This window comes from Thamnophis elegans, chromosome Z (genome assembly GCF_009769535.1).
Source record: "Thamnophis elegans isolate rThaEle1 chromosome Z, rThaEle1.pri, whole genome shotgun sequence".
Taxonomy (NCBI): domain Eukaryota; kingdom Metazoa; phylum Chordata; class Lepidosauria; order Squamata; family Colubridae; genus Thamnophis; species Thamnophis elegans.
In genome coordinates, this window is record NC_045558.1 from 117953427 (window position 1) to 118087674 (window position 134248).

General features: G+C 41.4%; 3 protein-coding genes across 5 annotated transcripts; 1 reads left to right on the forward strand and 2 right to left on the reverse strand.

Moving 5' to 3' along the window:
• Nucleotides 1-4571: 4571 nt before the first annotated feature.
• On the reverse strand, nt 4572-34833 carry HSPBP1 (HSPA (Hsp70) binding protein 1). 2 transcript variants are annotated; one of them, XM_032237137.1, is made up of 8 exons: nt 34714-34833; nt 30845-31034; nt 29659-29872; nt 28023-28247; nt 25886-26041; nt 20066-20162; nt 17570-17681; nt 4572-5749 (listed from the first exon to the last, which is right to left on the reverse strand). In XM_032237137.1, the coding sequence occupies exons 2-8, from the start codon at nt 30971-30973 to the stop codon at nt 5672-5674; spliced, it is 1011 nt and encodes a 336-aa protein (XP_032093028.1). In that variant the 5' UTR covers nt 30974-31034; nt 34714-34833; the 3' UTR covers nt 4572-5671. The 2 variants fall into 2 exon arrangements, with proteins under 2 accessions (XP_032093028.1, XP_032093029.1); XM_032237138.1 differs by lacking the exon at nt 30845-31034.
• Nucleotides 34834-50317: 15484 nt separating this feature from the next.
• Nucleotides 50318-109107, forward strand: BRSK1 (BR serine/threonine kinase 1). 2 transcript variants are annotated; one of them, XM_032237423.1, is made up of 20 exons: nt 50318-50435; nt 72447-72541; nt 79336-79421; nt 83231-83371; nt 85740-85856; nt 87463-87496; nt 88969-89037; nt 91995-92141; nt 92741-92772; nt 93967-94131; nt 94865-94962; nt 96994-97144; nt 99754-99814; nt 103985-104192; nt 105224-105272; nt 105604-105727; nt 105922-106102; nt 107554-107643; nt 108350-108358; nt 108813-109107. In XM_032237423.1, the coding sequence occupies exons 1-20, from the start codon at nt 50318-50320 to the stop codon at nt 108995-108997; spliced, it is 2160 nt and encodes a 719-aa protein (XP_032093314.1). In that variant the 3' UTR covers nt 108998-109107. The 2 variants fall into 2 exon arrangements, with proteins under 2 accessions (XP_032093314.1, XP_032093315.1); XM_032237424.1 differs by lacking the exon at nt 108350-108358.
• A 5758-nt stretch (nt 109108-114865) lies between these two features.
• Nucleotides 114866-127347, reverse strand: TMEM150B (transmembrane protein 150B). The gene is made up of 6 exons (XM_032234959.1): nt 127283-127347; nt 124956-125015; nt 123460-123527; nt 120820-120947; nt 117514-117691; nt 114866-115065 (listed from the first exon to the last, which is right to left on the reverse strand). Exons 1-6 carry the CDS (start codon nt 127345-127347, stop codon nt 114866-114868), a joined length of 699 nt encoding a protein of 232 aa, XP_032090850.1.
• Between the last annotated feature and the right edge of the window lie 6901 nt (nt 127348-134248).

Consider the following 134248-nt stretch of genomic DNA (forward strand, 5'->3'; position numbering starts at 1 on the left):
TTTTGAAAAGGCAATTCCCTCTCTTGTTCCTGCCTGATATATAGGAGAGTAAGAGCAAATCTCATTGCTTTACTTTCCAATACAGGAAGTCCTCGACTTATGAGCATTCATTTAGTTCAAAGTGACAATGGCACTGAAAAAGTGAGTTATGACTGTTTTTCACGTTTACGACCATTGCAGCATCCCCATGATCAAGTGATCAAAATTTGGGTGCTTGGCAACTGGCATATATTTATGACAGTTGCAGTGTTATTCCAGGGTCATGTGATCACCTTTTCAAACTTTCAGAGAAGCAAAATCAATGGGGAAGCCAGGTTCATTAACAGCCGCAATTCATTTAAAACTGCAGAGATTCATTAAACAACTGTGGCAGAAAAGGTCATAATATGAGGCACAACTCACTTAACAACTCTCTTAGCAATTGAAATTTTGGGCTCAATTATGGTTGTAAGTCGAGGACTATCTGAATAATCCAACAGACTTGCCTCTAGGATAGCACTAAAGTAGGAATTAGCTGATGCAAAGGAGGCCAATTAGAACTAGGGGGCTTCCTGTTTGCAGCCCTTGCAGGATGTAACATCTTCCTCTATGTTTATGTTGGAAGGTGAAAGAGATGTTTGTTCAAGCTTCTGCTGATAGGAAAAACAAAAAACATGCCAGACTTATTACCCGAAAAGAGAAACTTATTAAAAAATATTGAGAATACAGCAATAGCAAGGAATGGTGATAGAAGATACAAGCTGCTTGAATACTGTACATTAGATGAGCCATTGGGGGGAGGGCGGGGGGAATCCAAAGATCTACAATCACCGTTTCTAACCAGGAAAGCCAATTGCAAGAGTTGGGGAAAAAGGGCAGGGCTCTAAGACTTGCAAAGAATATGGAATTTTGGAGGTGGCACAGTGATTAGGGTGCAGTACTGCAGGCCACTTCAGCTGACTGCTATCTGCAGTTCAGCGGTTCAAATCTCACCGGCTCAAGTTTGACTCAGCCTTCCATCCTTCCGAGGTGGGTAAAATGAGGACGCGGATTGTTGGGGGCAATATGCTGACTCTGTAAACCGCTTAGAGAGGGCTGAAAGCCCTATGAAGCGGTATATAAGTCTAACTGCTATTGCTATTGCTACCTCTATGTATGGTAATCCAAATTTGGGTTGTTCCATGTCAAGTGGTCCAGGGGTCCCTGCTCGATCACTATGGATTTCTATGAAATTTTGTGTGAATATGCACACACGTCCCAAATGAACATTGGTAAAGTGTTACATATGCTGATGCAATACTTGTGGAAAATATAGCCATTTGTTTGACCCCATACCGCAGCCTTCTACAATGACTCTCAGGTTCCAGCAACTTTGAGACATAGTATCTCCAATATTTTGTGAGAAACAAAACTTGGCCATCTTGTACAACTTTTTGTGCTCTATTAAACAAAATAATAGAAACATTCTCATGAGCGTTCTCCATTTAGACAATTTGGAGCAAAGTTGGCAGAAAATATTGCTACTCGAAAAATGTTTGTTTTTTTTATATCTCTGAAAGGAAGGGTATGATAAAAGTGCAACTTCGTGCATAATAACTTTTCGAATATAAAATTTCATTCTCCTACTGCTTTCTAATAGTTTACAAATTGAGTGTAAATTTGACAGCTTTTTGCAAAAATGCCAAAAATAGGGTATTTTCTGCCCGCTTTGACAAAAAAAAAAAAGGCTTTCTGGAAACTGTTAAATCGTTCTCATTAAAAAGAGCGTGTTTCAAACCCCCTAAAAAAGGAGGGTTAGTTTTTCATCACTGAAGTACTAAAAATAGGGACAAAGGTGAAGAAATTGCTATGGCAATGTCATGTACAACAACATGCATTCTTTTATATTGTGCGGTTGTCATTTCATTTATGCTGGAGTTTAAAGTGTGTAATTCATTTCTTGCATGCTATATGAATCTATTAATCTACTAGTGGTGCTTCTATACTAATGAGAGTGATTAAATGTGCTATAAGTGCTTCAGTGATGCCAGACGTTAGCATGTTGCAGCTATAGGATTCTGAACTGAACAAGTGTAGTCATCATATTTCTGACATAACACCAGAACCTTATATAACTTCTGTGTTTCAGATTTTGCAGCAATACAATACAATTCCAGAGTTGGAAGAGACCTTGGAGGTCTTCTAGTCCAACCCCCTGCCTAGGCAGGAAACCCTATACCGTTTCAGTCAAAGGGCTATCCAACCTCTTCTTAAAGACTTGCAGTGTTGGGGCATTCACAACTTCTGGAGGCAAACTGTTCCACTGATTAATTGTTCTAACTGTCAGGAAATTTCTCCTCAGTTCTAAGCTGCTTCTCTCCTTGATTAGTTTCCACCCATTGCTACCCTCAGGTGCCTTGGAAAATAGTTTGACTCACTCTTCTTTGTGGCCAAAATGTCCAATACCATTGATCCAAATTTAAAATTAGCTGACATATTTCCCAGTTGTTATGTTGCTTGCATTTATGACAAAAAATGGTGGGTAGGTAACATCATGGAAATTTCAATCAAACAAAATGATGTGTTGGTAACATTTATGCATCCGCGAGGCCCTGCTCATTCATTTTATTGGCCTGAAAGGCAAGATATTTCTTGGGTTCCACAACCACATCTTCCCTGTGTACTTCCAGTGCCTTCAGTTACATCGTCAGGTTGACAGTATCAATTCCCAGAAGCGACGCTAAAGAACGTGGTGCGTAAATTCAATAATAAATAAGCGATTGTTGGAATTTGGCAGTTCACATGAACAGTACGGACTTCGTCTTGGAACCATATAAGATACCCACTTTAGGCTTGGAAACCTAGGATAAGCTGCCCAATTGTCGGCTTGGGAACTGGGCAGATACCCACACAAGGCTTTGGAACCTCGAGGAAGAAACCAAACTACAGGCTTGGGATCCTGAACCAAGAAACCCACCCGTGGCTGGTATTGCACAGCTATCGGGCGTGCCCTCTATGGCAAATGGGGTTGCTGGTTCAAGTGCCTGAACTGGTAGTGACAATGTCACCATGGACCAACACAATATAATAGATGTCTATATGAAACAAAGAAGACGAAAAAATAATAGAATGCATGTGACATTGCCAAAGCAAGGTCCTTACCTTTGCCCCTAATTTTAGGGTTTTATACATCAGCGAAATTGTCCCTAATTTTAGGGTTTTATACGTCAACCCTCATTTTTTAGGGGGTTTGAAACATACTCTTTCTAATGAGAATGATTTAACAGAGTTTCCAGGAGGTCTTTTTTTGTCAAAGTGGGCTAAAAAAAAACCCCTATTTTTAGCATTTTTACAAAAAACATCAACTTTACACTCAATTTCTGAACTATCGGAAAGCAGTAGGAGAATGAAATTTTATATTCGAAAACCTTGTGTTGCTAAGTTATTATGCACAAAGTTTCACATTTCTCATACCTTTCCTTCCAGAGACATTAAAAAGCCAAACTTTAACCTTTTTTCAAGCCGCAATAATTTCGGCCAACTTTGCTCCAAATTGTCTAAACGGAGAACGCTCATGAGAATGTTTCTATTATTTTGTTTAACAGAGCACAAAAAGTTGTACAAGATGGCCAAGTTTTGTTTCTCCCAACAAAATATTGCCAGAGATATTACGTCTCAAACTTCCTGGAACCTCAGAGTCATATTGTAGAAGGATGCTGTATGGGGGTCAAACAAATGACTATATCTCTGCAAGTATTGCATCGGCACATGTAACACTTTACCAATGTTCATTGGGGACATGTGTGCATGTTCACCAAAAATTTCATCAAAATCGGTGATGGTCGAGCAGGGCACTTTTCTGAAATCAGACCACTTAACTTTACCTCTACTGAAGCAACAGTCTGCCTGCCTTTCAAGCTGCCCAATCTGACATACCGTATTTTTCAGGGTATAAGATGCTCCAAAGTATAAGGCACGCCTAGATTTTGGGGAGGAAAACAAGGGAAAAATATCTGCCTCTGCCTCTCAGCAATTTGCCTCTTTGCAATAAACAGTACAGACAATATACACTGTTTGTGGTGTTATATTTCATACTATACTTGTACAGATGCTGTTAAAATCGATGTGCTTTCTGGAAGTATAGTTATTCTCTGCTATTTAAAAGAATAGCACTTTTTAAAACATTAGCACGGGGCCTCTTCAGATCAAGCATTTATTTTAAAAAGCTTCTTCATTTTGTTAAGCTGTCTGGAATAATAATAAAACAGGCTTTAAAAAAAATCAGTCTAATTATTTTGAGCATTCTATAGGTATTTATAGTTATTGATTTACCTCCTTGCAGCAAACAGCCTGATCAGCAAAAGAAAAAAAAAATCTGCCTCCCAGCAATTTGCCAGGAGGAGCAAACAGCAAGTTTCACTTTCAATTTCTCACCATTGTCAGCTATTTGAGGCTGTAGGGGTTGTTTCTGAAGCCTCTGCAAGCCCCTTTTGCTGCAGAGGTAAATTGCTGGGAGGCAGAGGCCAAAGGGTTGGGGCCCATATGTGTGTGTGTTTGTTTGTGGCTACATTTAGTGTATAAGATGCACCCAAATTTTCACCCTCTTTTTTTTGGGGGGGGGGGGAAGGTGCACCTTATACTCTGAAAAATATGGTACTTTTTTCAGTTTTCCCATATTTGAAACACTTTTTAAAGATAATTATACAGATCCTGCATTTTTACATAGGGACCAAAAACTCATTTTGCTGAAGAAACGAACATTACTGGATTACACATTTGGAGAAGAAATTTGAGGATTCCCTACTTCCCATCATCCCCAAGAATGAGCCATTGTTCTAAGCAGGTTCCTGAACTAAAATAGATTAAAATATGGCGCTAGCCAGGCTTCCTAGTGTTCTGCACCAAAATCTTATCACTCTTGTGAGTCCAGAGGGGGTGGGGCTGATTTCAGATGTGTTTTAATTTTTACTGTCTCCCCCACCCCCTGCCCGTGCCATCTGAGAGGTGTTAAAAGCATTTTGGTGCTCAAGAACAGTGTAGTAACATTCCTGTCTTTCAGTGATAGCTAGAAAAGAATCTCCCTCACCCTCCAAACTTTATTCTTCATACCTGTGGACTTCAATTGTTACTGCATGAACTTAGATAAAGCATTATAAACCCTGTTTTTGATAGTTTAAGGGATGATGGGGTGAAAGTTCAAACATCTGGAAGGCACATGCTTGGGAATAGTATCCTAAAGGAGAAAAAAAACTGCCAATTGATTTTTCTTCCAAGCTTTAATGGCCAAGCCATTAAAAAGTACTCAAGCTCACCCCTCCCTTCTAAGCACTGCAACTATGAAAACAAGCAAAGCACAATAGGACATAGGGTTCATTTCCCAGTTAAAGTTGGAGATTGAATCCTTTTAAAACTATGGTTTTTACAGTAGGGAAGCTACACTGTGATGGGCAAAGTTACCAGTAAACTACAAGGGTAGACAAATGCATTTCACAGGATGATGAAAAGGAAGTTATGCAGCAACAGCTTATGAAAGTCTTCCTGCTGATCATTCAGCTTAACAGCAGCACAGCTCAGTTTCCAAAAGATCTTCTGTTACTCCAGCTTACCGCTGGTTCAGCGGATGTAGGATAGATGTGGGTATTTCCATCAGAGGCTGCCACCAACCAGCACAGATCCAAATATGAGTGTGAACTTCAACCATCAAACAGCCAAGTTACCGGTCCATGTTGTTTTCATCAGGTTGACTGTGGAAGCAAAGACGCAGCAGGGTCTCGCAGAAATCCAGCTCCTCCTTTATTTATTTATTTTTTTCAAATTTAAGAAGAAGAAAAGAAAAAAGAATAGGTGATCAATACATTCTTGGATTTCTGCAACTTTATAACCCTGTCAGTAAAAGTCCAAACTAATGAGAATTTTCAGTGCAGGCAGCAATCATTTGCCTTACTGGCAAAACCTCAATCTCAATACTATTGTTTTTTTTTTTTTTTTAATTCTGTCCCACAAATGACTTTTGTGTTACCGTATTTTTCAGAGTATAAGACACACCAAGAATTTGAAGAGGCAAAGGGCATGCATAGTCTTTAGGAGGCTTGTAGAGTACTCCTGAGGGCTGGGCGGAGGGGGCAAAAACGAGCAAAAAAGGGGGCATTTTTTATAAAAAAGGGGGGGGCATGTATAGCTTTTAGGAGGCTTCCAAAGTGCTCCGGGGGGTGGGGACGAGCAAAAACTAGCCCATTTTTCGCTCATTTCTGCCCTCCCCAGCCCCCAGGAGCACTCTGGAAGCCTCCTAAAGGCTATGAACGGCCATTTTTGCAAAGGGGGAGGGGCTTGGGGAGGCCAAAAATGCTATATTCAGGGTATAAGATGCATTCAGATTTTCACCCTTTTTTGAGGGAAAAAGGTGCGTCTTATACTCCGAAAAATACAGTAATTCCTGTAATATACTGTTAGACAACCATAGCTAATACAGGCAGTCCTTGACTTGCAACTGGTTGCCAAGTGAACCATTTGAAGTTATGATGGACCTTCCCAATTCTGATGTCCAGGTCCCCCTTGCAGTCACATGATCACATTTTGGGCCCTCGGCAACTGGCCCAGATTTATGGCCATTTGCAGCACCTCACAATCACATGATCTTGATTTTCATTTTTTACTTGACCTGGCATTTCCTGTTTCTGTCAAAAAATGCCATTTGCAATGGATTCACTTAACAACTGCAGCATTCAATTTATAACTGCAACAGAAAAAAAAGTCATCAAACTGGGCACAATGACATGGCGATATGCTTAATGACTGGAGTGACTCACAGGTATAATTCTGGGCTCAATTGCAATCATAAATCAAGGATTACTTGTAGGCATGCCCTGACTCAGTTCTCTGATGGGACAATTTCAGACTCCCATTTTGGGCGAAGAGGGGGAGAGAAAGGTAAGACATTTTTATTTGGAAAGCTCCCATATTAAACAAGAATAAATAATTGCCTCCATCAAATACAGGTAGTCCTCAACCTACGACTACAATTGAGCCCAAAATCTAAGTTGCTAAGTGAGAAATTTGTTAAGTGAGTTTTGCCCCATTTTACAACTTTTTTTGCCACATTTGTTAAGCAATTGAAGTTTCTGCAGAAGGTTGCAAAAGAGGATCATGTGACTCTGGGAAACTGCAGCCGTCGTAAATATGAATCAATTGCCAAGCATCTGAATGGAAATCACGTGACCACGGGAATGTTGCAACGGTAATAAGTGAGAAAAATGATAAGTCACTATTTTCAGTGCCATTGTAACTTCAAACTTGTCACTAAACGAATTGTTGTCAGTCAATTACCTGTGTTAGTTTTCCTTAATTGTAAGTGGAAAAAAAATTTTTTTTTTAAATTTCAAGAGCTGTATTCTAGCAGGATTACTTGGAAGTGGGAGGCCTATTCCATGCCAAAGAGAGAAATCAGCAGTTACTATAACTGGAACAAAACTTGGATCCAATCGTCCATTTCCCCTTCCTTCACAGAAGAAACTGCAGGAAAGAGTCAGGGAACTTGTTCCAGGCGGGCAAAATAACTATCTGAAAAAGCTTTTACAATCAGGCTACAGTCCACATGAATTTAATTTAAGGACTTGCAAGAGTCTTAGGCAATAGGTAGCCCAGCCCCCTGCAGAGCCCTAATGTCCATCAGTCCCCACTGATGTGGCCAATGTCTAGGGACTGTGGAAAAGGAGACCAAAATCTCTGCAGGGGAGCACGGGACTGTCCTTATTCATCCTTGCTCAAATGTTCTGTCCACCATCCTGTTGGCATGCACAGCAGAAGAAAACTCCTGGGACATTTTTGTTACCAAGAATAAAACTTTACTGACAGATCCATATAGGGATAGAAGTAAAGCCAGTTCTGAGGTTTTGGTGTGAAGCACATCATAGTAAAGCCTTCTTTTCCTTCCTCTAGGCCAGTGGTCTCCAACCTTGGCAACTTTAAGACCTGTGGACTTCAACTCCTAGAGTTCCTCAGCTAGCTTTGCTGGCTGAGGAACTCTGGGAGTTGAAGTCCAAAAATCTTAAAGCTGCCAAGGTTGGAGATCACATCTAGACTACCCTGTGTCCACTGTCCACCAATCCAGGTTAAGCATTTCACTTTGGGAAACAATCTGCATATTTCGAATATCTTCAGCGTCTGACCTTGAGGTTGCAAGATTTTCTCAAGCTGCAAACGGCTCACGTAAGTTCCATTTTTCCTTCCCAGCTTCCCATTCATTTTAGTCATCCTCATTCTCCCCCCCCCCCACTTAGCGTCTTTGTCAAACTGTGAGTAGAAAGAGGTGCTCTACGAGTGATCTTTAGACTAAAAAAATGGGAAAATAATCCTTTGAATCATGACTAATAAGCATGGGGCCTCATAGTGTCAGCCACACAGGTAGAACAGATGGGAAATATCACCAGATAAGCTAAGTCTATTTCACTGTGAAGCTGGAGTAATAGAATCTTGCAAATCTCCTCCATTGAGAGAATATGTATAAGTCTCCCACCGTCTCCTTAACAGCCCAAGAAACTAGGGAGGGTCCCTTCTCTTTCCCTGCCCATTATCCAACTGCAGGCTATATTGTCACTTACCTGTTTCCTAGGCATGGTCACCTTATTTCCCAGGGCTATTCCCACATTCTATTATGTCCTCATTTCGCAACCATTTACGGTTATAAAAAAGTACCTTTATTACCAAACCTCACATATTGCAAAGGAGAGCTGAAGTAAATGTGAACACTGTCATGGTTACACTTAACCACTTCATTTAACCAAGTCGCCAGTCCCAATTATGGTCTCTAAAGGCGGACTATCTGTAAGGACAAATGTAGCATCAAATCTATTTCATCTGTACTGGCTGTCCTCCTCCCACCCACCCCCATTAAAGCCCAATTTTGAGTATGTTGTAGCTTAAAAAACATTTCATTTCAAACTAGCTTCCAGCAGTTGTAAGCACAAAAAGAAATCATGCATTTAAGTGTTACAATATAAAGCTATGGCTGCTTTTTTAAAATACTGGATTTAAATGTGTTATATCTCAAGTGTTTTAGCCAAGCTCTTTAGTCAAGCAAGCTCAGAGTGTGACCTGCATGAAACGAATATAAACAATATACTCCCTGCCGGAAAGATTACCATCAGTAGTGATGTAAAAGAAAGGATTAAGAGAAAATTAAAACCAAAAACCAAACAGTGAATAAAATGAAATGAAACAGAGAGAGTTTAGTGAGGAATCATAAAGCCTTGATCCCTAGGAATGCGGAGTGGCTTTATCAATGCCATATTGTCTACTCTATACAATACAAATAGTCCTTGACTTACAACAGTTCATTTAGTGACTGTTCAAAGTTATAAAGGAACTGAAAATAGTGACTCATGGCCATTTTTCACACTTTCAACCACTGCAACATCCCCATGTTTACATGAACTAAATTTGGATGCTTAGCAATTGGTTTCATATTTATGAAAGTAAGTGGACAGCCATATAAAATCTCTAAATAAATTAGGGTTATTACCTGTAGAATCCAAACAGCTAACGATTCAAGATATGACATAAGGGATCCAACAAAAGAAAGTGAGAGAATTCAAAGCAGGGATAAATTAAGAAAGAAAATAGATATATTTCAACCACACAATTTTATCAAATTTGTATTTATATGCACATACATGTGCATACAATCATCTAGGGCAGTGTTTCTCAACCTTGGCGACTTTTAAGTCCTGTGGACTTCAACTCCCAGAATTCCTGGGGGATTCTGGGAGTTGAAGTCCATAGGAATTAAAGTCGCCAAGGTTGAGAAATACTGATCTAGGGAATGCCCAGTTAACCAAACAAACAAATATACTAGGGAACTGTTTTCCCTGGGTATCTGAAAAGAACAAATCACATAGGTATTATTTAGAAGAAAAGAATTGGACAAGATATAAAAACAAACACAACCAGAGAAACTGATTAGTTTCCCAGAGCTGAGGAAATATGAGGAAGATGATCACTGAGATGCGTAGAACTTGCCTCCAGGGGCCGGGATTTTTTTTTTTTAAAGAATGCCTTTGAGGTTTGAAGCTTGGATGGGGGAAAGAGAGATGACCCAACAGCAATGAACAGAGGGAATCAGGCCTCAGCTGAATCCCAGTGTAGCAGTTTTCTCAGTGAAGAAATCTCTGTGTGGTTTTTTTTTTTTTAAATGCCTTAAAGCCATTGTTGATTCCTAGCAACTGTCTGGACTAGTTTTCTTGGCAAGGCGTTTGAAGTGGTTTTTCCTGCCTTCTTCTTCCCAGGACTGACAGATAATGACTGGCCCCAAGTTTCCCAGCTGGCTTTGTGCATGAAAGAGGCAATAGAAACTCGCAACGTCCGAGTTTCTACTCTGATGATTTAACTACTATATCAAACCGTTCTCCTTTTTTTTGTCTTTGTAAGAAAGAAACAGCTGAATAGGCAATGGATATTCCATCTGTACTAGAAATAAGCAGGGAGGTATACTAGGATGTAGCTTATCATAATAACTCGAAAGTGTAAGCCTTACTTGGGCTTATACTTGCCCAGCAGGCTAGGCCACAGAAAACACCTACTTCCCGAGTCTGTTGCAAACATGGCCCCATAACTACTTGTGCATGATGTTTCCATCTGGCAGTGCTATGGAGCCTGGCAAAGAGAAAGGGAAGGGTGGTAGTTAAAAGACAGTGCCGTGAAGTTGCTTTTCTCATCCCCTCTACTTACTACATTATGCCAATTGTTTAATTATCAAGCCCAGTACAACCTAATTGCTATGTTCGTTGAAAACTGTCGACTGCTAACAGCAGGGGTGGGAAAATTGTCTGTTCCGGGAAAATAGCGAACGAACCACTTCCACAAATGTAACATCGCTCCCTTCCTCCCGCTGCCCAATCTTCAATTCATGCTAAAGCAGAGAGGACAAAGCTAGAACCACGATTGGCAAACTGGTGCCCTGTGGTTGCTCTGGATTACAACTCCTACAATCCTTCGCCAGTGGCCATATTGGACAGTACTGAAGATAACTGAAGTCCCAAACATTTATAGAGTACCAGGCCGCCTGTCTCAGTTATATAAAGAGATTCAAAAATGCAGCTTGTATTGCATGGAAAGCCACCATCTTCCACGTGTCCTTTTGGGTGTTGAACAATGGGACCCTATATTTAGATAGTTCTTGAATTATGACCAGAATGTCCACTGTTAAGCAAGGAAGTTGCTAAGTGCATAATGCCTGATTTTTCATGAGGTTGTTAAGTGAGGTTGTTAAGTGAATCACTGCAGTTTTTTTTTTCAAATCATACAGTTGTTAAATGAACCCAGCTTTCCCCATAGGTGGAAGCCAGCTGGGAAGGTTGCAGATGATAATCATGACCCCAGGACACTGCAGCCATAGTAAATACATGCCAGTTGCCAAGCAACCAAATGTTGATCATGTGACCCTGGGGGTGCTGCAACGTATGTGTGAGAACTGGTCATAAATCACTTTTTTTTAAGTACCATTGTAACTTTGAACGGTTGTAAAGCGAATGGTTGTAAGTCTTTAGGATCTAATCCCAAGTATGAACTTCAAGACAAGCATAAACATCAAGACAACCAATCAAGTGACGGGAAGTAACGAGAACTCAAATATAGAATAGGAGATGTAGGAAGTCAAAAAGGATTCAGATGTACACATTAACACTCAAAGCATGAGGAACAATCAGGGCAAACTTGAAGTTCTAATACATATTTCCTTTCCAGCTTTGTGGACTGGCTGGGGGGGGGGGGATAATTCTGCAAGAGCAGCCGGCAAACGCATGCACATGGCTCCATTTGCACAAGCAGTGTGGATGCATGCCCAGTGCCCACCACTCCTGCAAATGGAGCATGGGTGCCTGCTTTTGGCCACTGCTCACATAAGTTGGGATGCGCATGCACACACTCAACCACTATTTCCACAGACTGGTTGCAAACACCTTATGACCACTAATGGGCTAGTGGCCCATAGGTTGGGGACCTTCAGCTACCCTGTTCAGTCTGTGGCTCTAAGGTTTCTATTATTCTATGGTCTATGGTCTAAGTCGAGGATCACCTGTATATATACTATCTGTCTGCATTAGAAAATGTGCCCACTTAATATAGTCTGTGATGCATAAGTCCATAAATGTCATATTCCTGCAAAAAGACAAAAACTGATTTGCGGGGCTAACAGCAGAGAATCGGCAATCATTTTCTGCTCAGTTGATGATTAGTTATGGGTTACCAAACTGGCCTTGGAAGTAAGTTAATGGATTTTTGTGTAAATTTATCATCAAAAAGTGCAATGAAGAGCAACTAAGATGATTAAAGACCTGGAGACAAATATGAAGAACGATTGCAAGAATTGGGTATGGATAGTCTAGAGAAGGACTAGAGGTGACATGATAGCAGTATTCCAGTACTTGAGGGGGCCACCACGAAGGGGAGGGAGTCCACTTATTTTCCAAAGCACCAGAAGACAAGAAGCAATGGAGGGAAGAGAAGCAACCTGGAATTGAGGAGAAACTTCCTAACAGTGAGAACAATAGCAGTAGCAGTTAGACTTATATACCGCTTCATAGAGCTTTCAGCCCTCTCTAAGCGGTTTACAGAGTCAGCATATTGAGCATATTGCCCCAACAATCCGGGTCCTCATTTCACCCACCTCAGAAGGATGGAAGGCTGAGTCAACCTTGAGCCGGTGAGATTTGAACCACTGAACTGCAGATAGCAGTCAGCTGAAGTGGCCTGCAGTACTGCACTCTAACCACTGCGCCACCTCAGCTTGCCTTCAGAAGTTGTAGGTGCTTCATCACTGGAGGTTTTTAAGAAGAGACTAAATAGTCACTTGTTTGAAATGGTATAGGGCTGGGATGGCGAACCTATGGCACACATGCCACAGGTGGCACACGGAGCCATTTGTCAGGACACACGAGGCGTTGCCCTGTCAGCTGGCCAGTGTGCATGCATGCACTGACCAGCTGACTTTAGCCCTTTTTTTGAGGCCATTTTTCGCCTTCCCCAGGCTCCAGAGGCTTTATAGGAGCCTGGGAAGGGTGAAAACATCCTCCCCCCATCTCATGGAGGCCCTCCGGAGGCTTCAGGAGCTTCCCTGAAGCCTCCGGAGCGCAAAAAAACAATCCTACAGGCAAACCAGAAGTTTGGGAATGGACTTCCAGTTTGCTCATAGGGCTGGTTTAAGCCCTCCGGAGCCTTCAGGGGCTTTCCGGAGGCTTCCATGAAGGCTCCAGAAGACGAAAAACGACCCTATGAGCAAACCAGAACTTCTGGTTTGTCCGTTGGGCTGTTTTTAGTGCTCCAGAGCCTTCAGGGAAGCCTCCGGAGGGCTTAAACTGGTCCTACAAGCAAACTGGAAGTCTGTTCCTGAACTTCCGGTTTGCTCGTAGGACCAGTTTTTTGTGCCTGAAGCCTCCAAGGGCCTTCATGGGGGGGGGGGGGGCGCGAGGAGGTTGTTTTCACCCTCCCCAGGCTCCTATAAAGCCTCTGGAGCCTGGGGAGGGCGAAAAAAGCATGCAAAAAATGGGGGGGGTTTGTACCTGTCATTCGCACATACGTGCTGGGGTCGCACATTGCATTATGGGTGCGGCATGCCCGCGCATGACCCCCCTGCGCTCCCCCTTTTTTTGGCACACAAGCCAAAAAAGGTTCACCATTGCTGGTATAGGGTCTCCTGCTGTAGGCAGTTTATGTTCTAAAATTACTTAGTAGGTTTCTTAAATTACTAAGTAAGCTACCCACTAATCCAATAAAAGTACATTATCTTCCTCATTAAATACATAATTAATTTTTAATCTTCATCAGCACGATCTCTGCCTTTATCATCTTCCAGAATGTTTTTGAAAGGAAAGGTCATTGTAATTTGTAAGAAGATGCAAATATACAATCTGGGGTCATAATGAAAAAACAGCCTAGCTCAGCTCAAGCATGACTGCATCATGGAAGTGGGGAATAACCAACAGACTGTCAGCCCAAGGCAGACACGACTTGAACCCCAAGTTATAAATACTAAAACTACTTTGGTTACAAAGGTAGTCTTCAGTTAACTAATGTAATTGGGATTGGAAATTTCCATCACTAAGCAACATGGTTATAAAGTTCAGTGTCACCTGAGTGCATCATTTAGCAACAGCAAGCATTCCTGGTTGCTGTTGTTAACCAAATGCCTCGGCCGTTAAGCGAGGACCCACTTAATCCAACACATTCCTAGCTTGCTGCCTCCCAGCCCTGAGTCTCAGTAAGTTAAGGGGCTTCCTCCTCTTAAACTGCACCCATCTCTGCTCTTTTGGATGCCCTGCCCATCATCTCTGCTCGCCCTGCTTTTAAGTCTTGTGAGAAGGTCCCACACAATCTGGACAAGGCCTTGTATAGCTTTGGGAACAAGGCCTGGCACAGCCAGCAGCTGCCTTGTGAAGGGTCAGGCCAGGAGCTGTGGTTGCACAGTGGTGAGAATGTCAATTCACTAACTCACTGTTCACTACAGGAGTATCAGGTGTTCGATCCTGACCAGTTCAAGGTTGACTCAGCCTTCTATCCTTCCGAGGTCGGTAAACCGAGGACCCATATTGTTGGGGGCAAAATACTGACTCCGTAAACTGCTTAGAGAGGGCTGTAAAGCAGTATGTAAGGAGCGGTGTATAAGTCTAAGTGCTATTGCTATTGCTATTATCAGCAGTGGAAGAAAGATAGCAAGGGCAGCTGGGGGCAGCAAAGCTGAAGGTGGTGGCAGATGCAGGATGGCCAATAGAGGAGAAATGGGGGTGGGTGGGTAGAATAGGTGGGTAGGCGGGAATTGAAGTGCTCCTGCGGTTGTTGAATGTAGGCAAGTGCCTAAATTTTGCTTACGTGACCTTAGGGGCACTCAACAGTTGTAACTTCTGAGGTATCAGGTATAACTAACATTTGTTCATAATTTCAAATGGTCGCTGAATGAATGGCCATTAACCAAGAACTACTTGTAGAGTCTTGCAACTGTGAATGTGCCTCCCTTCTCTCTATCCTTATCCTGAAGAGAAATAGGGAAGGTAAACTATGGGTCATTTTTCAAAATCCCACTCCTGCCTTGGACTCAAGATTCCTCTTATCTGACCACTGCCTCGGCGGTGGTTCTTTCTCCAGTTCTTCTTAATAGGTTATTCTCATAGCCTATTACGTAGCCTCTCCCTGCTTAATTGAACAGGATGGGTCAATTCAGATAGGAGAAGGTGCTCCAGGAATAATTTAGGTTGCAGGCCATTGGTGGCTTTAAAGGGTAAAACCAGCATTTTGAATTGCATCCAGAAACTTGGTGGTCAGCCCTTGCCAGTAAGGCAGAGCTGTGTGGTTTCACCATTTTCTTTTTTTAATATAATGTTAATAAGAATTTTGATTATAATAGTAAACACAATACAAACTAAACTTAGAGAAAAAGAAGGGAGAAAAAAAGAAGAAAAGGTATAGGAAAGGGGGGAAAAAACATAAAGTGGTGACTTCCAACCTTTATCACAACAAATATCAACAAGTTTAGTAACTTTTCACTCCTTCTAAGGTTACGAACTAATTATCTCTTTATTCCATTTCATATCTATAATTAAATCCATAAAACATAAACTTTTCAGTCCTGGGATCAGCAAAATATCCAGAAGGAATTGCCAGAACGGCAAAAAAATATCTTACTTTTATGTTTTTATGTATTTATACCCCACCTTTATTATTTTTACAAATAACTTGAGGCAGCAAACATATCCAATATACCTTTCTCCTCCTACTTTTTCAACAAAGAACCCTGTGCGATTATTTTGGGCTGAGAGAGTGTGACTGGCCCAGTCACCCAGCAGGCTTTCATAACTAGGGAAGAATTTGAACTCATACTCTTGTTTTCTAGCCTAGTGCCTTAACCACTGGACCAGGCACGTCCAACCTGTGACCCATGAGCTTCATGTGGCCCTGGAGAGCTAATAATTCATGCCCAGAAGATCATAAATTTTTAACATTGTGATTTACATACAGTACATTCACTTTATTATGCATTTTATATTTGTCCCAAGACAATTCCTCTTTAATCAATGTGACTGAAACAAGCCAAAAGGTTGAACACCCTTGCACAAGATCAAACTGGCTCTTGATCAAATAAGGCAACTTTATATTTCTTCCTTTTACTTCTAATAGTCTGAATCTCTAATTCAATCAAGTGTTGTTATAGGATTTAATTTCTCTTTGATTTTTCTTTATCCCATTGCACATCATTTCTTTTAAGGGTTTAACAGGCTTCTTTTGTAGATCTAGTAAGAAAATATTTCCCAAGTCACTCTCTATTTATATTTTCCTTTTAAGTTTTCAAACATCAGGGAGTTTCTTTTGTATATCAAAAAAAGGGTCCTTTTTTCAGATTGTTCTCTTGGCTTGTCATTTGTAGCTCCACTTCTGATACTTTCTCTGTCTTGTTAGATAACATTTGCTATAAATCTGTCATTTACACATTGACATCTTCTGGACATAATCTATCCACAGAATCAAACATCATTACTGGCATTGTTGATATTCTAGCCACTAACTTCTGGCTTCATTCTTTAAAGATCTCCTTTAATGTTTCCGATGTTGTTTTTTGTCATTTTGTAAACCCCAGTATTAACTGACATCAATAACAGGCTTATATTTTTTTTCCTTCTGCTCAAAATCTCTAATCCCCCTTTAAACTGATGTTCAGCTTCTAAAATCCCAAAGTAACTTACTTTAGTTATGTCTTTCAATAACCAGAATAGCCAAAATAATTCTGTTTCCCACAAGAAACTATTTTTATAGTAAATTCTAAAATCTTAGCAATATTCCAAATTTATCTGAATCCGGCCCACGGGTCTGGCCTGGAAATACCAAAGGACCGGCTCACAGTATCTCTGCTGGCTGAAAACAATCCGTTTTCAGCCAGCAGAGTGCTATAGGAGGCCATGGAGGGCTAAAACGAGGCACGGGAGCTGCATGCAAGCCCCTATGCCCCATTTTGGCTGGTAAAGTGTTGCAAGAGGCCGTTCAGGCCGAAAACAGGGCAAAGGGGGTTGCGCGCTGCCTTCCCGTGCCCCATTTAGGCCAGCAGGGTGCTGCAGGAGGCGTTCATCCTGTCTCCTCCCGCCAGCCCGTGGAGGAGAACAACAATGCTGATCTGGCCCTCAAAGAAATCCAGTCTGATACACCTGTTCTATTCTGTTCCTGTCCTATCCTTATCCAAAGTGGTTCTGAGGTTCCTATTCTTTGGTCTTTTATTTAAAAATAAAATAAAATAATTAAATATATAACTCCTAGATTTCACTGTCTTTGCTGCAGTTGTCAGTTCCATTTTCATTATACTTCCCCTGGAACTTGTTGCCTTCATAATTTTCAATTTGGTACAGATATTTATGTTTTCTCCTTTCTTTATCATAGAAGTCCCAAGGCTACCCCCTCCCCTTTACTTGGAAAACCATCTTTCTGGCCTACATCATTTTATCCCACTTTGCCATTCTTATCAAAATATTTCTCAAGATACTAAAAAGTAATGGAGACAAGTCTTTCTTGAGCATAAGAAAAGTATCAGTGAACTGAAAAAGTGGAGAGGACAGTAGAAAGTAATCTACTGATCCAGGCTTACCTGGAATTCTTCTTGATTTCTAAGCAGCCGACAGCGTTCCTTTAGCAGATCCTCCAGTGCTAATTCTGGTTCCTGACACTCTCGCACACCTTGGGGAAAATCTGTTACCAGACTGGAAAGTTCGAGGTGGCATACCAGTCAACAAGAGGGGAAGAAATAAGCAAAGTTTAGAGATGGGCAAATTGGAAGTTAATAATTTCTAAAAAGGAAGGAAGGAAGGAAGGAAGGAAGGAAGGAATGAATTTGGGTCTCCTTTATTCATTCAGTAAAAGATAACAAAAGGGGGGAAAAATAAAAGAAACAGAAGAAAAACAGAGAAAGGAATACAACATATTGTATCATGGCATATATTGATCATATGCGATATGTATTGATCATATACGTGACCCGATAAATGCGCGCTGACAAAACCGCGGCACTAAAATCGCGACATCATCAATGCGCCGACAACAGCGCACCGACAGAAGCACAATTTAATTTAAGGTAAGGGTTAGGATCAGGGTTAGGTTTAGAGCACGCTTCTGTTGGCACGCTTCAGCGTTCATTCGTCGGGGTGATTTAGAAGTTGCGGTTTTGTCACTGTGGTTTTGTCAGGTGCACTTTTGTCGCTCGCCCTTTTGTCGGTGAACCAATCATATATAGTACAGACATGGATAACCGCCATACTTTTTGTTAGCTGAGAGATAGCCAAATGTTTTTGGTTTTATTTAGCCATTTATTTATTTATGGCTTCATATGACCTGTCAATTTGCAAACATGTGAATCTGGGCAGTGTACAATGATAAAAACAAAACTTGAAATAAATAAGTCAGGGCGCATCAACATATATTCCACTTTCTGGGATGAGCTTCTCTAACATTTTGTCCTTGATGGCTAAGGGAATAGCCACTTCTTCAAAGTCTTCTTAAAAGTTTATCAGGATCAGGGCCAGTCAAATCTCGGGGTGGCTCAAAAGGCTTGTAAGCTAGCAGGGCTGGGTCAGCTGAATCTTGGGTTTTAGATTAAAATGAAACCTGGAGCCCAAGAAAACACCAAGGACACAGCTATATAGTCATAATATTTTATGCTGCATTTAGCAGATCCTTCGTAAAATGTAACATGATGAAAAATCCCTGTGAGCTAATCTTGGATAAAAAACCTAATATCCATGTAATATATCAACAAACACAATCATGACCTCAATGAATGGAGAAAGAATTGCTTCCACTCATTGCTCCCCCCAACCATTCAACAATCTTAGTCCCTTCCCTACTCAAATGATAAGCAATATTTTATAATTACAAAGTTGCATGTTTTTGTATGTATGTATGTATGTATGTATGTATGTAGCCATTTCAGGCGAACCGGTTGTTAAATTGCTGGCTGGCCCCACCCCTTCCTGCCCTGTCTCTTCCAGGAATTCCCAGAGGTCTACTAGGCCAAAATGGGATGGGGAGGGGCGCCCCACATGGCCTGTTTTTGCTCTTACAGGTGTACAGGAGGCCGAGTACTGCCTGTCACACCCCCTGGCCACGGCCACCATGGCCACACCTACCCAGCAGGTTGTTAGGGCAGAGAACCGGTTGTTAAATTATTTGAATCCCACCACTGTTGTATGTATTGCATTTGTAAGCCATTCAGTGTCCATTGGCATATGTAGCTATAATAAATTTAAATAACGAGCCAATTGGGTCTAGTGGTGAACGCACTAGGTTATAAAACACAACACTGTGAATTCAAGTCCCCATTAGCTATGAAAGCTAGCTAAGTGACTTTGAGTCAGTCATTCTCTCTCAACACAATCCACCTCACAGGGTTGTTGTTGGGAAAATAGGAGGAGGAAAGTATATTGAAAACATTAGCTACCTTATTTGTAAAAATAACAAAAGTGGAACATAAATAAATAAATAAATAATTTTTTCATTCAATTTCTATATCCTCCTTGTCTCAGTCAATGACTGGATGACTTACAATAATATATATGTGTGTGTATAATATATACAGTATGTGTACACACACACACACACACACAGACACACAAATACATATCATTTACCGGTAAGTACTAAAAAACATTTTAAAACTATAGTTTCGTTCTCAGGAGTCCATCCACTTGAGTTTCATTATTTAGAGCAGTGTTTTTCAAACTTGGTAACTTTAAGAAGTGCGGACCTCAATTTCCAGAATTCACACACACACGGCAATCTGGCTGTGGAATTCTTGGAATTGAAGTCCCCACATCTTAAAAGTTCCTAACATTGAAAACAATGTTTAGAGCAATATCCAGAGTTTAGCAAATCCCAGTGGTTCCCACTGACGGCAAGCACCGTAATAACTGGTGAAGAGACCAGAGTCTTCTGCAGCTCTTATAATGTTATCCTTGCTCTTTTTGGGGGGATCTTCCTCTTCGTTGCGCTATCTATTTGACACAGATAGTCCTTCGCCTGTTCTGCAAGGGACATTTTCCCCACATCCAAATCCCACTTCTAATTCTTTGAATTTCACTCCTGTTGATACCTGCATAGGGCTCCCAGAACGTGCTCATGGAAGGTACTGTGTTCAGATCGGACCAGAGCCACCAGTTGCTGAACCATGCCCATGGAACAGAGAGTCTCTGCAGGGAGAAAAAAGCAGAAGATGTTAACTCCTCAAATGAAAGTAAAAGTTCCTTTATAGCAAGGGTCAGCAAACTCTGACAAGAGGCCAAATCCCAATTATAGGTAGTCCTCAACATATAACCATCTGTTTAGTAACTGCTCAAAATTACAACTGCCCTGAAAAAAAGTGACTTCTGGCCATCTTTCACACAACTGTTGATCATGGTTGATCACGTGATTTTGATCACAGGATCAAAATTCAGGCATTTGTAGCAAGACTGGATAAAATGTATAACAATGTATCCCCAAATTGCTGGAAATGTAATCAAGTACCAGGTACCTATTACCACATGCGGTGGACATGCTAAAAAGTGAAAGAATTTTGCTGAGGTATCCAGATGTGGTTGGAAGAAAAGACTGGACAAAGGTTAGCATTCAAACCAGAGTTACTTATGTTTTGGAGTATAAGACGCACCTTTTTCCCTCAAAAAAGAGGGTGAAAATCTGGGTGCGTCTTATACACTGAATACAGCATTTTTAGCCTCCCGAAACCCCACCCCCTTCACAAAAATGGATGTGCAGAGGGTTTAGGAGCCTTGCAAAGTGCTCCTGAGGCCTGGGGAGGGCAAAAAAAAAAGCAAAAAGGGCCATTTTGTGTCCCCCCCCCAGTCTTCAGGAGCACTCTACTAGCCTCCCAAAGCCTTTGCATGCCCCTCTTTTTTTTTGCAAAAAATGGACTGTTTTTTTGCTCATTTTTGCCCCCATCAGCACTCTAAGAGCCTTCCAAAGTTCTGCATCCCCCCCCCTTTTTTTAAAAAAAAAATAAAAATGAGGCGTGCAGAGAGTTTGGGAGGCTTGCAAAGTGCAAACCTTTTTTTTTCTAATGTACCTCTTGAAAATCATGGTGTGTCTTATACTCCAGTGTGTTTTATAGTCCGAAAAATAAGATATTCTTATTAGGAATCATAACAGGGGATTATAGTAAAGAATCAATATATCTAATACTACATATTATAACAGCAGCAAGAATGGTATACGCCCAACAATGGAAAAACCAAAATATACCTTTCTGAATATACCTTCAGAAAGGGGGATAATAAAGAAAATATTTGTATGTGCAGAAATGGATAAATGGATAAATTGACACTAGAAATAAAAAACAAAGGAGAATCAGAATACCATGATATATGGAATAGATTTTACCAATAGTTGGAAATGAGAGGTGGAAGTTGGAACAAGAATTAGGATTTGTGAATATGGAAAGTGATGTAATATATGTAAATACAAATGAGTATATTGAGAAGAATATATATATACATACATACATACATACATACATACATACATACATACATACATATATATATATATATATATATATATATATATATATAGTAATGTAACATAAGAGGACAATAATACTTGTGTTTTATCTGTATAATTATACTTTAGTATATATGCAGAGATAACGCAGGAGGTTTGCACTGTGTCTAATATTTTAACAATTTTTTTTTTTAAAAATCAGGCACTTGTCAACTGGGAGGTATGTATGACAGTTGCACTATCCCAGGTCATATGATCATCACTACCCCAGGTCATGTGATCCCGGCGGGCTTTAAAGCAAAGTCAGTGGTGCAAGCCAGTTTTGGCTAATGACCATAAGATTCACTCAACAACTGTAGTAATTTGCTTAAAAACTGTGGCAAAAAAAAGGTTGTAAAATGGGGTGCAACCGACTTAACAACGGTTTTCCTTAGCAATGAAAATTTTGGGCTCAACTGTGGTTGTTAAGGTCTATTTGTACTTCTTTTTATATGGCTCACAAGCCAAAACTGGACAAGTTGGTGGCTGATCACCAAGTCTGAGTTGCAGTCATTCTTAGGGCAAGGGGCGGGGCTGGGGGCCCCTTTGCAATGGAAGCCTATCAGCAGCCTTCTTGTTGGTTGGCTGGTGCCCTCCAATGGCTACCGAGTTTTCAGCCTGCACAATTACCAGCTGTGCCTGCAAAGGCAGAGGAGAGGTGGGATGAGCCGTAGTGGGGTGGTGGTTAAAATGTAGTATTGCAGGTTAACTCTGCCAATTGCCAACGGTTTGCTCCTGACTGGCTCAAGGTTGACTCAGCCTTCCATCCATCCGAGGTCAGTAAATTGAAGACCCAGATTGTTGGGGGCAGTATGCTAATTCTGTAAACTGTAAACTGCTTAGAGAGGCTGTAAGCACTCTGAAGTACAGGTAGTCCTCAACCTACAACAGTTCTTTTAGTGACCATTCAAATTTTCTAAAAAAAGCGACTTCCCCATGATCACATGATCAAAATTCAGATACTTGGTAATTGACTCATATTTATGACTGTAGCAATGTCCTGGGATGTCATGTGATCCTCTTTTGCGATCTTCTGACAAGCAAGTCAATGGGGAAACCAGGTTCACCTAACAACAGTTGGACAAATTTTAAAACTATAGTGATTCACTTATCAACTGTGGCAAGAAAGATTGCAAAATGGGGCAAACTTACTTAACAAATGCTTCACTTAGCAACGGAAATTTTGGACTCAATTGTAATGCTGACCCCTTACTTTATGTGAAGATATGCTGCCTGGGTAAGAATCTGGGCTGAACGTGCACAATATATTTAATCTGTGCTGAAAATTTTAAAAGTTCACACAATACGGTGAATACACAAAAATGATGGAGCTTGGCACTGCAGAGTAGACCATATAGGTATAATTTAAAAAAGAGAGATTGATCTGCTTATACTGTATATCACTGTTTCTCAACCTTGGTGACTTTAAGTCCTGTGAACTTCAACTCCCAGAAGCTATGCTGGCTGGGGGATTCTGGGAGTTGAAGTTCACAGGACTTAAAGTCACCAAGGTTGAGAAACACTGCTATATATACTGTGGGAAATAGGTTTCTTTTTCCAGAAATAAAACAAGCACAAACATATTCTAGCAAAATTTCCTTTTTCCTGTCATGTCCCCAGGATAGTCCCTTTATCTCATCCCCAGTGCTTAAGGGAAACCTAAGGAGCTCTGAGCTGGACCAGTCTGAAAGCAGCATTTGTCTCCTGATTCACACACCATTCAAGTGTCTTCAAAGTGTCTAAAATCCATGGGGCTCAGTGAGCCACTTCCAAGCATGAAAGGCTGATGACTGCAGTGACTGGCAACAGAAGCACAACAAATGGGGCCGGAATTGGCAACCAGATGAGCACATTTCATGCTAGCTTAGTTTCCTGCTCATCAAGGGAGAGAAAATTTTATTTTTCTCACAGCTGGAAAAGACCCTCTGCCTCGTTTTTCAAAACCCTATTTATAAAGTTATTCTAGGACCAGCCGAAGATTGATTCAAACATAGTTTCCCCTTACCCAATTTTTCCTTTATTAACAATCTCTGTTATATAATGTTATTCTTTGTAATCTGTGAAAACTGCACAGGAAAGATTGAGGCATTTAAGCAATCCTTACGCACAGCTCAGTGGGTGCCCACAACCATAAAAAGTAAAGGTTCCCCTGCACATGCGTGCTAGTCATTTCCAACTCTAGGGGGCGATGCTCATCTCCGTTTCAAAGCCGAAGAGCCAGCACTGTCCAAAGACGTCTACGTGGTCATGTGGCTGGCATGACTTAACGCCAAAGGCGCATGGAACGCTGCTACCTTCCCACCAAAGGTGGTTCCTATTTTTCTACTTGCATTTTTACATGCTTTCGAACTGCTAGGTTGGCAGAAGCTGGGACAAGTAAATGAAGCTCACTCCAGTACGCAGCCCTAGGGATTCAATCTAATGCCAAACTCAAGGCCCACAGGCCAGATCCAGTCCATGGGGTGCTTAGATTTGGCCCGTGGAGGTGTCTTGGAAACAGCAAAAGACAGGCCCGCAGTTCCTCTGCCAGCAAAAATTGAGCTCTGGAAGCTCTCAGATCTCATTTTCACTGGCCGAAGACTGAAGGAAGAAAAAAATAAGGAAAGGAACATATAGCTCTGAAACCAGAAATATTTGTTGGGTATCATACCAGAAAAATATAATAAAGGGACTATGTATCTAATACTACATGTGTTAACAGTGGCTAGAATTGTATTTGCACATTATTGGAAAGGTGTGGAGATCCCTACAGATGAGAAGATAATTTTAAAAAGTATTAGAATGTGCAGAAATGGATAGATTAACACTTGAAATTAAAGAGAAGGATGATACGGAATATTCTGATACATGGGATTTATTATATGTTTATTATTAATATGATTTAGTATTAATAATTAAGTATTAATATTATGCTGAGAAAATACTGTTATATCACAATACAATAACTACATTATTATTATTATTGCTCTAACTAACAAGACAACACACTGTTTATATATACATTGAAACTGTTGCTCTTTATTTATATACTAAAAATAAAAAAAATATTAAAAAATAAGGAAAGAGGGGAAGGAAGGAGAATTAAGAGAGAAGAAAAAGGAGGAAGGAAGGAAGATTATGAGTGAGTGAGGGTCTGAGGGAAGTCCTGCCTTAGCACTTGGCCACCACAGGTGCCCCTCGACACGAGTGACATTGAGCTGGCCACGCACACCCACCCCAGGTCCCCCCCCCCCAAGGTCAAACACAATCCTGATGCAGCCCTCAATGAAATCGAGCTTGACACCCTATCCTAATGCATCCAATAACTTCTAGCAGGGCTCTAGAATTGTGATAGCAAACCTATGGCATGCATGCCCAAAGTGGCACGTGAAACCATGTCACCGGCACGGGTTTGTCTTCTGGGTTTCTGGCACGCATGCGTGTGCAATGATCACCTGTCCTTCGCACGTGCACCAGTGCCGAAAATGGATGTGCGTATGTGCGTCGGCCTGCTGATTGTTCAACTTTCCAGAGCACAATCCCGTCCCGTGCGCGGCAGTACCAGAAACCAGCCTGCACATGCGCGCCGGCCGGCTCATCATCGGGTACACATGCACACTAGAAACCTGGAAGTTCGGCTTTCCCAGAGTGCAGCCCCAACGAGCGCGCATACACACTCATGTTTCCGCATGACCTTTTCGGCACTCAGTGCCAAAAAGGTTCTCCATCACTGCTCTAGAAGGTCTTCACAAGGTAATTTCTGTGTATTGAAAGAAATACAGGCAGTCCTCATTTAATGATTATAACTATGACCAGCAACTTGGTCACTGAATGAAGTGGTTGGTAACTAAAACCCTGACTTTGTTTACGATCATCAGCTTTCAGATGCTTTACAGACTGCCAAGGTTGTAAATGTGAAGATTGGTCGTAACTTTTTCATCATTGCCGTAACTGTGAATGGTTGCTAAATGAGGCAGTCACTAAATGAGGATTTCCAGGAACCTCCAAGAAGTCAGTCTGTTCCAGGAAGAAATGTGGGTTACAAGATCCAAAGTAAGTACCGCAGACTTCATTCCCACCAAGAGCGAAGATCTGATTCTCTGGAAAATGGCTGGTTTTATTGGCGGGAACAATCCTGATAAGAAGCTATGGGCCAATCAGAACAAGAAGCTTTCAACAGTCATGACCATAAAAAACACAGACCAGCAAAACCAGGAGATTTCAGACAGATAGGTTAAAAGAGATCACGAAAGAGGCAATAAAGAATTAAACATTTAAAGACTGATTCCTAAAACGAAGCAGAAGAAAGTGAACCAGACACATAGCAAAACCCTGCAAAGGACAGCAGCTCCCTCCCTGCTCTTTTTCACCCATAAACCCTTTAAAAAAAGACTCTGACCTTTCTGTTCTGGGTGGTTTATGAGAAGATTCTGGAGGAGGAAGGCCGATTTCACCTTCAGTTTCTGTACATTACTCTGCATGGCCCTCATGAGTACAGAGAAGCCATCAAGGCGTAAGAATTGCTGTAGGCCAGCTTCTTGGGCTCTTACTAAGCCTGGTAAGCAGAAGGAAATAGGAAGAAGGATGAAAATGAGCAAATGCAGACTGGACAATCAGTTGACTGAACAATGAAGGACCAACAGTGAATGACTCCACGCAGTTCCAACCCAGTTCAACATTCACATCTCATCCACTTAGCGTATTTTTCGGACTATAATACGCACCGGTGTATAAGATGCACCAAGATTTCAAAGAGGTAAGTAAGAAAAAAACATTTTTCTCCTTCCTGCTCCCCAGCAGGCTTTAGCAGGACTGGGAATAGGCAAAAATGCCCATTTTTGCAAAAATCGGGTGGAAAATGGGCCGTTTTTCACAAAAATGGGGGCATTTCCCCCTCCTCCCAGCCCTGCTAAAACCTGCATAGTGCTTCTGGGGGTTGGAGGAAGGGAAAAACAGCCAGTTTTTCGCCAATTTTTTTGCAAAAATGGGATGCAAGGCGCCAAAAATGGCTGTATCTGGTGTATAAGATGCACCAACATTTCCACGCTCTTTTAGGGGAGGAAGGTGCGTCTTATACTCTGAAAAATATGGTATTTCATCCCCCGATAGTATAACCAAGAACAAGAATGCCATTACCCACGAATCAGGCTCTATAATTACATCTTACAACATTCATTAAATGCCAGAACAGCCATGACACTATACAATTATCCGAAACCCTGGTAATTATCCGAAAACCCTCCTGCTCACCTATCACCTTCAGGCCATACTTTCCTGCAATCAATTTTAAGATTAGAATTAACTCTCTAACATAAATTCCACTGTCAAGAGCATGATTTTCAAATGACAAATTTGGCTCCCTGAGATGTACATTCCACGTTTGCTCCAGGCATCTAATAATGGTTTGTTTCAAGAAAACCCCAATAGGCCAGGGTATCTTGGTATCTCAGCATCCTGTGCTTCTGTTCAGGCATAAGCACAAGAGGCAATTCGCAACCAAAAGCAGCATTCTCATGGAGTGTGTGTATAGTGCTTTGATTTTTGCTGCCTGGTTTAAGACAGCTGCTAGCTGCTTTTGACAGCGTCTTGGAAAGAAGAAAAGAACAGAAAAGGAAGTTTAAGGTAAGAAAGACCTTTACCTCCAGATGATGTTTTGAACTATAACTCCACAGCTCCTTTTGGTTATTATGATGGTTAGAATGCACAGGAGTGGTAATGCAAAATGCCGTAACGTTTGCCACACTCATGTGTACAATGACCCCAGACTCATTAACATCCCAAGTGCTAAAAGTGATAATAGGTAAAAGTAAAGGTTCCCCTTGCACATATGTGTTAGTCGTTCCCAACTCTAGGGGCGGTGCTCATCTCTGTTTCAAAGCTGAAGAGCCAGCTTTGTCCGAAGACGTCTCCGTGGTCCTGTGGCCAGCATGACTAAACACCAATGGTGCATGGAACGCCGTTACATTCCCATCAAAGGTGGTTTCTATTTTTCTACTTAAATTTTTTATGTGTTTTCAAACTGTTAGGTTGGCAGAAGCGGGGACAACTAATGGGAGCTCACTAAGTTATGCAGTGCTAGGGATTCAAATCACTGATCTTCGGATCAACAAGCTCAGCATCTTAGCCACTGAGCCACCCCGTCCCTAAAAGTGATAATAATCCTAATCATATTTTAAAAAGTTGAAACAACTGGATGGTTGCCTTACTGATCAAGAGAGTGGTGCTATGGAAGCACTAAATCTTCCTCCTTCTTTTCCCTAACATAAATGGTTCCATTACTTGCTTGCTTGGCATTTACACATACATACATACACATACATACATACATGCATACATACATACATATATACATACTTCATATTTCTTAACCGTCCACCTCTCTATTTCACTGTTGTCTAAGTAAATAAAAACACTAGATTTCTTTCTTCCCCTGTTGCATAGCCAACAGTTATGTTGGGATATATACTGGGATAAGCCTTCTATAACACTTTCAGCTTGGCTCTCCGTTCACTAAGCAGCCATCGTTTCCCACTCACAAGAAATGGCAAAGAGCGCCTTGATCCGAACAGCCTCGCTGGGGTCATGATCCAGCAGCCGTAGCAGCTTCCTCATGCAGCCCAGCGCCAGGGCCTGCTCTTGAACCATGGGCACATTCTGGGCACAGGTGCCCACCAGATGGGCAGCTCGCCATCGCAGTTCCTGCTCTTCATGTTCCAGGTATCGGTGGGCCAACAGCCGCATGCCTTCCAGTTTGCAGAAATCTGTAAGATGATTGAAAGCAGTACAGGTAGTCCTTGACTTACAACCAATCACCTAGCAATAGTTCAAACTTACGATGGACCACCAAAATGCATTTAATGACCTGGATACAAAGTTCTGAAAAACACCCCCACCCATCGACAGTCACATGATCACAATTTGGTGCTCAGCAGCGAGACTGCATTTATGGCCATTTGCAGCAGATGAAGTTCATATGTCCACAATTTGCATTGCTTTTTGCCAGAAATTGCTGTTCTCTTCCAGCCAAAAAAAAAAAAAAAGCCATTGCAGACAATGGGTTTGTTTAATAACCTCATATTTGCTGAACAGCCATAGTGATTCACTTAACTACTGACACACAAAAAAAGTTGTAAAATCAGCTCAGTCACTTAAAGACAAGCATGACTCCAGCCCTTATTAGAGTTATTACTTGAGAACTGCCTATAACCAAAAGAAGACAGTGATACTGGCAGAATACTAGCTAACTTCTTCTGGCCTTACTCACTCTGTTATAGCTCAAGGAGTAAGGATACAACTGCTTTCTCCACTTGAATGACCTCCAGATATGTGGACTCCAACTCCTAGAATTCCACAGTAAATATGCCTATGCTGAGAATTGTGGGAATCTGTAGTTTTACTTTTGTGATTCTCCAGTGATCTCCGTAAAATATTTTGCATATTAAGGATTATATATGCCAGTCAATGAACTGCACCCATGTGCACTTCCCATCCCAAAGTCCTTTGAAGTCCACTCAGATTATATGGCCTCAAATTGCCCAATTGCAAAGTGCAATTTCTTAGAAATAAAACAAAAACAGGTGTTTGATTTGATTTTATATATTAAAACCCATGAATAATCCATTCCTTTAAAAATTCCTTTCCCAAATAGGTCTTCTCAACTTGCATTAGCAGTATGGTCATAATCCCTATAGCCATAAAATCAGGCTGGCTTTCAAAAAAGTTATTTCCTTCTGATTCAAGCCTTATTACAGTTTCTTTGGGAGTGCTGATGAAAGCTTTCTTTTTCTTGGACAAGTGACCATATGGTGGGAAGGGGAAGGCAAGAATTTTATTCAGCTCAACAGGTTTGTCTTTTTGATTCCTTATCTTGCAATGGTTTGGTCGCAATCATTATTTTAAGTCAATGTTTCCTAAACTTTTAAGAAGACATGTGGATTTCAGATCTTAGAATTCATCAGCCAGAGGTGCTAGCTGAGGGAATTCTGGTAGTCCACATGAGTTAAAGTTGCTGAAGTTGGGAAACCTTGTGCTATAAATGAACTTCCTTTTAGAAAAATATATGCTTCTTTCGCTTGAAATATGAGTTGGAATCGGGAAAATAATACTGCAGTATGGACCTCTTATACTCAAAACAACAATTTTTCACGTACACAGATGAGATTGCTTTTGTACCTGCAGCATTATCCAAGTTTTCACACAACTCTGCCAGCACATTGAGGGCATTTTCCCTTTGGTCAAGATCTGAATGTGTTTCCTCTGAACTTTCCCCACGTTCTGCTCCTGGGCTTAACTCTTCCAAAATACGCAGACATTCCTTCATTTGCTCCACTTCATCCATCTGCCCACGAAATGCCTCCACCATGGCTTCCTGCAACCACTGTCTCCTCTGGGAAATTGGCCATTAGATGGAGTGGAGAGAAGAAGAGGAATGAGAATTGGTAAATAATCTTCCCTTTTCGTGCTTGGGATGCCTTAAATGCCATGTTTGAGCTTATTTTTTCTCTCTCAGAGCAACATGCCGTGTGAAGATGGTGGCACGAACAGTTGTCCCAAAGGCAATATAACAATGCAATCACCAGTGAGTAACTAAGTAAATTACAAACACACACAAACTGGTACAACTAAATAAGAAAGAGGGAAAAAATCAACAATAATCCTATTAACTAAATTGATTTGAGAGAGACAGACAGATTCAATATTATCATGTCTAGGGATAGATTAAACCCAGGTTTTCCTAGGAAGTCTCAGTACTTAATTTAGGATGATAACATCTCATTTCCTTGCTGAAGGGATCAGAAGTGTTTAAATGCTTAGCTTTCACCTTTCCCACAATGAATACTATTAAAAGTAATTCTGCCATTAATGCATAGGAAAGGTTTGTTAAAGATGCATACTTTAATTTTTTCTTTCTTCTTGCACATAATACAGTGTGATAATTAACATTACCATAATTATCTCTATATCAGTGTTTCCCAATCTTAGTCATTTTAAGATGTGTGGATTTCAACTACCAGAGGAGGTATTCTGGGAGTTGAAGTCCACACATCTTAAAATGGCTAAGGATGGGAAACACTTTCTAGATTTAAAGGTAATCTTTCCTCCAGGAACTATACATTCTCTCTTCTATTTCCCCCGCAAAACCTAAACAAACCTATGAGGTACATTCTGCTAACTACCCCAAGCAAGCTTTCCTGTCTAAGGACAGACTTAAATCCATGTATCCATTATCCTTGTCCAACTTCCTGCTAGAAAATTTAGGGCCTCTTTTTCACATCCTACTTCCTTCCTGGATAGTCAGGAATCCCTTATGTCTAAACGTTGGACTCGATTCCCTCTCCTGAGGAGCCCAGCTGCACACCTCATCAGACATAGGTGCCGTCTGACCAGGTTCGGTGTTGCCTGCCATGACCGCCATCTGCAGCAGCCCCTGCAAATTGCGGGGATGCTCGCGCGGTGGCTGGTTCCCATCTGTACCCCCTTCAGCCATGGTTGGGGAATGTGGACGCAAGTCACCAACGTGGAGGGAAATCACCAACACTGTAAAGGAACTGTAAAGAAACAGAGAGAAAGAAGAATAAGTGGAAGAGAAAAAAACATGGGGAGCCTAACCATAGGATCAGGCACATCTTTGCTCCAGTCCTTACTTTTCAGAAATATCACTGCTCTCTTTATAAGCGAAACCTTCACCCAAGTATTGCAATACAAGTGTTCTTCACCATGTAAGCTTGCCAGTCTTAAATTATCCTTAGAGACAGAAGACTTAATTCCATTCCTACTTCTCCCACACAGCAATCCAAGTTGTCTGCTAGGGAAGAGATTCCCAACCTTGGCAACTTTAAATTGAGAGAAATGACACATGGACTTCAACTCCCAGAATTCCCCAGACAGCATGGCTGGCTGGGGAATTCTGCAAGTTGAAGTCCATGCACCTTAAAGCTGCCAAGATTGGGAACCCTTGTGTTAGGGACTTACAAAAGCCACAACCATAACCACAAAATCAAAACCCCATCTCTTTTTATGTGTGGTGTGTGACACACCATCTTGACTTTTTTGACCTGCAGACAAACCTGTCAACAATCACATAGTATACCTCCTAGAATTTACTTCATGGCCACTGAGCATTAAGTCATTAATCAATGGAGTCATTAATCGACTATTAACACAAAAGTGATCATAGAAATCCAATTTCCTGCTCAATGCAGGAATCCAAATTAAATAATCCCAAAGATTATTGGGATTATATAAAGATTCAGGAAAAGGAAGCCACCATTTACTCTGAATAGGTAGCAACTCTATTTTGTGGCTGGATTATTGAGTCAGAAGTTACATATTTCTAACTACCAAGATACTCGAAAAGACTGTCTTCTAATTTTCTACTGCTTAGAGAATCGTAACTAGCTTTTGCCCACTAGATGTCAGTTGTGGAGGCTTAGCTAAAGATTTTTAGGATTTCTTTCATGGGAAAAGGGATGAGAACAGGATGCTGTCCATAAACAAAAATAACACTTTGGAAGATATGAGAATAGGAAGAATAAGAATAGAATACAGATGAGAAATCCTGTTCTGGAAAACCTGCACCCCACAAATTCCACCCTAGTATACGTATACAACCAGTGAAGAATTCAGATCATTTATGCTACCAATTTATTCATTTTTTATCCTGCTTTTCTTTTAAAAATAATTCAAGGTGGTGAACATGTCTAATCCTCCTCCTTCTTCCTATTTTCTCTACAACAACATTGTGAGGAAGGTTAAGCTGGCCCAAAGTCACCAGACAGCTTTTCTGCCTAAGGCAGGACTAGAACTCACTATTTCTTGGTTACTAGCCTGGTGCCTTAACCAAACTGTCTCTCCTGAGGTAATCCAAGGGTTAAATCAGGTCAAGAGTGCACTAGTTCCTATCCCCAGTCAAGCATTACCATATTTTCCAGCATATAAAATGACTTTTTAATCCCAAAAAATTATTTCAAAAATCGGGGGTCATCTTATACGCCGGGTATACCAAAAAACCAAAACAAAAGAAAAAGCTGTGCCGCCACCAGCACAGATGCCGGCCTTTCAATTGATAAACTCGGTGCTCCTCGTCTGGGGACATTGATGGATGAGCACTGGGATGGCTTAGTAAGGTCTGGCTGGAAGTCTGGAGGAGGAAGGTGCTGAGCTCAAACTACGAAAGCCCAGCAGTGCGGAGGCCTTCAGCTGGCTCGCGGGCGCCTGAAAGTAGAGGGTCGTCTTATACGCCCAGTCATCTTATACGGCGGAATATACGGTATATATTAGAAATTTTAATTGTTTCCAAATGTAGACCAGCTGACAAATTATGCTACTTTGGTTCCTAAGTCATGCATGGATCGAAATTGATAATTGTAAACTCTAAACCAAGATCTGGGAATTATTGTGGAATCACCCCAATGCACCCCAAGGCAATTATTTTAGGTACTTGGTGTAGCACAGGGCTGTCAAACTCAAGGCCAGCGTGCTAGATCCAGGCCATAGGGTGGTTATGTTTAGCCCACAGGGCTGCCCTAGAAATAGCAAATGACTGGCCCATGGTGCCTTTGCCAGTGAAAACGACACTTGGGAAGCTCTGTTTTCGCTGGTAAAGGGCTGCAGGAGGTCGTCGCAGCTGAGAATGGAGCCTCAATGAGTGACGTTGAGCTGGTCACGCCCACTCTGGCCGTGGCCCCCCAATGTTAAACACAACCCTGATGCGGCCCTCAATGAAATCGACACTCCGATGTAGCATAATCTCAAAATTACAGGTAGTCCTCGATTTACGACCACAATTGAGCCCAAGATTTCTGTTGCTAAGTGAGATGTTTGTTAAATGAATTTTGCCCTACCTTAAACCTTCCTTGCCGCAGTTGCTAAGTGAATCACTGTGATTAGTAATATCATTGTGAAGTGAACCTGGCTTTCCCATTGACTCTGCTTGTCAAAAGGTCACAGAAGGTGATCACTTGACCCTGGGACAATGCAACTGTCATAAATATGAGTCAGTTGCCAAGGGTATAAATTTAAATCATGTGACCATAGGGATGCTGAAACAGTTGCAAGTTTGAAAAACGGTCATGTCAGGGTTTTTTCAATGCTGTTGTAACTTCAAACAGTCACTAAATGAACTGTTGTAAGTTGAGGACTATCTCTACTTTGGATATCTCCCTTGCTCTCATCTTAATCTACCTTACAAGACTGTTGTTTCAAAGCTGAAATAAGGAAGTGAAATAATTATGTACAGAGGGAGGGCAGACTATTTAATGAAAAAATAAACCAAAGCAATAACCCGTCCTATGCAGCTCTTGCTCCTAATAAAGGAGAATATTTGTAGCTCAGGATTGACATGAGGGGCCCTTGGTGCTCTCTGATCTTACTTGTTTTCTTACAGACATTTCCTTATCCAAACTAGGTAACACCATCAGTGCTAGTAAGGAGTGCAGTTTGCTGTCAGTTTATATTCTAATTCTATAGAATATAATATAAACAGACAGCAAACTGCACTCCTTACTAGCACTGATATTACTTAGTTTGGTAATGAAACATCTGCAAGAAAAGAAGCAACTCAGAGAGCACCAAAGACCCCCCAATTCTTGCTCCGGTTTTCAAAAAAACTCCAGAAATTTTTCTCCCAGTTGCCTCTCCTGAAGCTCTAGGAGTCTAGTACCAATCAGAAAGCCCATAGCTCTGAGCCAATATGATTAGATGGGCTTTAGGCCTTTCTCTCCGTGGCAACGACTTCTCCCGGGGGAAATGTATATCACTGACCTACAGTGCAGGACTGTTGTGTAAGGTTTACAAATAGGTAGTAATCGCTGTGAGTGTTGGGAGGCCCCACACCCGTTTACAACCAGGGAGCCGATATGGCATGGAGTCGGGGAGAGGGGGAGAGACTTTCCACTAAGTAATTGAAGACTATAGGATTTTTCCGGACAAGCCAAAGGGAGTTTGCAGAGGAATGGCGATTTGCCTTTCTGAGCCCTGCCATTTTCTGGGACTGGCATTTTCCTAAAGGCCAAAAACAGGTGACAACTTGATACAGGTTTCCAAGAACGGACGATCCGAGGAGACCCCAATTTTCCTGCCCTTTCCTAAACCCCATGATGAACCCTTTTCCCCCCTGGATGAGGGTGGGGGTCTCTTTTCCCTTCATTCAAACCTCCCCCTTTTCTGGAGGTGGCCCTTCCTCTCCTCCCTGTCCTACCTGCCCCCGTCCTCCCCTTGTCCAGGTACCTCTCGGCGATGTCCGTTTTCCCACGCTGATCTGCCCGCTTCCCGCCGATCGCCCCGCAAAGGACACGCGTCTCTCGCCAGCCTAGCTTGTGCGAGCGGCCATCGACAACCACGTGCGAAGGAAAGGGCGGAGACTGGGCGGAGGAGGGGAGGGGACTCGGGAGCCCCTGGTGGCGGCTTTCGGGAATTACACAAGACGCCAGTTCCGCTTTCGCAAGCGGCGACCTCCTCGCGTCGGCGTAGAGGCGTGACGGATCCTCTCCGCAGACTCCCGGCAAGGAGGAAGCCCTGAGACCCTAAGAGGCTAAGCGGGTGGAGGGCAAGCAGATCCGTGGGGATATGCCAAGTTTCAAAGGGTCCCAAGTTGAGACGCGGTTTTTTGCTTATTCTTGAACGCGCCCTCCCATTAAGTTTCTCGTTAAAATGAGATTACCTTTATTGTCATTTTTTTTTTTATTGTGGGCAGGCAGGCACACATTAAACATGAGATTCTGTTGCCTGCTGCCAAAAAAAAGTATATAGTATATACCTACTCATACACATATCACACATACACACACACTGGATTGGGCTTCCTGGTATCCGAAGCAGGAGATTCAGTCACAGATTTGTTCCATATAGCATCAACCTTTTAAACTCTCAAGCTTCCTCTTTCAACTCTATTCAAAATGGAGTATATTGAGTGTATGTATGTATGTATTTATGTGTGGGTGGGTGGTGTAGGTCTATCTGCTTGCCTGCCTGCCTGCCTACCTACCTACCTACACGCATACAAGTGTATATGTGTATGTATGTATGTATGTATGTATGTATGTATGTATATATTGGGTTTCTGTCTGGATGGTCTCTTGTGACGAGCCGAAGACAGAGAGTGGAAGTGTGACCTTCCTCCCATAATTGGGGCTTACCAGGGGTTGTAACACTAATATATACCTTCTTCCCTGGCTTCAGCTGATAAGGAGGAGACCTGTGGCTTGATGGCTAAGACCTTTGCCTAAGATGCAATACAGCACAGGTTCGAATCCCAGTAAGGGTGTGGCTAGCTGATGAGAGCTAAATAGCTTGAAATAGATCTATACTAGTCTCCCTTTATTTATTTATCAGCATAAATATAACATATATATATATATATATATATATATATATATATATATATATATATATATATATATATACACACACACACACACACATACACATACACATACACATACACATACACATACACATACACATACACATACACATATGTATGCGTGTAGGTAGATAGGTATATATATCTGGTGGGGTTCAAACATTTTACCGGTTCTGTGGGGGTGGCTTGATGGGCATGACAGGGGAAGGTTATGTAAAATCCTCATTTCCTCCTGATCAGCTGGGGCGCAGGAGGCAGAGAATAGATGGGGTTGGAGCCAGTCAGAGGTGGTATTTACCAGTTCATTGAACTACTCAAAATTTCCACTACTGGTTCTCCAGAACTGGTCAGAACCTGCTGAATACCACCTCTGGTACATGTATGTATTATCACAGTCCACTGAATACAAGGCTGGAAGAGCAAGCTTGAGTGTTCACAAAACTGATGCTATAAGGAACAAAACTGTGACTGAATCTGGATGGTCTGCTTCAGATACCACAAAGTCCGCTCCCAGAAGTTAACAAGGAAAACAGGTCGTGAAGAGGATGTGGATCTTCACAGATAATATTGCGGCCTTATGTGCCCTGTTGGAAGTCGCGGAATGCAGGTAGTCCGCAACTTGCAACAGTTTACTTAGTGACCAAGGTTACAACAGCACTGAAAAAAGTTACTTATGAGGGGAAAAACTTGGCAGACCATCTCTGGGTTGAGTTTCAGGATGTTGCCTCCGGGGATGTGGACAAGGCTATGCGAGCTGTGAGCGCCTCCACCTGTATACTGGACCCGTGTCCCTCCTGGCTGGTTGCCAACAGCAGTGAGGTGACACAAGGCTGGATCCAGGCGGTTGTTACCGCCTCCCTTCGGGAGGGGCACTTCCCCGCCGCACTTAAAGCGGCGGTGGTGAGACCCCTCCTGAAGAAACCATCCTTGGATCCAGCCGTTCTTAATAACTATCGTCCAGTCTCCAACCTTCCCTTTGTTGGGAAGGTTGTTGAGAAGGTGGCCTTCCAGCTTCAGCGTACCTTGGAGGAAGCTAGCTATCTTGACCCCTTCCAGTCCGGCTTCAGGCCCGGTTACAGCACAGAAACCACTTTGGTCGCATTGACCGATGATCTCTGGAGAGCCAGAGATGGAGGCCATGCGTCCATCCTGGTTCTCCTTGACCTCTCAGCGGCTTTCGATACCATCGACCATGGTATCCTTCTGCGACGACTGCGGGAGGTGGGAGTGGGAGGCACTGTCTTGCAGTGGTTCTCCTCCTACCTCTCGGACAGGTCGCAGTTGGTGTTGGTGGGGGGGCAGAGATCGTCCCCGAGGCCCCTAACTTATGGGGTGCCGCAGCGTTCGGTCTTATCCCCCCTACTATTCAACATATACATGAAACCGCTGGGTGAGATCATTCGGAGGCACGGGATAAAATACCATCAATACGCGGACGATACACAGTTGTATCTGTCCGCCCCGTGCCAACTCAATGAAGCGGTGGACGTGATGAACCGGGGTCTTGAGGCCGTTAAGGACTGGATGAGAGCTAACAAACTGGTACTCAACCCGGACAAGACCGAGTGGCTGTTGTGCTTCCCTCCCAACAATTTGGCCAACGTTCCATCACTCAGGCTGGGGGGTCAAAATTTATACCCCTCAGACAGGGTCCGCAACTTGGGAGTCCTCCTGGACCCACAGCTGACTTTTGACCACCATTTGTCAGCTGTGACCAGGGGGGCATTTGCCCAGGTTCGCCTGGTACGCCAGTTGCGGCCCTACCTGAATCGGGAGGTCCTCACAACAGTCACTCGAGCCCTTGTGATCTCTAGGCTGGAATAACCACATAACACCGATCCTCCGTGAGCTGCGCTGGCTACCTGTTGATCTCCGGGTGCGCTTCAAGGTGCTACTCACCATTCATAAAGCCCTCCATGGTAGTGGATCTGACTATCTGAGAGACTGCCTTCTGCCAATTACCTCCCTTCGTCCCATCAGATCGCATAGAGTAGGCCTCCTCCGAATTCCATCCGCCAGTCAGTGCCGACTGGCGACTACGCGGAGGAGAGCCTTCTCAGTTGCAGCTCCGACGCTTTGGAACGATCTCCCCATGGAGATTCGCACCCTCACCACCGTCCAGACCTTCCGCACAGCCCTCAAGATCTGGCTATCCCGTCAGGCCTGGGGATAAGACTCGAATCTCACCCCACCCGAATGCTGAATGAATGTTGTGTTTTATCGGTTTATTTTTTTATTCACATTTTTTTCTTTCTTGTGTTTTGTCTTACACTCCCTTCCCATTAATTGTAAGCCGCCCTGAGTCCCCTCAGGGAAAAGGGCGGCCTATAAATGTCAATAAATGACTAAATGACTAAATGATCATTTTTCACACTTAGGACCATTGCCACATCCCTGTGGTCACGCGATTTACACTCGGATGCTTGGCAACTGACTCACAATTATGACAGTTGCAGCGTTCTGGGATCATGTGATCCCCTTTTGCAACCTTCTGACAAGCAAACTCAATGGGAAAACCAGATTTACTTAACACACCTGTTACTAATTTAACAACTGCAGTGATTCACCTAACAAAGATGGCAAGAAAAGCTATAAAATGGGGCAAAACTCAATTAAGAAAGCAACATAAATTAGGTTGAGGACTACCTGTAACACAGTTGGAAGGGATCTTGAAGGTTTTCTAGTCCAACTCCCTGCTCAAACAGGAGACCCTATACCATTTCAGACAAACGTCCAATTTCTTCATTAAAACCCTTCAGTGTTGGAACACCCACAACTTCTCAAGGCAAGCCAATCCTCTGATTTAGTGTTCTCACTGTCAAAGAATGTTCTCCTTAGTTCTAGGTAGCTTCTCTCCTTGTTTAGTTTCTAACCATTGCTTCTTGTGTCCTGCCTTCTGGTGCTTTGGATAATAGCTTGACCCCCTCTTCTTTGTGGCAGCCTGGCAAATATTGGAACATTATTATTGTGTCAACCCTAGTCCTTCTTTTCACTAGTCTAGACATATCCAGTTCTTACAACCATTCTTAATGTGTATTAGCCTCCAGCTAATGTATACTTATAAAGCATCAACTTTGAGAAATGTTATTTAGCTGGATTAGTAAATAACTCATCTTGAAGATGGTGGATTTGTACTGTATTTTATTTCTTAGTTTTTGTTATACTGCCTTTATTATTTTTACAAATAACTCAAGGTGGAAACCATACATAATACTCCTTCCTCCTCCTGTTTCCTTCCCCACAACAACCCTGTGAGGTGAGTTGGGCTGAGAGAGAGTGACTGGTCCAAAGTCACCCACCTGGTTTTTCAAGTTTAAGGCAGGACTAGCCTTTACAGCCTCCTGGTTTCTAGCTGGTGCTTTAACCACTAGACCAAACTAACTATCTCATATAGGTTTCTTGCTACATACATCTAGCTTTGCATCTAATGCCAAGTACTCAAACTCTAAATTTCAGAAACTTGTTCTTATTCTTAGGTTTTGCATTACATGTGTATTTGGGTTTACATATGTTCATACATTAAGAAGAAAAGAGAGGTTCTTCCTTCCAGCAACTTTAGTAAAAATAGTGGCCTAGATTTTTAGGTTGAATTGAATCAAACAATCAAGCAAAGATGAAAGAAAAATGAAAAGAAAATCAGGGGTATTTCTGCCTTGCAGTCATCTTGAAAGTTCATTGTATCTTTTCAAATGTCAGCTGCTGTTTTTCCAATTTCCCAGATCCTTCCTTTATTACTTTATTCGTAGTTGCAAAAGCATGTGTCTTAATGCTCATATGTGTGTAATATAGGATGCAAGGGAGAGTTCCTGCCTCCCCCCCCCCCCCACAAAAAAAAGGTTTCTCCTTTGAGAAGCATTTTTATTTCTTTTTTTAAATAAAATTTTTATTTTCAAACAAACACAAACACACGACATATAACATAAAAACCTCTTCAACAGCATACAGTGTGTCGATTGGTTACAAGGTCTTTCTGCGTCCTTTCTATAGACATCACTTGAGGTTTATCAAAATTCACATATTGTCAATCAAATATATATACATTATTATTATACTTCATTTGTTTGCTTATCACTATTGTTTCTCCATTTTAAACAAGGTATTCTAAATATATCCATTTATATTGTAATGATTCATTATATCATCTTCAATATATCCAATAATAAAGAATTTTTTATATCCTATTCTAAATCATTCTGTTATGTTAGGATTGATAACATTCTCTAATAATTTTCAATTCCATGTTTTTCCATTATTAGTATCATCAATTCAATATACATGTATACAAATTGTTATAATCGTTAAACATCTATTAAGCATAGCTATTATTACATCCTTTTTATATGAAATATGTTAAATTTTAAGTAAATTATGTCATTTCATTACATCATCCTGAAATCATCCAATGATATTACATCTTTATATTCTATTCTATATAGAATTATTTATCTTTTATAAAAAGGCTTTTCAACATCATCTCCATCATCCTCACTTGCAGGTTGTATAAAATTTCATATTATCAATCTAGTATATATAAATGCTTTATTATCATTATTAATCATTTATTTGGCTATAGCTATTATTACTTTGTCTTATACATAGTACTTAAAATTTAAATACATTTAACTAAATTTTATTGTGACATTTCATTTCAACATCCTGTATCCTTTCAGAAATAGCACAGTCCAATATCCCTTGCCATTTGTAGAATCTGTATTCTAAGTGTTTTCTTGATAGGTCTTATGTGGACTTCTCTTGACAACTTGTTATTCATTGCATATCTTATAAAGATTCGAAACCCTCTATCTGTACCTTTCGTCAGCTTGACCTTTGTTATCGCTGGTGCTTCTGCCGAAATTACTCTCATTGTTTCTGCCAAATTTTTCCCCTTTCTTCATCTATATTTTGACATCTGAGATAGAGTTCCAGTTCATTGATCTCTCCTTTCCGTATTTCACACATCATTTCCCTCCATTCTCGATTTGCTGTCAGTGTCAACAATTTTTTATCATTTTCATATGTCTCTGTGGTTTTTTGAACTCTGTCCTCAAATTTCATCATTATTTTATAAATATTCTCAACTCTTCCCTCTGCAATTTCTGTATTTTGATCTATAATTTCAAATCTCTTTTCAATTCTCTCTGTGATTATTAAGACTTTTTGAATTTCTAGCATTCTTTGCAATGTTAGTCCCTTTTCTTCTTCATATTGGGTGATTTTTCCAGGTTATTGACACTGCCCCTAAAACATCCAAGGCTGGTGCTAAGTTTCAAACAAATTCAGTAAAGTTTTTCAGGTCAAAGCTTTCTCTTTCCTTCAAAGAAACACCTGTATAGCCACTGACCCTTTCAGTAAACAAAGCCAATAGCTTTGTATTATCAGATGTTACCAAGCCTTTAGCCTCTAGACAGCAGTGTTACATTCTTTCCCACTGTTAGAGTTTATTGGAGTTTTATTGAACACTTATAGGCCGCCCTTTTCCCTGAGGGGACTCAGGGCGGCTTGCAATAATGAGGGAGGGGAGTGCAAGACAAGACATAAAAGAAAATGTGAGTAAAAAATAATTAACAATAAAAGCACAACATTCACTCAGCATTCGGGCGGGGAGAGAGTAAAGTCCTATCCCCAGGCCTGACGGGATAGCCAGATCTTGAGGGCCGTGCGGAAGGCCTGGACGGTGGTGAGGGTGCGGATCTCCACGGGGAGATTGTTCCATAGCGTCGGAGCTGCAACTGAGAAGGCTCTCCTCCGCGTAGTCGCCAGTCGGCACTGACTGGCAGATGGAATTCGGAGGAGGCCTACCCTGTGCGATCTGAAAAAAACTGTTTTTGCCTCTCTTTCTAAACTCCAAACTCTGGAACAGAAGAAAAAAAATGTTTAAAGATTATGATCCGATCGAGCCTTGCGAGTAAAAAAACTTTTAATCCACAAATACAAAAAATGGAAGAAGTATAGAAGAAGAAGGAAAAAAAGACCAGTCCAGTTTAAAAGTGTAAGGCATTTATAAAAAAAATCCATCCATAGAAAACAAACAAAATTAAAGTGAAAAAGATAATACTATGGTTTTAAATCAGTGTTAATTCTTATTTGAAATTTGTTTATTTATTTATTTATTTATTGCTTACTTCCTTCTGTCTTCAATTTTATTTTAATTAAGTCTTTTGGGTTTTCTCTTCTCTAATAATAAGGATTTTTCTCACCATTTCGACACACTGTCTCTCCTGTTCTGCTTCTGACTGTCCCAACCTTCTGCAGCCATTTTGACTGCTTCTCTTATAGTCAGCAAAAAGAGCTTTCTCCTGGATCGATCAGGGACTTTGCGATGTCCCTGAGATCAGCAGGACCTGCTCTTCTCTATCACCGTTCCTTCAGAATTGTTTAGATCCAAAAGGATCGTCCAGCAACAGAGATATCGACAGCAATCCTGGAGCCCCAAGATTGCATGTCGTATCGTTGTGACGTCAAAACCTGCCCTCCGAGAAGCATTTTTATTTCTTAATTTCATTCTGTTTTTGTTTTGCCTTGCCCTTTTCACTGTAACAGTTTTGGCTACCAGAATTTAAAAAGAAGGAAAAAACCTTCAAATATGTTTATTCTATTTTATTGTGCATTATTCTAGACTTTCTTTAATAAATGTTCTTGGCTTTACCTTTAGTATTTTATTTATGTTATTTTAGTGTTTTATTTTATTATGTTATGGCTAACTGTAAAAAGACAATGTACATATATAAAATCACTATCTCTAACATCTAATTTGTGGTGCGTAACCTATCACAGAATGGTACCATCCAGATGCAGAAAGATAGTTTGGTATTAACAGGCTCGAATAAGCCCTGGGTTAGCAGAGGTCCACTGATAATTCAGTAGGCTCTCTAGACCTAGAATATTGGTAAAAAGAGGAAATGGAAAATTGGGGTGGGAGAGGGGTGAAAGGAAAAAATGAATGTTCCATGAAAGGGCAATTTCAAGATACCTAAAACTAAAAACTTAACATACCATATAGCTACACTCTTTGGCAGATACAAATTGCTGTTGTCTTTCCTATTAATATCAGATAGATAGATGATACATGATAGTTAGCTAGCTAGCTAGCTAGCTAGCTAGCTAGCTAGCTAGCTAGCTAGCTAGCTAGATAGATAGATAGATAGATAGATAGATAGATAGATAGATAGATAGATAGATAGATAGATAGAGTTAGTTGGTGGAGAGGGAGGGACAGAGAGAGAGGGAGAGAGAGAATTTTGAATTCTCTCAAGAGACTGGTTGTAAGTCAGGAACTATCTTTAATCTAGGCTGCCAAATCTATCAATGGATGACAGAAAGAAAGAAGTAAATAATTTACAAGGACATTAAATATGAAAGCTTGATTTTTTTAAAAAAAAGCAAGACTAAAAAAATTAACTTTTGATTTTAAATTTATGTCTGCTGGATGGAGGACATGAAGACAAAATGGAAGACATATTCTCCTTTTGCTGGATGTTCAGGAACTTATAGTTATCCTATGTTACTCTCATTAACCGAGTAGGAATTTAGGAAAAGTCTAATTAAATCCAGGTGACTTTGTTACAGTGCAGGATGGATTCAATCTTTATTGTTATCTTTTAGTCTCAATGTTTATATTTATGATACGTTAATAGGAAATCATACAGAATAAAACTGATTTTATTTTCAAAGGGAGATAGAAACTACCAGTATACAATTGTTATATACCAATACATACATACATACATACATACATACATACATACATACATACATACTGCATATTGGATATGCATCTATTGTATTTAAAAGTCAATCTGTTCTATATTTTTCCTTTGCTTCAGTCATGTTTGTTTCAATTCTCATAGACCTATGCCCGTAATGACGAACCTATGACGTGTGTGTGTGTGCAACATTTTGGGTGACAAATCAGTGTTCACCAACACCCAGCCCTATTTTCATGTGATATTTGGAGGCTGCTGAATATGGCTTCCTATCCTCAAGCCTTGGCATGGATATTTTCCAATGAAACAGGCTGAGACAGGAAGATCATTTCATTACAATTTGTTCAAAGCGCTCTGATTAAAAAGTATTCCTCTCATTCAAAGACAGCCTCTTGATTCTCAGCTTACATTCTGCTTTATAGTTAACACGTTATAGAAAATGCAAGAGAAAAGCTGATTGGACAGGACAAAAGTAACTTCCCTTTTGCATAGGAAATCAGTTACATGTGGTCAAACATGTTACATGTAAGTCTATTTAAATGAGGTCTGATGAAAGCAAGAGCATTACATTTAAGATGTTAATGAGGAAAAAAAGTCATAAGATTGTTTGGAGTTCATAGAGAGAGATAAACCAGATACAGATAATCCTCGACTTACAACAGTTCATGTAGTGACTGTTTGAAATGGCGGTGAAAAAAGGGACTTATGGACATTTTTCACACTTACGACCGTTGCGGCATCTCTATGGTCATATAATTTACATTTGGATGCTTGACAACTGGCAGAGAAAGAATGGAGCAGAAGAAGGCTGTGAATGAACTAGAGCAACCTGGCTGAGGAATTCTGGGAGTTGAAGTCCATAAGTCATAAAATTGCTGAGGTTGGAGACCCCTGAACCAGAGTTACCAATTACGGGTAGTCCTTACATCAGTTCATTTAGTGACCATTCGAAGTTACAGCGGCACTGAAAAAAGTGACTTATGATAGTTTTTCACACTTAACACTGTTTCAGCATCCCCATGGTCACTTGATTTATATTCAGATGCTTGACAACTGGTTCATATTTATGACGGCTGCAGTGTCCCAAGGGCATGTGATTAACTTTTGCAGCTTTCTAACAAGCAAATCAAAGGGGAAGCCAGATTCACTTAACAGCTGTGTTACTAACTTAACAACTGCAGTGATTTACTTAACAAATGTGGTTTAAAAAGGCCTAAAATGGGACAAAACGCACTTAAGAAATTTCTCACTTAGCAACATAAATTTTGGTGCTCAACTGTGGTCCTAAATTGAAGATTACCTATACCAGTTAACACTAACAGACTTTCTCTTATCAAAAGACAAAACTCCAGACATCCTTTCCTATCAGTTTAGGAACGTTAATCCATAAACAGTTTTCTACATCTCAGCCTGAAAATGGTTTTATTATTTTAAAAAAGAGAAAAATATGTCAAATTAAAATGCAAAATAACTCTATTAGCAAACATAACAATAATACGAAGTCTGTGTTGTGTGGCCCGCACTGCAGAGCCTGTGCAAGAACAGTGTGTGCTCTTCCGTGGTGTGTGGAGACAGTGGAAGCCATGGAAGAGCATTCTCTGAAGCTGCTTGAAGAACCAAAGCCTTGTTCAACTCGGAGCCATCTCAAGTAGATCGCAGGGGGCCTGTCAGAAAGAGGACACCACCTGAAGGTAAGCGACATGTAGCAGAGCCTGGGGAGCGCTGGGCTTGAAGATCTCAAGTTGGAATTAGGAAAGTTGTTAAAGAAATGGCTGAGGCGGAAAGTTGCAGTTGTGAGGCCAATAATGAATGATGGGACATACTGTTGTCTTCAATTCAGGTCTGAACCTGGTGCTGAATCCAATGGAGAACACCAGACACGAAGAACAGGTTTTCTTTCCTTTTATTGAAGCGCTCCAACAAAAGGGGTCCTGGCTAGAAAATGCCAAGGAACCCCGAACAATAGAATTAAGAAAGCTTTATACATTTTCAGTAAAGCAAAAGGCAGGATATATAAAACAAATCATCTAATAATCTAACAATTGTCCTATTGGTCTCTAGCTGTGCCTGTCCTTAAACCTTGCTAATGAGTGCTCCATGAGTTATCTAATACACATTGTATTTGCTCCAAACCATCCCTATTCCTAACTTCTAGTTGAGGTCTGCAAGATGTTTAACTCTTTGTTACAGTTATCTGTAACAGTCCTCTAGCCACCTAGAATTGAAGTGTTACACATGCATATTCTCTGTGTTTCCTTTTAGCAGATAGCCCATCACTACTGTCCAGCAACAAGAAAGTTACAAGAAATTTATAAGTTAGAAGGACACCTTAGAAGGATGCTAGCTAAGAAACACATAGATATATTACCTTTGGTAACCTCATTATAATAGTAAATCATGTTTTGATAAGAAAGCTTATTAGCATAAAGATGCAATGTGTGAAGGAGGGTAAGGCAGAAGAAACCAACCAAAAGATATGTGTCAAGGTACCATTAACTCTTTCTTAGGGTGTTAACTTGCTTATCATAGCTGTATAAATTTATATTTGTACATTGTTTTGGGCCTTGGCTCCTTTAGCTGCAAAGACCCTTTTGCTGCATTAAAAGAAGCTGAAAACGCCATTCCTCATGTCTGGTCTTTATTGGTTTCAGCGCCAGGCTAGGACCCGTTTTGGGAACAACAGGCTGTGGGGGCAATTGTGTATGTGCTTTGTGGAGCAGCACAAAGCAGCCTTTTTATTGGGTAGCAGTGGCGCTAGGGCTGAAGTCGAGGCCTAGGCCTCAACTTCAGGCCCAGCCTCAGTGCTATTGCCAAGTGCCACTATTCAGGATAATCTAGAGGTGAGGGAGATAGACAATTGTTTCTCTTTTACAATACAATAGCAGAGTTGGAAGGGACCTTGGAGGTCTTGTAGTCCAACCCACTGCCTAGGAGGAAACCCTATAACATTTCAGACAAATGGCTATCCAATATCTTCTTAAAGACTACCAGTGTTGGGGCATTCACAACTTCTGGAGGCAACTTCTATTCCACTGATTAATTGTTCTGTCAAGAAATTTCTCCTCAGTTCTAGGTTGCTTCTCTCCTTGATTAGTTTCCACCCATTGCTTCTTGTTCTACCCTCAGGTGTCTTGGAGAATAGTTTAACTCCCTCTTCGTTGTGGCAACCCCTGAGATATTGGAACACTGCTATCATGTCTCCCCTAGTCCTTCTTTCTCTTAAACTAGACATACCCAGTTCCTGCAACCGTTCTTCATATGTTTTATCCAGTCCCCTAATCATCTTTGTTGCTCTTCTCTGCACTCTTTCTAGAGTCTCCACATCTTTTCTACATCGTGGTGACCAAAAGTGAATGCAGTATTCCAAGTGTGGCCTTACCAAGACATTGTAAAGTTGTATTAACACTTCACGTGATCTTGATTCTATCCCTCTGTTTATGCAGCCTAGAACTGTGTTGGCTTTTTTGGCAGCTGCTGCACACTGCTGGCTCATATTTAAATGGTTGTCCACTAGGACTCCAAGATCCCTTCACAGTTACTACTATTGAGCAAGATACCACCTATACTGTACCTGTGCATTTTGTTTGTGTGTCTGTGTGTGTGTATTTGTGAGTGAGAAAGAGACACCAGCAGACTCAAATTAGGCATTTGTGAATTTTTGACACACCAAGCCCAAAAGATTCACCTACATTTTGCAGTGTGGAAAAGGCTTCACGGCCAATTTGCATTTTGGTACCGCATCTCCTAGAGCCTCACTTCTTCCTGAATAAAAATTTTGTCACCCATTACAGATGAAGAGAAGATATGTTGGCTCAGCACCACCAAGGATTTGTGGGACTGATCTCAGGCAAAATATGCAGAGTTATATGCATGTGTGGAACAATTACAAATCTTTCTTTTACATTGATGCAGAAATATGCATCAAAATCATATGCAGAAATGATACCTCTGTTGACACTCAGAGCAATTTGTTAATTTAACTTCCCTGCCCATCTGTCCCAACATCACCTTTGATTTTAAAGTCATGATTCTAAAAATCAATTGCTTGTTAGGAATGCATTTTATCTTCTCTGTCCCATGTTTGTAATGTTATTTGTAGTAAGGACTTCTTTTTTGGTTGTCTAATTTATTTTCCCTGTTCATCCCCACTTCTTTTTCCACTCCTGTTCCTTCCATGAATAAAAAGCTTTGTTTGGAAGCTTCTTAGGAATCCATTTGTTGCATTTCTTAAAAAAGTTGTGATTTTTGATGATAACCCTAAACTGGCTACGTTTCCCAGGAATTACATTTGTTTCTGTTCCAATTGTGTTCTGTTTTCTCTGTCCTTTTCAGGGAACTTTTAGAGTTATCAACTCAGTAAAAACAGAGGGCATCAGTCTGAGAAAGACTGTTTTGTTCTAACAGGTAGTCCTCGACTTACAACAGATCATTTATTGATCAAAGTTGCAAAAGCATTGAAAAAAGTGACTTATGACCATTTTTCACACTTACAATACAATACAATACAATACAATACAATACAATACAATACAATACAATACAATACAATAGCAGAGTAGGAAGGGACCTTGGAGGTCTTCTAGTCCAACTCCCTACCATTTCAGTCAAAGGGCTATCCAACATCTTCTTAAAGACTTCCAGTGTTGGGGCATTCACAACTTCTGGAGGCAAGCTGTTCCACTGATTAATTGTTCTAACTGTCAGGAAATTTCTCCTCAATTCTAAGTTGCTTCTCTCCTTGATTAGTTTCCACAATCATTGCAGCATCCTTATGGTCATGTGAGTTACATTCAGATGCTTGGCAATTGATTCATATTTATGACGGTTGCAGCATTCCGGAGTCATATGATGCCTTTTTGATAAGCAAAGTCAATAGAGAAGCCGGATTCACTTAACTATGTTACTAATTTAACAACTGCAGTGATTCACTTAATAAACATGTGAAGAAAAGCTGTAAAATGGGGCAAAATTCACTTAACAAATTTCTCACTTAGCAACATAAATTCTGGGCTCAATTGTGATCATAAGTACCTGTATACCCATGAAGATCTGTGGTTTGCATTCCTCGTCCAACATTGCAATTGTAAGGAAGAACTGTGTGATCTCGGAACTCTGCCCAAAACCAAAACAGCAAGAAGGAAAAGCAAAGAAAAGCATAATTAGTCTCAGCTGAGCTAGCAGTGCTTTTCAGTTGGGTTGCAAGGTAAAACCAAAGGGCGTTATTTCTGATTAAGAATAGAACCCCATTCTGGGGCAATAAGGTCTTTTCAAGCTATTCTGCTGCAATTGTCTGAGAGCTCAAGGCTTCAAATGTCTTTTTTTAAAATAAGTTTCCAACAAGTCATGTTTGATGTCTGATAAACCATTAAACCATGCTTTCGTGTTTTTGTTGTTGTTGTTGGCAACCATGTAGAAATACTGTAATACATCATTGCTTAAATCCTTTGGATTTTTTTTTAATTCTCAAGCTAAAATTTCCTCATGGTGTTCTCTCCAAGCATTAACGGCTTAGCCTTTCATGGTCAGCTAAAGTTAACTGCAATCATTCTCCTACCGTAGCTGAGCGTGCAGTTTATAAAAGTATTGATCTAAACACCAACTACAACCCACTTAGAAGCCAGATACACTAGGAAAAGGCATGCTTTCATTTTATTATTATTATCATCAAATAATTGATCTTCTATGAAGGCCTTTTCATTGAAGGACATGGACTGTAATCTATCCTTCTGATCCAATGCAGGTTGGCAGAAAGACAGTGTTTTTATTTCCCATTCCAGACCAAGACAAAGTGACTGGATCAAGCTTTTATGCCTAAAGGAAGACTGGACCCTGGGTCTTCCCATTCTTATCTCAGCATCCTAACACTAGACCATGCTGGATCTCAGTTTGTTTATATAGAAGAGATTACATGGCATAAGAAAGATAAGAGATCTTGCAGTTTTCTCTCACACACATTTTCTCTCCCTTCTTCCCTCCCTCCTTCTCCCTCCTCCCTTCCATCTGTGAGCACAGACTTATGTCCAAACACAAGGACACAAACACACAAGCGCTGCCACCCCCTTACAAATCAGCATCCATCAATTCCTTGCAAAAAACTCATTACATATTTGTAGGCATTTGTGCCCATACCCGTATATAAAACCTTACATGCATACAATATTCCCTTACCAGAACAGGAACCTGCAATCTGCAGCTGAGTACCCTGCTTCCTTCCCATGCTCCTCATCCAGTGCTCCCAACCTTCGCTAAGCCCTCCCACCCTGCAGCCCCACCTATCCCGTCAGAAACCTTTCCCCACTCCCTTTCCCCATCCCAACCCCGCCCCTTCATCCCCACCCCTTCCCCCCTGCCTGGGGAGGAGGCGCTGCCTTTGTTCCGCCAAGGGTTAACCTGGATTGTGTCTGTCACCCAGTTGCCCGGATGCTGATGTAAGGGGAGAGCTCGAGAGATCCCTTCAGATTGCAGTGAGAGGAGGCGAAAGACCAGCCTGGGAGAAGAGCCTCGCCAGGAACATCCTTCATCCACAGCATCGTCTGGACCAGCTGAATGATGCTGGTACCCGGGCTGTAGCATTCTTCCTCCTTCTCTACCCTCCCTTTCCTGATGCTGAGAGCATCCCCCTCCTGCTAAACCCATCAGGATGCCGGCCTCGGTATTGTCCCTATAGGGGGGCACTGGGGGGGCCTTGCCTCGCCTTGCTGTACCCCTTCCCATCCCACCACCCCCTGTTTCTGATTGTTGCTCAGAAGGGCGACAGACAAAAGCCATGTCCGGTGGCAAAGAAGCAGGTGGGGTCCACCCTTACCAGTCGCAACAGAGCCAGCAACATGCTCAGTATGTGGGGCCCTATCGGCTGGAGAAGACTCTGGGGAAAGGGCAGACTGGTGAGTCTCTGGCAGATTTGGAAGGGGGGTCTCGAAAGAGAGCACCAGTTCCACAGGGTGGGTATGGTATGAGTAGCTCAGCAGCTGAGAAAATTGCCTTCATCTTGGTTTTGGATGTATTTAAAGACAGAGGATAATGAAGGAACATCTGGGGTGATTTGACCAAACGGTCCAGGTTAATTTGGCCCGCTGGGAGGAATAAAATGTGATGAGGTGATAGGTGAGTGGAACTGTTGATCCTAAGACAGGCTAAAGGTAGGATTGAGAGGGTGGGGGAGCATAGGGCTTCTCTGGAAATTCATTTGAGGTTTGTTGGGTGAAGGTGTTAAGAGAAGGTTGTATTCTACTTTCCTAGAGGTTTGGGGACGGGGGGGGGGGGAAGGGAAGTAAATATGTGCCCTGCTTAGGTAAACAGCTTTTTGGTAGATAGGTAGGCATGGGTGAGGTTTGGGGGATATCATTGGAGATGTTGAAGGTGCGTAGTGGTAGTGAATCTTAGAAGAGAGATCATGTTAATCTTATCTTTGCTGGAGTATAGTTAGAGGAGAGCATCAAATGTTTCCCCTGTTCAGGTGTATTTGGCATGCTCGTAATCTGCAAGAAATAACATTGTAATAGTAAAAAAGCATAGGTTTTTAAAAGGCTACAACTATATTACTACTTAATATTATTATTATATTACTACTGGAAGTGTCGTTAGATTCCTCGAAGACACAATGTGTACATGGTCACAGAGAGATGTATGTTCTGTGTCTTTGTAAGAGGTGTGTGTGTGTGTGTGTGTGTGTGTGTGTGTGTTTTGTGTGTGTGTGTGTGTAGCACAACCACTTAAACAGAGAGGGGAAGGTAAGCCATGGATTTCATGGTTGGGTCACTTTTAAAGCTGCTTTCCAGTCTGCTTTGCCAGGCAATTGGGGCCTGAAGGAGAAGGTGTCAGAGGTGCAGCTGATGCTTAAAAAAAAAAAAACTGCTGCAATGACCAGGCTTGGTTGGGGAGGAAGGAAAACCCAAAACAGGGAGGGAGAACCCATCACAAAGATCTAGGCTAGGAAAATAATGTATGGGGACCTGGACATCCTGATCGCTCTCCGTCTCTGTCCTGTGGGGACTCTGGATCTGAGGGCTGAAACTCGGGGTGGTGAAGACTGTTGTGGGAAGGCCTATACATCTCTCTCCTCCACCACCACCTCTTCTCCTGCTGCAGCACTCCGTATGAATGGAACAGGGATTTAAAAAAAAAAAAAGCCCTCTCTGCAGGGATGCTGATTCGACTGTGCGGGTTTATAAGATGGGCTTGGTTACGAGAGCGACTGCTTAAATAAATGCCTGAGAATGGGTTTTATGGAAATCTGTCTTCTGTAGCTCCTTGCCTTCTTTCTTGGTCAGGCACTGGAGGGAAGATTGGAGCTTGTGGGGGTGGGGGGGAATCTATCCATCTCTCTGCAATGATGCAGGGAAACTCAGACCACAGGCCTCTCTCCCGGGTCCTTTAATTTCTGTGTGCCTGTGGGTAGAAAGAGCGTTGAGGCTTCAAAAGGGGGGGAGGGGAGGTGGATTTCTGCAGTGGCCAAAAAAAAAGAAAGAAAGAAAGAAAGAAGAAGACATCCTGTGAGTATAAGGGGCCAGGATACGTTTGCATATTTGCCAGCGTATATGTGTTTGTGCATGTTTGGGAGTTGTTATCTCCCCCCCCCCCCCTGAATCGTTATAATAAAGATCTGGAGCAGGTGGATAAAAGAAACAGAAGAGGCAGCAGGGAATAAGGAAGGGCCAATTTTGCTGAATAATCATTTCTTGACTGTGGCGGCAGACAGTTTATACAAAGATGATTAAAGAATATCCCTATGAATGGGCAGATGGATGGATGTTGTTCTTGGCCTGGAGGTGGAGATTGGGGGTGGGGGTGGCAGGGTTAGAGACCAGACTGTTTCTAATAGCCCGAAACTGGGAAGCAATTGGGTAACATAGTAGGGCAAATGGATGCCTCATCCAGAGAACAGAGAACTTAGATTCATTTTACTCTGATGATATTGGCATGGATTCCCATCCATTTATTTCCTTGTCTTAAGGAGTTGAATGTTTGGTAGGGAAGGAGATGGATAGGCAATAAGTGAAGCTCACAGACAAGAGACATGCCCAAGGTCATCAAGAAACTATTGGCAGTAGAGATGCAAATAAACATATTTCGGTGTCTCTGTGATAACCCTGTTTAGTTTTGTTTTTCAATCCCAAACTAAGCTGGGATGGTCCAGCTGGACTTGGGGTGTATGATGAATGGCCTGTCTGCCCGTGCAATGAAGAATCATTCAGGTATGGAGAAAACCGTTTTGCAAACTTTGCAAAAGAGTCTATGTATGATATGTGTGGTAAGCATGGCTGCGCTGAAAAAGTTGTTCTAAAATTATGGAAATATTCCAATAGTAACGAGAAACCTCACTTTTTTTTTTTTTTTGCAATTAGAATGCTTAAGTAGGTTTGTTGCATGCTGTCTGGGCAGGGATGCAGCTGGTAGCTTGCTTATCTTGGATTTAGGAAATCTATCAGATAGGAAACCATAGTAGATGAGATTCTATGGAAGTCAGTCATACTTCAGTCCTATTGAAATCAGTGGGAGCCCATGCTAATAGTTATTTTTTATTAACACTTTTTAGTACTTCAGAGAAGGTATAGTCCAGGTTGCTACCCTTTGTCATACCCATGTCACAAACAGCATTCCTTAGCAATGATAAGGATTACAGAGTTTGGGCCCATACTTGCTGATCTATCACAAGTGCAACAAATCTTAAATTAAACTTATCCTGAGCATGTTTATGTTATTCTGTGTAAGGTAGGATCTTTAATTAAAACATTACTTTGCAAGCCAACATATTTCCATGTCCATAAGCATGGACTGACAACAGACACTTGGGGATGCCGACAACATGCAAAATGTTGTCAGTTTTGTATTTCACCAGAACTAAAGCATGAATGATGATACTGGAACAAAACAAACAGATGCATACCTGGAAAATCTGGTGGTCTTAGGGATATTTGCTAGATGTGGTTTTGAAATTCTTTGTTCCTCACTCCAACCCAGAAACAAAACTTCTTTCATGCTCAGAATATGCTTCCCAGCTATGATTATTTCCCATGGATATTTTAAGCTATGTATGTATGTTCATGTGTTTTGGGAAAAATAATAATGACCAACTTAGGCTCTTCTTATTTAGGTTGGAAAGACACTAATAAAACTAAAAATGAGCTTTAAGTCTTCATGTTAGGGAATCTCCCCCTCCCCTAAAAATAGAACATGGAGATTTCTCTACCTCCCTCAAACTCTTCTTTAAATTTGATAAGGATACTTAAAGATATTTAAAGGGAATCTATCATATGGGGAAATGGCCAAATTAGCTCAGTGATTTTTTCTGAGATATATTCTGTACCTAGTAAGCTAAATATCTATGGAGATTCTCAATCATCCAGGTCATGGTTGTTCCATGGTTGAAAGGCTTTTCAAAAGGCAACTGGATACATTGCACCTCATCCAAGAAGCTTCCTGAACTGAAGAAGCTTCTTGGATGGGAAGTGAAACTTTTTTCAAGAAAAAACTAATATTAATGTGAATATTGTTGTAAATGCTGGAAGCTGTTGCACAGAGATATATGTACCCAGATGACACACTGTTTAAGGAAAGATGAAATGTTTATATGTTGAAAAATAAAAATATTTTTATAAAAAGAAAGAAAGAAAAAAACTAAATGTTCAGTTGCCTTTTAAAAAGCACGTTTGGCACATACATCTAAATAGTTTTAGTCTCTTAACTCTTATTATTTATTTATTTAAAATATTTATGTGTTCACTCATCATGAAACCAGATCCCAGGAGAACTCATGATCATTATATAAAATAATATCGAACAAAGAATAAACAAAAACCCACTCAATAAAATTAGTCTTTCCTCCCACCAGTGTTTGTGGGAAATATATTGTTTGACTCACCATAAGATGTGAGTTTTTTCTATTGGTATATTTATTTGTTAATGCCATATTTCCTATAGGAGCTCAAGGTGGCACACATGGTCCTCCTTCACCTCTTTCTTTTTACCTTCTCTACAACACTGTCAAGATATCTTAGACTTAGGATGATACCTGGCTTGAGTCAGCAATGAACTTCAGCCTGAGTGGGGAGTTGACCTCTAAGCCCTATGAATCCTGTTCCACCATTTTTGATTTGCATCCTGCCTTTCAGCAATAAGACCTTCAAGGTGGCATTTATAAGGTCATCCTTTATTCTTTTCCTCACAGCGACAACTGTATAAAGTAGATTGTGCTAAGAAAAAGTGAGTGCTGTAGTTCCCCATTGCCCACTGTTTTCACTGGGTGATGGGGGATTTCAGACTGAACTTCCATGCTCCCAGTCTAATCCTCTTATACTAGTCAAAAGTCTGGTCCTCTGTGTAACCAGCCTTGCAAATAATCCCACCAATATTATGTCACAAAATATATCAAGTCATGGAGTACTGCTGTTTCGATGTGTTAGGAATAGTCATTTTCTTCATTGTATCTCCTTCCGGCAAATTGCAACCCTTTTTTCTTCTCTTTTCCTCTGATTGCCTCTTGGAGAGGATACGTTTGGGAACTTTGAGTCAACTGCATGTATGTTATCCTTCAGGTTTCAACTGCAGACTTCAACCAAAATCTCGCAAAGCAGAACAGATGTGCTTATTTTACATGGGCGCAAGAGTGTAAATTCTACAGGCTGGAATGGTGCGGAATTGGGCAATGACACTTCACATACTGTTGCTCTCAAAGGAAACTATGAAAAGTATAGTGGATAATATGTTTATGGGGGTGGGGGTGGTGCGTGAACACTTCCTGCAGGCAAACATAGCTTGTTATCAATAAAAGAGAATATTTATAGCTCAGGGTTGAAATGAGGGATCCTTGGTACTCTCTGAGCTTGATTGTTTTCTTGCAGACATTTCATTACCCAAAGTAGTTAGGAAACAACCAAGCTCTGAGAGCATCCAGAACAACCCCCCCCCCCCCGATAGCTCAATTATATAATGAAGTTCAATTCCCACCACCCCAGGAGATACTCCAATACACCCAGCTACAAGGAAGGGGAAAGCTAAAATTATAAAGATGTCCACAAGCCAAACTTTGGTGACTTCATGAAGACTACCTTGTTATGGGACAGGTTAATCATTGACTGTTTTGTTATGATTGTTTTTACTTCCAAATGTATATATTTCTGATAATTCCCATAATTTCCCATCCAAATACTAATTCCAAGCCTGCTTAAATCCAGGGGCTTCTACAGGGACAGGATCTTTATTGGGCCAACAAAAGTTGTATAAAAAGAAGTTGCATAAAATCCCTAGAAAATGTTTGATCTTCAAGTGCTTCAGTTCATTTGTGGCGGATTTTGGAAGCCACTCTATTACTAAATATAGGCTACAGAGAGTGATGGAAATTCTACAGATACCTAAGTTTAGATTGTGCTAAGGACGCTTATCAAACTTGCTGAGAAGGCAAATCTAGAAAATGGTGGTACATTTTGTTTTCCAAGGGATCAATTCCATCTGTTAAGTGAAAGTGAAATTTGATAAAATCAGTGAAAGTTAATTCTCACACAGTCAAACGTAAACTACAGTGTCTAACACTATATCAGACTGTTTCAAAAACAAAGAACAGATGGAAACTATATATCCCACCCCAAGAGAATTGCTTCTAACCCTTTATGTAAAGTAGGTGGGAGAAACACATAATATATTGAATTATTATAAATAAAAGTCATTTATTAGAGTTAATATTATGGCTTCTTATCTTTTGATTACCTTTGTATGAGATGTTAGTAAACTTTCTCAGGTTCCCTAGAAATGAAATCTGTGGGCAAAGCCAACCCATGATGATTAACAAGAATCCAAACAATAATAAATCTGTAACAGAAAGTAAAACTAACAGATGTTATCAAACATTTGGGAAAAAAATTATCTATATAAATACATAGGCATGAATGCTAAGGCATCATATAGAAGCCCCTTTATTTCTTACACTGCAAGACAAGAAAAGGCAAATGTAAAGTATGCATTTGCTTTTCATTTTCATTTGGTTTGGTTTGGTTTGGTTTGGTTTGGTTTGGTTTGGTTTGGTTTGGTTTGGTTTGAGAAATCCTGAGAAAATTTCCCACACAAATACAAATGCACATATAATTTAGTAGAGCGAAATTAATTCTCCAACAAGAAGCTGATCCTCTCCCCACTCCTCCCATAAGATGTACAGGTAGTCCTGGACTTACAACCACATTTGAACCCCAAATTTCCCCATGTTAAGTGAGACATTTGTTAAATGAATTTTGCCCCATTTTACGATCTTTTTTGCCTGTTAAGTGAATTACTGCAGTTGTTAATTTAGTAACCCTGCTGTTTAGTGAATCTGGCTTCCACATTGACTAATGCTTGTCAGAAGGTCGTAAAAGGGGATCACGTGACCTTGGGACACAGCAATGGTCATAAGTATGAACCAGTTGCTAAGCATCTGAATTTTGATCACATGATCGTGGGGATGTTACAAAGGTTTTAAGTGTGAAAAATGGCCATAAGTCACTTTTTTCATTGCCGTTGTAACTTTGAATAGTCACTAAATGAACTGTTGTAAGTCCAAGACTACCTGTAAACTATTTTTTAAAAAACCTGTTACCATCTTTAATGAAATTGCTTTGGAAGTAGCATACATTTCCATGATAAACATTTTTCAAACTCAAGTTCCCAGAATTATTGTAGCTCATTGGTGCCTATATTTGAATCTTGTCTTTTCATATGGCAAATAGAATTAATAATACAACCATGAGGGAGAAGAGAGCCATTGCTTCAGACAGGGCAACTCCCACAGTAGCATCTGCTGTTTCAGAGAAGGATGCCTGGCATAACTGATGAATAGATTTCTAAGGTTAAAAAACAATAAAGGAGTCCTTGCAGATTTTTACTCCACCAGTCATTGCTCATTTCCATTTCAAGACCATTGAGCCAGTGCTGGCTGAAAAGGTCCCCACAGTCATGTGACTAGAAGGATGTCATGGAGCATTGTTACCACTGTTACCAACGTGGTACCTATTTATCTACTTGCATTTGCATGCTTTCGAACTGCTAGGTTGATAGGAGCTGGGACAAAGATGGGAACTCACCCTGCTGCGTGGCACTCAGGTCTCAAAACCTGGGTTGCCAGATTTCCAGCCAGCATCTTAATTGCTGAGCCACCTTGCCACCCCTAGATTCCTAAAGACACATTCAATACCACCGCCAAAACAGCCCCGCCTCCTATCAAACACCCACACAAATAAATTTGGCAGTGGTGTCAATTTCCCTGTTGAGAGCATTAGGAGGAAGAAGGAGTATTAAGTATGTTCGCTGTCTAGAGTTATTTGTAAAAACAATAAAGTGGGATATAAATAAATAAAACCACACCAATAAAATCATAACAATTAGAGAAATTCTTTGGAACTCCCTTAGTGCTTGTTGATTGAGCTTGATGCATGCAAGCATAGTTGCTGCTAATGCTGCACTGTTGGGCAAGCAGGGGACCACTGCATTTCTGCAGTTCTTAGGGGTCTGGGGCTGCTCCTGGTAGTTTGGGGATGATGACAGCAGTGCCTAAGTGAGTACAGTTTAAAAAAATCTGATATATTTTAATCTATTAATATATTGAAAGATAAATAGGTTTTTCTAGGGTCTTTGAACCAAACAGCTAACATCTTTTTTAATTAACACAGTTCTGTAACAAGCAATAAAAGAAAATGCAATACAGATTCATGCATCAGAATTTGCAAAGGGATCCTTAGCAAGAAAGATAAGGGAGTTACAAAGATGAGCTTGTTTAAATTGATTAAATATTGAAAACTACATTAATGGGATCTTGACCCCTTTCCTTTCTTTTCAGGTTTCATTAATAATATAGGTGGCCCTCATTATTTGTGGGGGCTCTGCTCCAGCCTAACAAACACAGAACATGAAGCAATAGATCATGAGACTTTGAAAAAACACCCTACAGGCAGGGAAATTTCGCCCTTTTTTAAACATGCAGAAAAATTCACAAAAACTCATCCGGCCGCATCCTCTAAACACAACCCTGCCAAAACCAAACTGCAAATATGTTAGGCTGATGAAGACTGCATAGTCTAATAAAAAGATAAATATTTAATCCAGCCTCATATCCCAACCTTATGGATGTGACTACCCCTATACCAATGCCTGGGAGATTTGGGCATTGTAATCCAAAATTTATTTGGAAATGACCAGTTGGAGGAGAGGCTGTTTTAATGTGTTTACTTATGAAGATAGCAAAAGGCACCAAAATAATATTTAGCTAATAATAATAATAATAATAATAGTAGTAGTAGTAGTAGTAGTAGTAGTAGTAGTAGTAGTAGTAGTCGTCGTCGTCGTCGTCGTCGTCCTCTGAAATACAATCAAGGCCATAAATACCTGGGCAATACCAGTTATAAGATACACAGCTGGTATAGTTAACTGGACACAAGCTGATTTGGACATTTTGGACCGAAAAACCAGGAAACTAATGACAATGCACTACAGTTTACATCTACGTGGTGATACTGATAGATTATACCTGCCCCGAAAATCAGGTGGCAGAGGATTATTACAAGTGAAGCAAACAGTTGAAGATGAAAAACATGCACTGGCTGATTATTTAAAAGAAAGTCAAGAACTTCTATTAATTGAAGTAAAGAAAAAACAACTATTGAAGGCCGAACAGACGAAACAAGAATACAGAAAAAATGTGATAAAATCAAGAATGGAGAGTTGGCAGAACAAAGCACTGCATGGCCAATTTCTGGGGGGAAAAAAGATAAAGTGGACAGTGAACAAACTTGGTTATGGTTAACAACAGGTACATTAAAGAAAGAAACAGAGTCGCTAATCCTGGCTGCGCAAGAACAAGCTATCCGCACAAATGCCATTAAGGCCAAAATCGAAAAATCCTCTGATGATGCTAAATGCAGACTTTGCAAAGAAGCTGATGAAACTGTTGATCGCATACTCAGCTGCTGTAAAAAAATCGTGCAGACTGATTATAAATTGTGGCACAATTCAGTAGCACAAATGATCCATTGGAATTTGTGCAAAAATTATAATATTAAAACAGCAACAAACTGGTAGGAACATCAGCCTGAAAAAGTCACCAAAAATCAGATGGTCAAGATCTTGTGGGATTTTCTCATACAAACAGACAAAATACTGGCGCATAATACACCAGACATCACACTAGTTGAGAAAAATAAGGTCACAATCATAGACATCGCAATACCAGGTGATAGCAGGGTCGCTGAGAAAGAACATGAAAAAATCGCAAAATACCAGGACTTAAAAATCGAAATTCAACGACTATGGCACAAACCAGCAGTGGTAATTCTAGTGGTAATTGGCACACTGGGTGCTATTCCAAAAGCACTGGAATTACATTTAAAACAGTTAAAAATTGACAAAATCACCATCAGTCAAATGCAAAAAGCCGCACTGCTTGGATCTGCACGCATATTACGAAAATACCTTACGACGTCCTAGGTCCCTGGGTGGGGCCCGACTAGTAATCGCCAAATCCAGCAAAACAACTGGCCGCTGTGATACAATTCTGTTGTTGATAATAATAATAATAATAATAATAATAATAATAATAATAATAATAGTAGTAGTAGTAGTAGTAGTAGTAGTAGAGTAGTAGTAGTAGTAATCCTCTGTCCTGATATTTGATGCTATGACTAGTGCCTACAAAGTAAATAGGATCATTGTCAAGCATTAAAAATTAAGCCTTCCCTTTATTTAAGCTCAAATGACATGTAGGATTTTTGCTTTATTTTTTTGGCATGGAAGTGGATTAACACTGCTATATTCAAGGATTTTTAAAATTCTTCCTTTTATGGTCCACAGCCCTGGAGTTCCCAGTGGATCTTACTCTGGTTAATGTCTTAGGATCATCCATTTTTGGGCTAACACTTGCCACCTGCAGTATACTCTGAGGAGCAAACTTTTTTTTAAGTACCTATAGGTTACTTTTGAGTGTAACCATGTGTTTTTCTGTTCTGACTGTTCTGCAATGGTTCCTCCTGTCCTTCACCTTCCATGTTGCAAAGTTTCCAACTATGGGCCAGGGATGGGATGGTGGTAAAAGGGCAGACACTAATATCTTGGCAAATTGCAAAGCATGGCTGCTGGATTTCATATGACAACTAAGTGCGCAAATGTAAGACCACATTTGGAATATTGCATCCAATTTCGGTTGCCATAATATAAAAAAGATGTGGAAACTCTAGAAAGAGTGCAGAGAAGAGCAACAGAGATGATTAGGGGACTGGAGAAGAAAACATACAATGAATGGTTGCAGGAATTGGGAATGTCTAGTTTAATGAAAGGAAGGACTATGGGTGACATGACAACAGTGTTCCAATATCCGAGGGGCTCCCACAAAGAAGGGAGAGTCAACCTGTTCTTCAAAGCCCCTGAAGTTAGGACAAAAGCAATGATTGGAAACTAATCAGGGAGAGAACCAACTTAGAACTAAGGAGAAATTTCCTGACAATGAGAACAATTAATGAGTGGAAGAGCTTGCCTCCAGAAATTGTAGGTACTCCAACACTAGATGTTTTTAAGAAGAGATTAGACAACCATTTGTTTGAAATGGTATAGGGTTTCCTGCTTGAGCAGAGGATTGGACTAGAAGATCTCCAAGGTCCCTTCCAACTCTGTTATTCTGTTATTCCTCTGTTTCCAGATCAATACTTCTTAAACTTTGTGGATGTGGGGGGGGGGGAGAGTATTATTGTTTTTACTGTTTGTATATTGGGTTTTTATTTTTTGAAAGCCTCCCAAAGTCATTGAGAGTGAATGAGCGCCATATACATTCTCTTCAATAAAATAATATTAAATAACTAAACCTGCACTGCTAGCTGGGGAATTCTGGGAGTTGAAATTCACACACCTTAAGGTTGCTAAGGTTGAGAAACATTGCTCTAGATCAAGTGCAATTGCCCTTCTTTTATTTTTCCTGTGATTTATCAGGGCTGTTTATTTTAGGTACCATCATCACAGTCTAAGACCCAATCTGACTAATTTGATAGTACTGGTTTGATATATAGGTGTGATACACTAAGAATAATAAAATCATACAACTGGAAGAGGCTATTTAATATATTGAGTGCAATCCCCTGCTCAGCACAGAAACACAAATTAAAACCTCCTTAATGATTGGCTATCTTCCTTTCTCATATACCAGTTATGTTAGACAATTGCCAGTCTGTTTGTCTAACCATTTATTTATTTGTTACATTTATTTGTCAGCTATGTCACCATGAGATACTCTAGAGAGTATGTATTAGAGACTGCAAAAAAAATAGTTAATGTGGAAATTCACCATTCCCATTTCTTTATATCCCAATAATGTGAATTTGAACATCAAGGTCAAAGAAGGGCTATAATCAGGAGTGGGTTCCTACGTGAACTGATACCAGTTTGCTTCACTCATGTGCACGTTGGCCACATGTTGCTCATGCATGCACATGTTCACTGTAAATGGTCCTGCACATGTGCGAAGACCATTAAAAGCTGTGACCAAGACCGGATTACCACTACCGGTTCGGCTGAACTGGGCCAAACCGGGTCACGACCACTGGCTATAATTTACCTAATATTGAAAAAAGTTCTTTTTATGGGCTTACTATAAAATTGTGTGTCCTTCAACTGATTCAGTTCTACCACCAATAAAACTTTTGGAATGTTTTCTAATTGCCTTTTGGCAAACTATATTAATTTATTTTCAACATGAGATTGTTTTTCTTTTCATTAAGTTGGTAAACAAAGCCATAAAGAGGAATATATCTTCAGAGCTTCAGAAGTCAGTGTATGAAGCTCTGTTAGGTATTAAATATGTCTTCAGCTCAAATTAAGACAGGGGTCCCCAACCCCTGGTCTCTCGGCTGGCACCGGGCCAAAGCATGCCAGAAACTAGGCTGTGCAAACAAGGGAAGCCCCATCCACGGGATGTAGGCAGTACGCGAAACCATTCCCCCTCTAGTCCATGGTAAAACCTCTCTCCACAAAATCGGTCGCTGGTGGCCAAAAAGTTAGGGACCACTGCATTAAGACTTCCACTTATCCTTTTCCCAGTAAGTGAGTATGTATTGGGGCATAATTATATTGCAGCTTTTAGCAGATAATTTATTTTTGTCCGTAGTGATATCAAAGCCACAGTTAGCAGTCTAGCAAGAAAAAAAAGTTTGATGGCCATTTGAGTAGCTGGCAGAACTTTTTTAACAGTTGAAGAAAAAAACTGAGCAATATCAACATAAGTAAAACATATTTAAAAATGGAACACGCAGGTGTAAATGCTATCCTCTCAAGACGCTACATGTAACGGCAAGAAAGGAAACCCAGTTGGTCAATCAAGGTATTTCCAATTTCCCTTTCAGATAGACATCAACGTCAGTAGTGGCCAAGGATTATGGAAATAAAAGTTGGACATATATGGGGAATAACATGGTTGGGAATTATTTATACAGATCTGTGAAAACATTCAGTTTTGCTAAGGAATAGTCAACCTAGTGCCATTTAAGTATTGTGGACCACAGGGTCCATTAGTGGAGCCAAAAGATCTAGAAAATGTATACAGTATCAGCTTGCCTTCTGTAAATTTGCCAAGTTGGAGTTATCTCATTGCTTATCTGTCAAAAAGATTTGAAGAGACTAAGTGATTTTCCCTGCTTGTGTTCCCTGCTTCTTCTACTCCCTAGCATTCCTCCTTCTCCAATTTGGAAGGAGAGAATGTGTAAAGAAGGCTTTTACCAGGGCAGATGCGGACAAGCAAGTGCCCTACATTAGTTCTGGACCAACTCTCATTAGCTGCATCTACCAAGGTGAAGGATCAAGGATTAGGGAAATTTTAGTTCAAACGTCTAGAGTCCACTGGACTGTCTAATTCTGCTTACAGGGATTTACACTGTTTCAATTCCAGAATGATCTGGGTCCCTGCCAACATATACTCATAGAGGATGTATCCAAGGCCTCTGAGCTGTGTGATGCCAGGGAGTGAATGCATAGTTTGCAAATCGGGACTTGGTGCACAAAACAACCTGGAAGTGAACATCTGTCATGACCCAGGAAAAATGCAATGTGAGCACATACTATAGATGCCACTGTGTTGAGGGACAAGCTAGATCCATGGGCTGATTCTGCAACAGAGGAAGCAACAGAGGAAGAAATGAGAAGTATTCCCTTTCCAGACTAACCCCAAGGCATTACGCAATGACAATATTCACCCTGAACCATAAATCAGCCAACCAGATTTTAGTTTAGCATGCTGTGTGAATGCACCCTATGTAAATGGTGCAAGCATATGTTCATACTACAAATGGCTGTATCACAAACATCTAGTTTAACCACAAGGTCTCTGGCAGAGATCCAGGAAGGAGCAGGGCCAATAAACAGGAAACGTCTGGTCTGACTTGACTAATATTTCTCTCTCTTGCATTTGTAAAATGCAAAAAATGTAAGTGAATGTGACTGTGTTCAACGGGTTCAGTTACTTTCAAGCAGAGGTGGTATTCTACCGGTTTGGACTGGATAGCCCAACCAGTAGTGGAAATTGCAGGTGACTTCCCCGACTCGTACCTGGCTCTATGGCATCCCATTTAGGCCATTTTTTTTTGGCCAAAAGCGCATATGCTTTTGAAGAATCTGTGGAGGTGGCATGTGCACTAATATTTGTGAATTGGTAGGCTACCACTCCTGCTTTCAGGGTTGGAAACCCAATGAAATCCAATTTCCACAGCCATGATTCTGTTACGCTAGAGTACTCTGTTGGCCTGTATTTTGGAATTTATAGATTCTACAATGGGCATGGTAGCTAAACACAGTGACAAAAATAGGGATAGCTAGTTCAGGGAAAAACTGTGAAAACATGACTGAGGCAAAATATTGTTTAAAATCAAGATCTGTTTTCTCTTGTTCCAGAATTCAGCACAGAACAATGGCTCTAAATTTCAGAAAAATAAATTCTAGTAAACCATTAGGAAAACGTTCCTAACACTAAATGTAGTTTGATAGAAGTATCAGTGATAAAGAGATTTTTGGATCCTCTTTCCTGGATGTATATGTGCTAGTCATTCCCGACTCTAGGGGGGGGTGCTCATCTCTGTTTCAAAGCTGAAGAGCCAGCGCTGTCCGAAGACGTCTCTGTGATCACGTGGTCGGCATGACTAAATGCCGAAGGCGCATGGAACACTGTTACCTTCCCACCAAAGATGGTTCCTATTTTTCTACTTGCATTTTTACATGCTTTCAAACTGCTAGGTTGGCAGAAGCTGGGACAAATAACAGGAGCTCACTCCATTATGCAGCGCTAGGGAGGCCGAACTGCCAACCTTTCTGACAAGCTCACTGTCTTAGCCACTGAGACACCATGTCCCACAATGTATTTAATATAGTGGATGTATTTAAGAAGAGGCTAATAGCCATCTATCAACAAGACTTTAATTTGGGTCCCCACACTGAGCCAGGAGATGGATTACATAATTCAGCCAGTCCTGTGGCTCCTTGTATGTTATTCCAGCTCAGGCAATGAAATTAATTTGGTAAAGTGTACCTCAGTTAAGCATTTTCATTGACTCACAATCATAGAATCATAAAATAAGAGCTGGGGATAATATAGTCCAAAATTTCCCAGCCTTGGTAACTTCCTGAGGAATGGCATTCAGTACCCAGAATTTCCTAGCCAGCATGGCTATTGCTGAGAATTCTGAGAGTTGAAGTCAACATTTCTAGAATTTTCCATAGTCAGGGAGCACTGATCCAGTCCAAGCCCTTATATGCAGGAATCAGTATCAACACATGACTGCCCAGCCTTTCAGATACCCCCATCAAAGAGTATCATCACCTCCCAAGACAATCTAATTCATTCTTGAACAGAATTTACCAGCAGGATATTTTTCTTGATGTCCACTTGAAATGTACTACTTTATAGCTTAGACTCATTGTCCTCTTTCTTGTCCTGTCTTATGGGACATCTCTAAGAGTTTTGTCAGAATTCTTTGTCTGGTTTCTACAGTAACAATCCTTCCAATACTTGAAGGCAACACTGATGTCTTCCCCCAATTATACCCAAGTGAAACATTTCCTGTGTCTCCTACTATATCTCATACGTTTTTTCCTCTTATAGCCTTCTTTTTATCTGGCTTGCTCCAGTTTGTCACTGTTCGTCCTAAAATATAGTGTCCAGAGCTGCACACAATATTTTAGGTATGGTTTAACCCCATGATGGTGAACCTATGGCACATGTGCCACAAGTGGCACACAGAGCCGTATCTGCGGGCACAAGAGCCATCGTCCCAGCTTAGCTTCACCACGCATGCACATGCGCTTCCTGCTGGCCAGCTGATTTTGGGGTCTCTGTCATGCATGTGCGGCAGCTGGGGCGCATGTAGGAGATGTGCGTGGGGGTGCACATGTACTGGGAGCAGGGGGGGCAGTACAGGCTTTCCCTGCAGCACGTTTTTGCTCCCAGTAGGCTGCAGGGAGGCCTACTAGACCCAAAACGGGGCGTGGGGGAGTGTCACATGCATGAGGGAGTGCGGGGGAAACATGTGCATGCACGGGATGGTCGGGCAATGCATCGTGCACTAGAGGGACGGGTGCAGCACGCAGCAACAAAAAGGTTAGCCCTCACTAGTTTAACCAATACAAAATAAAAAGAAACAACAAGCTTTTCCTCCCAGCTCTGTTCATGTTGTATAACTAGGAACGCAGCCTATACAAATTGTTGATTCCTGTCTCTCTTAGTATACCGGCTAAACATGCAGCTAGTGCCAGATTGTAGCTAACTGCAAACCATGTCATAGACCAGAGACATGAATTATCACTTTTTGTCCTCAAATATCATGTTTTCTTCTGTAGGAAAAGAGAATATTGCCAAGAAGGATTCCATGATGACAGTATCATCCTTGGTTAGATGCAATGGACTTCCTTTTCTTTATTAGTTTAAAATATGTGGTATACAAGTCAAATATTTTAAGCGGAGGGCTCTATAAATTCATTGTCATCCATTTAATTAAAAATAACCACAAGCTTAGGAGCAATTTTGGCTTTAAAATCTCCACTGAGCCTTGATGATGATTTTTCTGGAAGCCATGATGTCTCTCAGCCTAATCTACCTCACAGGACTGTTATGAGGTAAAATGATGGGAAGACAAGAATAGAACCATATATACCACCTTGATTTCCTTAGAGAAAGGGTGGGGAGAAATGAAATGTATCTCATTTATTTTAAAAAAAGAACTACTAATTTTATGGATTTGCTCAAAATATTGTAAACTAATAGCTGGTGCCTGGTGGGTTTATTTGCAGAGTTGATACCTAAATACTAAAGCACGGGAACAACTAGTTTAGGGATAGTTGAGGATCTATTGAGTTGGATCCAGTCCAATTTTACAATATGATTTTGATATTATATCAGAAGCCAATTTCATTATATTTCAAAGCGGGAGGATTTATGGTCTGATTTATGGTAATTTCAGGAAACAACTGCCTTTACTTCACAGAATCCATTTGATGTTTTTAGTCTTTAAGTGTTTACAGCATTGCAATCTTTGAAAAGAGAAGCAAGAGGCAGGAAATTTAAATCGATTGAGAATCCATTCATAACCTTTGAGAACGTAAGAAATCTGACAGCATTTCATCTCTCTTTTGTGAATGTTGAGGCACTTATCTCTAACTGCCATCATGCTGTGGCCAGCTTTAAATAAAAGTAAGAATGATAGAAATCCTCCTGATCATCAAAATAAGGGTGGTGTTTTTTTTTTTTGCAGTACAATCCAGACATAGAGATCATGCTTTTGAGTAGAATGAATTTCTGCTCCCAGTCAATGTGATCATGATATTCACATGTTTATTTTGCTACTCTGGTCCTGCAACATCAGTTAATGTCTGAAGGATATCTGGCAGTAGTGGGTTCCTAACGGTTTGGATCGGTTCGGCTGAACCGGTAGTGTTTGGTGGCCTGGGTCGCTGGAACCAACAGCGACCCAAGCCTGCCAAGCCCCTGAATTGGTTCTCCGGTTGGCACCATAGGCGCCGCCATTTTGTTTTCCACTTCTGTGCATGGGCAGAACAATTTTTTTCTGCACTGTGCATCAAGTGCAAGCGCATGTGGGGCGCACTCATGAGTGAACCGGCAGTAGTGGCTACCCCTGATCTATGGTAACTATCATGCTATATAGATAAAGATTTCTTTATCCATGTCAGGTCATTATTGCCAATACTGAACACTCTTGTCAAACACAGAGAAATACAAGCATAAAATAAGGGAGTGGGAAGGTTTTCCACAAGTTTTCTACTTCACCATTTTCTTTATACTAAGGGAATAATTGTGGCTTATTGTCAATATTTCATCAAGTTGATTAAACATTTGTGCCATTTATATGTATGCTAATCTTTGTAATAACAGGTAATCCTTGACTTATAACAGTTCATTTAGTGACCACTCAAATTTACAACAGAACTGGAAAAAGTGACTTATGACCACTTTAATACTTGTTGCAGCATCTCCAAGATCAAGTGATCAAAATCCAGATACTGGGCAATTGGTTCATATTTATGACAGTTGCTGTGTCCCAAGGTCATGTGATCCCCCTTTACAACCATATGACTAGCAAAGTAAAGGGGGAAGCCAGATTCATTTAGCAACTGTGTTACTAAGTTTAGAACTGCAGTGATTCACTGAACAACTGTGGCAAGAAAGGTCGTAAAATGGGGCAAAAGTCACAGAACTGTCTCACTTAACAACAGAAATTTCAGGCTCAATTGTGGTCATAAGTTGAGGACTTCCTGTATTTCTGTAATTGTCACAGAGGGTGTCGTGGAAATAAGTTGAAATGCTCAGTATGTTTGTTTTTTGTGCTTATTCCTCACCAGCCTCCCTCATTCTACTGGTTCTTCAGATGGCCTCTGGGAGACGAAATCCATATATAAAGAAAAACTTGCATTATTATTATCCTTCATACTGTGACATTTGCATAAGTAAATTTCAACCATAGGAATTGAATTCAGTTGAAGATGAAAAAAAGACATAAGGCTGAACTGGAGTTTAGAACCTGTTTTTTTCCACCTTCATGATTCTGTTGCACTTTTTTTTTTTAATGACCAAGGTTTTTCACTTTTAATCACCTCTTTTATCTCCATTAGAGACGTAAAGTACCAAGCTGTCAAATGTAAGGGCAACAGCTCTATCCCATTATCAAAACATGTAAACAACAATATATTTTTCTCCTTTTATAGAGCTCTTAAGAGCAAGTTGATAAACATGAAGGCAGCTTTCTCTGTAAATGTCTTTCCATAGATTTAATCAGCATTCTTTCAGATTCAATACTTTGAGCCTCCTTGAGCCTTTCCTTATTTCTGAATTTAAGTGCTCCCATCCATCCTTGAGCTGGCAGCAAACTATACTAATATATAGTTGTCCCCTCTGCCCGCTCTGTTCCCAGCCACTGGTAATTTATCTGACTTCTCTCCAGAATACAGGTAGTCGTCAACTTACAACAATTCATTTAGTGACCGTTCGAAATAACAATGGCTCTGAAAAAAGTGTCTTATGACAGTTTTTCACACTTATGACCATTGCAGCATCCCCCCATGATCACATGATCAAACTTCAGGTGCTTGGAAACTGACTCTTATGTATGACAGTTGCAGTGTCCCAGGGTCATGTGATCAGCCTTTGCAAACTTCTGACAAGCAAAGTCAATGGGGAAGCCAGATTCACTTAACAACCATCTGATTAACTTATCAACTTCAGTAATTCATTGAACAACTATACCAAGAAAGGTCATAAAATGAGGCAAAAGCCACTTAACAACTGCCTCTCTAAGCAATAGAAATTTTGGACTCAATTTTGGTCACAAGTCGAGGACTACCTTTATAGGCAGTGGTGGGTTGCCAATTTTTTTACTATTGGTTTGTGTGCGTGTGTGATGCTTCTGCGAGTGGGTGGAGCGTCCGCCCCCGCTACTACTGGTTCACCCGATCCGGGCTTAACCGGGAGTAACCCACCTCTGTTTATAGGGTTATAAAACTTAACACAATATTATGCAAAATTGACAACTTTAAAATGTTGTGGACTTCAACTCCCAGAATTCCCCAGTCAACAAAAAATACTGAACTAATTCGATTTAGTAATATTCATCTTGGACAACATTGGAATAAGTGGGAAGCAATTTTGCATCACATCAACTAAGATGTCTTATGTCTGAGCTGGAGATGAGATGAAGTCAGCATAACGGCGACAGAACAGAAGTTGTTACCAAGGCAATCTTGTGCCAGGTTTAGATGCAAACAGGAAAGAAGGGTTTTTTAAAAAACATTTAATGGTCATTCTTGCTATGAGGATTGCTCAAGATAGATAAAGTTGCAATTCTAATTCTGCATCTTGTAGAGAAGTAGGGAATTTGGAAAAAAGGGGCCAATGATGAAAAGATACTGTATTTCAATGAGAATTGGAAGTGTCTTTCCCATCGAAGGGTAGGATTCAGCTGGTTTGGACAGGTTCAAATCAACCGGATGCTAATTTTGCTGAACTGGTAGTTGGAAGAACTGGCTGGCCCTGCCCACTTTTCCACTCCCCTCCCAGGAGTCTCCATGCGGCCTGTTCATTATGCCAGGTAAGTGCAGAGCCCGCAAGGAGGCTCTGGGAGAGTTAAAAACGGGCCTCCCGGAAGTTATGGAAATCCAGAAACAGGCTTGTTTCCAGCCTCCAGAGGGCCTCAGGAGTCCGGGGGAGGCTGTTTTTGCCCTCCCAGAGCCTCGAGAAAAGCCTCCAGAACTTGGGGAGGGCAAAAAACTTGCCTCCTGGAAGTTCCAGAAGTCAGGAAACAGGCCTGTTTCCGGCCTCCAGAGAGTCTCCGGAGTCCAGATGAGGCTGTTTCCACCCTCCCAGAGGCTCGAGGAAAGCCTCTGGAGCATGGGGAGGGCAAAAACGCCCCCCTGCTGTGGTACAGATGGCTGAATAGGCCACGGTCCCATGGCCAGCAACCAGGCAGAGAACCAGTTGCTGAAATTTTTCAATCCCACCTCTGGCCCTATCTCTAAGTATCCCTATACTCTGGATTAATTCCATAGTATAAGCATTTTCCTTGCAAGCTGATAGTGTTGTGAATGACTTCCTAATTTCCCAAGCAGTACTACATGGGTTTTATGCCCCCTGGATGAGATAGCACCAAAGCACTTATATACATACTTGGAAATATATACACCAACTTTTCCCCATAGAACACACACAGATTTGCTTTGTAAGTATAGTATTATTGCTGTTTATAACATCTTCCATGGATGCACAATTTATATATATAATAGGAATGAAGAGATGAACCCTACCTAAATATCTGTGGAGAGTCTTAGTCACATCATTGGTTGTACCAAAGGTGCTTTTTCAGGAGACAAGTTGACTTTCTTGTTTTTTGTTGAAAATGTTTTATTTCTCATCCAAGAAGCTTTTTCAGCTCTGACTGGATGGTGGGGAATGGAAGGATTTATATTATTTGCAGATATGGTCATTAGCATTCTTTTAGGCAGTAGTTAAGGCCACTTGGAGGTTTATCTGTGTTTGGAGGTTTACCACATTTGCACTACTCAGGTGACCCTGAGGACACAGACAAACCTCCAAGTGGCTCAATGACTCTCTAAAAGAATGCAAATGACCAGCTGTCTGCAAAGAATATAAATCCTTCCATTCCCCATCATCCAGTCAGAGCTGAAGAAGCTTCTTGGATGAGAAGTGAAAACAAGAAAGTCCAGCTCCCTCCTGGAAAAGCACCTTTGGGACCTGTCTAAATAGAAGGTTTGAGAAGCGATCCTTCCACCATTCTTGTATTTTCTGCATTATCCCTCTAACTTCTCAGCTAACTCTGCTTCTGTTTCGTTCTCTTCCATAGACATTATTTCTATGTCTCAAGCCTCTCTGCCAAGCACTAAACATTGAAGGGACCTTAAGTAAAATGCAGGATTTGGTTAGACTTATCAAATTTCAAAGCAGTGACCCAAGGACACCAGGTGGCTGTGCATGGCGCTTCTTTCAATTTCTCACGTGCTCTGAGACCATTCATGGGTTTTTGTGGGAAGTTGTGGGAATCAGTAAATGTAGATACCCAAGGATTATTTCAGTCACAGAAATCAATCCCATGTATGCTAGTTTGGACAGGAAAAAAAATGGAAGACTACAGGTAATCCTTGACCTACAACCACAGTTGAGCCCAAAATTTATGTTGTTAAGTTAGTTATTAAGTGAATTTTGCCTCATTTTCCAACTTTTCTGGCCAAAGTGATTAAGTGAATCACTGCAATCGTTAAGTTAGTCACACGGTTGTTAAGTGAATCTGGCTTCCCCATTGATTTTGTTTGTCAGAATGTTGCAAAGGTGATCAAGTGACCCCAGGACACTGCAACTATCATAAATATGAATCAGATGCCAAACATCTGAATTTTGATCTTGTGACCATGGGGATGTTGCAATGTCATAAGTATGAAGAACGGTCATAAGTCACTTTTTTTCAGAACCGTTGTAATTTTGAACAGTCACTAAATAATTCGAGGAATACCTGAATTCTGGAGATAAGTCTGTGGCTGGAAAGAGAGGGGGCAGAGGGGGAAGCTATATCAGGGTAGTTTGCTGTCAACTCAAGAATTGATGGAGAGCTCAGAAATAAGGAAAGGCTCAAAGAGATTCAACTTTGAATGGTCACTAAATGAACTGTTGTAAGCCGAGGACTACCTATAATTGGCAGTTCCAGTTCATCCACAGCCTTCTTCTGCTTTATCCTTTCTCTGCCAATGCATGCAGCTCCTCATCTCTGAAGGCTACCAAACGTGCTAGTAAACAGGCACATTTGAAGGAAGTGCTGTGGCAGAGATTGGAATGAATTGATTTCACAAAGCTTTGGTACATTGCATTACGGTAGAACTCTAGTGCCTTTTTGTTTCCATAGGTCTGGTGAAGCTGGGCGTACACTGCATCACAGGGCAGAAAGTTGCCATTAAGATAGTGAACCGGGAAAAGCTTTCTGAGTCTGTACTGATGAAGGTAAGCAAGTCGTATTTCTAGGTGTTACAGCAGGGGGTTGAGGGGTGGGTGAGGGAGATTGGAGAGGATGCAGAAGACCAAAAGAGCGAGGCACTGAATCCACAGAGAAATAAATGGCATGCTATGCTTTCTACGCATCTCATCTCTGCCTCTCACCTTCCTTCCCATGGGAAGGTCAAAGTCTGATAAAAGTGGAACCCTTAGCAGAGATATCTAATTGATTCATTGTCTGTATTAGAGCCCTGAAGGAAGTTGCCAGTCAATTTCTAGCCACTGGGAAATTTGCAAAATTAATGCAATCTCTCACCAGGTTGTCAAGTGTAAGAGAAGCAGCACAGAGTGATGTTACTGAGGTGGCTTCTCCACTAAGTACTTAGAGCAACTTCATAGCAACCCCTAGCTGTCATTGAAGTTATATTCATCCTATCCTCATTATTGCAATCCCATCAATTCGGCACAGCAATGGAGGGATGACTATAGAAAGCGTTCTAAGTAATTGATAGGATTTGGGAGTTAATGATGATATAAGCATCATGCAGAAGCCATGACTTTTAGGTGTTTGCATCCTACCTTATGACTCAAGCGCATACTAATGTCATTTGTGCAAAAACCCATGACACTTACGTCCTTTTGGAATCCTTAAGGGTTTGTTAAGTTTGTTAAGTTGTTAGTGGAGAAGGAGCAGTGGGAATTTTGCTGCCTAACAAAGGATGTGCAAAACGTAGACAGATTCTTTAAAATATATATGATCTCTATGTGAGAATGGCACAACCCAGAACAGAATCAAGGTTAGATAACACTCTTATTGGGGGCTCTAATATCCTTATCCTGGCCTGTTTGTCCAGACCATCTCAGTTTGTATCACCAGAGCAAATCTTTTTCCTTGCCTTTGATTTGTTTTGCAAAGTGGAGTAATTTCATGTGACTGGTTCAGCTGAAGTATTTTTCTGTACAGTAGTACAGTTTTCCCTTTTCTGAAGTCTGTGCTAATGTGAAAAAAAACCATTGAAAAGACCCTCCAAATATCAGATAACTTTAGCCATAACATAAAGCAAATGGTAATTTGGTATTATTATTATTAGTTTTAATTGGGGCAGCTGCATCCGTTTTTAAGTCTTTTGGAGGAAAAGAGCACCTGAAACTGTCACGTGTAGCAGAGGAGAAGCATACTAAATCTTTGCATGCTTTTAGTTAGCGTTTGGTAAGACCTGATCAAATAGCCAGCACAGGAAAGCAAATCAAACCACAGAAATATATTTATATATAAGGGGTTTATATCAAATTGAGTACCTTGTGTTTGCCAGTTAATGTCCTGGCAAATACTTTGAGGACAAGCTGACTAGCTGATAAAACACAAGTGGGTGACAGATAAAGATCTTGCCTGTAGGCCCCAAGCAAAGACTAGATGCTCACACTCTGTAGCATAGTGATAGACTCAAAGGAATGAATCTTTATTTTCACCTGTAGAGCATTTGCGTCAGTGGTGGATTGCTGCCAGTTCGGCCCGGTTCGGCAGAACCAGTAGTGGAATTCAGACTTGGGTCGCAGAACCAGCAACAACCCAGGCCTCCCACGCCCTGGAACTCGTTCCCTTGCTACCGCTTGGCTGTCGCCATTTTGGATTTTAGTGATGTGCGCAATTCACTGTTAATTATTCTGTGCAAGCATGCAGAACAATTTACACTGAACTGCGCACATGTACATGGGTTGCATGCAGGTTGCGAACCAGCAGTAACACCGGCAGCAACCCACCCCTGATTTGCATGTCCTTCCAGCTTCATCTTAGTCATAAGTCACTTTTTTCAACTCAGAGATGGGTGGTTTAAAAATAATGGAGTAGAATAGAATTCTTTATTGGCCAAGTGTGATTGAACAACAAGGAATTTGTCTTTGGTGCATATGCTCTCACTGTACATAAAAAGATACATTCGTCAAGAATCATAAGGTACAACACAATGATAGCCATAGGGTACAAATAAGCAATCAGTATCAATATCAATTGTAAGTATACAAGCAACAAAGTTATAGTCATGCAGTCCTAAGTGGGAGGAGATGGGTGAATGGAATGATGATGAGAAGACTATAGTAATAGTAATGCAGCATTAATGAATAGTTTGGCAGTGGTGAGGGAATTATTTCTTTAGAAGAGTGATGGCATTTGGAAAAAAAAACTGTCCTTGTTTCTAGTTGTTCTGGTGTGCAGTGCTCTATAGCGTCGTTTTGAGGGTAGGAGTTGAAACAATTTACATCTAGGATGTGTGGGGTCTGTAAATATTTTCAGGTTGGTAGTAATAGTTTTTTTCCCCTGCAGTTTTAATTATCCTCTGAAGTCTGTGTCTGTCTTGTTGGGTTGCAGAACCAAACCAAATATGAAATATAAATAAATAAAAGAAAACATTTGTAGCTCGGGTTTTAGATTTTGGCAGTGGTTTGCTCTCCAAGCTTGTTTCCATTTAGTTTCTGAATGTTTCGTTACCAGACTAGGTAACATCAGCAGCAAGATTGTCTTGTCCTATTCCTCATTGCCGCTGATGACGTTACCTAGCCTGGTAACGAAACGTTCAGAAATTAAATGGAAACAAGCTTGGAGAGCAAACCACTGCCAAAAATAAATAAATAAAAATTCCAGGTGTTCTTAGTGACTCCTTAATATAGGAGTCCCTAAATATTCCTCTTCGTACAATTCAGTCTTCAACCAGCTTTTACAATTTTTTTAAAAAAAAGGTACAGTAAAAAAGAGAAGTAGTTTAGCACAACAATTTGTTATTGGGAAAGGGGAAAAAATAATAAAGCAACAGAGCAACATACAGTAGCTAATTAAAAGTTTTGTGCACAACCTGGCGAAGATATCAGGTCACATGATAGGTGAGTATAGGGTTAGCATCCTTGAAAATAATAAACATAAAATATTTCTGTGTGGTCCTCATATTTTGAAATGATTGGGTGCAATTCCCTTCCCTTCCCCTTCCCCCTTTCCCTTTTCCAATGGTGTGTTTGTGGCATGGTGCTCTATTCTGGAGCCTATGGATAAATCTCAATATCTCATACATTTGAATAAGATTAAATACACTAAAACTACATAACTCAACACCCAGTTTCTTTGTTAGAATAACTGTTTGTGAGACATTCATGATTACCTGTGTCACAGCTATTCACTATTCATACAGAAAATGTTAGTAGTCTGCTCTTGATTACACTAGAATTTCCCCCTCCCGGTGATGGGGTTTAGATTGACTTCCAGATGATTTTCTAATCCTAAATGATGCAATCAAGACCACTACCTAATCCAGCACGCTACAATATCCCTGCTTGATTAAAAGACCCCTCAAGGGAATAGGCAATTTGCATGCATAAATTGCTTCCTTTTCTTTCCTGTTTGTTTATTTATCAAGTTTATACAGCCACCCTTCCCACAAAAGTGACTCTGAGGAGTGTACAACTGAAGTGGTATTCAGCTGGTTCTCTCCGATTCGGGCGAACTGGTAGTGACGGCTGCGGAAGGCTCCGCCTACTGACCCCGACGTAATGTGTGTGTGGGGGGGTTTTCATGCGCAGAAGGACAAATGAGGTGCGTGCAAGCGAAGCGAGCACGCTCACATTTGCAAACTGGTAGGGAAGGTAAACGAATCCCACTTCTGGTGTACAACAAATCTAAAAAGTTTATTAAGAAATATCAGACTATCATCATTGTAAAAATTACTAAAAACATCAAAAAAGCTCAAAATTATTTATTTATTTATCAAATGTATACAGCTACTCGTCTTATCCAATATGACTCTGGGTGACACGGAAAAATTAAAAAAAATATGAACATATAAAAACAGTGAATTTGTTTATTATCTATCTATCATCTATCTATCATCTATCACAGGATTGCCAAACTCAAGGCCTGGAGGCCACCCATGGGGTTCTTAGATCTGGGTCGCCCTGCTAGCAAAGGACCAACCCACGGTGCTTCTGCCAGCGAAAACGGGCTCTCAAGCTCCGTTTTCAGTTGCCAGGGCCCCCTGCAACCCTTTGCCAGTGAAAGCAGAACTCGGGAGGGCTGCCGTCCTGAGCCATGCCCACCCGCCTTGCCCTTTCCTCCCCCAGATCAAACACAAGCCTGATGTGGCCCTCAGTGAAATCAAGTTTGACACCCCTGATCTATCACATCCTGGACATAAACTGTTTCAACTTCTCTCCTCAGAAAGACACTATAGGGCATTGCATGCCAATACAACTAGACACAAAGAGTCTGCACTTCACCCCCACCCCCAGGCCATCACTCTGCTAAACACTTAATGCCCACAGCACTGTCTTATGCCTAAGAATATCTAACCATGTAGTATCTAACGCATTACTATTATCCTTCTCATATTTCCTATTACCTACTTCTACTGGCATCTTATGACTATCACTTTGTTGGTTGTATCTTATGATTTATGGTTGTATCTTATAATTTATCAATTTGTTGCTTATATGTTTATTGAGAGTTTATGCACCAGAGACGAATTCCTTGTGTATCCAATCACACTTGGCCAATAAAGAATCTTCTCTTCTCTATGAAAAGAGGGAGTACTGTGTTCCAATATCTCAGGGGCTGCCACAAAGAAGAGCGGGTCAACCTATTCTCCAAAGCACCGGAAGGCAGGACAAGAAGCAATGGATGGAAACTAATCAAGAAGAGAAGCAACCAGTGGTGGATTAAGGCTCACTGGTGCCCTAAGCACTGACAAATCTTGGTGCCCCCCACCTTTGTACATACTGTACAAATCTTTTTTTTTCCTTTTCTCAACTTTGTGGTGCCCCCTTGGACCTGGTGCCCTGAGCATATGCTTAGTCTGTTTAATGGCTAATACACCACTGGAAGCAGCCTAGAACTGAGAAGAAATTTCTCAGTTGTTGACAGTTAGAACAATTAATCAGTGAAATGGCTTGACTCCAAAAGTTGTGAGTGCTCCAACACTGGAGGTTTTTAAGTAGAGATCGGACAATCATTTGTCTGAAATGGTCTAGGTTTTTTTTTTAACCTGAGCAGGGAGTTGGATTAGAAGACCTCCAAGTTTCCTTCCAACTATTCTATTCTATCCTATCCTATCCTATCCTATCCTATCCTATCCTATCCTATCCTATCCTATCCTATCCTATCATATCCTATCATATCCTACCCCTACCCCTTTCCCTATTCCTATTTATTTCTATTTCTTTCATCAAACTTTATAGCCTATCAGGCACAAGTAACTAGGAATGGGACTTGAGTTCAAAGTACTAACAGTTCATTACATGCCATCTATATACAAGAATCTGGTCTATTAATGGTCAAGGGAAATTGGTGCTCGGTAAGTGTTAACATAATTCACCGGTGGGTGGGTGTCTTTATGCAATGACAAACTTTAGGGGACATCTTCTGAGATAGGTGTCTGCAACCATTCCTTCAAGGGATTGTGATTTCACAGATTTCATGAATGCATCACCTGGTGGGATAACACAGCCACTCATGAGTCAAAGAATTATCATAAGACCAGTAAAAGGGGTTGGGGGAGAAGAACCGGTATATGAACAAAATAGCAAAATAGTGTACTAGGAAGTAAGAGATATGAATATGAATTGATGGGGAAACCCTTATCTCCATCTGCCCCAACTCTGCATCCTAGGACACAAACAGAATTAATATTTTATTTTATTGATTTATATATTAAATTTATATGCCACCTATATCACTGTGACATATAAACACTCATAACGGGACAATTCGCAGCGGCCAACTCATCATGAAGAGGTGGGTTGCTGCTGGTTTGGCCCAGATCAGCCAAACCAGTAATAGCGGTGGTGGGAGGTGTGCTCGCAAGTGGGTGCAGGAGCGTACCGAAACCGGTAGTAAAAGGATTAGCAACCCATCTCTGTCACCATTGCCAATTCATTGCAGGACAACTTGCCATGGTGGGGGAATTTAACAATTCAATTTGATTACTTAAAATAAATTAAAAAAAAACTTTTTAATGTTTGTCATTCACATTTCATTTTGTTCCTAATTTTGCATCCCTTCATTAATGATTCTATTCTACCATTTCTTTGATATTAGTGCAACTCTTGTCCCTCAGCGAGTTGTCCCATGGCAAGTTGGTCATGGCAAGTTGTCCCATGGCAAGTTGGTCATGGCAAATTGTCCCATGATTAGTTGGCCATGACTAGTTGGTTGTGGTGACCTGGCTGTGGCTAGTTGGCTGTGGCTAATTGGTCATGGTGAGCTTGCCATGACTAGTTGGCCATGATTAGTTGGTCGTGAAGAGCTGACTGTAGCTAGTTGGCTGTGGCTAGTTGGTCATGCTGAGTTGGCCACGACTAGTTGGCTGTGGCCTGTTGGTCATGGTGAGCTGGCAATGGCTACTTTGCTGTGGCTGGTTAGTTGTGGTGAGTTAACCATGGTTACTTCGCTGTAGCTGGTTGGTTGTGGTGAGCTGGCCATGGCTAATTGGCTGTGACTAGTTGGTGGTGGTGAACTGGCTGTGGCTAGTTGGTCATGATGAGCTGGCAATGGCTACTTTGCTGTGGCTGGTTAGTTGTGGTGAGTTAACCATGGTTACTTCGCTGTAGTTGGTTGGTTGTGGTGAGCTGGCCATGGCTAATTGGCTGTGACTAATTGATGGTGGTGATCTGGATGTGGCTAGTTGGTCATGGTGAGTTGGCCGTGGCTAGTTGGCTGTGACTAGTTTGGCGTGGTGATCTAGCTGTGGCTAGTTGTTCATGGCTACTTGGCCATGGCAAATTGTCATAGACCCATAAATACTTTCTCTCTCTTTTTCCCATTGCAGGTGGAACGGGAAATTGCTATTCTGAAGCTGATTGAACACCCTCACGTACTCAAACTTCATGATGTCTACGAGAACAAAAAATACTTGTAGGTATTTATTGGCAGATGGCCTCCCACTTGCAAATGGGGCCCTGGATACATACCTGCCAAAGGGAAATACAGGTAGTCTTTGACTTACAACAGTGCATTTAGCGACCGTTCGAAGTTCCAATGGCACTGAAAAAAGGGGCATCTGACTGTTTTTCACATGATCATTGCAGCATCCCCATGCTCGTATGATCAAAATCAGACACTTAGCACTGGCTCATATTTATGACCGTTGCAGTGTTCTGAGGTCATGTGATCATCTTTTGCAACCTTCTGACAAGCAAAGTCCACGGGGAAGCCGGATTCACTTAACAACCCTGATACTAACTTAACAACTGCAGTTATTCACTTAGCAACTATGACAAGAGAGGTTGTAAAATAGGGCAAAACCCATTTAGCAACTTTCCCACTCAGCAACAAATATTTTAGGTTCAATTGTGATCAAAGTCAAAGACTACCTGTAGTTCTTTCTACAAATTAGCACATATCCACCTGGAATATTATCATCTCTTTCCATGGATTTACTTGCTAAGGATTCTACATTCAGGAGAAATACGGGGCCTTCTTTCCAGTCATACATATAGCTATAGGAATCACAACTCCAGACTTATAAAAATATGAATTGATACATAAGTGCATAAATGCAATAACACAGAGACTGAAATCTACTGATATGTAGCAAGGGCAATGTGAAAATTGTAGGTTGAGTTTAAAATTATTGCAAATAATTGCCAAAGGCTACTAATTAATGTGATGAAACAGCCCTGGATTAGTGCAATGTGTAAAGTCATTAAACCACCCATCTTCCCCAATCACCATGGTTCAATGCCCCTTGCATGTTCTTAACCACATGTTGTCTGCAACAAACCTACATGAGATACCACTCAGGTGTTATTCTATACCTTCCCAAAACCTTTTTCTTGATGTTCTTATGACATATAAAGAAGAGCAGGATTGGCCATTGAGGATTGCTTCAACATTTGCCATGGGATAGTATCATTTCCACACTTGCGACAGAATAGTTTAGCGGGCTCAGAAGAAAAGGGTGAAGCATCCATGGCACTACGAACAAAAAGGAACAGCTTGACATTCAAAAAGAACAGACAGAAGGCTCCCATCACAGCTGGCCACCTGCTTAACGTCTGTTGTCTGAGGCAATGACCTCATCTATCCAAAGATAGGGCCAGCTTTGATACTTCTTCTTGAAGGCAGACCAAGTTAAAATGTGATAAACAAGAGCCAAAGACATGTGGCTTTATGGAGCTGTTCTGAAGTAGATTCTTAAGCGCCCCCCCCCAATTCATCCCAATCTAATTACACACTTTACTCCCAACAGATTGTGGCTACCCTCCACCCTCATGCTCGAATTTATATGTGGCATTCTCTGAATGGGGAGGGAGGGAGGATAGCGGAAGACAGGAAATAGCCACTTCCTCCAATTTTGCTAAAGTAATTGAAATTCAAAAGCTTGGTTTCTGGAAAGGTGCAGGACCAATAAAAAGAAAGGAGTTGTGTTCCCATCTGCTTCTGAAATTCCTGGCACAAAGCAACGGTTTCCTAGGTGGAAGATACTTGTATTTCTCTTGGGTGTGAATGCTGCCAGAATGGCAGAGCCACTGTGTGTGAGGGAGGGGGGAGGGAGGAGGGAGGGAAGGAGAGAAATTGCAGGATAGCTGTCCAACATACCAGGCGGTGCCAGACCAGTGGCATTCTCTACTTATAAGCTTTCTTTGTCATCCTCTTCTGAGTCGATGGGAGGAGATATAAAGAGAGAGACAAAGCCATGGGATAAAGAGAGTGCGTGAAATAAAAATATGTATATGTATTAGGGCTAAAATTGGGGAGAGGTATTATTCAACTAGCTTTCATTTTCAGTCATGTAGCTTATCTTTGCCCAGTCTGACTGGTGGGTGCACTGGTTGGAGATAATATAAAGTGCAGTTTATCACAGCCAATGGTTTTCCAAGCTATGTTAGAGCTTTTTTTATATATATATTAATATTGAAATAAACATTTATTTGTTTTATTATTGAAAATGCCATATTTCAGGCTCAACTTTGATACGTTTCTAACTTTGATCCTTGAGAATTCTCTCTTAATCATAATCTTCCCTACTTATTTACTCCACTGGAAGTTTAATTGACTTTAATTCAATTTCAATTTCAATTTTAATGGATTTGTATGCCGCCCAATCTCGAAGGACTCTGGGCGGCTTACATAAAAACAGTTTTAAAATATTAAGAGAGTTTAATGGGAGTGATTCCCTTGTAGATACTGGTATACTGGTGTGTCAGTCACTGGAATTCAATCCCACCAACCCTGCAGAATTTCAAATTAACTTAAAAATTAAACATGCCCAAAATTACAGTGTTTCTCCTGAGGGAACAGACTACTGTCCCCATGGGAAGCTCTTTCGTATCAAAAACAGCATATAACTGTATGTCGAAATGCCAAGTGTGAGAGTCGTGTCCATGCACAGGTAATCCTTGACTTATGCCCAATCGTTTAATAACCATTCAGAGTTACAGCGGATTCCAAAAATGGAAGTGTGGTCTTGTTTTGAAGTTCTGATTTCCACACACACACCCTCCCCTACAGTAAAATGGCTGCATTTAGAAATGTTTGCAGCACCTTATGGTCACGTGACTGAGTTTTACGACTTTTTTTTTTTTTAACCAGAAATCAGCATTATACTTCTGGTTTCATAGTGATCTCAAATGTGTTTTTTTAAAAAAGCAACTGGACTGTTTTTTTCTTGAGGAAGAACAACAAAATGTTTGGTTTCTTATTCTCATTCCATTCCATCCTGCCTCTCCCCACCCTGCCAAGTCACAACTGATGACATTTCTTGGATGTCATTTCCCTCACAGCTTCAACCTCAAACTGTCCACCGTAGACCTCACCCCATTCTTAAGAGGTCTGTAAAGGGGGCGTGTATAAGCGCACTAGGGTGCCTACCGTCCCTGTCTTACTGTCCCCATTTATCTGTATTTTCTTCCTTTGTTCATGCTTATGTTCATACCCATACTTGTTATCTTCTACATGTTTGACAAACAAACAAATAAATAAATGAGAAACAAAACATTTTGTTCCTCTTCCTCAAGGAAAAAAACAGTGCAGGTGCTTTTTGAAAGAGCATCTTTGAAGAAACTGGATGACTGAAAATCTTCAGAGACATACTTTACAATGGGTTTGCTTAACGACCCTGGTGTTTGCTTAACGACTGCTGCAAAAGTGGTTGCAAAATCAGGTCCACTCGTGTGTTGATCTGCTTTATGTCCCTTGTGACTTACAACTGAAATTATTGTGGGCTCAATTACAGTGATAAGTCGAGGACTACCTGTATTTGGCTGCCCATGCAAGAAACCTTTTAGGCAGCCAAGGCCAGATCCCCCTTCAATCAGAGCACAACCAGCCGCCACCCAGCTAACTGTACACAATATTTATTAAACACAAGTCTTTCCTATATTTAAAAAAAATGTAGTCCTGGCTTGAAGGAGCTCTGCTCGTTCTCCATTTGAGGTTATGTAGCAGTTGGCGATTCAATAATGATGAAGCAATATAAAATATTTTGAATTCTTCATATCTCTCTCTCTCTCCACCCACTTCTTCTTTCTCTTTTTAACTCTCGGGATCAAAGCGTTACATCTCTCTTTCTCTTTTCCATTTTCTTTGCAAAGAAAATGGTTTTGCCTTGGTTTGAATGGATTCTGAGTTTGCTCCCATGGTGGTCTGATAGATTTTCAATTTCTTTTTAATTCTTGTCCTTGCTTCTTGGTCATGCTGTCTCTGGACTTCTAATATGTTAGGTACCTCGTCTTGGAACATGTCTCAGGAGGTGAACTTTTCGATTACTTGGTGAAGAAAGGCCGTCTGACCCCCAAGGAAGCCAGGAAGTTTTTCCGACAAATTGTCTCAGCTTTGGATTTCTGTCACAGCTATTCTATATGGTGAGCTGACTGTTGTGTTATTATGAGCTGTTACAATATCTTGTTTTGTTCCTGCAGGAAAAGAAAGAAAAACATTTTTCTTTTGGGTTTATTTTTCTCAATTGTCTTGTGGTTCCCACCCTTTTGTTATTTGTGTTCTATTGATTTTTTTTTATTGTGTCTCTAATTTTTATGCTACCGGCCACTTTGAATTATCATTGATAAAGAAAATCAATACTTATTATAGTAATTATTGTTCCTTCTCCCATCCTTGGATCCTATTGATGATTGAAATGCCAATTTACTCTTTTTGAAGTACATGTTTTCCTACCCTGTTTCCCCAAAAATAAGACCTTCCCCCCAAAATAAGCCCTCCCTGAAAATATTGCAACACAGCAGCAGCCATGAGGTGACCACGCTCGCCATCTCCTGCAGCTCAAAAATAAGACCAAGCCCTTATTTTGGGGGTCAAAAGAAAATAAGACCGTGGGGAAACATGATAGGTCACTAGATGATCACTGGTTTCCTCATCTTTTGATCCAGCATGATATGTAAATATTGGGAGTAGATGCTTTTTCTGGCGAAATGTAATATCTAATAAATGCAGTGGTTTCTAGACTTTCATAGCTGAAGTCCCATCCACTCAAAGTTCTAAAGATTTCATTAACATTTTAATAACTTATCCTACATCCCATTTATCACTTCTTGCCAGGCTCCCAGGAACCAACAAAGACACATTGAGTTACTTCTGAGTATTTTCCTTTATTGTTCCTCACCCATAGCCAGAAGTCTTGCCAAACTAAAGCAACTAGTTGCATCACTGTAGATATACAGCTAATCTCTAGGTTCTGAGTTTTCATTTAGCACCCATTCGAAGTTACGAGATAAGCGCCCCCTGGTGTTTATGAGCAAGTCCCAAAATTATAAATGTTGCAGCGCCACAACAGTTGCTCGCCCTTATGAATGACTGCAGGTCTGCAACATTCACCCTATTCCCCCTTCCCCGTTCCCCACAACTGCTTCCCCCTCCCATCCTGCCGCTCAGGAATCACCTTACAAGTAATCTTAAAAGTTCACTAACCTTACTCTTCCCTTCCGCAATTACTTTGCTTTTGAGGGAGAGTTGATGGGAGCTCCTCGGTTGCCGTAATATCGTTCAAGTTCAGCCACCCACCCTCTTTTGCTGTTTGTTGTTCTTAGGCTATCAGTCAAATCATGGAGAACATGAAATTGGTCTTCTTAATGGTCCCACGGTTCTATATTCCCTCCTGACTGAATTCGATCTTACTGTACTTGTTTGGTGTAGGCCTTTATTTAAACTTTGAAGTCCCCTCTATTCCTGCCTTCATTTAACTCAGGATATGTATAGTTTAACCTTGTTTTTAAAATAATTTATGTCCTGTCGCTTTGTAAAAGCATATTTCTGAACCATGGGTTATTGTTTTGAATTTATGAATAAATAGTTTGAAGGAATATTAGCATACAGCCCATCTGAGAAAAAATATTTTCCAAACCAATAAATTTTGTAAAGTCACAGTTCTAGTTTGCAGCTTCATTGAGGAAGAAGAATAGACAAGATTGAAAGGTGCTAACTTGGCACTCTTGGGATTAATACTTTCAGAAATTGTTAATACAAATACATCAGGCTACACTGCTTGTTCTACACAGCACATAGAGAAACCTGTTGACTTTTAATGCTCCCTCCAAAAGTAAGGGAAACTAGTGAAATATCATGGGTGTCAAGCTAACAGCCTTTGACTGTGTTCATATGACATTCTAATTTAAGACTACCAAATCTGAGTTGCAAAATTCTTGACAACCAGACCTTCTACTATTTAATATTGTTTAATATTGTAATATAGGCTAAATCTGGTAGCCTAACCCAAACTCATGGTTTTATTCCGCATGGTTTTCTAAATTTATCACATTTTATTGGATCATGCAGCATAATAAACCATTAACATAAATTATAATACAGATTCGCATGATGCATTAGGAAAAACTGAGTTCATTAGTTGTCAGCCTTATTATGCAAACAATGTCTTATTCCTCTGGGCTCAAATAATGCTAAAAATCTTGAGAATGGTTGGGGTCCTTGAGTCGCAATAGATTTCATAATTGTGGAGCTGCAAGTCATACAATATTCAGTAGAGCACTCGCGTATCACTTAAGCAAACAAAATAACCCTTAATCTGTACTTCAGCACTGCTTAAAGCAGGGAGGGGAGAAAATACTTGATACTGATCTAATACCTCCCACTGGGTTGAGAGCCATTCATGTAATAACTTCAAGGGATTTAGTGGTACAAGCTCACACATGTTTGTGTATGTGCATGCCCATGAACTCTGCCGCTGATCAATCTCCATGGGTTTTCTTTGGACCCCTTCAGCCACCGAGACTTGAAACCTGAGAATTTATTGCTGGATGAGAAGAACAACATTCGGATTGCAGATTTCGGCATGGCCTCCCTGCAGGTCGGAGACAGCCTGCTGGAAACAAGTTGTGGGTGAGGCATCCTCAGAATGGAGTCCTGCTGGCCTGTGATGCGGAGGGAGGTGGGAGGAAGTCAGCCACATGGCTCCTTGCATGGGTGGATCCACACATTATTGCAGGAATACCAATGTGTCCAATGTAGTGGACATGTAAAAAGTGAAATGGGAAGGAAATATATGCTTGGGAACCTAGGTAAGCTGTTCCTTGTCTTTAGATGGAAATGCTGTAACACATTACTATAGTCATTGAACTATAAGTGAATCAGAAATATCTGCTCTTACTTAACATTTGAAATGTGAATTACTTGCAAGCAGATCAAAGATTTGCCATATGTAGGACAGCAAAAGTTTTCCATCAATGAAAATATAAATCATATATTCTTGGAAGTGGAAACTCTTTGTGAAATATCCTCCCATTAAACCAGGGGTGGGTTTCTCGTCCCGTTCCAACCGGTTCGGTTGGAATGGGGCCGGCGGCATCCTCGTGCACGCGCGCAGTGCAGGCATGCATACTAGTGCCTGTGCGATGATCCAGCTGCTCCTGGAGGATCGCGCAGGCGCTGTATGCGTTCTGCGCATGTGTGGAAGCGCAGAACTCGTCAAAACTGGGTAAGAAATGCGGGCGGGCGGGTGGATCCTTTGGCGTTCCCGGAAGTTACTTACTTCCGGGTTCGCTGACCAACCGGTTCGCGGGGACCGCCGTGAACCGCCTGAAACCCACCCCTGCATTAAATCCCAAATGTATGGTCTTAGAACATACACAGGGGATGAGATGTAGCCAACAGATGTAGCCAACCAAAGTTACCGCACCAACTTTGACTCCTTTGTGCAATGATGGTGCTTTTTTCTTAAAATGAATGACATCTGTTAAGGAAATTGATTCCATAGTGCCAGAATCCCTACCAAGATTTTTCCTTCCTCACAGCTATAAATTCTTTTTTAAAAAAGTCATCCCCACAATTCCTAATTGTGTAAATGTCAAGTTTAGCTTCAGATTTCCAGGCCAGGAGATAGGGATTTCATTTGATGGTTGTCCTCAAAGAAGGGACATATTTGTCTCTAGTGGGAAGGCAGAAAAGATTCTACCACTTCTAGAGATGTGGGGAAGTTGCCAGTGGTAAAATTCAAACTTTTGTACTACCAGTTCTGTGGGCGTAGCTTGGTAGGCATGGCAGGGGAAGGATACTGCAAAATCCCCATTCCCTCCCCACTCTGGGGCCAGTCAGAGATATTTGCCGGTTCTCAGAACTACTCAAAATTTCCGCTACTGGGTACTCAGAACCTGCTGAATTCCCCTCCTCCTGGAAGTTGTTGAAGAAGCCACATGTGTTAGATGTGGAATGGCCTAGAATGGTGTTCTGAGCAATTCCCATCTAGCGGGATAATTGGCCACTCCAGAATTAACTCAAGGATGCCAAAGAAGGTTTGTCCTGGCACCCAAAACCCACCAAACAAGGGTTTCCACAACCATCTTAGACTGGGGAGGGGTGGTATATTTCACAGGCTTCTCCTCACATGCTTGTTGAACCCATGGCCCTATGGGTTAGCTTTCTTCGGCATTTCACTCTTCCTATCTCTCTGTCTTTCTCTTTCTTTTCTGCCCCCAATGCTGGGCTGCAGTTCTCCTCACTATGCATGTCCAGAGGTGATTAAGGTAAGGATTCAGGCCTAGTGCCCTCCCCTTATCTTTGTTGGTATCTGATTTCCCCCATCCCATCCAATAGATAAAGATAAGGAGCTCCACAAAATATGCTTTATCCTGCTTCAATTGGCTCTTCAATTGGAACAATTATATATTACATACTTGTGGCCATTTAGAATGACAACTTCCAGCATTCATCCTTCGCCATTAGGACTGCTGGGAGTTGTAAGTTAAAAAGATCCAGAGAGTCATCCCAGATTGTAAAGATGAACACACCTAAGCTTCACAGCATGACACAATATTTCAAACAATTCAAACATGTATTTTTAATAATTTAAATAACATATATTGGATTGAGTCGAAATTGCACTCCAGAACAAACATAGAAGGTACAAACTAAATCTTTTAAAGCATATGCAGGTAGTCTTTGGCTTGTGACCATAATTGAGTCTGGAATTATGGTCATAAGTCATAGCAGTCATTAAGCAGGTCACCATGTAGACAGGCATGATTTTACAGCCTTTTTTTTTGCAGTGGTTGTTAAAGGCACACAATGGGCCTTTTTTTTCAGATCAGAAGTAAACACCACTTCCTGTCAAAAACCATTGGTAAATTTCTGTTATGTGACTGTGGGACACTGCAAAGGCTGTAAACGGAGGCCAGTTGCCAAGTGCCCACAATGTGACCACATGACTGCAGGGAGGTGTGTGTGTGTGTGTGTGTGTTTGTGTGTTTCTGTCAGAACTTTATATCCATCAAAAATTTAACCTGTCATAAATCATGGACTACCTGTGATTGAATTATTTTAGTTATTATAATGAACTTGTACCTATATGCACGCACTTTCATGCTCCATATGCACTTTCATGCACCATATATACGATTCCAGTATCATCAAAAATCTAATCCAGAAGATTTATACTGATTTCCTTCTCCCAGGTAGTAAGAATATTTTGAAGTTAGAGGAAATAATCTCTCTGCATTCTCAAGAACATTGCTGGGGATCTCAATTTTCTGTTTTTGTGTGACTATGTGTGCACCGAAACTTAGATTCTGCTGGGCACTATTCTAATTAAAAAAAAAAATACTGGAAAAGCCAATCACAGGAAAACAAAGGGGAAAAAAATCTCCATGTCCACATGGATTTCCAAGAAATATCAACCTAATATATGGTGATAAGATTTTGCAAACTCTCCTTAATCAAAAAGTAAACTTTCCCCTCCGTATTTGGAGGTCTCTTCCCCTTATCTCTCTTCCCAAATGGGACAGAGTGAAGAACAGCTATCATTTTAGTGAGTTTTTAAAAATGATTATTTCATATTATATGCCAGTAATGGTTATTCCCCTTTGTAGTTGCTCTTAATGCTTGGAAAAGCCTCCCACCCTCATTTCAAATTTCTTATTTTTCATTGATTCCTGAAATCTTCTCTCCCCCTTCCCGAAATTAATCATCAAGCCCCCAATCTCTGCTTCTTGCTCCTTAGGGGGAGAAGTACGATGGACGTCGCGCGGACATGTGGAGTTGTGGTGTCATCCTCTTCGCCCTCCTGGTGGTAGGTTTGTCCCAAAAATGTTTGCTTACTCCTGGCAGAGAGCATTTAATCCCTCATTTAGTTCTACTGTCTTCTGTCCATTTAAATCAGGGGTGGTGAACTACGGCCCTTTTATGACTTGAGGACATCAACTCCAAGAATGACCAACTTACCAACTGCAGATTCACTTAACAATCATGGCAAGAAAGAGTGTAAAATGGGGCAAGATTAACTTAAGAAATGTCTCACTAACCAACAGAAATTTGGGGCTCAATTGTGTTCGTAATTCAAGGACTACTTGCAATTGTTACAACTTTTATTATTATTTATTAAATTTATATACAGGTAGTCCTTGATTTATTACCACAATTGAGCCCCAAATTTCTATGCTAAGGAAAAGGTTTGTTAAGTAAAGTTTGCCCTGTTTTATGATCTTTCTTGCCACATTTGTAAAGTGAATCACTGCAGTTAGTAAGTTAGCAACATGGTTGTTAAAGGAATCTGGCTCCCCCCACTGACTTTGCTTGTCAGAAGATCGCAAAAGATGATCACATGACCCAGGGACTGCAATGGTCATAAATATGAGTTAGTTGCCAAGCATCCACATTTTGATCACATGACCATGGGGATCAGCAATGAAATCATCTGAAGTCTGCCCACAGCTCGGTGAGTCCGCTACTGAGTGAGCGCATGCACCCCTGAGGCATGCCCCTGCAGCGCTAAAAAAGGAGCATTTTGAAGCTTTCAGAGTCTGCAAAGGTCAGTAGCGGGTGGGTGGGGGAATCCACTGTGCCACGTGATTTAGACTAGCTAACATAAATTGCGCGTCACAGCTGATCGTCACCCAGCTGATCATCGGAAATACTGGTTTGCCCAAACCGGTAGCATTTTTTACTGCCAGTTTGGGTGAAATGGTCCGAACTGGTAGCATTTCACCCCTGATGGGGGTGCTACAGCAGTTGTAAGTATTAAAAACAGTCATAACTTACTTTTTTCAGTGCTGTTGTAACTTTGAATGTCACTAAATGAACTGTTGTAAATAAGGACTACCTGTACTGGCCAATTCCCAGTGATTCCAATTGTTGTCCTGATAATGTTGACCTGGGGGGGGGGGCTGGAAATGAAAGGGAGAAAGAAAGATTAATAAAGGAGATGAGGGCAAAAGAACCAAAGGTATTACACACCTTCATATTTAAACAGTGTTTTGGCATTTACATCTAGTCCTTGACTTACAACTACAATTGGGATCAGAATCTCCATTGCTTAGCAAGGCACTTGTTAAGTGAGCTGTGCCTAATTTATTGACCTTTTTTGGCCATGGTTGTTAAGTGAATCACTGCAGTTAAGTGCATCATGTGGTCATTAACTTTGGTCACCACGTTACAAAAAAGGATGTTGGGACTTTGGAAACAGTGCAAAGAAGAGTAACTAAGATGATTAAAGGCATGGGGACTAAAATCATATGAAGAACTGTTGAACTGTAGAGAAAAGAAGGACTTTTAGGGGTGACATGATAGCAATATTTCAATATTTGAAAGGCTGCCATAAAGAGGAGGGGGGACGACAACCTATTTTCCAAAGCACCTGAGGGCAGGACAAGAAAAAAATGAGTGGAAACTAATCAAGGAGAGAAGCAACCTGGAATTAAGAAGAAACTTCCTAACAGTTAAGACAATTAACCTGTAGAATGGCTTGCCTTCAGAAGTTGTGGATGCTTCGTCGCTGGAGGTTTTTAAGAAGGGACTGGACAGTCACTTGTCTGATATAGTATAGGGCAGTGATGGCAAACCTTTTCAGCACTGAGTGCCCAAATGGGAATGTGCGAGCGCACACATGAGTGCATATGCACGCCGGAGCACCTAAACCCGAAGACCAGCTGGCCAGTGTGCATGCCAGTGGTGTGATACAACCAGAACCCCCCGGTAGAGGCATACCGGTGCCTGCTGGGAGCACCAGGTATCATTCCTGTACGGTGCTCCGGAGGGCCCACCTGCCCGCCCACTCTCCTTACCGCTATTTCAGCCAATCGTGGCATTTGTGCATGCCAAGCAGCTGGAGTGTCGCGGGCAGTGGGTACGCATGTAGGTGCTGTGCGCATGCACGTGGTGGGCGCCCGGCCCCGTTGCACCGTACCGGTTGCACCAGGATCTGGAACCCACCATTGGTGCATGCGTATACCGGAAACCAGAAGAGCAGCTAGTGACAGCATGCGTGCCCACAGAGAGGACTCTGCATGTCACCTCTGGCACACGTGCCATTGGTTCCCCATCATGGGTGTAGAGGCTCCTGCTCGAGCAGATCCAGATGGCTTCTACAAGAAAAGCCAATGAGGAAGCTGAATTTGAATCAGAATTGGAATTGAGCTGGAAGAGACCTTGGAGGTCTTCTGGACTAGAGGACCTGGACTAGAAGACCTCTAAGGTCCCTTCTAGCTCGATTCTGATTCTAATTCAGCTTCCCCCATTGGCTTTATTTATTTATTTATTTGTTTATTTATTTATTTATTAGACTTATATACTGCTTCATAGAGCTTTCAGCCCTCTCTAAGCGGTTTACAGATTTTTAGCAAATTGCCCCCACAGTCTGGGTCCTCATTTCACCCACCTTGGAAGGATGGAAGGCTGAGTCAACCTTGAGCCGGTGAGATTTGAACCGCTGAACTGCAGATTACAGTCAGCTGAAGTGGCCTGCAGTACTGCACCCTAACCACTGTGCCACCTCGGCTCCTTCTTTGCTTGTAGAAACCATCTGGGGAGGTCACAAATGGTGATCCCGTGACTTTGGGATCTGCATCCAATGTAAATACATGATGATTGCCAAATGCCTGAATTCTGATTACATGACCATGGTTGTAACTTCAAACAAATAGTTGCAACTCAAGGATTACCTGTAACGTTAAGCCAAGTAATTCCTGCAAAACCTGAAATCTGAAGGACCTTCTGGGGTGTCTTAATTTCTTTCACTCTTTTCTCCTGCAGGGGGCGCTACCCTTTGATGATGACAATCTACGGCAGCTTTTGGAAAAAGTGAAACGTGGGATTTTTCACATGCCCCATTTCATTCCGCCAGACTGTCAGAATCTCCTGCGGGGCATGATTGAAGTGGAGCCAGAGAAACGTCTCAGTGTGAGTCATCCTGTCGTTCCCAAGACTGGGAGGAATGGAGGGAGGAGCAGGCTTGGATGGTGAAGTGGAGCAGGATGGAGGGCTCTGGGTAGCACCGATCAGATTGCAAGCAGGAGTCCCCAACACCACCACCCGGAGATAGGCCACTCTTGAATTTATATTTAAATAGGATAGCAGTTGTCATAAATTTCTATGAAATAATGGGAATAGAATAGAATAGAGCAGAGCAGAATACAACAGAACAGAATAGTTCTTTATTGGCCACGTGTGACTAGACACACAAGGAATTTGAGAAGGTTTGAGTTAGAATTCTTCCCTGATATGGTCGATTTTTATATGATCTATTTGGATCGAAATTTAATTAGGATCTGATTGAAACAGTTGAACGTAGGTAACATTGTTCTATTTTGAGACTCAGTTAATGTTTTATGTTTATTTTAATATACTGAATATCTGGAGATAAGGGCATCTTATTATTAACACATGTTTTAATGGTGAGTGATAGTGATGGATAGAGCAGTCGTGGTTTGTAACTTTACATTTAATCTTTGCAAAAAGAGTCTAATGTTGGTTTATTTTTCTCCACGTGGTGGTTTCAGCTGGAACAGATTCAGAAACACCCATGGTTCTTGTGAGTATTTCCAGACTGTCTTTGATTTCCAGCTGATCCTCTTTTCCCTTGTTTGTCAAGATCTCAATATAGAACAAGATCTCAGTATTTTTGGCCTTCACTTACCAGAGGTGACGGAAGGCCTCTTAGAGAAACAAAGATACAAGCAGAAATCCCAACATCCCACTCTACCACTGTCATTGTTGTCTAGATCAGGGGTCTCCAACATTGGCAACTTTAAGACTTGTGGACTTCAACTCCCAGAATTCACACATGGAGAATTTGGGCATTGTTAGGTTTAGGTTTAGGTTTATTAACATTTATAGGCCGCCCTTTTCCCTGAGGGGACTCAGGGCGGCTTACATAGGATCAGGGGAGGGAAATACAAACAATGACATAGACAAACATAGAGTAAAATAATGAGCAACATTCATTCATCATTCGGGAGGGGCGATTATCTTTGTCCCCAGGCCTGATGGGCTAGCCAGGTCTTAAGGGCTATGCGGAAGGCCTGGACAGTGGTGCGACGATGTTCAGCATTAAAAACCCACAGTTTTTTTTAAAAAACTATTTAACCCTACCCCCCCACTCTGTGGCAAAATTAGACTCAAACAAGTTACTTGATTGCCTCCAAATGACAGAACTATGCCTTCAAGGCCTTGCAGAAATGAAACAGGTTGCGAGCCAATCCTATCTCTAGGGAAATAATGTTCCAGAGGGAGGGAGCCACCACAGAGAAGGCCCTATCAGGTGTAATTCCTTAATAGTTGGGGTCCATAACATGTTCTGCCTTTCTCCTTTGGTGGGCTGGATAGTTGTAAGACTGGGTAAATGGCAAGAAGGATATATCCTATTTCCAAATCTTTATGAACTTGATGTTGAGAAATCTACCAACTGTTTTCACTTCCCTGAAAATGAGGGAACATTTTTGACAATGTTAGAACAATTAATCAGTGGAACAACCTACCTCCAGAAGTTGTGAATGCTCCAACACTGGAAGTTTTTAAGAAGAGATTGGACAACCATTTGTCTGAAGTGGTGTAGGGTTTCATGCCTAAGCAGGGGTTGGACTAGAACAAGTCCAAGGTCCCTTCCAACTCTCTCTTTCTAATGGCTTTTGTCAGCGGTCTTGACTCTTTTATCCCACTCCTCAAGATTTTAACATGGTGATGTCTTTTTTTTTAAATCGGATTTACACACTATTTCTTCTTTCAGGGGAGGAAAGAATGAACCAGAACCAGAACAACCAATCCCTCGGAAGGTAGCGATCCGGCGGATTCAGTCAGTCAGTGAGCTGGACCCTGATGTGTTGGATAGCATGCACTCGTTGGGATGTTTCCGTGATAAGAACAAGCTAAAGCAGGAACTGCAAAATGAAGGGTGAGGAGCTGGAGTGCATGGTTGAATGGGGCCATAAGAAACTTCCTTAAGCTTTGCTTCTTATATCTTTGAATCCCGAGTACAGGTCTCCTGTGTGAGGGTTGGACTAGATGATCTCCAAAGTCCCTTCCAACTCTGTTACTGTTTTCTGAGGAGATGCAGTGTTCCGAATCCTTTCCATGAGATTTTTAAAAGATGATTTGTAGTCTTATTGGAGGAACTGTCTATGGGGATTCTCAATCATCCAGGTCATGGTTGTCCCAAGGATGTTTTTTTTTTTTCAAAGGACAACTGGCCTTTGTTTTTCCTTGAAGATGTTTCGCTTCTCATCCAAGAAGCTTCTTTGGTTCAGTTCAGTTTTTTTTTTAAAAAAAAAGTCCAGTTGCCTTTTGAAAAAAAAGCATGTTTGGGATATTGAAGGAACTGTGATTCTGTAGAGAAGCTGGATAATCGTCTCACCATTTTAGCTCCCATGTTTGGAAAAAAAAACTTGCAGTGCAGTTAGGATGGATGCATTATAAGAGAAGGTGTCTTATGAAGGAGGAAATAGAACTGCTGTTTCATTTGTGATGGATATGTAGACAGAAGGCAGGAAAGATGGGAGAAGAGGCTAGTTAGGAAACATATGCAAATAGTTGGAGAGAAAAAATGGACTGTTGTCTTTTTTATAGTCAGGCAATAAACCCATTTTTATTCTAAGCGTAAGCCCTCATTTTTCCTTTCTCCATGTCAGAGAAAATCAGGAGAAAATGATTTATTACCTTCTGCTTGACCGCAAAGAGAGATACCCCAGCTGTGAGGATGAGGACCTGCCTCCACGCAATGATGTTGGTGAGATTTTGGGGGAATTTTTCTCTAAGCACTTCATCAGGACCACAAAAACAGAGCAATGGTGCTTAGGATTTAAGGCACCTTGGCTACTTGAAGGCAGGTGGGCTTGAAGACAGGTGGGCCTTAGATGGACTTCAACTCCCAGAATTCTGGGAGTTAAGGTTTACCTGTCTTCAAGTGACCAAGTGTTGAGAAACACTGACTCAAGGGATGATAAGTATTTCCAAGTTTTATTCTTCCCTCAATATTTCATCTGTCTGAAGAGAGACGAGAGGGAAGGAGAGGGAAAGAAGAAAGAGGAAAGGAGAGGAAGATTGGGAGAGATAGGAAGAGGAGGAGAAAGGGCATGAAGGGGAAGAGGTAGAAAAGAGTAGGGGAGAGGAAGGAAAAAAGAAAGTAGAGAAGGGAGGGAGAGAGAAAAGGAAAGGAAAGGAAAGTAGGGTGGCTGCAAAATAAAATAGGTGTATGGGATGGTAAGCAAAGCAATCCCTATCATAAATTTTAATTTTTTATATGGAAAAATGAATGCTTAAAAGTGTTAAAATGTGACAAGAATAATAACTATGAGACTGTATACTTGTAAATGTGTGTATGAGACTACAAAATAAAAAAAATCCTTTTACAAAATAAAAATACTTCATCTGACTGATATGGAGGAAACAAGAATTATGATACCAGCAGGTAAATTCATGTCAACATACCTTTGGTTTAAAGCTCTAGTGTTTGTAGACATCTTCTGCCCTTATACAGGTAGTCTTCGATTTACAACCATTCGTTTAGTGACTGTCTGGAGCTACAACCGCACTGAAAAAAGTGACTCATAATCTGTCCTTCAACTTAAAATCATTGCAACATCCCCACAGTCATGTGATCAAAATTCAGACACTTGGCAACCTGTGTCCATTTCCAACAGTTAGCAGTGTCCTGGGCAGTTACCATTTGTGAATATGGATCCAGTTAGGATGTTTAAAATGGATGTTTAACTTAGATTTTTTTAGTCAATTAGGAGAAGGTCACTCTGTGCCTGTACAACAGAACCTAGGTGGGTTCAAGGGAGTTGATTTGATCTACAGATAAAACCACCTTGAACTCAGTCTCCAAATTCAAAATTTCCAGAGTTCTAGTATCTCATCTTCATTCCCAAATTCTCTTCTCTTGCTCTTTCAAAACAATGGCAGTGCATCTATGGGTGGATAAATGGGTGGTTCGTTTGGAGGTAGCTCCCTCTCCTATGGCACACCATGGGAAGTGCACAAGCGTGGATCAAACAGAACTAGGTTAGGTTTACTAGGTTTATTGGATTTATATGCCGCCCTTCGCCCAAGGACTCAGGGCGGCGTACAACATAAAAGAAAACACATATAGGGTTTTCTATAGTGAACAGGCAGCCAAACTACAGGTAGTTCTTGACTTACGACCGCAATTGAGCCCAGAATTTATGTTCCTAAGTGTGTTGATATCCCAAATATGGTTTTTTTTTCCAAAAGGCAACTGGACTTTGGTCTGTTTTTGTTTTTGTTTTGCTCCATTTTATGACTTTTCTTGCCACTTTTGTTATGTGGAACACTGCAGTTGTTAAATTAGTAACGAAGTTGTTAAGTGAATCTAGCTTCCCCATTGTTGTTGCTTGTCAGAAGGTCACAAAAGATAATCCCATGAACCCAGGACACTGCAACTGTCATAAATGTGAGTCAGTTGTCAAGCATCCGAATGTAAATCATGTGACCATGGTAATACTCCAACAGTCAAGAGTGTGAAAAATGGTCATAAGTCACTTTTTTCAGTGCCGTTATAACTTCAGGCACTAAATGAATTGTCTTGAGGATTACCTGTACTACTCTACATTAGCATTGTACTCTCCTGGCTAACGTTACACTCCCATAGGATGGATAAATGAATGAATGGTGGATGGGTGCTGGATTTGAAGGATTTATTATTCTGAGTATGGAATGTTTCTTATATAAACACCAGCCTCCAAAGTTCACCCAAAAGGGAAGGCTGTGTTGCATCCATCTCCTTTCCATATTTCAGACCCTCCTCGAAAGCGAGTTGACTCCCCTATGCTGAACCGACATGGCAAACGCCGACCTGAGCGGAAGTCCATGGAAGTCTTGAGTGTCACAGATGGTGGGTCTCCAGTCCCAGCCCGACGGGCCATAGAGATGGCACAACACAGTCAGAGGTGAGTTTGTGTCCAACTATGGGTGTGTGTGTGTGAAAGATGGGGAAGGACCTTCAAAGCTGGCCTTTGGAGATTGTGCTGTCTTTCCAATGTGCTTCCTGGCCACTGAAAATGGAATTTGCAAACATTTTAAGGGTTGGCTAATCTCTAAGGCTGTTCTGGGAATGGCAATGCACCTTTAAGGTAAAGATTACCCAAAGTCAGTTCTTGCTAACTACAGGGACACATCCATATAGCATTTTTGGCAACAGTATGGAAACCTTCTACCATCGTCTTCTCCAGCTTTTCAGATTAGTTTGCAGCTTTAGGATTTTCTGGTGTCTTCCATCTAAGTCCTAATCAGGTTCGATTCTACTTAGCTTTGAGGTACCTGCTGGATACTGCCTTTAGTTGCACCCATGCATCTCTTAAAAATAATGAAGTTCCATACCTGGTTGCTTCCTGGTTTTATTTATGTTGCTTCCATGGCAACAATGTGGAAGTATGCAGTCTTTGGTGCCCTGTGAGCATGGTTGTTTGCTTGACGGTGCCACTTAGTCAAGTTATGAAACATCTGCGAACAATCAACCTCAGAGAGCATTTAAGATTCCACGGTTCAGCCCCAGATTTCTGTGGATAACGTTTTAATTAAGTGAACGTTGTCCCACTTTACAACCTTTCTTGCAAGAGCTGTTAAGTGAAACGCTGCAGTTGTTAAGTTAGTGGCACGGTTGTTAAGTGAATCTGGCTTCCCCATTAACTCTGCTTGTCGGAAGGATGCAAAGGGCCACTGCAACCATCATAAATATGAGTCGGTTGCCAAGCGCCTGAATTTTGATCACATAACGATGGGGATGTTGCAACGGTGGTAAATGTGAAAAACGGTCATAAGTCCCTTTTTTCAGTGCTGGGTAACTATGTACCGTACGTTGAGGACTATCTGTAGCTTGTTACTGCTTTCTTTCAATACTTTTTTGATTCCTCATCTAGTTTAAATCACTGGCATATTTTGATAGTCTCTTACTGTGCAGATTTTGATTGCTTGATTACGTCCCATCAAGTCATTTTTTTACATGTAATAATCACATAGACCCATGATAGCGAACCTATGGCACACAGAGCCACCTCTGCGGGCACCCGAGCCATCGCCCCAGCTCAGGTCCACTGCGCAGGGGTGTGCAGCCAGCTGATTTTTGGGTCTCAGCTGCACATGTGCAGGGATGTGTGGTGCATGAAGGACATGTACATGCATGTGTGGGGTGTGTGCTTTCACCTCACAATCAGAAGGCTGTAAGTTCAATCCTAGGTAGAGGCAGATCCCAGTTAGAGGCAGATATTTCTCTCTCAGAGACTGATTTTCTCCAGGACAATCTGTCCCAACCTTCAAATCTTCCAATTGTGCACCCATCACCACTGTTACTGAGTCCATTCCTGCTGGTTGTCTTCTTTTTTCTCTTTTTTTCCCACCTTTCCTAGCATCAACAGCTTCTTCAGAGAACTAGATATTTGCATAATGTTTCCAAATGTAGACCTACACTATATAAAATGAAATTTTGTGTGTTAAGTGTATATGTTGTATTTGTGCTGATAAATAAATAAAGGGAGAGTAGTATAGATCTATTTCAAGCTATTTAGCTCTCATCAGCTAGCCACACCCTTACTGGGATTGGATATGTGTGTGTGTATGTATATATTGTACAGCAAGTACAGGTAGTCATCAACTTAACAACAGTTCATTTAGTGACAGTTCAAAGTTACAAAGGCATTGAAAAAAAGTGGCATGACCGTTTTTCACACTTACAACCGTTGCAGCATCCCCATGGTCATGTGATCAAAATTCAGGCACTTGTGCAACTGACTTATATTATAAGGGTTTCAGTGTCCCGGCTCATATGACCCCCTTTTGCGACCCTCTGATAGGCAAAGTCAATGTGGAAGCCAGGTACACTTTGTAACTGTGTTACTAACTTGATAACTGCAGTGATTCACTTAACAGCTATGGCAAGAAAGGTTGTAAAATGGTCGCTTATCAAATGTCTCACTTAGCAACATAAATGCTGGGCTCAATTTTGATCATAAATCAAGGACTATCAGAACAGCAAAGATTACTAGTAGAGAACAGCAAAGAATTTCAGGATATACAATATATATTCCCAAATTCTTTGCTGTTCTTCGCAAGTGATATCCAAAGCTTCTTGGGCTTATTCACTAGAATAGAATAGAATAGAATAGAATAGAATAGAATAGAATAGAACTCTTCATTGGCCAAGTGTGATTGGACACACAATGAATTTGTCTTTGGTGTATATGCTCTCAGTACATAAAAGAATCATAAGATACAACACTTAATGATAGTCATAGGATACAAATATGCAATCAAATCATATTAGGAAACAATCAATATAAATCGTAAGGATACAAGCACAAAATTATAGTCATGCAGTTATAAGTGGTAGGGGATGGTTGATAGGAACGATTCTTTAGGGTACCTTTGACTGGGAGTGGGGGGGGGGCGGGGCTGAAGGCGTTTTATAGTGATGTTTACATGTACCCTATCCTCTTCTCTGTGTTTCCCCACCTTCTTCCTTTCCAAGATAGGACTAATCTTCCTGTGTCTTTGCCCCTCACAGGTCTCGATCTGTAAGTGGTGCTTCCACTGGCTTATCTTCTAGTCCCCTCAGTAGCCCCAGGGTGAGTATATCAGCTAGGCAATTTTTTTTTTAATGGTATGTTGGCTAAAGGATTCAGCAGAACGTTTGCAGCAGAAGATGATAAAGACAATGGTGAACAAAGTAAATATTAGATTTTGGGTGGGTGGAATGTGGGAAAAATGATCCCTAGATTCAGCAGTCTTGTTGATATTCCATCCTGCACTTAGTGCCAAATGCTCAGGTGCTGAGGACGTTGCATTAGTTTTCCTGGCAGGCGTGTTCTGTAAAGTGCATGAATGATAGCCAGAAGATGCATCTGGAACAACTCACTTCCCACCCCATTTCCATGACTACATTTCCATGTTAGGGAAACGCCACACCTGTCTGCTCGTATAGGGGGAAGGTACAGAATAGGGAAGGAAAGATGAGGTATATGCAGATCTTGGATGGGGAAAGTCGAAGATACATATTTAAGCAGGGGGTAGGATTAAAGGGCAGGGCATTGCTGACAGATTTGGATTTAGTTATTCATCTAAGCAATCAGTACATGGTTGATTTGCCAGTGGATAAGAATATAATTAGTTTGGCTGGCAAGAGAACAGATTATAACAGTCTTTCTGGTATTGAACTACACTAGAATGAGATCTTGGGAGTTATAGTTCCATATGCCTGGAAAGCAGTGGGTTACAAATATTTTTAGTACCGGTTCGGGCGCACTCCCTCATGTGCGCAACGCTTCTGTGCATGTGCAGAAGTGTCCAGGTGGGTGGGCAGGGCCTCCCGCCATTGCTACTACCAGTTCGGCCAAACTGGGAGCAACCCACCACTGTTGGAAAGGATTAGGCTGGGGAAAATAGACTCTGAGCAACCAAGGATGTCTGCAGGATGTAGTCAAAAAATGGTAGTGAGTGACTATAATTGTGTGATCAAACGTCACCTGTGTTTTAATGTGCATTATGTATAAAAGCAGGTAGAGCTTCGATTGTACTATCTTGACTTTTTAAAGCCATAGCCTGCAGACACTTTGTGAACAAATAGCTGGCTCCCCCGAATGCTTGTTTTTGGCTTGTTAGCAATAGTTGCAGTGTTGGGAGATCCAGATGAAGACTATCATGTAAAGGAGAAGGGAATTCACTTTTTCTTCCATATCACAGTTTTTTCCTGCCCATAATTTATTCATTTATTCATCAAATTTCTAAGGCCTCCCGTAACAGCTCTGATGGTGTACAATAATAAAAGGAATATTGGAATGATATAAGCCACGAGAACAATACATGTCTGGAAACAATAACAACAAAACTCATGAACTGGGTACAAAACTTCCCCAGAAAAGGGCCACCATACACTCAACTCCCTGGCCTAGAGGAAGCAACAGAGGTTTCTAATGTTTGCTTATATGAGATTGAGGTAGGGGATTTATGGTTCTCTGGGAAGACTCTGTTCCTGAAGGCCCTGCTTCCTGGGTCCTATCAGATGGCACTGTTTGAACAATGAGACCTGGAGCATTGGCAGAAACTACAGAAGGCAGATTGTCCTTCTAAACTAAAGGTTGCAGTCACATAGCGGAGTCAGCAGAATCAGCAGACAAGCCATTTGTAAACTGATGGAACTCAAACTGGTAAATGTCATGAACATTGCCAAGACATAAATTAGGGTTGTTGGCCATAGATCAGCCCAAGATTCCATGTACCAAGGAAATCAAATAGCAGAATGTTATAAGGGAAAATCAGCAATGATTTATACCATCGAGTCAATCTGATTCTCCCAGAAATACTTCTTGCTTAATGTCAATTAATGCTGACGCTCTTCTGTTCCGCTGGAGTCACATTACAAAAAGTTCAGAATCTTTCCTCTTTCCCCCCACATCCCATGCCCTGCAATGGATTCTGAATCTCTGTTTGACTCTCTGTGTGCCTGTGTCTTCACTGTTGTCGATTTAGAGGTATCACAGATTATTTCTCTTTTGAGCCAGGCCCTTTCCAGACAGAGCTGGAATCTCTTTTCTTATTCACAGTTGTTCCTGAGATCGTTATACATCCCAAACCTCTTCACCTTCACCTGATTCTTTCCCACTCAGATTTATTATATATCCTGATCCAGATCACCCTTGTTGTTACTGATGTACAAATGGCAGTGTTCCTGTTGCTTTAACTGGGATAATTCCTTCTATATATAAGGGGCCCTTGGTGCTCTCTGAGCTTGCTTGTTTTCTTGCAGATGTTTCATTACCCAAACTAGGTAACATCATCAGTGCTAGTAAGGAGTGCAGTTTGCTGTCAGTTTATATTCTAATTCTGTAGAACCGTGATGGCGAACCTATGGCATGCCTGCCAGAGGTGGCACGCAGGGCCCTTTCTCTGGGCATGCACTGTCAAGGGCTGCTCTTCAGGGTTCCCTCGCACGCATTTGCGATGGCCATATGGTCGTCACACAGGCACACAACGGGATCCAGAAGAGAGCAGCTGTCTGGCGTGCATGCGTGCAACAAAAACTGGAAAGCAGCTAGGTGCCTTACGCATGCACACTGGCCATCTGCTCTTTTGCGGGTTCTGGTGCTCCAGCGTGCACACTCCAGTTTTGGCACTGAGTGCCGAAAAGGTTAGCCATCAGTGCTGTAGGATATAATTCTATAGAATGTAAGCTGACAGCAAACTGCACTCCTTACTAGCACTGATGATATTACCTTGCATGGTTAATGAAACGTCTGCAAGAAAACAAGCAAGCTCAGAGAGCACCAAAGACCCCTCATGTCAACCCTGAGCTACAAATATTCTCCTTTATATAGAATACTTTCTTTATACATACAGATATCTGCTATTCAGAAGCCAAGTTCATGCATACAGATAGTCCTCACCTTATAACCACAATTGGGACCAAAACTTCTGTTGCTAAGTAAGGTGGTTGTTACATGAGTTGCACCCAATCTTATGACTTTCCATTACTGTTAAGTGAATCATTGCAGTTGTTAAGTGAATCCAGTTGCCCCCATTGACTTTGCTTGTCGGAAGCCATCTGGGAAGGTTACGAATGGCGGTTCTAGAACCTTGGGACGCTGCAACTATTGTAAATACATGCTAGTTGCCCATTTTGATCACATGACCTTGGGGGTGCTGTGTGTAAGTGCAAGGGTATTGGTTGAAGGTCACTTTTTTCAGTGCCATTGGAACATTGTACAGTGGCTAAACAAACGGCTATAAGTCGAGGACTACCTGTACAGCAGTCAACCATGCGTTTGTGTTATCTCTTGTAGCTCTTGAAGTGTTAGTTTTATTACTAGCTGAAATTCTGCAATGAACCATGATTATCTCTGCAGTAGGAAACACAGCTTTTTTAAAGCAGACAATTGTGCCATAAAATGTCAAGTACTCATCCTGTGCTTAAATGTTAGAAAGGTGCATTTTTATTACCAGCATAATATACCTCTGGCAGTTGTGATTCCAGCAAATTTCTGTGTGTCACATAACAAAACCACACAGAAAAGGGTGGAGTAGAGAAACTCCTAGGGTTGGTAGTGTCTCTTTACAACAGTTTGGCTTTTGAGATTTATCTGGGAAAAGGTTTAGAGCTGACAGTAGGCATTCTGTATGAAAAATGGCCAATTGGGAGAGACTGAAAAATGTTGGTCTTGTTGAAAGGCAAATTCAGTTTGTGAAACAAGTAATACAGAAAAGATTAAATGGCAAAGTCTGGACCTATATCAGGGGGACAACCACATATAGTTTTGTGGTAGAGTCAGAGATGTTGTCTTTGCCACAGCATGGATGAAGATATATAGACAGGATGGGGTAGGTGAACAAAGATATTCACCTAAGAGCTTGAAGCAAGATGATTACTTAAAAAATGAGTGGCATATCCAAGCCACTCAAAAATCTGGGCCACGTTGTGAAACCCTGTTTGGGAGTAGACTATGAGATTGTCACCTGCCATTGCTCACTCCCATCTCACGGCTCTCCCCTCCTCACCTTTCTCCCCTCCCATTTCTCCCCACACCCAGAGCCCCATCTTCAGCTTCTCTCTCCCATCACCTCCCCCTGCCCCTGTGAAGACTCAGACGCTTCCTGCCAAGGGCAGCCCAGCGAGGGAGGGGGCCCTCCAGAGTCGATGTTCCACCCCCTTCCCTCTGCCTCCCAACTCTCCACCCCCTCACCCACCCTCCTCTCCCCATTGCTTTTTCCCTTCTACTAAACCCCCACCCAAATCTGTGCTGCAGGTTACTCCCCACCCCTCCCCTCGGGGAAGCCCCCTCCCCACTCCGCTCGGCACTCCTGTGCACACGCCTAAAGAGAGCCCCAGCGGCACTCCGTGCGGGACGCCCCCGAGCAGTCCTGGTGTGGCCGGCGTGGCATGGAAAACCCGCTTGAACTCTATCAAGAACAGCTTCCTTGGTTCCCCACGCTTCCATCGTCGGAAACTGCAAGGTGAGTGTGTTATACTTTCCCTGAGATGATGGGCATGCGATGGATTTTTAATTATAAGACCACAACTTCTCCACTTGCAAAAGACACGCCCAAATGGTGCATTCTATCTGGGAAGGTGCTGGAGGATAAGGAGGAAGAGACGCATCAGAATTGAGCATGACTGAAGATCAGTGTTTCTCAGTCTTGGGCATTTTAAGATGTGTGGATTTCATGCTGGCTGGGGAACTCTGGGAGCTGACATCCACATATCTTAAAATGCCCAAGGTTTAGAAACACTGCTGCAGATAGTCAAGAAGAAAGCCACAAGTGTGGTGAAGAACACAGAAATAGAATTTGAATGAGGAATGCATAAAATGTTCATATATAGAATGTGTTAAATGAAGGAACACAATCTTTAAAGTTAGGAAGTGGTACCTTGATACTGTCTTTTGCCAAAATAGATAATAATTTATTTTGCTCAGGTACCATCCTGCTCAAGTACTATTTAAGGAAGAGATGAAAAACTTTGGTGGCCTCCAGATGTTGCTGAACTAAGTTCTCAGATGTCCTGGCTATCGGGATGGGTTTCAGAGAATTGTAATATAACAATATCTAATTTTGTATTATTCTGGGAGCCTTCCCAGGGCTACCTATAAATGATTTTAAAAGAACCTCAGACCTTTTTATGTCTGGAATGTCTGGATGCCTGGAAACTAATGAAGGAGAGAACCATTAATCAATGGAACGACTTGCCTCCAGAAGTTTTGAATGCTCCAATACTGGAGATTTTTAAGAAGAGATTGGACTACCATTTGTCTGAAATGGTATAGACTTTCAGGCGTGAGCAGTGGGTTGGACTAGAAGACCTCCAAGGTCCCTTCCAAGTCTGTTATTCAGTTGATCATTCCTCAAAAAAGAATGGGAAATTAAAAGCAATTTCCTGTTTTTATACTTGGCATCTGGTAGCAAATGAATTGCTTTGAAAAGTTGCAATTGGTAGGAAATGAGAACAGCTTCTTTCCATTTAACATCTACTCCTTTTCTCCTTGCAGTTCCCACACCAGAAGAAATGTCTAGTCTTACACCAGAATCATCCCCAGAGTGAGTATTAGAAGAGACCAAGAGAAGGAAGGAGAATTCAGCCTCCCCCCCACTTCCATTCATGGTTCTTCCAAATGCTTTTCCAAATGTTTATAGTATCCCAGAATTAATGTGCTTAATGTGCACTAATATGGGAAGTTTAGATTTCTCCCTCTTTCTCATGAACGTACAGTACCAACAATACATCAGAAGAATGCGTGTCCTTAGAACTCTACAATGTATGGTAGGAGAAATACCTTGAACCACCTTCAATGGAGTCAAGCAAAGCGTCCTTCCAAGATTTATTTCCAAACTGCCTTGCTTTCCTTGTTCTGCTTTCCTTCCTTTGCAGGCTTGCCAAGAAATCCTGGTTTGGAAATTTTATCAACTTAGACAAAGAAGAACAAATTTTTGTGGTCATCAAAGACAAACCCCTGAGTTCCATCAAGGCTGATATTGTACACGCCTTCCTCTCAGTAAGGACTCAACTGGGAGAAAAGGAGAGGGCTGGGATTGATTCTGAAAAATTAAATGGAGCTGTTGGTAGGATGTGGTCCTGTTGACACCGAGGGCAGAAGGGTGAAGGCTAGAGTGAACAGGACACTAAAAGGAAGATGTTTTCCATTTGATGTCTATAGCTTGACATCGCATGTCTTCATTTAATCTACAGATCCCCAGCCTGAGTCACAGCGTTATATCCCAAACAAGCTTTCGGGCCGAATATAAATCATCGGGGGGGCCCTCCGTCTTCCAAAAACCTGTTAAGTTCCAAGTTGACATCAGCTACTCCGAGGGGGGAGAGGCACACAAGGACAGTGGGATCTACTCAGTCACCTTCACCCTCATCTCAGGTGGGTAGCTGGAAATCCTCCCTCCCACTTTGAGTCATCTTTAGGAGTCATAATGATTTTTGGAAAATTTACAAACATTCAAATTTTGCAGTTCTGATTAAAAGCATACAAAGCCAAAAGAAGCAGGTTCCAGGTTGTGTGTGTATGTGTGTGTGAGAGAGAGAGAGAGGGAGGGAGGGAGGGAGGGAGGGAGGGAGAGGGAGGGAGGGAGGGAGGGAGGGAGGGAGAGGGAGGGAGGGAGGGAGGGAGGGAGGGAGGGAGGGAGGGAGATGTGGATTGTGCCTTTTGGCTTTAAGTTCACAGTTTTCTAACCATTCCAGAAGAGACTAAGTAATGTGAATGGAGCAGTAACTCCAGAGGCAATATTGCATCATCTCTAACATCCAGAGGTTTTTAAGAAGAACCATTTGTCCAGATTTTAATTATCATGATACAAAAATTATGTTGAAATTCTAGAAAGAGTACAAGGAAGTGCAACAAAGATGATTAAGGGATTGGAGGCCAACATCTACGTCAAATGTTTGGAGGAACTGAGTATGTCTAGTTTAACAAAGATAAGGACGAAGATTGACTTGATAGCAGTCTTTCAATATTTGAGGGTTGACTTATTCGCCAAAGCCCTTGAAGGTAGGACAAGAAGTAGAGTATGGAAACTTATCAAAGAAAGATCCAAGCTAGAACTAAAGAGAAATTGGGGGAAATGGCTTTCCTCCAGAACTTGTGGGTTCTCCATCAATGGAAGTTTCTAAGGAGAGATTGGACAGCCATTTATCTGGAATGGTGTAGGGCACGGGTGTCAAACTCGATTTCATTGAGGGCTACATCAGGATTGTGTTTGACCTCAGGGGGCCAGCGTGGGTGCGGCTGGGGTGGGTGTAGCCAGCTCAATGTCACTCATGTCGGGGACGCCTGTAGTGGAGCGCCAAGTGCTCTGCCAGCAAAAATGGGTTCTCAAGCTTGGTTTTTGCCTGCAATGGCCTCCTGCAATCCGCTGTCAATGAAAACAGAGCTTGGGAGGGCCACGGGTGGCCCTCCCGAGCTCCGCTTTTGCTGGCAGAGGCACCACAGGCCAGTCCTTTGCTGTTTCTAGAGCAGCCCCGTGGGGTAGATTTAAGCACCCTGCAGGCCAAATCCGGCCCCTGGGCCTTAAGTTTGACACCCCTGGTGTAGGGTATCCTGCTTAACCAAGGGGTTGGACTCGAAAACCTCTAAGACCCCTTCCAACTCTGTTATTCTGTTCTGTTATGTTCTGAAAAGACTCATTTTTCCTACCTGTCCTGAAAGTAGTGCAACCCATAATCCTGAAGGGACTATACATACTGCACACTTACATGCAGCAGAGATAACTGTCTCTTCTGACCATTGGATTTGAGTGGCCTCCTACTTTTAGAGCCTGTTTTCTGGAATCTCTGGAATCTGTTCCATTTCTGTAACTACTTCTGCCTCTCTAGGTCCCAGCCGTCGGTTTAAGCGGGTTGTGGAAACGATTCAGGCACAACTACTCAGCACACATGACCAGCCTTCTGTGCAAGCCCTTGCAGGTAGGTTTTCCTGTATGTCATTGTTTCGTATTCATACAAACAGCTGACTGTTCCTGCTTGTTTTTGACAAGAGTTAGGTGAATTTCTAAGGCTGCGTGCAGAGGATTCAAAAGGACAATTTGCAAAGAGTGTTGGAGCAAATGGAGTACTCCTCTCTGAGATGTTGAGGCAACTGCATCATCTGGAAAGCTCACTGCAGCTGCTTTAATAGCTTTCCTTGGCTATCTTTGTGTTCACTTGTATGTATGTGCATGTGCGTCCATACATTATTGCTTCACTTCACTTCAGTGGCATTGTGTTGGGCATGTTGACTTGTCTGAGCATTTCCATGCCTTTGGGACAACCTGGGAAAATTATTGAAGTTTAAAGATGCAACTTTCTCAAGATGTTTACAAAAATGCCTTTTGAATTCTTTGCCTTAAAATATATTATCCAGGATCACTTACCGTCTTGAAGAAAAGCTATCTATGTAGTTACTAAGAGCACCAAATTGATGGTATCATCCATCCATCCACCCACCCATCCATCCATCCATCCATCCATCCATCCATCCATCCATCTTTAAAAGGAACATACTGTGAGAATCTACCAGTGGATGTTATATATATTTCATAATATATACCATAGTATAATGTATTTATGATAGCTAAGTGAAACCTCCAGAACCAAAGGACTTTGGGATTCCCGTGGTGGCGAAGCAAAATAGGGAAGACTGGTTGTCTTGAGAATCTGCCTGTGGAAAGAACAAGAGATTTTCAGTTGATTTATTTGGCTACAGGGTTGCTGAATTGATCTTTTTCTGATCCAGCATCTTCTGCCTCTACTCTCAGGTCCTGGAATGATTCATCCTCAACCCCACCCCCTCTCTCACAAACACACACAAACACACACACACACACACACACACACACACACACACACACGACAGCCTTGTGTGGGGAGGGGACCAGGCCCTTTTGAAAAAGGACAGAGGCCTTGAGAAAGGAGTTGGATATGAACTCTGCAAGTGTGTGTTTCCTTTAATAAATGGACCTAGGTATCACTTTGAAATCAGAGGGATGTCAGTAGAGGACACAAAGAAGATGGGGCCCATTTCTGGACATTTGGTGTGGGGAGGGGATGCTTGGTGGTGAAGTTAACCTAATCTTTGATCTTCTTCCAACATTTAGACGAAAAGAATGGGCAGCAGCTCCGTTTCCCAGGCACCCCAACCCGCAGCTGCCAGCCATCTCGCCGCTCTGAATCAGACATCCCAACCGAACAACATCGACATGGCTCCAAAGACAAGAAGCTTGTCTCCTCTAATGGGACTCAGGTCCAGCAACCACAAACTCCGTCCCCACAGCAGCCATGACATATGGAGCAGGAGAGCAGCACGTGGGTGGCTGGGGGGGAAAAAGCAGCTGAAAGAAGCCACCTCCAGCCCCCTGGAAATAGCTAAAGCCACCCCTAATGGACAGGAGGAGCCAACCAGCCCCATGGATGGGTCAAGGCCCACCAGGGACGCAAGGGACAGGGTGGGAAGATGGAGATTGGTCCAGATTTAATGACCCCAACTCACCCTGGGGCAAAGAGTGGCCATGTTGGGAGAGGCCCATACTGTGAACTTGTAAATAGCTAACGAAGAACAGAAAACAGAACAAATCCACAAAAGAACAAGAGGTGGGCGGGAAAACACAACATGGAACCGAAAACAAAGACAATGGACTGAAGGGGGAAAAAAGGAAAACACACATGAAGAGAGTAACCGGGCAGGAGCCGGTGGGGGTGAGCGACTTAATCTGATTCCTTTAGTGGGATGGTGGGGGTCTTTATTTTCTCAAATCCTTTCAGATCCCCTCCTCACTTTCTTGCCTTGAGACTTATTTTTCTCCCCCCCCCCCCCCGCTTCTTCTTCTGTAGTATTTACAGTATCATGGTGGCATTAAGCTAAAATTATGAGACAGAGCTAGTAGGAAGATGTCCTGTGTAGGAAAGAAATTAAAAGTTTCCATTCCCGTTTCTTTTTCTTCTTTTTGATTTTTTTCCCATTTTATGTAACCGGTCAATGTTTTAAAAACATTTTCATGAGTTGGGGTGAAAATATTTACCAGAATTCTAATAAACATTTTGTTACAAGACAAACTTTTGAAAAATTCTCCCCTAAATCTGTATTTAAAAAAAAAAACATGAGCCAAATCTAAATGTGAAATGTGGAATCAAATTAGAAATTCAGGATCCAGAAATCCACACTACGTTGTGCTTATACTATATTTTATTTACTGGCAGCTGGCATTTTGGACATTTGCTCAAAAGAGAAATGGGAAAAGTAAGTAAATAAAGAAATAAAAATGCCGAATGCCAAGAATTACCTAAAGCTTCAATAATAAATACAGTACAGTTTCAAATCGCAATTTTTGCAAAATCAGCAAATATAACCTGTGCATGGCCAGGAATAGTCAATAGCATTAAAAACGAGCCATCTGAGTTTGCAAAACAATTGTAGCACAGTGTAGTTATATTCTCCATTCTTACTCCAACTTAGGTTCTGAACTAATGTGAATGCTCTTTATTCCAATTAAATGGATTTGGGGAACTTTCAGATTTGGTTTTTATTGTGCACTTCTCCTGCTTTATATCACAGCTCCTTAAGGAGGTCATTGGCAGATTTTAAATTGTGTCTGTATTAAGGGCAAAATAGCTATTTAAGAGAGGAATTCTTTTTTTTCCAGCTGTCTCTCAATTTATAAAAGAAAGATGAATATATTTCATAACGTCCCATCCTATTCCGTTTTTGCCTATGTCCTTCTACTGCCAAAGTTAGGGTTTTTTAAAAAGCATTTCTGCTGGCTGACAATATCTCAACAATTGAATATATCCACTGATCTCAGCTTCTCATTGGCTCTGTCTCATGTAATTTTAGCGGTCCTGACAGAACACTTTAACTCCTAAATGGGCTATATACAATCCAGCTCCTTTCCCATGGCCTCTGTTTTTTTTGCAAAGGGCCTGGTCCCCTCCCCACCAAGGCTGTCGTGTGTTTGTGTGTGTGTGAGAGAGAGGGGGGGTGGGTTGAGAAGGAAATAATGATGAGTAGAGCGTACTGTGTTATTGATTGAAGATAGCAGGAAGTGGGGGGATGTCTCATAAAAGAGACACAATTTGGATTATATGGTTGCAATTGCCATCTTGACTTTTTAATATATTTTTTTGGCAACCCTCTCCTTGCCCAGGATGTCCCTGGAAGGCAAAGGAGTGTGAGGACACCAGGGTTAGAACCTGCTGCCTCAACATTGTCAACATTTGAACAATGGGGCATTGAATGACATTAGGACTTGCTGCCTCAACATTTGAATGAGAGACAAACTTCACAAAGATTAGTAAATGGGATGGAGAGAAAAAAAACACCTTAAGGGTGTTAATGGGCAGCAAGATATTCATCCTTGATCCTACAGCTTGGAGCCTTGAGGTAGGGTAAGTTGTGGGAAGTCTCCAAAATCAATCCTGTTTCTTTTTCTTCCTTCCCATCCTGTTCCAGCAGATTCTTTCTCTGGGAGGGGAAGCACAGGTTGTAAAGAGAGGCATATGCCGGTGTGCACACGAACTAGAGAGAATTAGATGTGATGCACATCCCTTCTGCCCCGTTTCCTAGCTGGATCTTCCCATCTCTTTTGTGAACCCGTTCTTATTGTTTGTAAATATAAACACATAAAAACACACACACACACACACACACACACACACACACACACACAGACACATGCATACATCCTGGTAATCTCTTCCCTCATGTATAGATGATCACTCAAATTCTTTTGCTGCCGAGAGCTGAGTGGTAGTGTCTTAAGTATGGATAAAATCATCGACAAGGTCTTATCAAGAAAAGTGACTTTGGCTACCTTGGGGTACAATCGGTGATACCATTTCTATGCTATAAATACGGATACATTCTGTAATCATTTTGCTAAGAAAAAGCTCACACATCCATCATTGTAAGAGAACCTGCAATTATTTCAGGTTTTCAGACTATAGTCATCAGCAGATGGAGCTATCCAAATCAAAGAGGCATCTGAGTTGAGTTTTAGACACATAGTCCAAGCCAGGATATTAAATGTACAGGTAGTCCTTGCTTAATGATCATAACTGAGCCCAGAATTTCTACTTAAGTTGTTGCAGTTGTTAAGTGGATCACTGTGCGACTGGATTTTTTTACGACTGTTTTTACAAGCAAATTATGTGGTCATTAAGCAAATCCTAGGTGAATTTATTTTTTTTGCCAGGACGTAGGAAAAAGTTAGCAAATTGGGGTCATATGACTGTGGGACATTGCAACCAGTCATAAATGCGAATCAGTTGCCAAGCTGCCAAGAAATGTGATCACATGTCCATAGGGAGGCGGGTCTATGTACATTAGTTGTAATTTAAGGATGGGTTGTAAGTAACTTTGTGGGTGGTCCGTTGTAACATCAAATGGTCATTAAGTGACTTGTCATAAAATGAGGACTGCCTATGGAGGTAGTTCTCAACTTATGACCACAATTGAGCCCAACATTTCAGTTGTTGTGAGATGATTATTAAGTGAGTTTTGTCCAATGTTATGAACCGTCTTGCCACAGTTGTTAATTGAATCCCTGCAATTGCCTAGATCCGTGATGGCAAGTTTATGGCACGCGTGCCACAGGTGGCTCACAGAGCCCTCACTGAGGGCACACAAGCCGTCGCCCCAGCTCAGTTCTGCCGCGCATGTGCGCCTCCCACCGGCCAACTTGATTTTGGATCTCTGCCGTGCATGTGCGGAGGGCATGCATGTTCGTAAGCACGAGGTGGGTGGATCACAGGGGGGGTGTTGCACGCACATGTGCAGGGGGCAGGGTGCACATGCATGGGGGGCGCATGCATGCATTGCATTATGGGTGTGCACGGCCACTTTTGGCCCTTGACACCAAAAGGGTTAACCATCACTGGCCTAGATAGTAACAAGATTGTAAAGTGAATCTGGCTTCCCCATTGACTTTGCTTGTCAGGTCACAGAAAGTGATCACATGACACACACACCCAGGACACTGCAACCATCATAAATATGAGCCAGTCGCCAAACATCCAAATTCTGATCACATGAGCATGGGGATCCTGCAACAATCTAAGTGTGAAAAAAGACCCTAAGACACTTTTTTCAGTGCCATTGTAACTTTGAACAGTCACTAAATGAATTATTGTAAATGGAGGACTACCTGTATGGATGAAATTAATGACCTTATCTTTAGGAATTTAAGGATAGATTTTAAGTGTTTGCCAGGAATGAGGAAAGATGGGGTAAGGGTATAAAAGTGGGCAATGAAAAGCAAGGCTGTATGATTGAACTATGAGCCCAGATCGGTGTGTTGTGAAGGATGGCACCCTTAGAATCTGTGTTGAAAAGTAGTAGATGGTATATAAATTTCTGCATAAGCAGGGTTAAGGACAATACAATGATTTGTGCAAAGGTTACAGCCGTGAAAGGGACTGCAGAAAGTGGCATATACAATGAAAAAATGAGACAAAACAGACAGTTTACCTGCAAAATAATTCATTATATTTATGAATCCATTAACAAGAAAATTTCCAGTATTAACAAGGAAAGGCTGGTTCCTGGATTCTGGGAATTGAAATCCATAGGTTGTAAGATTGCTATAACAGGAGTTGTGCACCTCTGTGTTAGAATATGTCTGAAGAGATGACATTGTTTGGGAAACAGTCCATTTAGAGTCCACCATCTTTTTAAAAAGATACCAAGCATGCTTTGATTTAGGAATGGTTAATTCTTTTTACTGTCCCTCTCCAAAGAATCATGGAACTATTTAATATACTTTGATTGCCAGAATTCATTTTCACACTTGAGAAATCCGTCTGGGATGCTTTCCCGCTTCACTAAAAATGTATTGTTATCTTCAAACATTTGTCAATCTTCAGTTGGTTTTAGAGGTTTTATCTCCAAATCTTTCTGGAAGACACAGCCTTTCTATTTTCTACATAGTTAAATATACTCAATATAATATTAACGCTGCATACAAATGCACCAGACCTGCTATGATCTGAGAGAGAAAAAAAAGAGGAAAGATTCTTCTGTGAACAAAATAGGAACCAAAAATTTTACATTTATTAATTTTCCATCACAAAAAAACTGAAATTGGGCCAGGAAAGATTATTATGCTGTAAATACAGCAATTAAAATAAAAATTGTCAGGGAGGAAGATAGAAACGTTTGCCCCCTTTGTAGTAAAGTATAATTCAGGCAAAGTTTAAAAAAAAAAAAAAGGAAGAGGGAAGCTTTGGATTCTCAGATCTGCCCTTCTAATGGGATAATTCAACTTCATTAAATATTAGGAAAGCAAGTTCCTTTTTTATCAGAGGAAAGACACTGGAAGTTGTTAACTTCTAGGAGATATAAAGAAACTGGATTCACTCTGACCAATATAAATCTAGTGTAGATATACACATTTTAAGAAGTTGGATATTTTAAGAAACTGGATAGTATCATTATCTTGCATGTCTGAAAGAAACAATTCATGCATATGTAGGTATAACTATCCTGTAGGTTTTAACTATTTAAACCGGTTTTAGAAGATAAGTGCATTTAGTTTAGTAACAAGATCTACTCTGCAAAATGGTTGTGCAGCATTGTGGCTGCTTTCTTCATTTGTTCTCATCCATGGCTCTGCTGGCAGTGATGGAAGAGGAGGAAAAATATTCATTTTTATCTATACTAAGGAATCAATAATCCTACTAGGAAAGGAAAAAAACAAGGCTTCCTCACTTTTCAGTTTGTAACAAATTCTTCCATCAAGCTGTTTTGGGCAGCTGAGTTGGCCAGTTGAGAACTTACTAGCAGAAAATTAAATAGATTTTTTTTAAAAAAAAAATCTATTTAAAAAACAAAAGAACAAATGCAGGAGATGACAAATAGATCTTCCAATGAAAGGCACTGGGGCTAACTTCCCTGTCAGGAAAAAAAAAAAGGCTGAATCCTTATAAAGGACACCTAGGATACATCTCCTCTACCACAGAATTATATGGATCCAAAGGATGGCCAGATAAGAAGACTTTTCAAATAAAAATAATAATAGGTCAGGCAATGTTTTGGGTTCTCTTTCCCTCACAGCCAAATGTTAAGGACCTGATGCAGTGTTTTTCCACCAAAAAAAAGCAGGCTTGGTGCATAGACAATTTCATCAAGACGCCACCTTCTTCTGAGGAACGAGATGAATCAGAGCGAGAGAGTTTGTACCGATATCTGCACACTCGGGAAATTCTCCTCTGGATACCGGGGCTGTAAATGGATCGAGCATCCGCCGATGTGCTGGAAATCCACCGCAAAAAGTCCAAACAGCAGGAAGAGGTCCATGGCCAGGGCCCATTCGCAGTAGGCCGCCTCAGAATGCAGTTGCAGGAAAAACAGAGCAACAGCTGAAGTTGAAGAGTCAAGGCATCATAACTAGTAGAGTTAAATTTACCATAGAGTTGGAGACGGAGAGGTATATTCCAGGAATAGCTTGATGGGAAATGGAGGAGGATGGTCTTTTGGGGGAAAACACAAACGGTTTTCACAACTGTCTAGCTAAGCCATGGATAGGTAACGCATAGGTTACCTATAACCCTCAGGCCCTCTTTTGGGCTCCAAGATTATACAGGTAGTCCTCGAGGTACAACCAAAATTGAGCCCAAAATTTCTGTTGCCAAGTGAGAAATTTGAAAGTTTTGCTCCATTTTAAAACCTTTCTTACCATGGTTGTTAAGTGAATTAAATTAGTAACACGGTTGTTAAGTGAATCTGGCTTTCCCATTGATTTTGCTCGTCAGAAGGTTGCAAAAGGTGATCACGTGATCCCGGGACACTGCAACCATCATAAATATGAATCAGTTGCCAAGCACTGAATGTTGATCATGTGAACTTAGGGGTGCACAATGGTCATAATTGTGAAAAACATTCTTAAGTCCCTTTTTTCAGTGCCATTGTAACTTTGAACGGTCACTAAATAAATGTTGTAGGTCGAGGACTACCTGTACCACCAAAACCGACAGCAAATTTCAGCAACCCGGTTCTTAGCACTTTCTGAGGAAATGTCCACGCATTAAAAAAAAAAGAGTAAAAATATTTTTAACCAGATTCATCCTCCTCCTCCTCCTCCCTGAAAATCAGGGCCCCCAAATTTGGATCGCAGCCCTTACAAAGATGTCAACCATCACTATCCTCAAAAGTCCTTCAAGGTGAAAAAATTTCAAAATGTTAAAGTGTTCTTTTCACAGCTATACGTTTGTTTATGTCTGTGGAAAACTATCTTAAGCAAGCCAGAAATGGCTGGATTCAGTTAACACTTCTGTAAACTACCCCTACTACAATCTACAAGACCTGGAGTTCATGATTAAAAAGTAAACCATAATGTCAGTGTTAGGTTGCCAATTTTTTTACTACCGGTTCGGGCGCTCTCCCGCATACGCAGAAGCATCTGTGTGGGTTGGTGGAGCCTCCCACTGCTGCAACTCCTGGTTCTCCCGATCTGGGCCGAACCGGGAGCAACCCACCTCTGCATAATGTGGATTGGTTGGTACTAAAGCAAGGCCAGATTACAGTGAGAACCTATCTATTCCTTAAAAAAATAAATAAACTCAATTGCATTTAGGTAGTCTAGTCAAATGAGCAAGACTCGCCCTTTTCCAGCTTCCCAAGGATATATCTGCTTGTTCAAGGCAGAAATTGCTATGTTCTATAGTTTTCCCTCTGGTCCCTTGACTAGGGGGCGCTGTCCTCGCTCTTGATTGGTTACCTATTTGACAGCCGGCATATATAAAGAGCTATCAAACAGGGCTCAGCTGTTGCCAGTTAGCTGAGACGCGCGAATTGTGAAGTGCCGTGTTTGGCAACCTGTTAGCATTAAACTGTTAGCCTTTTGAAGTCGTGGCTCGCCTCCGTTTTGTCTGCCTGCGTTCTCCTAGCTAGAACAGAAATGATTTTGCTCACGGCCTTCTTGCGGCCGGAGGAACAGGTCATCTGGCTAAATGGGAAAACAAATGTACAAGACTATGGGTTTAAGGGACATATCAGGGTCCTGACAGGGTTACTTTCTTACACCAGCCCTGGGGAAAGTGTTTCATTTTGCTTCTCATCTGGGAAGCTTCTTCAATCTGAAGAAACTTGTCAGACGAGACGCAGAATGACTTCAAGGAAAAACAAAGGAAGTCCAGCTTCCTTTTGAAAAAAAGCACCTTTGGGACGTTCCCTAAGGATCTGAAGACTTCTCTGATCTTGCAACTCTCCCTGAAACATGTTTGGAGAAAATCTCATGAGGCTGGCCTCTCTTCCAAACCAGCGGTGGGCTTCAAAAATTTCAGCAATGGGTTCTCTGCCTGGTTTCTGGGTGGCCGTGGCCTAGTCGGCATCCTGCACCACAGTGGGGGAGGGGGGCGTTTTCTCTGAGAGGGTGAAAACTGCCTCCCCCAGGCTCCAGAGGCTCCAGAACTTCCGGGAGGCCCATTTGCCCCCCTCCCCTGAACCTCCGTATGGGACCTGCACTTACCTCGCATCCAAAACAGGCCGCGTGGAGACTCTGGGGAGGGGAGGGGCAGGGTGGGCGGGGCCAGCCAGGGGTGGGATTTAGAGGTTCTCTGAACTGGCCATAACGTTAGCTACGGGTTCTCCTGACCTCGGGCGAACCTTTAGCAGCCCACCCCTGTATCCAAACCAATCTTAGGGCAATAGTAATAAGGATTTTTCCTCTCCTGACCCTTCAACCCTGAAGAATGCTAGCTCCAGCTCCACCATCTCTTCCCTGACACTCCTATTCCAGAACTGTAGTTCCTTCCCACCCACAGGCCCACCACTTTGCTCCAGCTGTACCGATCTCTTACTCAGGATACTGGAAATAAACAAGATGGAACCACATAAGCTAAGAAAGAACCGGAGTGGTACAATCCATGATCCTCCATGTCTTGGTTTCACTTTGTGGGTCAGAAAGGTCTGGACCCAGAAGTAAAGGTTGCCAATCACAAAAGCCAAGAAGGCTCCTATCACATGGACTTCCAGTTGGTTATACTGCTGCAACAGAGGGAAACACAGAAGGGTAACATCGTGTCTTTAGATGGTGAGAAATAACATAATAGGTACAACATAATTATATAGATTGTGCAATCAAATAACAGCTAGTCCAGGACTTACAATGGAGCTTAAAACTTCTCTTATTAAGTGAGACATCTAGTAAGTGAATTTTGCCCCATTCTATGAACTTTTTCCCCACAGTTGTTAAGCGAATTGCTGCAGTTGTTAAGCTAGTAACACGTTTATTAAGTGAATCTGGCTTCATCACTGACTTTGCTTGCAGAAATGTCTCAAAATGTGGTCACATGACCCCGGGACACTGCAACGGTATTAAATATAAGTCAGTTGCTAAGCATTCTAAGCATTAGAGCCAAGGTGGCGCAGTGGTTAGGGTGCAGTACTGAAGGCCACTATAGCTGACTGTTATCTGCAGTTCAGTGGTTCTAATCTCACCGGCTCAAGGTTAACTCAGCCTTCCATCCTTCCGAGGTGGGTGAAATGAGGACCCAGACTGTGGGGGCGATATGCTGACTCTGTAAACCGCTTAGAGAGGGCTGAAAGCCCTATGAAGCGGTATATAAGTCTAACTGCTATTGCTATTGCTATTCTGGATTTTGTTCACACGACCATGGGGATGCTGCGACAGTTGTGTGAAAAGTGGTCATGAGTCACTTTTTTCAGTGCTGTTGCAACTTTGAACAGTCACTAAGGGATCTGTTGTAACTCAAGGACTACCTGTAGTATACATTAGAATAGTGCTGCTTCCCAGCTTCAGATGCTAGAATTGTCCCAGAGGGGAAAAAAACTCTTAATAGCTTTTAGTGCTAATTTAAATGAAATGATCTCAGTAATGAGAACCCATTTGGTGCAGTGGTTAAAGAGCTGGGTTAGAAACGGGGAGATTGTGAGTCCTTCTTAGGTAGGAAAGTTGGCTGAGTAACTTTGGGCCAATCACACTCTCTCAGCCCAAGCCACACCCCCATGGCATAATGATCATGGGGAGTATAGGACAAGGAATCCACCTTGACGTAGATAAAATAAAGGTGGGATAAAAAGGTGAATACATCCTTTCCTTTTTTTGTGTGCCAGTGTGTTCAGAGAAAAAAATGACAATAAGGTTATCTTATCTCATCTAATCTCTTAAATAAAAATATTTTATTCTCTTCTCAGTAGTGACTGTTGCACTGGGCAGGAGAATGGTGCTCTTGTGCAGGCATTCCTTGAGTTACAACCATCCAATCAATTAATCAACCAATTCAGTTTTTTTACTGTCATAGACCAGAGATCAGAAAAAGTAAAAATACTCAGTGAACATCCAATTAAAAATTCTAGAATAAAATAACAGATAACATATATATTATCCAGCATACCTCTGGAACGCCTCAAGCAATTTCAACCAAACTTGGTACACAGATGACTTACTCTCTGGAAAAAATACTCTGGGGGTAAGACACCCTAACACCCTGTGTTCTATTATGATACAGACTGTTGTGCCTTAAAATGGCTTCTACTGTACTGCTGTAAAATGGCTTCTACTATACAGCACAGTGGAGTTGCCATGGTAATGGCTTCACAGTACTACACAAGGGGACTTCCTCTGGTAAGTGGGAAAATCCAACATCAGAAATTATGTTTGGTCTGGACATTTTCTCCCTATAAATAAATACCTGGGCAATGCAGTATCAGCTAGTCTATGATAAAATCCAGTCTGTCAATTACACATGATCTAACTATACTAAAATTACAATCCATAAACTGAGAATTATGGTTCTACCACAAAACTGCGGACGACAAAATCGCGGACGACGAAAGCGCGTCTGTGACATCATCACAGCGCGACGAAAAAGATCGAAAAATGTAAAAATAAAGCGAAAACCTTACCCTAACCCCCCCAAACCTAACCCTAAACGTAACCCTAAACCTAACCCTTAACCTAACCCTAAACCTAACCCTAAACCTAACCCTTAACGTAACGAAAAACCTAACGCTAACCCTTAACCTAACGCTAAACGTAATGCTAACGCTCTAACCCTAACCCTAACCCTTAACCTAACCCTAACCCTAACCCTTAACCTAACCCTTACCTTTATGTGAATCGGCTTGCTGTAATTTAATTTTTATTGCAATTTTTCGATCTTTTTTGTCGCGTTGTGATGATGTCACATACGCGATTTCGTTGACCGCGCTTTTGTGGAACGCGGTTTTGACGGGTCACGGTGAATTATAACCATTCATTTAGTGACTGTTTTAAATTACAACAGCACTGTTGCAAAAAGTGAGTTACAACTAATCTTCAAATTTACAACCACTGCAGCATCCCCACAGTCACGTGATCAAAATTTTGGGCATTTGGCAACTGGCGTGTATTTACCACAGTTACAGTGTCCCATGGTCACACAATCTCTATTGCTTCTGATATGCAAAATCAATGGGGCAAGCTGGATTCCTATGATTCACTTAACAACTGCAGTGATTCACTTAACAGCCATGGCAAAAAAGATCATGAAATCAACCACAACTCACTTAACTTGCTTAGCAATGGAAATTCTGGTCACAACTGTGGTCATAAGTTGAGGACTGCCTATAGCTTGTCAGCCCCTATCCCAAGTATCATGGTGAGTTCAAGTGGAAAACAACCATGTGAATGGCGGAGGGATGCTAGTTGATGCTACTTGTTATGCTCTGCAACTAGTTGGGTATTTTCCAGAACAATAGCAATAGAACTTAGACTTATATCATGCTTCACAGTGCTTTACAGTCCTTTCTAAATGGTTTCGAGTTAGCATATTGCCCCCCAAAAATTTGGGTCCTCATTTTACTAATCTTCAAAGGCTGAATCAACCTTTAGCTGGTCAAGATTGAACTCCTGGCAGTGGACAGAGGCAGCCTGCAATACTGCATTCTAACCACCAGGGCCTTGAATTAAGCTGTGGGGTACTGAGATTCAATATAGATCAGCTTCAAAAGGTGGAGGGATTTTTTTAGGTTTATGCGATAGTGTTGAAGAACCCTGACTTTCTGTCTATGGAGATTCTGTCTATGATATCTGCCTAGATTTCTATCTATGGACATTCCTTGACTTTCTCTTCACTCTACTCTGGTCTTTTTACATCTCAGTGGCAGCTTACCTGAAAATTCCCCACTAACGAAGCACCAAAGACACAAAGTAAGCCCAAAATAAGCCCAAGAAGATTCAGACGGGAGTGATAGCCATAATCGCGGACTTGTCTGTACTTTAGAAAGCAGATCACCATACCTGAAAATAACAATGGGATAAGATTTCTATCATTTTTGTTTGTCAGACACATTTATAGCTTAATATTCTGATCCACTGTTGTTAGACACATCCCCAAAAGAATCTACTGCTCTTTACATAGGTCAGCATAAACCCCTTCCTTCCTTCCTTCCCTTCCTTCCTTCCTTCCTTCCTGCCTTCCTGCCTGCCTGCCTGCCTGCCTGCCTTCCTTCCTTCCTTCCTTCCTTCCTTCCTTCCTTCCTTCCTTCCTTCCTTCCTTCCTTCCTTCCTTCCTTCCATAATGGTGAATGACCCACACTCCTTGAAAGACAGCAGAGAAGAAGTAATTGCAATGGTGATCGAACAGATCATGCCGATTGGTTCAGACATTATGCCAAGCCATAGTTTCTTTCATTCATTGAAAAAAAAAATCACCTTTGGTTGGTTTGTTCAATACTTAAGCATTGTGAAAAACTCACTCAAGAAACACCAACAAGTGGAAATAGTGCCTCTTGTAGACAATATAGTAGAACTGCGCGTAGTTTATCATAGCAGAAATGCAGGAGTCAGAGAGCATCTTTTCTGAGTAACAATTTGTGTTAAAAGGCATAAACCTGCAAGAGCTGAAGTTTAGCTAATGCCTTTTGATTACATTTGTTATTCAGAAAAGATGATGCCAAACTTTTGATTTTTTTTTTTTAACATGGAAATAATTTGCTGAGCATTTTATTATTTCAAAGCTAGTAAGGTAAGGTAAGGTAAGGTAAGGTAAGGTAAGGTAAGGTAAGGTAAGGTAAGGTAAGGTAAGGTAAGGTATAGTATAGTATAGTATAGTATAGTATAGTATAGTATAGTATAGTAGAGTATAGTAGAGTAGAGTAGAGTAGAGTAGAGTAGAGTAGAGTAGAGTAGAGCAGAGCAAAGCAGAGCAGAGCAGAGCAGAGCAGGAGATAGAGGGACCTTGGAGATCTTCTAGTCCAGCCCCCTACTCAAGCAGGAGAACATATATCATTTCAGATAAGTGACTGTCTATCTCTTCTTAAAAACCTCCAGTGATGGAGCGCCCACGATGTCTGAAGGCAAGCTATTCCACTAGTTAATTGTTCTCACTGTTAGGAAGTTTCTCCTTAATTCCAGATTGCTTCTCTCTTTGATTAGTTTCCTGCCCTCTGGTGTTTTGTAGAATAATTTGACCCCACCCTCTTCTTTGTGGCAACTCATTAAAGGTAAAAGTTCCTCTCACATATATGTGCTAGTCATTCCTGACTCTAGGGGGCGGTGCTCATCTCCATTTCAAAGCTGAAGAGCCAGAGCTGTCTGAAGACATCCCCGTGCTCATGTGGCCAGCATGACTAAAACGCCAAAAGCGTATGGAACGCTGTTACCTTCCCACCCATTAAGTTATGTTAAGTCTCTGGTTGTATCCAAGACCAAGAATCCCAAAGTTACATAGTGTTCATCAAGGACAATTTACATATGCCTACATCTACGCGATGGCTCAGTGGCCTAGACGCTGAGCTTGTCGATCAGAAAGGTCGGCAGTTCAGCGTTTCAAATCCCTAGTGCCACATAACGGAGTGAGCTCCCATTACTTGCCCCAGCTTCTGCCAACCTAGCAATTCGAAAGCACGTCGAAAATGCACGTAGAAAAAATAGGAACCACTTTTGGTGGGAAGGTAACAGCATTCTCTGTGCCTTTAGCGTTTAGTCATGTTGGCCACATGATCACGGAGACATCTTTGGACAGCGCTGGCTCTTTGGCTTTGAAACAGAGATGACCACTGCCCCCTAGAGTCGGGAACAACCAGCACATATGTGCAAGGAGAATCTTTACCTTGGAGAATCTTTACCTTTATATCTACAGAGATTCTAGGGGAGAATTACTTTACAATTGCAAGATAAGAAAAGAGATTGGAGAACTAGTCACAGTGTGAAGGGGCTACAGTAATTTTCTTTGAAATGCAATAATGTAGCTTTGATATAAGAAAAATGCCAAGACTGATTGTTATTCTAACAAGTTGACCTTGTACTTAACTGCAGAAAGAGGAAAGATAAGGAAAGAGTCATTTGAATTTGCTGCCTTTCATTAAAGACATACCAGCACATTCTACTGGCATTAACACTTCACTGGAAACATTGGCCCAACTAAAATGCTACAATTAACTGAGCCAAAGAACACATTAATCAACCATAGCTCTGGATTCACCCAACATAAGCCCTAACTTTGTGTAAAGCTTGAGGATTGTGTAGAATCCGGTATTCTAAAATCATTGATTGTTTCTTTAAAAAAGGAGCTCTACAGAAGAAATAGATCTGGGGGAAAAAAAACAGTTTTAACAAGTCACCCGGCTTCTTCCGAAAGAGGTGAGAGAGGTGATCAAGATTCCCATATTCAGGAGTATCCATTGCAAGAGAGGGCAGATTAAGCCTGCTTAATTAATTGTTGTATTAAGCTATTAACTACATGGTCTTGTAGCAGTTTACAGTACGAGGAATAGAATACCTTACCTAAAGGTAAGAAAAAATACCTTACCTAAAAAGGCTCCTAGATTAAGAATTTGTCCAAACACGCAACTCTGGGGTGGATAAGCACCGCATGTGCTGAGAAACGAGAAATTAGGAAATTTCACATAACTAGGTGCAATTTTAGAATCTGCGGCTGTTTCCCTCGTTGCTTCAGAAGTCCCATCCCAAGATTCAAAGAGGCCAAAGATTGTCTTCCCCAGGCTTGCGCTTAGGTTGTATTAGAGTATAATTCTAATTAATTTTATTATTTACTCCCGCGGTAAAGCTTGATTTTTAAAAAAAATCCCAATACTTGATTTTTCTAATATATATTTGTTTTAAGGAATGTTTTCTGTGCAAAAGAAAGTTGACACAGTCTATAGCTTGGGTCAGGGATCTCCAAACTTGGCAACTTTAAGACGTGTGGACTTCAACTCTCAGAATTCCCCAGCCAGTCACACTAGGCAGATAAATGCCCTCTTTTATCTGATGGCCGTGTTTGCCCTTCCTCTCTCCTGCATCTTTTGAAGGGTAGACAGTTTCTACTCCATCTTTGCAATTTTCCCAAGATCAAACATAAAAAGTCAATTACATTACAATTGCTAGTCAATTAGACTAGCTTTGCCAGATTCTTAAGCAAACTTGGATGAGCAAGGTGATTAACACAGATGCCTTCTCTCAACTGGCATGTGATTTATTGACACACATTAACAATAAAGTACAGGTAGCCCTCAGCCTCCCCAAAAAACATTTGTTCAGTGACTGTTTGAAGTTACAACAGCACTGAAAAAAGGGATTTATGAGCAGTTCTCAACTTATTGCCATCACAGAATCCCCATGGTCATGTGATCAAAATTCAGGCACTTGGCAACTGCCATACATCAATAAGGGTTGTAAAATCTTAGGCTCATGTAATCACCATTTGCCACCTTGCCAGACATCTGGACAAGCAATGCAATAGGGGAAGCCAGATGGAAATTTTGATCCCCAGCATGGCCATAAGTTGAGGACGATTTGTATTGTTTTCTACTTAGAGGCAAAACCCTTCTTCCACCTACCCAAAACCCTTTCTTATCCATCTGTCCATTTTAAATCCTCAGTTTTTTGCTTGGTTACATTTTTACCCCTTTTTATTTAGGACAGCTATCCCGAGTCATGGCAACTTCCAAGTATGTGGACTTCAACTCCCAGAATTCCACAGCCAAGCATGGCCACTAAGGAGAATTCTGGGAGCTGAAATTCCTACCAGAAATTACTAAGATTGGGAAACACTATCTTAAATCATAAGTGACAAAAATATAAGCAGGGGAACAACTTGGAGAGGCTGTTCTATAAAACAGGGTCAACTATCCCCCCCCCCAAAAAAAGCCTTCATCTCTACCAGGGATAACTTGGGCTTTATGAATTGGAGAAGAACAGGATTAGAACAGAAGAAGATTCTCTGGAAAATTGTGGGTTGGTGACATAACCTCCCCCACCTGCCCCATAAAAAATACCTGAATATGGATTCCCCCTCCCCCTTACCTGATATATGGAAACACTTCTGTGACGTTGACGGAGCCATTTGTAACTGCCATGGCAAATCTGAAGAAATGGAAACCTGGTGAGACAACTAGAACAATCTTATCAAAACCTATCTTGTAATTCCTAGACAATATATTGCAAGCACATTTGGGTGGGTAAAAATAGGCAAGGGATGGGCATGACATCCCCATGGAAGGCCCATTATCCTTAACATGCACTTATTAAAGTAGGCAGGGTTTTTTTTGTGATGCCATCTTCCTGTCCTTTTTCCCACTACATGTTTCTGGTTCATAATGCACATTACAGCTGTGCACACCTTAGTAGTGTGTTTTGGACTGTGTGTGAACAGAGCAGCTTGTTCCACATGGAACTTTTCCCATCATTAAAGTTACCATTTTTTCCACACTCCTGGGGAAAAAAAAATCCCAGGTAATGATGAATACTGTAGTAGAGAAATTTTCTATCTGAATGAAATCCAAATACATTTCTTCAGCTTTTCTTCAGCTACAGCTGGTCCCCAACTTCCAACTATTTGTTTAGTGACTGTTTGAATTTATAACAGCACTGAAAAAAGTGACGTATGATAGTTTTTCACACTTACGACTGTTGCAGCATTCTCATGGTCACATGATCAAAATTTGGACGCTTTTGGCAACTGGTTCATATTTATGACGGTTTCAGTGTCCCCGGGTCATGTGATCATCTTTTGTAACCTTCTGACAAGCAAAGTCCATGAAGAAGCCAAATTCACTTGGCAACTGTATTACTAACTTAACAACCGCAGTGATTAACAACCGTGGCAAGAAAGGTCGTAAAATGGGGTATATTTCACTTAAAAACTATCTTGCTTAGCAACAGATATGTTGGGCTCAATTGTGGTCAAAGATTACTTGTATATAATACAGATCATCCAGCATTTCCCCCCAGCAATGGTTTCTCAAATATATTTATTTTTAATATAAACCAGCTTTTTCTAATTTGAAGCCCTCCAAAAATCAAGGTTTGATGGGAATTCTAAGAATGGAGATAAATATCTGGAGTCCATATGTTAATATTAATCTACCAGATGAGCTACCAAGGAGAAGGACAAGAACTTGTCACATAGCCAACATTATACGGAAGACATTTTGACTCAGCATGATTTGCAAATCTTGTTACTTCAAATATCCCTGATTATTAAAGGCAGCACAATTTGTGGTTCAAGCTGTAGTTCTTCCAGTGACTCCTTAACAATTGAAGCCCATTCACCCTATTTAAAACTTTGCCATTTTTTTTGAAGCACTAGAGGAACTGTATTGCCAAACAGATGCAACAATTCCCACTGAATTGCACAAGTAAGCCAGTTTACTCCACTTATATAGAGCATTTTAACAGAAAGATTCTTTGCGGAAAGATGACCAAACTGCCTAATTAAAGATTAAAAGTAAGCTCTATTTTGTACCATTAAAACATTACAACTGAATAGGCTAAGGTGAGCCCCTGCTTGCTTTTCTTTGCTAACACGTACATCTTATTAAGCAACATATTAAGCATCATATTGTTCCTTCAACAAAGGAAATTAACAGGAAACCTACTTAGAATGGCCGCAGATCAAACTATCGTAATAGTTACAAAAGAACGGGAGGTAGCAGATTTAATTATATGTTAGATATACCTTATTTCAGAGAGGCAAAAGGTCTCTCCTGTAATAATATGTCAGATCTTTTATAAGAATCCATTTTCCTAGAGCCCAGAGAAAGAACAAAGATTCCCATCCATTGTTATAAAAACCTTTCTGCCGAAGTGTGTCTGTCTTGGTAAACCAGACCAGGTGAGCTAATCCCATTTTATTCTACAGCGACTTTGACGGAATCTTGCAAGTCTAAAAATACAATTCTCCCCTTTATTAGAGCCCAAGAAACTAGGGAGGGTCTCTTTCCAGCTCTTGCCTCACCTACTCTTCAACTGTGGCAGTGGTGGGTTGCCAATTTTTTTTTTACTACCGGTTCAGGCACCTGCACTCGCACACAACGCTTTTGCACACGCACAGAAGCATCTGGGCGGAGGCTCCCACCATTGCTACTACCGGTTCCCCCGACCTGGGCTGAACTGGGAGCAACCCACCTCTGAACTGTGGGCTATGCTGTCTCCTCCCTAACCATGCTTGGCAGCATGTCTTCATGCAGCTCCCCACAATTTCCCTCATGAGTCCAGGAAGTCAGCTGGACTTTTCTGCTACCTCTGAGCTTCCCATCCCCACTCCCAAACACAAAACCTAGTTTGTGCTTCCCTTCCAGGTAGGTGCCTGAGCCTCAACCTATTTGCCCCAACATGCATTTATTACTCACACAACCCAGAAGCCACAAATGCCCACTGCAGCCAGGAACACGGGAAGCAAAGGCCAAAGCAACATGGTGTACCTGAAAGCATAAAAAAAAAAAAACAAAAAAAAAAAACAAACAAACAAACAGGAGAAGACCATTAACTGTGGCCTCAAGTTCCAGGAATCACGATTTGAGGGGGGAACAAAATGGGATCAACCAGACGAGAGCCTGGGACCAAAGACCATATCCCTCAATTCTATGGACCTGGATAATAAACATTAGATAAAATAATTACAAGCCAGTTTTCCTCCGATTCCTAATTGAGTTCATGGAGAAGATGGTTTCCTGAGCCTTCCACGTCCTCAGCCCTCTGCAAAAGCCTTCTGACTTGCAAGTGGATACCATGAGATTTAAAGAGGGAAAGCAGGGAGGTTTAAATCTCTGGTTGCAAGTATATGGGTAAAGGTTTAAGGCCATTCCTCTGGCTCAACAGCCAACCAGCAAGGTCAGGCTCCTGCCAAGAATGAAAACAATTTTTTTTCCCCCCACTCATAGCTAGGGACCATGAAAAATTGCGCTGAAATCTAGGTATACTAACTGGGAACTGGCACAGTTCTGTTTACTATGCTGTTAGACAACATGCAAAGGTGTCCCGTTAGGGGCTTTGGAACAGATAATGGGAAAATTGGATACTATATTTGATTAGCCAAAAAATGCAGAAGGAATCAAGAGATTCTGGGCTTGATTTCTTGTCTGAAACTTTGGACTTAAGGAGTATGGAGAATTTCCTTACCCTGGAATTATCTGCTTGCTGTAGTGTTCAAAGTTTTTTTTTCTCCCTGTTCAGGATCACAAATCTCTCACAGAAGGAATGAAAGTATGCCAGGGTGTTTTCTAATCACACACCCAACTCTGGGCTACTCAGTTGGGGCAAAGGGCGCTAACAAGTGCTATCAATCTGAGACTTTTGTCCCAGCGAAAACTTCATTATGTATGTAACTGACAGCAAAAGCGAAATGTATATATACTATATCTAGCCCTGAGGCTCCTTTAAGAATAGCTTCATTTATTTTTTCAGGAGGGACCTTCTCTGTACTGATAGATTCTAGATAAGATGGAGCAACCCCTACAGTCCTCAGTCAATACGGTCATTGGCTGTGGGCCCTCAGGGCTTGGGGAATTAAAATCAAGACTTTTGAGAAGACTTCTCTGTTGGGGGATCTATAAGAACCCAGATTCTTGTAGAATAAATTAATTTTGCATGAAGGCATTTCAGCAGTCAACCAGACAAAATCAAGAGAAATGAAGTAAAAATATAGATTAAAAAACAAGCCCTACATAATTTCACAGGGAAGAAGTTGGGTAACTTAATAGATTTAACATCCTCATTCCTTGCAACTGTTGAGCTTCTAGCACAGGTGTTTAGAATCTGGGAACTATACTAGAGGACTTAAGCAATCATGATCCCACAATGAACTCTTAAAGGGCAGCAGAGATGAAAACCAGCCACGATTCATTTGCATTTGCTTCACTGTGTGTAATCTACTTTTTCATTGTGTAGCCCTCCCAAAGCCTGGGAATCTGCCTCTTTGGGAGGAAGTTTGCTAAAACTCTGGGTTTTTCCACTATTGCTAAAACTCTGGGTTTTTCCACTATTCTTGACAAATGACTATTATTTATATTTTGAAGAGGTGAAAGGTGAAATGCATTCAAATAAACAGGAAGGGAAGGATTGGTCTCTAAGTCACCGAATCCCAATTCCATCTACAGCTTCCCTAACCTGGTTCTTAGTAAGTGCCTTGGATCACAATTCTCATTGTCCTTGGTAGCAGAATGGACAGCCTGTGGATTGAAGATGATGGGCATAGTACTTAAATCAATGGAGGCAAGAATGCACCAAAATGGAGAAGGCTGCTTTTAGTCCAACCCCTTCTGACCAATACCCAAAGAGATCTTTGACTTAGCCACACTACTCCCTTTCCATAGTGGTAAAATTATGTTCTGGGGGCTAACTGATTTTTTATTTATTTATTTATGTTTGTCACTCATGTACAAGCTAACAGGAATAAGAATAAACATGAATAAGAACACAGGAAATGGGTACAAATAAATGGGGACAGTAGGACAGGGGAGTTAGGCACGCTGGTGCACTTATGCACGACCCTTACAGACCTCTTAGGAATGGGGTGAGGTCAACAGTAGGCAGTTTAAGGTTAAAGTTATGGGGGGGGGGTTTGAGGGATTTTGCTCAAGGAATGCCACTCACTGTCCTTCGTGCAATATGATGTTACAATTACTTGGTGCTGGCACCAATGTAATCTGCAGCTTACGTGAAGCTAGTAGCAATCTTGAATGTAAGAAACTGGATTTGCAGCAACACATGGAAGGCTGATCCAGGTAAAAAGATGGTGGGACACATTTTGCCACCTACGAATCAAAAGACAGTGACTTTAGGACCCAAAAAGTGAATGTCTGGGTAGCCAAATAATCTGATTTTTAGGATGTGTCATGGCAGCTAAATTCATGCAATGCATTTTTCTGGGGTAAAAAATCAGTAGCTGAATTTGTACAGTATATTAAGCTGAAATCAAGTATTAATACTATATACAGTATGTATGTGTGTGTGTACGTACGTACGTACGTACGTATGTACACACACACATGGGTGGGCTGCTAAGGGTTTGCCTGGATTCAAGAGAACCTGTAGCTAATATTATGGCCAGTTTGGAGAACCTCCAAATCCTACCCCTGGCTGGCCCCACCCACCACAGGGCCTGTGCGGCAGCTTGGGGAGGCGAAAAACGGGTCTCCCGGAAGGCCTCCACAGCCTGGGGGAAACAGTTTTTGTCCTCACAGAGACTCGAGGAAAGCCTCTGGAGCAGTGGTGTGTTTCCATTTTTTTTACTCGGTTTGCTCATGCGCACGTGCAGAAGCATCTGGGCAGGTGGGAGGAGCCCTCCCCACTCCCAAACTGGTTCTCCCAATCTGTGCTGAACTGGCAGAAACCCACCTCTGCTCCAAACCCTGGGGAAGGCAAAAATGACCACAGTGCAGGAGGACGATTAGGCCACGCCCACCATGGCCACACCTACCCAGCAACCAAGTAGACAACCCATTGCTGAAATTTTTGAAGCCCAACTCTGTGTGTGTGTGTGCATGTGCATGCATATACATACACACACATATGCATAAACTCAGCCAATTGTGGGTTATTCTATAAATCTGGCCATAGAGATGAAAAGCCATGGCTAATCCTAATTAAATTCCCCCAGAACTAATCATATTGGTCTTTATTAATTACATTTGTATACTTGCCAATCTCCCCAAAAGCAACATTGGGAGGTGTACAAATCTTGTCTCTGCTATCCTTTTCAATAAAGAAGGAATGGAGAGCTGGATGTTATTATTCTGTAATGTGATTAGCATGATTTGGGTCAGTGTGTTTCAAACCTAGTCACTCCAAATTGCCAACCATTATTCTGTGGCTTATATTGTTTAGGCTAATTATACCACCAATATGCTGTTTTATATTGTAATACTGATGGTGAGGGGATGGTGTTGATATACAATGTTTACTGATGAGTCTCAAGTGTTTCATGTGCTCCTCTTCCCCATTGAGCCAAGGTGGCGCAGTGGTTAGAGTGCAGTACTGCAGGCTACTTCAGCTGATTGCTAGCTGCAGTTCGGAATTATAATAATCTCACCGGCTCAAGGTTGACTCATCTTTCTGAGGTGGGTAAAATGAGGACCCGGATTGTTGGGGGCAATATATGCTGACTCTGTAAACGGTTTAGAGAAGGCTGTAAAAGCACTATGAAGTGGTATATAGGTCTAAGTGCTATTGCTATTACTTGGGAAGCAAGGAGGGGGAATGTGAGTTTTTGGGGAGTTTGACTAAACCAAATTTCCTTAAATGTGGGAAATCGGGGCTTATTCTAGTTAGCCAACAAACTGAGGACTTGAATCGTCATTTAACTTTGGTTATGAGACTACAGTTATCAAAGTAAAGAAGTTGCACATACAGAGAAGTTAAACAAAGGGAAGGTGTGCAAAACAATTTGCATATCTGAATAAAACAAACAAACCTTCAAGGAGAGACTTACCACCAGCTTCATTTAATAAACTGTTTTGGAATGTGCTAATTCTGCTGGATAATGCCTAGACTCTCTAGCTTGCAGATTGCAAGACTATCCTTAGATGGAATAGTTCTGGAGAAGCAAGAATTTCGCACAATATTTCTGCAACTGAGTTAAGGAAAAAAAATACTGCATAAAAATGCCCCCCCCCCTTTTGCTGGATAGCAATCAAGACTATGGATAGTCCCCCTTTGCTGGATAGCAATCAACACTATGAATAAGATCCACTATGTTTAGCAGGCAAAATGTTAGGAGTCTGATAGCACCTTTTCCAACTAGCATATTTTATAAAAAGGTCTAAGCTTTTATGAGTTGCAACTCACTTCATTAGATACTCAGAGTGGCTAAACTGATGTTAAATTAATGATTGTCATGTTAAAAACCCAATAGGTTTGTTGAGACCTTCATAAACCACCTGATACTTTCTGATGTATGACCTCAGCAAAGTCTTTCTCAGTTAAGGTATTCCCACCTTCCCCCCCCCCCCAAAAAAAAACAGTCACGCTCTGAGGTCTGCCTTAGAATGTTCTGCATGGTTAAAAGGAACAACTGGAAAAAAAGTAGGAAGTACAGCTGGTCCTCCACTTACAACAATTCATTTAGTAACCATTTGAAATTACAACAGTACTGAAAAAAGTGACTTATGACTTTTTTCACACTTATGTCTGTTGCAGCATCAGCAGGGTCATGTGATCAAACTTCAGAAGCTTGACAACCCACTCATATTTGGGATGGTTTCAGTGTCCTGGGGTTGTGCGATCGATCACGTTTGTGACCTTCTGAAAAGCAAAGCCAACAGGGAAGTCAGATTCACTTAACAACCATGCTACTAACTTGATAACTGCAGTGATTCACTTAACAACAGGGGGGCAAGAAAGGCCATTAAATGGAGAAAACTCACTTAACAACTGTCTCGCTTACAAACAGAAATTTTGGGCTCAATTGTGCTTGTAAGTCAAGAACTATTTGTATATTTCTTCCCCCACAAGGATTGTATAAGCCACCCAGAATCACTGAAAGTGAGTGGGTGGCCATATAAATTATACATATACATATACATATATATGGTTTTTTATTTTATTTGTGCTGATAAATAAATAAAGGGAGACTAGTATAGATCTATTTCAAGCTATTTAGCTCTCATCAGCTAGCCATACCCTTACTGGGATTTGAACCTGGGCTAAATTGCATACTAGGCAGAGTTCTTAGCCATTAGGCCACAGGCTCTTATTCGTTATCAGCGAAGCCAGGGTGAAAGGTATCTATTAGATTTTTACAACCCCTGGTAAGCCCCAATTATGGGAGGAAGCTAACTGCTTCCATCATCTGTCAATCAGCTCGTCACAAGAGTCCATTTTATATATATAAAATAAATAATCCTATTGTGTGTCAAAGTCAAGGGAACATTTAGGGTAAGGGTATTATATTGTTGGAGGGAAAACAAATTAAAATTCATACATAGGAATATAGCCAGGTCAGTGTTCTCAGGTGTATCTTGTGCAAATATAAGGGGAGAATTTGGAAAAATAAGAGAAAAGCCCAGCTTTCATGTGCTTTATAAAGAACTATGTTTGCAAAAGCAGAACTGGAGATTTAAAAAGAACAGGCATTTTAAAATTATCCAGTATTTTTTGTTTCTTTTCTGCCAGTGCAACAATTAGAAAGGGAGAAGACTGGAGAAATGCTAATGACAACAAAGTTATGTCCTCTTTAGTTATGGGATGAGCTGAATGTCTCTGGGATAGCACTCCCTAATTATGATTTAGAGCTTCAAGCTCACTGGGGAATCCTGGGAGTTGAAGTCCACCCATCTTAAAATGCCTGAGAAAGATAAGCGCTGCTACGATCACACAACTACCACTGCTACGCATAACAAGAACAGGGACAGGTTTTATAGTGCCTGAAGGATATATATATAGGTTTTTCTCCTTTTGGTCCAAATTATGGACCATACATGCTTGGCAACCTTTTTTAATCCCAGGCCTGTGAGTGAAAGAAGCTTGCTACTTTTAGTTATATTGATGTTAAAGCAGGGGTGAAATTCAGCAGGTTCTGAAATTCAGCAGGTTCCGGTAGTGGAAATTTTGAGTAGTTCGGAGAACCGGTAAATACCACCTCTGGATGGCCCCAGAGTGGGGTGGGAATGGAGTTTTTGCAATATCCTTCCCCCAGGAGTGGGGAGGGAATGGGGATTTTGCAGAATCCTTCCCCTGCCACGCCCACCAAGCCACACCCACAGAACCGGAATTAAAAAAAAAAAAGAATTTCACCACTGTGTTAAAGCACTATTTCCCCCTTATTGTGACAATCCAAGGTCAGCTTCAAAGTGTACAAATTTCATTAAGCTTTGCCACCCATCATCTTGGGAGGGAAGTGGTGGTGGGTAGGAACAGATGCTGGAAAGAGGGCAGCATTGGGAATAGCAAATTTGATGGCAGTCCAGGTTCTGCCAACTCCTGGATGGTTGAAGAGCACTTTGATTCATTCATGGAGAAAGACCATAAATGTTTTCCTTTTAGTGAAGAAATATCCTATGTTAGTCACTGAGAGATGCCAACAGGGATGATAGGGAGTGGCTAAGAAACTGAGGTAATATACAGTTTGGTCTAGTGTTGCTGGCTTAGAAACCAGGAGACAGTGAATTCTAGTCCTGCCTTACACATGAAAGCTGGCTGGGTGACTTTGGAGCAATCACCAGAAGTCTGTGAGTTCTAGTCCTGCCTTACACTTGAAAGCCAGCTGGGTGACTTTGGGCCAATCACCAGAAGTCTGTGAGTTCTAGTCCCGCCTTACATTTGAAATCCAGCTGGGAGACTTTGGGCCAATCACCAGAAGTCTGTGAGTTCTAGTCCCG

What these genes read in the sequence shown, in the direction of transcription:
- TMEM150B (XM_032234959.1), bottom strand. Translation starts at nt 127,347, where the DNA reads ATGTTGCTTTGGCCTTTGCTTCCCGTGTTCCTGGCTGCAGTGGGCATT. An exon ending in TAATCTAGGAGCCTTTTTAG is followed by an intron (nt 120,948 to 123,459) that starts GTAAGGTATTTT and finishes TGTTATTTTCAG; the next exon opens with GTATGGTGATCTGCTTTCTA. An exon ending in TTCCATCTTGTTTATTTCCA is followed by an intron (nt 115,066 to 117,513) that starts GTATCCTGAGTA and finishes CTTCAACTTCAG; the next exon opens with CTGTTGCTCTGTTTTTCCTG.
- HSPBP1 (XM_032237137.1), bottom strand. Translation starts at nt 30,973, where the DNA reads ATGGCTGAAGGGGGTACAGATGGGAACCAGCCACCGCGCGAGCATCCC. An exon ending in AAACCACCCAGAACAGAAAG is followed by an intron (nt 20,163 to 25,885) that starts GTCAGAGTCTTT and finishes TTCTCCCTGCAG; the next exon opens with AGACTCTCTGTTCCATGGGC. An exon ending in GAAATCAAGAAGAATTCCAG is followed by an intron (nt 5,750 to 17,569) that starts GTAAGCCTGGAT and finishes AAATAAATAAAG; the next exon opens with GAGGAGCTGGATTTCTGCGA.
- BRSK1 (XM_032237423.1), top strand. Translation starts at nt 50,318, where the DNA reads ATGTCCGGTGGCAAAGAAGCAGGTGGGGTCCACCCTTACCAGTCGCAA. An exon ending in CTGAGTCTGTACTGATGAAG is followed by an intron (nt 72,542 to 79,335) that starts GTAAGCAAGTCG and finishes TTCCCATTGCAG; the next exon opens with GTGGAACGGGAAATTGCTAT. An exon ending in ACACCAGAATCATCCCCAGA is followed by an intron (nt 105,273 to 105,603) that starts GTGAGTATTAGA and finishes CTTCCTTTGCAG; the next exon opens with GCTTGCCAAGAAATCCTGGT.